Genomic DNA, 144,179 nt, shown 5'->3' with positions numbered 1-144,179 from the left:
GTCAAGATGGTTAAAGATCCCGTTGACAAAGAGGCAAAAAAGGGTGGGTGCGAGCACACAGCCCTGTCTAACCCCCCTGTCAACGGGAAAAGGATCTGAAAGGGTACCTCCTCTGCCACATCTTACCCTTGCATAGTTGCCCCTGTGTAGTTTTTCCAGAATAAAGAGCAGATCAGCCGGCACCCCTGTAGCTGCCAAAACGGCCCAGAGTTTGTCCCTAGGGACTAAGTCAAACGCCGCCCGCAGGTCGACGAATATCGTGTATAAACTGCCCCCCTCAATTGTTACTGTTTTCCAGTAGAGAAGATTCAATCGGAAGATCTGGTCCACCGTCGAAACCCCCCTTCTGAAACCTGCCTGAAAGGGACTCAAGATGTTATTATCATCGATCCAGGCCTGAAGCCGGTTCAGGATCACTCTACCAAAGATCTTTTGTGAGACATCTATGAGGCTTATGGGTCTATAGTTGGCTGGGAGCAGAGGGGAACCGTTCTTAAAAACGGGGACAATCTCTGCGCCCAGCCAAGTAGCAGGAATCTCCAAGCCTCGCAAAATGTGATTAAATAATAAAACTAGATATGGATTCCAGACGTCCACCTCCTGTTTAAAAAGGTCACCTGGGATGCCATCCAACCCTGGGGCTTTGACTGAGGCTAATCCAGCTATAGCCGCTCTAACCTCCTTGAAAGTGAACAGGGAGATTTCTTTAAGATCCTCAGTGCATGAAGGGTAAAAAACAGCCTGCTCCCCCTCTGGTAATTGATATAGCGATTTAAAATGATCAGACCATGCACCAGGTGAAATATTCGGCTCCAGTGCTGGGGCCAGTTCCAGTGAGCCAGTGTTCACTGTTCGCCAAAATGTTCGTGAATCCCCCCTGGCTAGTGATGTAGAAAGTGATTCCCATTTCTGGTGTTCCCATTCCTTTTTCGCATTACAAATTAGGGTTTTGTAAGCGGATCTCTTGGCTCTAATTATCTCGCTTCCCAGACCTGCTTTGATAGAGGTCAGGAGGCTTGATTTTGCAGAACGACAGGTCCTATTATACCAAATTGGGCCTACTGCGCAACCAGTTGGCCTCCTTAGGGTGCGAGTAAGTGTTGCAGATACTGTCTCAGAGAGGGTTCTATGGCACTGCCCTACTTGATCATGGTTACTCTGGTTTATATCATTAGCCATGATTTCCTGAGCTTTTTCAAGTATAGGGACAATCCTTTGATAGAGTGTGGGTATCCTCTCTGGGTTTGAGATGAATATCTCCCACTTTACTCTACGTTTATTTTGAGTCAGGCCGAGGCCGGTGTCCCGGGGATCCCTCGATTCCAGCCTAGATTCTAAGCCAGGGTGAGCAAATTCTAGTTTCAGTGCATTATGGTCACTGTCATCCCTAGGCAGTACCCAGAAGTCAATGATACTTGACCACAATGGTAGTGGGGCCAGTATGTAGTCCAGTCTTGACTCCATTCCCTTGCTGTTAAAAGTAAAGCTGGCAGGATTATCTGAGGTAGTCCTGCCGTTACATGCCCTCAGACCAAATTTCAATGTTAAGGCAGTAACTTGTATAGCAAGGGGGGGTCCAAGCTCTGGGGGCTGTTGCTCGCAGGGGGGGTATGGACCACTCCATGTCTTCCTCCATTGCTAAATCCAACAATAATCCCGGAAGGGGCTCATAGTGGGAGTTAAAATCTCCTCCTATCAAAAAGTGAGTGCCCTGTGGAATGTCATCTAGAACTCCTGAGAGCTCCTCTATCGTACTTGAAGTCTGGGAGGTCTTAGTTGGCCTGGAGTATACATTAATTAGCAAAAGGCTGTTTGCATTCGGCCAGTCGAGCCGGACCATGAGAATGTTCGGCGAATTTTGTGGATATGCAACAGCCTTACAGCCCAGATCGGTGGCTACCCAGGTAGCCAGACCACCCGAGGGGCGTCCAATGCCAGCCCATGTTGCCTGCACAGAAAATACAGCGAAGCCTGGGTGGATAAGATGTTCTCTCGCCCAGGTTTCCTGAAAGAGGCAAACGTCTTGGGTCTGGACAAATTCTCTCCATTCTGGGCAGTTGGCTTTATTTGCCAGACCAGCCACATTCCAGGACAGGATCTTGAGGGAGGGACGATTAGATGTTTCCGGAGCAATAATTGCAGAAACGTCATTTTCCCCCCTTTCCTGGCCTGGAATATCCGAAGCCCATGATTTCGCAACTTGAGGGGCAGATACCTCATGTGGGTAGCACGTTGGAAGGAAAGAACCCGTGTTTTTATCCCTGCCTTGATGTAATCCAAGTGTTTTTGTGTTTTCAGGAGGAGTAGTTGGCCTAAACAGTTTATTAATATTGTCATTGGGCCCTGTTGTTGCCGCCCCTTTCATTATTGGTCAATCGACCATATCAAGACTGCTGAATCTACTGTGAGTTAATGAGCAGTCAAAACGTGGGGGCATGGGGTGTGGAATTGCTCTAAAAACTGTGGGGGCCTGATTTCTAGACCTTCTGGACACAAGTTCCCAACAATCTTCCCCCCGTTCAGGATCAGCAGTTGGATAGAAAAAGGATAAAGGGAGGGAGTGAATCTGTGATCCTTGGGGCTGATAAGGCCAACTACAGATGTGCGAGACAGTAAGAGGGTCTCTAAAATTAATGAGTGCACAATCTCCCTGGATTGACTTCCTTCCATTTGAAAGGACCACGGATCGCTGTCAAGGAGGGCGCTTTGCTAATGCTCAACTTCTGCTCACGAAGGGTCGTGTCGCTGGTGGGAGCTATTCCGCATTCGGCGGACAGCCTGCACGCTCCCAGCGTGCACTAGACCCCAGGGCTACCTGTCCACTTCACCGGGGGACTGCGAGGACCAGCAGCCCCTACACCTAACAGCTGGTGCCTCTTCCCCCGGAGGTCACGCCCCCCACCTGACGCCTATTTACTGTTCGCGACACCCGCTTCGCGGGTGCCGCTCACTTGTAATTTGCTGAACTTGCCATTTGAAAGGACCACGGATCGCTGTCAAGGAGGGCGCTTTGCTAATGCTCAACTTCTGCTCACGAAGGGTCGTGTCGCTGGTGGGAGCTATTCCGCATTCGGCGGACAGCCTGCACGCTCCCAGCGTGCACTAGACCCCAGGGCTACCTGTCCACTTCACCGGGGGGCTGTGAGGACCAGCAGCCCCTACACCTAACAGCTGGTGCCTCTTCCCCCGGAGGTCACGCCCACTGTCCGCCATATTATAAATTGACCAGCCCCAAACGCAACGCGGGACGCGCGCGGGGAGAAGCGCGGGCGAAGCCCGGGCCAAGGGCGGGCCCGTTTAAGCCCGTTCAAGACCGGGCAGGACTGGACTGGGCCACCCCATTTACAGTTAGTGTTTTATGAATTTTATTACCATTGATATCTCACATTGACACTATTAGTATTGGTTTGAGAATAAGTATTAATATTGTAATCAACTTGTACGGTATAATGTCTCCAAGAACCACTAGGAACACTGTTAAAAAGCAAGCTCAATTAGCTGGCGAGATCATTGGCCCAATTGATCAATTTATAACCAAAGCCAATGACGCCATTGAACAGGGCATTATCCTACTGGATCGAAGGATCTCACAAGATCTGACGATAGCCAGGCGCTCATCGATGGGCCTATTGGGCACTGCAAAAACCCCCTTACGTCCTGTTGATCTACCTCCTCCAGTGATAGTGCATGCAGAAACGCATACGGTTCCTCGCACAGTGGATCTTTCTGCATCTCTGGATTTGTCTGACTCCCATCTATCCTTGGAAAAATCTCCAGTTATTTTTGCCACCCAACCAGTTAACACCTCTCCTTCAATGGCTAGGGGTACACGAGAAGGAGCTATCCCTAAGAAAGTAAAGAGGAAGTCAATTGTTAAGCCTCCCCATTCCACCATTCCATCTGCCACAACTATCTCTGTAACTCCTCTTGTCTCAAATCTTCCTCTGGAAAACCTTAATTTTTCATCCCTCCATCACTCCCCTTCACTGCCAAATGTTCAAACAGCGGACTCTATTCCAGCTAACTTGAGCATAAGCTCCACCAGCTCAACCAGTAATTACAGCAGTGTAGATATGATGGACGGCAATCCCAAAATTAACGCATGCACCCATGACAGCTTACTGCTTACTAGAATTGGCGATATGTTTAAATCTCACTTGGAACCCATAGAAAAGGCCCTACACATGGTTCAGTCCCAACTCACTCAACTGTCTCTAGTAATATCTCAAAGTACAGGAAACAAGAAGGATTCCAATTTGGTGAAAGGTAGGTCCACTATTTCAAATACCACTAACGCCAAAGTGTCAAAACCAGGAACCTCCGTTCAGAACCCCAAATCTAATAATCAAAAAGTCCCTGAGAAGCCTATTCAAAATCATCCCCTAACATCTGTGAGCAAGCGACAACCACCTCCTAAACCCTTGAACCCGCCACCATCTCGCCCTGTAATTAATCCTAAATCAATAGCACTTCCCCCATCAAACCCTCCTCCTTCCCTTCCCACTCCTATACCCCCTACCCCCGCTCCTGTCCAATCCAACATCACTACCGGCTTCAACACTATTCCTATTAACCGTAACAGAAAGATTCCCCCTATCCATCTCCCACCCGAGGCCTCCCCATACGTAGTAGTAATGACTGGGGTTCCGGAACTCCCCCCAAATCAGGATGAACCAGTTTGGTCCCTGAAAAATAAAGTAATCTTTTGGCTGTCCAACAATAGACCGCTTCCAATCTTTATGGACAACAGAGTTACTACAGTGCGTAGAGTGCCTTGGTTAGGCAACCAACCAAAAAATATACAGGGCGACTGTATAATAGTAAATTTTGAAAATCCCAATACAGTTGAGCATATTGGCTCTTGGGATGATCAAACTTCTCCCGAAGGGATCGCTACCCATAACTTGTCGTACTTCTATCCCCCTAATACGCGATGCAATGCAGGCCCTCCATGGTCCTGGACGAGGGTAGGGAACTGGGGTGGTACCAGAGACCGAAATCAGTGGTTGGGGCACGGTTTCAGCAACCCACCATCAGGCCACTTTAGGAACTGGAGAGGTCCACTACTATCCAACAGATATGATTGCCTGGACATGGTGGATTGACTATCATCTCTACCTATGGAAGATAGCAGTTACAACAGCGTATTTCCTAACCCAATAGTTCCCTGTAAGACCATTCGGGTGGCCGGCTCCTCCTTGTCATTCTTGCATGGTACCCAGTCTGAGTCTTCCCTTCCCCAGCATACCCTGGCCCAACAGCAGTCATCCTCCCCTCACCAGGACGCATGCTATAGCTTGCCAGCTACCCCTGCAGATCCGCCCCCAAACCCTCAATCTCCTACCCCCCAACCCAGGGAGCCTAAACCCATCCCTCCTTTTCCTGCTATAATTACTCAGTCCCTGTCCCAACTTTCACATCCCTCTGCCGAACTTCACCCTTCAAATTCTATCTTTACACCAACCCAGGATCTTCCAATCATATTTTGGAATGTAGCAGGCCTAAGATCGAAAATCCATCTTCAGTCTTGGGTGGAACTTACTAATAAATTTAAGCTAATATGTCTCGAAGAAACTTGGGCAATTAACCCTATTCATATACAGGGTTTTAAAACATTTCACCTTCCTCCCTTACCGTCCATTCATGGTAGACCTAAGGGCGGCTTAGCCATCTATGTTTCCAACTTAATTCCTTTCACGATCTCGGAAGTTCAGCTAGACTCGTCAATTTTTCAAATTCTTAAACTAGTTCCTGACAATAATTCCAGTTACTATCTCATTAACATGTATAATAACTCCTCACCTAGCGACTGTGTAAAATCTTTGTCGGAAATTACTCACTATATACAAGACCAAAAAGCTAAGAGTCACGAGCAAAACTGTCATATTGTGTGGGGCGGGGATTTTAATGTGTATCTGTGCAACAATCATGGTAAAGGTATCTGTGGGCTCTCAGACGAGCACGACGTTCCCTTGGCCCACTTCACTCATAATGCAGTAGGTCACGCACTAAATACTTGTATTTTCTCATTAGAACTCGAATTCGCTAATACCCTAGTGTGTCCCGCTGTAGAGTTCAAAACGACCTTTCATGGTAGAGGTGCTACCACAACCATCGATTTTATTTTATGCTCTCAATCTTTAAAACATCGATTGAAGCAATTTACAACTGGCACCGACCCTTCAAGTGACCACTATCCAAATAGCATAACCATAGCTCTAAATTCACCATCTCCAGCCTGCACAAAAACAAGCTTCTTGGTGCAGCACTCTCTGGAGATGAATAAAACCAATGGTTATACTGTTAAGTGGACGACAATCAATCCCGCAGAGATCACCAGTAAGATCATTCAAAAAACCCTTCCTCTCATCTACCATCATCTTCCCCAAAGCTGATTCTTTCCAGCTTCACCAAAATATTAGAAGCTATCAGACAAGAGCTCACCCGTTCTCATAAGACTTGCATCAATGATAAGGACTCAAGAGGGTGGTTTGATTTCCGCTGCCGTAAAGCGCAGCGTGCATTGAAAAACGCACTTCAAAATAAGACCAGGGACAAGCCCCAAATTGCCTCCTTGAGGAAAAATTATAAGATGGCACAGCAATCCCGTAAACGGGAAATAAAAAATAATCTCTGGGCCCAATTACACCAGAGTACCTTAACCAAGGACTCCACCATGTTCTGGAGAACAGTCAGGGCTCCTTTCCTAGTTGATGAAACTGCAATACAGCATCTAGATGTGGCAGTACCTGCTGATAAATGGGTAGCACACTACTCCCAGATTTTCGCGGATTACCCCTTGACAACTGAGTCACCTAGACCAGAGGCGGAAGCTCCTACTAGTAATAACATCTTCCCTATTGACCTCCATTTTGATCTAGAGGAGATAATTACAGCACTGACCGCCTCAAAGACCGGTAAGGCGCCCGGCCCAGACGGGGTTCCCTTAGACATATTTGTGAGCAATATAGATCTCTGGTCTCCAATTGTCATGCAGGTTATGTCTGCAGTCACCCAGATTGGCCCTCTTGACTCTTGGTCTACTTCTGTGCTCCTGCCCATTTTCAAAAAGGGAGATCGGGACAATCCAGCCTGTTATAGGCCCATCTCCCTTTTGGACTCCCTCGGCAAGGTAGCTGGGAGACTAATTCTGGAGCGATTAAGGGACTGGTCTACAGAGAATAAGATCTTAACTGACCTACAGTTTGGGTTTCAGGAGGGCTTGGGCACCGTGGAACAGGCCTTAAATCTGACTCTACTCATAGGCAAATACGTAGGGGCCAAAGGTGGTAAACTTCATCTAGTCTATGTGGATTTGAGTTCCGCATTCGATTGCGTGATTCACTCCAAGTTATGGGCGATCTTGAAGCATCTGGGCATCGATCTCGCACTGTTGAATTTTCTCCGAGAGTTATACTCGGACGCAAAAGCCTGTGTGAGATACGGTAATAAAGGGGAGCTTACTGAATCCTTTAATATCGAAAAAGGCGTAAGGCAGGGATGCGTCCTTGCCCCATTCCTATTTAACATCTATACTAACGGACTGGAGCAAGCGATGTTGGTTGACAGCAAAGATTTACCCTGCATAAACTTCCGCCCTATTCCTGCATTACTGTATGCAGACGATTCAGTTATCCTAGCAAGGACACCGAACCAGCTTCAGATCCAACTAGATAAATATTGCGAATTTATGTCTTCTCTTGGTCTCAAAGTCAATAAATCTAAGACTTTTGTTATGAACATCGGGAAGAGAGCCCAAAAATGTAAACCTCTCTTTATTGAGAAGACCAGATTAGAAACTGCCACTACCTATCCGTATCTAGGTATCCTTATCGATAATCAACTGTCCTGGAAATCTGCGATATCCAGTAAAAAACTGCAGTTCCAACGCACAACATCTGCACTGACCTCGTTCTCTAGGAAACTGGGTAAGCCTGCCCCTACTGTACTTTTGCAGATTTACCAAGCCAAATGCATGAGTGTGGCAACATATGGTGCCGGAGTCTGGGGCTATGTGTCCACTGACGAGCTACAAGTTATAGAAAATTGCTTCTTGAAATACATATTAGCCCTCCCTCGTAGTGCTCCTACTTTCGGCACCCATGTGGAACTCGGCCGGGAGTATCTGACTGATATCATTAGCTACCAGCCGATTCTACTATGGCACCGTATATGGACTAAGGAGCAATGTCATCTAACCAGGTCACTAATATCTGACTGTCTCTCTTTGTCCTATTGGAAAAAGATTCCCTGGCTGCTATATGTATCGAGATTTTTAACAGATTTGAATCGCCCTGCATTTTTCACTGACCCTGAATCCTTATCGGATATATCCAGAAAATCCTTGAAAAAGCTTTGTGCTGATCATTTAAATGATCTTCGTTTGTGTTCTGAACTTGTCAAAAAATCAAATGTTCATTTAACGATGGTCCAATCTCCTCATGGCATTCAATTGTATTTATCTTTTTTTCTGTCAAATTATGAGAGGTATGTTTTAACCAGATTTCGGTTTGATCTATTTTATCGTCTTGTTTCACTGCCTGTGCCCTTAGTCTGGTCACGGGAACTACCAAACTGTCCTTGTGACGGTCTAACTTGCCAGTCAACCCTGCACGTAACCTTTTTCTGCGGTTTCTACAAGTCTCCGCGGAAACGATGGCTGGTTCCTTTGCTTCGACATTTAGGGCTGAGAAGATGCAGACCGGCTCTTTTGGCACTTCAATATCTGGATACCCCGTATATAGCCAAAACTGTAGCCTGCTTTCTTAAAGCCTGCTTGAAAACTCATTCTCAACTATTGGCAACTGTTTCTTAAGATTTTACTGATTACTCGGCTACTATTCCTGTATATAGAGTGTTAGCGTTTACTCCTAATTGCCTGCTTTCCTTAACAGCTATTGAACAAACTGATTTTTACTGATTACTGTGCTAATATTTTTGTACTTAGAGTGTTAGTGCTTACATGTAAAATGCGTCACTTTTTAAGCAGCCAATGAGCAAACTGATTTCTATAATGTTGTAATCCTTTAAATGTACTTTTTATGATTGTAAACTCAATCGAAATAAAGTATTTTATTGAATATTTATTGACTTCCTGGTATGTCCTATCCAGGGGATTCGTCTTACCATCAAAATCTCGCTAAATATTCCTTCTGGCAGCGGTCTATTCCTAGAGAGCCAGTGGATTACCTTATTCTTCAGTGCCTCCGCCGGCTCTCTAGTAGCAGAATTTAATTTGGGGATGCCCGCTAAAATTACAGTATAAGGCATTGCTTCCGGTGGTAGATCAATAGTTCTATAGTTATGATCAATGCCATTAGTGCCCATAGAGGGTACATCTTTCTTCGGTTAGCCACTTGAGCCGAGGTCTTTAGTTATGGGGCTATAGCTTGGGGGCACTGCAGGGACATTTGGAAGCTGTTGGATTTGGCTGAGATGTGAAGTCGAGCTACCCACCGCCCCTCTAGTCTCAGGTATAAAGATGTTGGTAGCAAGTGTAGATTTAATTTGTGGGATCTGGCTTATTTTGTCAGAGCCCTCTTCGACATGGGTAAAATCCATCTTACGCTGCACTAAAGCCTTTTCTATCTTGATTAGACAGTTTAGGATGGGGTTAAGTAGATCCCTCAGAAGTATACCTATATTCGATAGTGTTAAGCCCTCATCTCCCACGGCATCAATTGTAGTTTGTTTGTTTTTGGGCTGGGCGCCGGAGGATGAGCAGGCTTGCTTCATGGGTTTCGTCATGGGTTTTCTGGCTATATTAGCAGTATTGTTGCCTCGGGGAGGGATATGTTTGGAAATCTTGGTTTTAACTCCTCTTGTGCTTTGTGCCCCTTTTTTTGACTTAGGGATTGCCCCTTCCCTCTCGTGAGCAGTGGTTGATTTATGCTGGTCTGTGGAACTTGGAGTTGGTACTTTGTCAGTAAGACTGGGTTCGGTAGTGGTAGGAATTATGGACGAGCTAGGTAATGGGAGGGTAAGTAGGCTAGGATCGGAGTGGATAGAAAAATCATGACTTGTTAAAGAGTCAATTAGAGCAACAGATAGCGAATCTTCAACTATGTTAGTCACTATTTCTGTTGCCCCCCCCCGTCCATCATTGTGGCCCTAGCAGGATGGGCCGGAGATGTCACATGTTGGAGAGGGCCCAGAGAGGATCTTCGAGCCCACTCTAACTCTTGGGAAATTCGCCTTTCTAGTAATGAGATTTCATCTATGAGGAGGGATCCCGCTTTCACAAAATATGTGTCCAAAGTACCTGAGGGGGCCCCCTTGGCCGTCGAGGATTTGCTCCTCAGCCTCTCGGTGCAGGGAGCGTATCAATAGGGATCAGCAGTTAATTGTGGTCCCTCGCCTTCCTCGCCCGTCCTCGAACGGCCTCAAACGGCCCGCTCTTTGCCCGGTCTTCGCCCCGGGCTATGACCCGCGCGCGTCCCGCTAGCGCGTGTGGGTGGGGCCTCGTTGTTATAGGTAGTGAGGACACGATGAGGGGAGGAGTCGGGAAGAGGACCAGGTGCAGCTGATGATTGCTGCGCTCAGCACCCTGGTCCTCGCAGTCCCGGGTGCCAGGTAATCCGGTATCTGGCGGCGAAGCAAAGTCTCTCCCCGTCAAGGTCCGGCGTAGCAGCCTTCTCCCCACGTCAGCAGTGCAGGATGAGAGCCCAAGAGTTCAGCAAAGGGATCCGAGCCTACGAGCGACTCCCACGAAGCGGGGGTCGCGAGGCTTAATGAAGTTTGGAGGGGAGGAGTCGGGAAGAGGACCAGGTGCAGCTGATGATTGCTGCGCTCAGCACCCTGGTCCTCGCAGTCCCGGGTGCCAGGTAATCCGGTATCTGGCGGCGAAGCAAAGTCTCTCCCCGTCAAGGTCCGGCGTAGCAGCCTTCTCCCCACGTCAGCAGTGCAGGATGAGAGCCCAAGAGTTCAGCAAAGGGATCCGAGCCTACGAGCGAGAAAATCATGCATTCATGCAGTCAGACATCCTCTCACTTACCCACTCACTCACTAACACACTCACTCATACTGCTACTTATATACCCTCGACTTCACTCATAGAGCAGGTTGTCCACCCACTTGTTCACTCATAAACCAAATCAGTCACTCATACAGTTAATCTGATGCTACTAAAGGCACTTACCTACCCAGTCACACACTCACACAATCACTCATGTATGCACGCACTCACACAATCAGTCACTTACCCATATAGCCTATCACACAGCCATTCACTAAGCAATACAGCCACTACAGCCACTCACATACCTACTATTTTTATCAGTGAGGTGTCACTGCCACACTCATTGACTGAAACAGGAAATTACAGAGAAATTGAATAAATCATGCAGCCACTTACACATGCAGACACTCACTCAAAGAGCCACTTACACTCAGTCACTGATCCCTAGAGGCACACACATACCCAGTCACTAACTTATATAAATACCCAGCCAGTAAAGTACTCAGTCATGCAGCCACTCACATAGTCACTCGCTCACCCATAGAGTCAGCCATATATTCATTCAGTCAAATTCAGGCCGTAAAATTAATATGTGCAAAAAGATTAAATTAGTGCGGGGTCTGCCGGGATGCTTAACACTCTCTTTAAACCTTTTTTTGGAGAAACATTGTACACGCTTTTCTTTAGCCTCCCTTTTTACTTTAATAATTACAAATAGCCAATTAGGATTGTAAATTTACTAAGTATCCTGCCTTTAAAATTGCCTTTTGTGACCCCCTCGTTTACAGTTTCAGCGGGCATATGAAGCATACTTCCCCCACTTGCAATAGACTTCAGTTCACGTAAGCGTGAGACTAGAAAGGATTGCCTTCTCAGTATTGTTCAGGAATGCAGCAACTCACCAAATGTTTCATGTCTCACCAGCATGTGCAGGGTGCCAGTCAGGCCACGGCCATGCTATGGTTTACCACACTGACATGTTTCCACCTTTGAGAGGTTTAGAAGTGCGTGTGGTGCAAAGCCCTGCACAAGCACTGAGGCTTCTTTGACCCTGCAGGAGTAGGCAATGTCTGGGCCTTCACTAATGGTGTAGTATCTGCGCAGGCTGCCAACTTAGAGTACTCCAACCCTTCCTGCCACAGCAATGGGCAAAGTACAGGCCATTCTCAGCACAAGCCTTCCTTCCCGCTGACAATCTTATTTCAGCCACTATTTGACAAGTGTTCCTACCGTGCACATTTTCACAAGTGCATTACTCTGCCTTCTGTGGACACCATCCCTTTAAGTGAGAGCACAGCACCCCTCTTCCCCTCCAGCCTGGTTGACGCGATGCAGCTGTCTGTGTCTTGGGCCCACATCCCAGTATACCCCACCTGCTCTAACCTAGAAAACCTATAACCCCGGTAGCTTAAAAGCCCCCAGTGGTGGGTTTACTTCCGGGTGGGCCCTGCATAGTATATATAGCCTGGCTGCTTTAAAAGTACAAGAGAGCCAACTCAATGTAAACTGTGTCTCCTCCACCTCACACTTGTATGCATGAACACTATTAAACGCTGCACCCCAAAACAAGAGTGCCTATCTAGTCACTTACGCAAATCTAACAAGCATTGGCATAGCCAATAGGTCTCGCCTTTGGGAACTTATAAGTGTTTAGCCATGCAACGGTTGATGTTGCACCAAGGATATTGTGCTGCATAACTAAATACTTACAAGGTCCCAAAAGTGTGACCTATTGGCTATGCCAATGCTTGTTTAAAGATAGGGACCAAGATGCAGCCCCTTCAGGCATCAGGCGTTGTTGCTGTCTGGAGAGTGTAGTTGTATAGGGGAGTTAATATTGCAGCCCAAAAGTTAGAGGCCTTTTTGAAAACCGGCGCTGGAATCCCGTTTGGCCCAGGGGCCCCATCATTCTTCATGTTCTTGATGGTCTTAATGACCATTTGAGGGATTAGGTGGGCTGTTACTACACTATGTGTGTCCGCTGGTGATCTATTACCCTCAGATCGGTTGCAATGGCTGGCTTTTGTGCCTTCTGTCATGATGTATGGTTGCCAGTCTGGGCCATCAACTCCGCAGGCCCCGTCTGAGCTATCTTTGTATGCGGGGGTAGTTGTGTAAAGCTGTTTGACATAGATCAGCCAGTCCTTTTCTGCTACTCCGTTTTCTCTTGAGATTCCTCTGCTGCTCATTTGGTTTATGTGTCTCCACAGATGCGCTGGATTGTTCTGTTTTAGCAGGGAGAGAACCTTGAGCCATTCCCTTTACCTGGTGGCGTTTTTGTGTTCCCATATATTCTTCCTTAGTGCTGCCCTTAATGAGGCAACTGATGGTCCCTCCGGTAAGCCGCCCCCTCTTTTCTTGTTTGCGAGGGCCTTTGCTGTCCTGTATGTCTTTGTTTAGCCCTATCCAGCCCCTTCTTGGTTGCCCATTAAGCCTGGGGGGATGTGACTGGGGATTCCTGAGCTTAGCTTGTAGGTCCTCCACGATGTCTTCCCAGGCCTTTATGGGTGAGAGCGACGAAGAAAAATAACCTTCCTATTTTTCTTCATCCAAGTTTGTAGCGTGTTGCCTGTATTGTCCGACCATTTGATCCTCCTGACAGCGCTGTATTTTTCGTCCCCTCTTGATGCTCCAATGGTTTGGTGATAGAGAGCAGACGGAACTGTCATCTGGAAGACCGCTCTAAATGGCCTGTGGTCGCTTTCTGACCTATCTTCTATTTCAAAGTCATCTAGTCTGACCACCAGTGCCTCGCTGACCATGATGTAGTCAATTCTTGAGATGTCTCTGAAGGTAGGGAGAGGATCCCATGTGTTCGAGTGGGCCTATTTCAGTGCGTGAGTGGAGGTCAGTTTATGGTTGCTAATTAAATTGGACAGGGGTGCTGCCCTACCGGATCTCTGGGTAGGGTGTTTGTCCTGATCTCTCAGGTAGAAATCCCCCGCTAGCATAACCTGGTGTTTTTTGTATTTGCACCGGAGGTCTTCAAGTTTCCACAGCAGTCCCTTCAGCTTCTCTTTCATGGTAGGCTGTGCCGGTTTGATGTAGCAGTTAATTATTAAAAGAGACATTGGATATGAATTAAGGTACAGGCCTCTGATGTGTAAGGCTTGCAGTCCAGGTGTGTTTAAGTCAATTGCCGTAGATTCCAGGGCGCTTTTGTACTTTATAAAAACTGATAGACCGCCGGCTGGTCGGCCAAATAGATTCTTTTTTATGGCTGACATGAAGTGTTCGCAGTTCCCTACCAGTGGAGTGCTTGACGAGGCCCACATCTCTTGGAGGCAGAGTATATCATCTGTTTCCAGAAACTGCTTAAAAATTTCATTGCCACTGATTTTACTTATCCCTGCTATATTCCAGGAAATTATGGTTAGTTGCTGTTTGTGGGCTGCTCTTCGCCTTGTCACTCCACTGGCTAGCTGTAAATCTCTGCCGTTAGGGATGCTGGTGCCCTCCATTTGGAATTCCTGATGGAATTGGAGAAAAGGGTCCTGCACTAATGACCCGATAATTGTTTTGGCACAAAATCCTGATGTCCATTGGGACCCTTAGGGCGGTGCGAGTAATGCACGAGCAACCCAGACTATTTGTCCCATGCAGGATTGACGAAGGGGCCTTTTCCCGATTGTCTGGTGCCAGGACATACGGGTATTTTGGATGTGGCCCCATCTGAACATCGATGCCCCACTCTGCAAGTTGTGTGGAGTTGTTCACGTTGGCTTGTTGTATTTTTATGTGGTTTAATCCCACCACTGATGAGTCGCCATGTGTGTCCCTCTTTGCATTCATAAATTTGACCCATTCTATGTCGCCTGTTTGTATTTGTTCTACGGTGGTCAGGTATTTAAAGAGGTGGAGTATATTGCTCCTGTTCAAGATGTTGTGCTGTCCAGTGCTGTGACACCTTGGGATGAGGAGTAGCTCATGGACCACTGATGGTGGGCCATGGATTGGAGCCACTCTGCCCATGTGAGGTAGGGGCTCTGCCGGCCTTGACCCTGTGCTTTGTCTTCCTTATTTAATCCTAGGCTGTGTTGCTTGGGATCACTTGTTATGGCCTTGGTTGACCCCAGTTTCAGACTCTTGTCCAGATTCTGGTTGAAGTGGGGACGGATCAATCTGTTCTAGCGCTGTTGTGGGTGTCTCTGCTTGGGGGCTTGCCTCACGTACTGCTAAGCTTAGTCTGACTGCTGAATCGTGGCCGCTGGGCTGGTCGGGCCTTGTTAAGGGTTTTTGGGCCATCCCATTGCGGGAGGTCGGGGAAGTCGGTTGTATTTGCTCTTCCACCAGAAGATGGCAGGCCTGGGACTCCTTTTTGCTCCAGTTTTTGGCAATGAAAATTGGGTAAGGCTGAGGTGGATTGGTATTCCCTTGCGGGGGCGGGGTTGTACTCTTCATCAACTGCTGTTGTCTCCCTTTTGTCTTCGTTTTTTTCCGTTGTTTCCTCAGCTTCTTTTTTGTTCGCCTCGATAGGGTGGTATCTTGTGCTTCCACTGTACTGGGGATGGGTTCCTGCGAGTCTAGTGCCGGAGCATCATCCCCTCCGCTGTGCCCCTTGATTACGCTGGATGTCCCTTTGGCCCTTTTGGAGCTGCCCTAGTCATCTGGAATCTTTGAATCCGGGCCCACTCGCCATCCTACTTGTTGTCTTGCCTCCAGGTGGTTGTGGTTTGTTAGCACCATGTCATCTGTGGTGGATGTACTAAATGTCTTCCGGCATCCTTTGACTGTTTCTACTATATTCGTTAGGATCTCAGGGATGGAGTGAGGTTCCGTGAGAATCGGAACGACATTTTTGGGTTGTTCGAATATGGACGAGTTTGGTATCTACGAACCGCAAATGACGAGTTTAGTGGGTGTACGCGTTTTCGCTATGCTACTATGTACGGTTCGTCTCATTTGTGGGTATGTCCATCTCAACCCTCGGGTTCCATTTTAGATACGGCGTCCATTTTGTCCCTTGCCCTCAAGTAGCCAGCAAACGGACACTGTCCGCTTCATGACCCTGGGATTCCCAAACTTTCGCGGAGGACACATGTTCCTTTGAAGGTGTTTTTATGATGAGGGGGATGACACGGCAAGGGCAGATGGCTCCGCTCGAGGCTCATCTTGCCGTGCTAGTTTATTGTTTCAGTCGTGCATACATTAGGCACGAGTCCTTTGATCCTGCAATCAAGTTTCCTATATTGCTCTCTACACTGTTTTCTAAACTGGTGCGCATCCTTGTTTTTCCCTTTGCATCTGTTTCTGTCCCTTCCTCTAATTCGTTACGGTCAGAATGGAATGTGCTTAATGTGGGGATAATGTGCTTTTACAGTTGGGAACCGGCAATGCTGCTGTAATTATGTTTCGGGTTTCTGAAAACATGAATGCGACCTTTTTGTAATTTACTGTGGGAACTGAGTTGTAACCTTTTGTTCGTTATGTTGTTCAAATGACGAAAATGTGTATAAAAGGAGCGATCCACTTTTGCAATTTGAAGCAGTCTCTCAGAACCTACACGATGTGTACTTCTTGCGATATCTGTATCCCTGCAGTAAATAAATGCTGATCTTTGACGCCGCAGGAAGTGTCCCGTGTCTCTGTGTTTTGTACGCCGGAACAGGTAACCCACGAAGGTTTCAGGTGTTGTCCCCTGGCACCGCTGGGCCTTAGAATAGCCCAGTCCTTCAGTTGGTGCCCAACATGGGGCGACATCAGCGGTACCGGTCCAAAGCACGACGATCATGAGGAACTTCGTGTGAAATCTCCGAGGGAAGGTGCACCCCGCTTCATCGATCCAGTTGTCGAAATAAGTGGCCCGAAGACTTTTCCCGCGAAGATTCCCGCCTCCTGACGGCTGCGACGGACTGATGCCCTGACTGTCGACCTGTTTTGGCACCTGGCATAGTCCTTTGTACGGCGAGATGATAGACGGGCCTTCCTGGTGACGCCATTGCTCTTTCAGTTAAGTATTTGTGGGTCGCTCCCAGAGTCGACTTGGTTGTTTGCATGGTTCCATTGCATTTGTGGTTCTAAGTTGTTGGTTCTTAGTTGTTGGGTTTTATTTGACACTTGCAATTGCCAAAAACCGAGGGTCTTGCATTTTTGCGAGGACATCGTAATTCGATAGCCCTTGAAGTTTGTAAACTCGGTCAGTGTGCACGATGCCTGGCCGTAGCACTTTGTTTGGTTTCCTTAAATGTTGCAGCACGGATTCCCGACTGGAGGCTTCATGTCCGATACCTCCAGTTGGAACTCCAATTTATGAGCTCTATAGTCGCCACGGAGTAGGTCCTATCGTATATAATGAATATTGGATTCGTTACACTAAAAATGATGGTGTCCTTAGTTGGCCACCACATGGTAGTTTCGAACTGCCGGCCATGTTTGATTCCTTTCGATTATGGCGCAAAGAGGCCAAGCAGAAAGAAATCAAACAATCTAAGAAAAATAAGAGAGAAGGTGTTATTGCGGTGATGCGAAATGCAGAACAGTATCAGCGAGACAAAGATGAGAAGGAGCAGGAAGTTTTTGCTCGATTACATCATATGGCGGTGGATAAATGTTATCCGGTTCTACCGTCTAGTTCTGATAAGACGGGAGAAGAAGCGGTAGAGGATCCATTATTGTCTTATCTATTGAAATCGCCACCTCCCTATGCACCAGATACTGTGGGTCCTGTGATTCCTCCTGCTCCTCAACCTGTTGTCTTGGCGGCTGCTGGACAGCCTGTCATTCCTCCTGTTCTTCCGAATCCCCTTGTGCCGCAAATTGTCCATCCTCCGCTACCCGCTCTTTTTCCTACTGCTCCTTCGCCTGTACCTCATCAGCCTATTGTTACTACTACTCCTGCTATCTCGACTACTTCTACTATTTCTACGGTTACCCCTAATGTGGTTACTCCTGTACTTCCTTCTTCTTCCCCTTCCGTTCGTAGTCGTATATTTAATGCTGTCGCTAATCTCTATTCTCCACTTTTTGGACCGATATTTGGGTCCGATCTTTCTGATGTCTCTCAGAGGCGCAGTCAAATTCCTGATGGTAGAGAGCGTGAGTCGTTAGTGAAACTGGCGCGTAAATGGATTAGTCATCCTGCGAAGTACACTTTGCGTATAGTTTTTGAGACGTTTTCTCAGTTTAATGAGCCCACACAAAGATTTGTGTACGAGGAAATGTGTAAATCTTTGAGAGAAGAGTGGGATAATGATGCGGTAGACAATGTACCGCCCGAGCTCACTGAACTTCAGAATCAATTTACGAGTGGTATGATTGTGGGTGCTCATGTTCGACGTGCTTTAGAGCGTCTGTTATCTTTTCGATCTACGGTACCACCTCGAGCATTGTTTGAGGATGGAACTGAGGAGCGGATGGCACAATCTGGTCAGTACCCTATGCGGGAAGTTCCCCCAGTGTGGATGCCAGGTGATGCTGCTGCTGTCCCTGCTGTTCTACCACACTTTCAGAGAGTTTGGATACACCTCCCCTAGAAGCGATCGGAAGTTCTGCAGGTAAATCAAACTTTGCCTGACCCCCGCAAAAATCCGGCAGGTTATTATAAGGAGTTATCCCAATTAGTGGATGCTACTATTATGAACCTTGCCGATATCGACATGTTGTTCGGTAATGTAGTACCTCAACCGATTTGGGCGAAAATCCGTCAAGAGAATCACGTAGCTGAGTTAGGCGGTGATTGGCCTGCTCTTGTGGCGGCTGACGCACGGCAAGTTGGTGGGGCTAAACCTGAACAGCTCATTGAGAATCTGCCCCAGAGGATAATTACACTTATGAAGACGCTTATGCCAGCAATAAGAGTTAACTGGGACAAATTGTCTGCGTGCAAACAAAAGAAGGGCGAGAGTGTCTCCGATTTCTTTACGAGATTTGAGGAGGCATTCATCAATCATAGTGGACAGGATATGAGCACTGAGGGAGGTCAGCGACTGTTTGTTGATAAATTTGTATCGAATCTGTTGCCTGAACTAAGCAACAAATTGAAGAATTCTGAAAGTTCGTGGGCTGTTTCTACCACCGCTCAAATATTAGCCACGGCCCAATACTACGAAAATAGAGAGAAAGAAGAAAGCGAACGTGCAGATAGGAAAACGAAGGATCTTAAAACTAAGGTCTTATTGCAGCAAGCGTATCCCCCGTGCTCGATTCAAAATGAGTCGCAACAGCAAAATCGATTACAGTCACAGTTTTCTAGGTCGCAGTCGCGTACTGACTCCTCTACACCACGAACTATGCTGGGGTATAATCAATGCGCATATTGTAGGGGTGAGGGCCATCTGAAGTTTAATTGTCCAGTTTTGCGTGACCGAAACAATGGTGTTTTGGCTCGAGGAGGTCGTAGTGGTCCTCAACAAGCATCACGTGGTAGAGGTCGCGGTGTTACTCAGAATCAGAATGAGCGTTTTGCCACTTCAGCAGACTCGCAAAATTGCTTTGATCGGCGCGATTTATCGTCTGGTAGATCTGCACAGTATCATGTGGACGACTACTATGTCGAGCATGATGTTGCTGCTGACGGTAATTATTAGGACAGCCATAGACAAAGAAAGGGAGTGGTATCAGTTCCGGTTGATCAGAGAGGGCCTTATGTCGCAGTTGCCACATTGGGCGTAGTTGAACCTTTTCTGTTGGACACTGGTGCAGCAAAAAGTTCCATCATGCATTCAAAACTCCCTGGCGCGCCTTTGTCTGGCTTAACGAATGTTTCCGTTGGATTCTCTGGCGCCCCCGTTAGCAATCCAGTTTCTAGCCCTTTGCCTCTTGCAATTGGGTCTCGTGAGGTAGAAGCTCCTTTGATTTTAACTACTGGTTGTGGTGAGAATCTTTTGGATTTGTTTAAGCGGTTATACGCGACTGTACTGTTCTCCTGCGGGAGTGGAGCTTACGTTGGGTCAGAGAGTAATCTCTCCTATATATTTGTCAATGGATAAACTCCCACCGGAATTGAGTTCTCTTCCTGAGTCTTTGTGGGCAACGGGTCCCAATGACGTGGGCCTGCTGGATATTCCACCTTATGTTGTTCAATTGAAATCAAATGTGCGACTGCCACGTATTCCCCAGTATCGTATCTCTCTTGATGGAGAACGAGCACTATTAGCGATCATTTACGATTTGATCAATAAAGATGTCATTGAGGAAACTCGGGGTAACGTGTGTAATAGTCCTGTGTTACCTATTTTGAAACGAACCGATCCATCCAAGCTTCCTGTGTATCGTTTTTTTATTGATTTGAGAGAGGTGAATAAAATTGTAATTCCACAGTTTCCCGTGGTGCCTGACATTACAGCTTTGCTGACTCTGATTCCAGCTTCTGCATCGTGGTTCTCGGTAATCAATTTGAAGAATGCCTTCTTTAGCATTCCGATTGCTGAGGAAAGCAGAGATCTATTCGGTTTCTCATTTGGTGGTCGCAGCTTTAGGTTTAAACGCGCACCTCAGGGCTACTGTGAGAGTCCATCGATCTACAGCCAAGCTCTTAAGAGTCAACTTGATGCGTTTGTGTTACCGGCTGGTGCGGCCTTGATTCAGTACGTTGATGATCTGTTAGTAGCTGCCGACACTGCACAGTTTTGCAAAACTGCTACAGTATCACTGTTACAGCATCTATGTGACTTACATCACAATGTGTCACCTTCTAAACTGCAATATTGTTGTCAAGAAGTAACCTATCTAGGTCACTTATTGTCAAAGGAGGGAAGAAGGTTGACCCCAGAAAGAATTGCAGCGATCGCTCGAATTACTGTGCCAACAACTCAGAGAGATGTGCGTGCCTTTCTAGGTATCACGTCATACTGTAGACAGTGGATCCCAAATTTTTCACTGTTAGCGAAGCCATTGATAGCTCTCACATGCAAGGATGTTTCGACTCCTTTGCCATGGACGGAAGAATGTCAGAAAAGTTTTTCTGAACTGCGTGATGCGTTGTGTTCGGCTCCTGTGTTAGGTACTCCTGATTACAGTAAGCCATTTGCACTATACGTTCACGAGAGAGAAGGTTGTGCGTTGAGTGTTTTGACGCAACAATTTGGTGGTAAGCAGCGTCCATGTGCATATTTTTCCTCGACCTTAGACCCGGTAGCTAGAGCGTTGCCGAGTTGCTTGAGAGCGACAGCGGCAGCTGCAGTGTCTATTCGACAATCCGCAGGTCTGGTTATGGATAATATGCTCACAGTGATGGTTCCGCATGCAGTTGACACTCTCCTGAATCGTACAAAAACTCAACATCTGACGAGTGCAAGGTTGTCCGGTTACGAGTTAACACTTTTGGCAAGTCATATACAGATCAAGCGTTGTAATGTGTTGAATCCGGCGACATTGTTGCCGACTAATATGGAGTGATGTACCACTACATGATTGTTATTTGCGAACTGAGGAAGAAACGAAAGGTCGTGTGGACCTGAAAAACACTCCATTGACAGACCCCGATGGCACTTTGTATGTTGATGGTTCATGTTTTAAGTTGCCGAATGGTGATGTGACGACTGCGTATGCTGTAGTGACGTTGAGTACGGTTGTGGAAACTGCGAGATTGAGTCAGAATTCAGCGCAAGCAGCAGAGTTGATTGCGTTGACGAGAGCGTGTGTTCTGTCTAAAGGAAAGCGAGTGAATGTATTTACTGACAGTCAGTATGCGTTTGGTGTTGCACATAGCTTTTGTCGATTGTGGAGAGAGAGAGGATTTATGACATCGCATGGTACGAAGATCCAACACGGACAGCTCGTGAACGATCTTTTGGATGCACTTACATTGCCTAAACAGGTGGCGATCATTAAATGTAGTGCGCATCGAAAGGTTACGGATGATGTTGGTCGTGGTAATGCATTTGCGGATGAGATTGCTAAGGAAACGGCTAAGAATCTTGCGTCCCGAATATAAGGTTACGAGTTCAGTGAGGTGGCCGACGGAGACTGGTATGTGTGAAGACACTGTTGAGAGTGTGAAAGCAATTCAGAATGAGGCCACTGAAACTGAAAAGACCAAGTGGAAAGAAAGTACGGGGAAGTTGGACACCAATGGATGTTGGGTCGACTTGTCGGAATGTCAGAGGTGGATGTTACCGGATGCATATGTGCTAGCCGTTGTGACTATGGCTCACGGCTTATCACACATTAGCGCGAAAGGTATATGTAAGTTACTGTCCCCCGTATGGAAGAATGATGGTATTGCTAAATGTGCTGAGAGAGTGGTTAAGAATTGTATGGTGTGTTTGATGCATAACCCTGGCAAGGGCACCCCCACTCCACCCGGCCATTTTGCTCCTCCTACGTGTCCCTTTGAGGTTATCCAACTGGACTTCATCCATATGGAGAGATGCAATAACCTGAAGTATGTTTTAGTTGTGGTTTGTGCGTTCTCCAGATGGATTGAGGCCTATCCTCTTAAGGATAATACTGCCCTGTCTACAGCGAAAGTCCTACTGAAGGAATACTTTCCTCGGTATGGAATGCCACGGATTGTGTGGTCAGATAACGGTAGCGAGTTTGTGGGAAGTGTGATGCAGAGTGTGTGTAAGGGCCTTGGAATTCGACAGAAATTCCACAGCGCCAATCATCCTCAGGCAGCGGGTTTGGTTGAAGGGTACAATGGTACTCTGAAACTGAAACTTGCAAAGATACAAGCTACGACTGGTTTGTCATGGCCTGATGCTTTGCCTCTGGCTCTCTTATCAACCAGGGCGACTGTGCACTCTCGAGTAGGGCTTAGCCCATACGAGATTGTGTTCGGCCGCCCTGCGAACATTTGGGAAGTCCCGAGGCCTAAGGCCTTTGATAGCCTTGAGTATCCAATCTTAATTGATTATCTTCATGATCTGACTGCTAAACTGAGGTTAATTCATCAACAGGTCCTTGAAGCTTTACCGGCACAGACAGAGGGTCCTGGACATCGGCTCCAACCGGGTGACTGGGTTGTCACCCGCAATTTTGGCAGAAAACGCAACTTGGAGCCGAGATTTGTGGGTCCCTTTCAAGTATTATTGGCTGCAAGGACTGCAGTTCGGTTGGAAGGCAGAAAGAACTGGGTGCATGCCACCCATACTAAAAAGGTTCCGATCCCTTCACCAGCAGATAATTGGGTGAGAACTGGTATTGCGCCAACGGAAACCGAGACCCCTCTATGTTACGTGCCGTTTAGCGATGCTCAACCTGTAGTAGACAATTCATCGCAGCCAGACACATCTGTTGAGTCATCAGTTTTGGAGAACTCAAGGTCTGAATTGTCATCTGATCGATTGAACACTGTTTCATCAGCTGAACAATTATTTGAAGAGCAGACTCGACCTTGAAGAAGTCGATACTTTCTTCGTTCACATGACAAAGACTAATAAACCTTTTTGGACTCATATTATCATTTACTGTTGCTACGAATATTAAGAACAATTGCATCCTTTGCTGAATTTTGAGTTTCTTTCTATGTGTACTTTTTACAGCTGAGAGATTTTTTTATTAAATTAGATGTTTGTTTAAGAAAACCTATCATCCGGGTTAACCGTAGGGCCGTGCGGGTACTTCCTCCTGTTTAGCAGGTTTCTGACACTAGGTCAGTTACCTTTTGTCGATTCCTGGGAACTCCTGGGAATTGATAATCGCTACTCAGAGCGAAGTGCGTCAAGGACGTCACGGACGGTTTTTAGAGGATGGCGTTCTCTAAGCTGTTGGAAGTAGAAAGGATGTCGGCGCAAAGATCAAAATTGCATAAGATTGTACAAACTAAATGCTTTTTGTTTCAGGTATTTCTACTGTTTCTGACTGTTTCTATGCTATTGGTGGGCGGAGTGTATTTTGGAATACAGTCGTTATTGCCTTCCATTTCACCTACTTTTTCTCCTAAACTAAGTTCTATTACTACTGTTTCCCCACATTCTTTTCATCTTCTGCCCCAACATGAGCAGGTTAGACGTGCGGAATTCATGAATAACTCCTTCGTTCGACTCCTACATCAGCACCAGTTGGTGATGAATACTACCAACTGTTGGGTGTGTGGGTTAATACCACATACCATGGACAGGGGTATTCTGTACTTGGTTCTTCCCTACAGCTCCCAGGGCTCAGCTCGAGCATTCCAAACTATGTTTCGTAGTGCACTAGATTCCTACCCCAGTCGAGAGCCACGTTCTGCAAACTTTGGTCCTGGTCCGTATCACAAGCCTTTGGTGATAGCGATTGCTGATCTAGATAGAGATATTTTTGATGCATCGCTTATTCCAGATGAGGAGGTACAAGCATATAAAGATCTGAGTGAGGCTGAGTATAGTATGTCAGTGGGTGATAGACAGCTCAAGAGCTCGTCTCCAATATGGATCGTACCCCACGTTGGTAATTTCTGCTTGAAAGGTCTTGGTCGAAATCCGAGAGCCCAGCTTGGGGAGAGTGCTTGTACTGACACGTACGTTTTACCGATGCTCTCTTCCCCTGTTTTCCTGACTGCCAAGGGTACCCATTTCGTATGTTATGAGCGTGCATATACATGGTTACCCTGTGACTTCTCGGGTACCTGTTATATTGCGAATCTTTTGCCACCGACCTTTTCGGTCGCCTCAGACTATCACAAAACTAGAGTTGTGAGATTTTGCTCCTCCTACGTGTCCCTTTGAGGTTATCCAACTGGACTTCATCCATATGGAGAGATGCAATAACCTGAAGTATGTTTTAGTTGTGGTTTGTGCGTTCTCCAGATGGATTGAGGCCTATCCTCTTAAGGATAATACTGCCCTGTCCACAGCGAAAGTCCTACTGAAGGAATACTTTCCTCGGTATGGAATGCCACGGATTGTGTGGTCAGATAACGGAAGCGAGTTTGTGGGAAGTGTGATGCAGAGTGTGTGTAAGGGCCTTGGAATTCGACAGAAATTCCACAGCGCCAATCATCCTCAGGCAGCGGGTTTGGTTGAAGGGTACAGTGGTACTCTGAAACTGAAACTTGCAAAGATACAAGCTACGACTGGTTTGTCATGGCCTGATGCTTTGCCTCTGGCTCTCTTATCAACCAGGGCGACTGTGCACTCTCGAGTAGGGCTTAGCCCATACGAGATTGTGTTCGGCTGCCCTGCGAACATTTGGGAAGTCCCGAGGCCTAAGGCCTTTGATAGCCTTGAGTATCCAATCTTAATTGATTATCTTCATGATCTGACTGCTAAACTGAGGTTAATTCATCAACAGGTCCTTGAAGCTTTACCGGCACAGACAGAGGGTCCTGGACATCGGCTCCAACCGGGTGACTGGGTTGTCACCCGCAATTTTGGCAGAAAACGCAACTTGGAGCCGAGATTTGTGGGTCCCTTTCAAGTATTATTGGCTACAAGGACTGCAGTTCGGTTGGAAGGCAGAAAGAACTGGGTGCATGCCACCCATACTAAAAAGGTTCCGATCCCTTCACCAGCAGATAATTGGGTGAGAACTGGTATTGCGCCAACGGAAACCGAGACCCCTCTATGTTACGTGCCGTTTAGCGATGCTCAACCTGTAGTAGACAATTCATCGCAGCCAGACACATCTGTTGAGTCATCAGTTTTGGAGAACTCAAGGTCTGAATTGTCATCTGATCGATTGAACACTGTTTCATCAGCTGAACAATTATTTGAAGAGCAGACTCGACCTGGAAGAAGTCGATACTTTCTTCGTTCACATGACAAAGACTAATAAACCTTTTTGGACTCATATTATCATTTACTGTTGCTACGAATATTAAGAACAATTGCATCCTTTGCTGAATTTTGAGTTTCTTTCTATGTGTACTTTTTACAGCTGAGAGATTTTTTTATTAAATTAGATGTTTGTTTAAGAAAACCTATCATCCGGGTTAACCGTAGGGCCGTGCGGGTACTTCCTCCTGTTTAGCAGGTTTCTGACACTAGGTCAGTTACCTTTTGTCGATTCCTGGGAACTCCTGGGAATTGATAATCGCTACTCAGAGTGAAGTGCGTCTAGGACGTCACGGACGGTTTTTAGAGGATGGCGTTCTCTAAGCTGTTGGAAGTAGAAAGGATGTCGGCGCAAAGATCAAAATTGCATAAGATTGTACAAACTAAATGCTTTTTGTTTCAGGTATTTCTACTGTTTCTGACTGTTTCTATGCTATTGGTGGGCGGAGTGTATTTTGGAATACAGTCGTTATTGCCTTCCATTTCACCTACTTTTTCTCCTAAACTAAGTTCTATTACTACTGTTTCCCCACATTCTTTTCATCTTCTGCCCCAACATGAGCAGGTTAGACGTGCGGAATTCATGAATAACTCCTTCGTTCAACTCCTACATCAGCACCAGTTGGTGATGAATACTACCAACTGTTGGGTGTGTGGGTTAATACCACATACCATGGACAGGGGTATTCTGTACTTGGTTCTTCCCTACAGCTCCCAGGGCTCAGCTCGAGCATTCCAAACTATGTTTCGTAGTGCACTAGATTCCTACCCCAGTCGAGAGCCACGTTCTGCAAACTTTGGTCCTGGTCCGTATCACAAGCCTTTGGTGATAGCGATTGCTGATCTAGATAGAGATATTTTTGATGCATCGCTTATTCCAGATGAGGAGGTACAAGCATATAAAGATCTGAGTGAGGCTGAGTATAGTATGTCAGTGGGTGATAGACAGCTCAAGAGCTCGTCTCCAATATGGATCGTACCCCATGTCGGTAATTTCTGCTTGAAAGGTCTTGGTCGAAATCCGAGAGCCCAGCTTGGGGAGAGTGCTTGTACTGACACGTACGTTTTACCGATGCTCTCTTCCCCTGTTTTCCTGACTGCCAAGGGTACCCATTTCGTATGTTATGAGCGTGCATATACATGGTTACCCCGTGACTTCTCGGGTACCTGTTATATTGCGAATCGACCTTTTCGGTCGCCTCAGACTATCACAAAACTAGAGTTGTGAGAGGCGTTATTAGCGAAGAGGACACTGCCGGTCAAGAAGCAGGAGACTTCTTTAAGGGTTTCTTGCCGTTTTGGGGACCTATGGTTAATAGTAGGAACCTGAGACAGTTGACCCGTGTGGTAGAATTGACTGCCAACATAACTGCGAGTGCTCTTGGTAATTTAACAGCGGAACTTCAGGCGGATAGACTTGTGACGTTGCAGAACCGTATGGTTCTAGACGTTGTTCTTGCAGACAGAGGTGGTGTGTGCAAAGTGATTCATTCGAGCTGTTGCATTTTCATTCCTGACAACGCTCCAACTGTTTACCAAGCCATCTCGAAGTTGTATAAGATCGCCGAGTCCATACACGTGGACAAAGGTAATTGGACGCTTCTAGGATGGTTTTGGGGCCTGATATCAACCTGGGGTTGGAAGATTCTGATGATCGTAGGGGTTGTTGTAACGTTTCTGTTCACGTGTTGTCTTTGCATGCAGTGTGGTCCTGCCTTATGTGGCCTCTGTGCTACTACGTGTATAAGACGGCCATCTGTTACCAAAGAGACGTTGATGGATAGAATGATGTTCCAGCAGCAACTGAACGATTTGATGAATATCGAAATCGATTCTGATCACGACTAGTGCTTGCCTACATGAGGGCAAAAGGAGCGTCTGAGGTTCCGTGAGAATCGGAATGACATTTTTGGGTTGTTCGAATATGGACGAGTTTGGTATCTACGAACCGCAAATGACGAGTTTAGTGGGTGTACGCGTTTTCGCTACGCTACTATGTACGGTTCGTCTCATTTGTGGGTATGTCCATCTCAACCCTCGGGTTCCATTTTAGATACGGCGTCCATTTTGTCCCTTGCCCTCAAGTAGCCAGCGAACGGACACTGTCCGCTTCATGACCCTGGGATTCCCAAACTTTCGCGGAGGACACATGTTCCTTTGAAGGTGTTTTTATGATGAGGGGGATGACACGGCAAGGGCAGATGGCTCCGCTCGAGGCTCATCTTGCCGTGCTAGTTTATTGTTTCAGTCGTGCATACATTAGGCACGAGTCCTTTGATCCTGCAATCAAGTTTCCTATATTGCTCTCTACACTGTTTTCTAAACTGGTGCGCATCCTTGTTTTTCCCTTTGCATCTGTTTCTGTCCCTTCCTCTAATTCGTTACGGTCAGAATGGAATGTGCTTAATGTGGGGATAATGTGCTTTTACAGTTGGGAACCGGCAATGCTGCTGTAATTATGTTTCGGGTTTCTGAAAACATGAATGCGACCTTTTTGTAATTTACTGTGGGAACTGAGTTGTAACCTTTTGTTCGTTATGTTGTTCAAATGACGAAAATGTGTATAAAAGGAGCGATCCACTTTTGCAATTTGAAGCAGTCTCTCAGAACCTACACGTTGTGTACTTCTTGCGATTTCTGTATCCCTGCAGTAAATAAATGCTGATCTTTGACGCCGCAGGAAGTGTCCCGTGTCTCTGTGTTTTGTACGCCGGAACAGGTAACCCACGAAGGTTTCAGGTGTTGTCCCCTGGCACCGCTGGGCCTTAGAATAGCCCAGTCCTTCAGGAGGCCCATTTATCCATGAGGGTTGAGCAACAGCAGATGCAGTCGCCCCGACTAGAAGTCATGTACTGGTGGAGCTTGTTATCTAATTCATCCACTCTGGAACTTATGTTGACTAGCCGGGCTGCGATGGCTTGAAGGAGGTCTATTTGAACTTCCATTTTGGATGACTGCCATAGCAGGGCTTTGTTAGTGGTACAGCTCATCTCTGTCGGGGGAGTTTTCTCCCAGTCCGCGTCAATACTTATGTTGCAGGGTTTTTTGCCAGTTTTTACATTGACGCCCCCTGGGGGTGTCAAAGGCATCAGCAGATTTGGGGTTAGTTCAAGGGTTCTTTCAATCTTCTGACCCAGATTGTGGAGAAATGAGGCTGTTACATCCCCTCCCACTGGGGAGTCTGGTTCCTCGGTGACTGAGTGTGGCCATGTGCTTGTGTGGTTTGCTTCAGTTTCCATGCTCTGGGAGTCTGGACTGTAAGCTGTGGCCCGATGAATTTGCGCTTTCGTCGTTAAAGTTGGTACGTCCTTAATTGGAACTGATTTGTGTGGCATGTTGGGTGTAACGTCTCCCCCCATGGCTGAGATTTGAGGAGGAGTTGGGCACATGGTTAGACCTTCAGGCTGTGTTAGGTCGGGAGGCCTCGGGACGCACCCACCCTTTTCTTCTGTCCACTGGGTTCATTGTTCAGGAATAGTCCCTCTCCGCAAGTATGCTATGGGGGTGATCTACCGAGCTCTTTGAGACTGCTGTCTTGTGCCATACTTAGGCCATGGGGTAGAGCGCCAGGGGTTCCCCCCTGGTCCTGGTTAGTGTTGGAGCTATCCTTTTTCCTCAGAAAGTGCCTTATCAAGCCCTTTTGTGCAGCATCTTGAGGTGATTCCTTTCGGTCACCTGTAAGTGATTTACTGCTTGTGGTCCTCATAGACCCCTTTTTTTGGAGGTGAGCATTGAGAGATTCCTCTGAAGTCATGTGCGCTCGTCCTTTTCTTTTGGGTCTCATGTCTAGGTGGAGCACTGGAATAGCTCCTCCTGCTGTGTCTCTGCTCACTTACAGATCTTGCCAGGCTGAGCGAGCACTCCCTCGTTGGTACAAAGGAGTTGCAGCTATACTGGGGGAAGAATGGCTTTAAAGGATCTTAACGTGACTGGCAGTATGCTCTGTGGACCCCTTGCTGCGGCCACCTACTAAAGGACAGCCGCGCTTGCCTCCAACAGACACAGTCGCCAACTGGTCTTTTTCCAATTTTTCCAGTTCCCTCTCCAGCTGGGGATCTTTCCCCAAAGTCCAAAGCTCAAGGTCCAAGGGTCAAGTGCCCAGAGCCCACGGTTTTCCCAGATTTTTGCCTCTCCAACACCAGTGGTGTGATGGTGTTTTAACTGACAGTTTTAGCAGGCAGTGCTGGGGCTGGCTGGAGTTCTTCAAGAGAATGGCGGGGTATTAGCGGCAGATTTTGTTTCAACCATTTTTTTAATAAGGTAGAACGAGGTGGAGCGAGGTGGAGCGAGCTAGTGGAGAGAGCCGCTGGGGGAAGCCGGGAGGGGAAGGAGGAGGGGGAGGGGACGGCGGTGATAGTGGTGAGCGGCGGGCAATTTGCATGCTAATTGCATTTTGTAGTGATGGCTAAGGGCGTCAGATTTTGCCTGCTGCTATCACCGCCACACACGATGTCCACACACACTCACCCGAGCTCCACGACCCCCTCCTTCCACGCAGCCTTGATTCCAGAACTCCCATGTTGGTGTTTTCGGCGATTTTTAGCCGCGATTTTGGCCGCGATTTTTGGTCCCAGTGTGCGGCTCTTCCTGCTCTGCTCCGCTCCTGCTGCTTGCTGCTGGTTGCTGGTCGAATGTGGTCGAAAAGACAATTCTATTTTACAATCTTGTCAAATTGGCTTTTAGAGCAGTGTGGGCATGATCGAGCAATGCCTCAAGCTACATTTAATAATAGGGAAATACACCATTGGACAGATGTCACCCATTTATTTGGCCTTTATGGATTTCACATCAGCCTTTGAATATGTATATCGGTCATAGCTGTGGTCAACTCTGCTAGACTACAGGTTAGGCAAGACCCTGGTACAATTTTTAGCATATCTTCATAAGGACCTGAGAGCCAGAGTCAGGATTAACACCGGGGGTAACATACTCCCCGCACTATTATACACAGACAATGTTGTTTTAATGGGCTGCACACCTATTGCCCTACTCATCTTAGTACAGGGCTTTGTTGATTTTACCCTAGATTTATGCTCCTATTTAAAACAAAAAAACGTATAATGTCCTGTGGATTAAGCAATTGCATTTCAGACTCCATCTCTGTGGGCAATCAGAGCTTACAACGCGCTAGCACTTTCCCCTATTTTGGGGCTCGTTTTTGTTCCTGGACTGACCACATGGCCTTCTTTAGGAACAAGTTCATTAAAGCATTTAACTCAGTCCTCAGCCTCCCACAACCAAGGGTGGCAGGGGATGTTCTAGCTATTTTAATCTTCAGTGCAATCGGACAGGTACTTATGGCACAAAAGTTTGGGGAATCTATAGGGGCTGCAGTATCCAGCTCAAAGAAAACAGGTTTTGTTGGCAACTTCTGGGCGCTCCTATCTCTACCTCACAATATGTATGCCATAGAGAATTGAACCTTCATTATGTCCTAGGTTACATACGTGCATGCCCTGCCTCATTCTGGCTTGCGATCTGGAAAAATCAAGGGGCAACCCTCACACAGGAGATCATAGGAGATTGCCTTAAATGCGGAAAGGGAATGGACATTCCTTGGCTAGAAGAAGTGCGCCTAAGTCTAAGCAGGGTTTACTATGAGCATATTTTTACAAATCCAAAAGAGGCACATGCTGTCAGCAAACGAGATGTATGTACTGCACTTTACACTCACTATGGTAGGGCAAGATTAGATAGGGAGGCAAAGAAACCAACTATAGCTTCTTTTATGCCAATTGAGAACACCTCTTACCAGCTGGCTAGTTACCCTACAAATCCCATCAGCCGGTGGAAGAGGGCACTCCTTTTTCTCCTAAGAGTTGGCACTGTGATATTTTTACTTTGTTTCCCTCTCGGGTTCCATATTAGCCTCGATCTCCTGCCATGCCCATGCAATGGCCAGATTGGGCAATTTATAGTACACTTGTTATTTTTCTGCAAGTTTTATAACAAATATGCTAAGTTGCTTTTAATGCACTATCTTAAAAATAACTTACCTCTCCACCTCAAATTGGCATAAAGATCCATTCTCCTGGAAGATGCCGAACTGGCCTTTTGAGTAGGTGCCTTTTTAAAAACTGCTGTGCGTGCCCGCCAAACCATGTGCACTTTATGAACACTGTTTTAACTTACCTGATTTTACATATTTTAATATGTAGTAACTCTTTTATGTGCTGAAACACAATTTGTGCTTTTATGGATGTGTACCTATCTGAAAAAATTGAATTGAATTGGTGTGCAAACTCTCAATAATACAAAGGCAGAGTTTTATTCATTGGGTGGCATGCCACATATGGTTGGGGCTATTGATGGAACACCTACTGCTTTAGTTTCACCACACAACAGGCAACAACATTACAACAATAAGAAACATTTCCTTTTAATCATTGTGCAAGTAGTGTGTATTCCCGAACTTTACATCATAAGCTTTTTTGCATGGTTTCCTTTATCCACACATGATTGCTTTCTGCTATGCAATAGCAGCATGCAAACGTTAATGGCAAAAAGTGGAAATTAGAGGGTCTGGCTTGTTGGTGAGTAGTATAATAAAATACATAAATATAAACTTTGACTAAAATATATAATGCAATAAGCAATCATATATCTTTATTTTTTCTTAAAAAGAGACTCTGCTTCTCTAAACTGACCACCTCTTAGAAAACAAACATCACGAGGGAAGTCCACTTCAATGATCACATGATCCAACTAGGTGGCTTGTGGAACAGGCGTTTGTGCTCCTGAAAGCAAGTTTTGGTGCCTGGAGAAGTTTGTTGGGACCCTCGTCTTACCATGAGTCTGCTCAGGGTGATGCTGAAGATTTTGAAAATCAAGATGACAGTGTTGAGGAAGAAGGAAATGACCTGAGACTAGATGTAATGGACAACTTTTTCATTAGGTCAATACTCAATGTACATATATAATATTTTTACATTTTTGTAATAAATCTTACAGTCAATTTTAGTTCATCATTAAGTAGCTGTCTTGAAATATGTCAAATGAATGCGCGAGTAGATGATAATGTGTTTATTTGTGTGCAACTATGTTAGAGAAAACACTGTCAACCTTATATATGCATACTGCAAATCCTGTTAGTGTTCGATGACAAGATAAAAATTGTAATTAGGAAAAGTTATGTTCTGCGATCAGAGAATGTCAATTGTAAGAATGTAAAAAACTTGAATCATACACATGTTTGTTACCATCTGCATCACTAAGGATTCATGGGTGAATATTGGATCGGGCAAGAGACATTCTTAGTGATGTACAGATGTAAAAAGTTCAATACTTTTTTATTATTATGATACTTTGTATTTTGTTACAACATTTACACAGTGTTAGAAACATTGCAATATGTGTTCTCATTAATGGCTAAAATTAATGTCAGTAATTGTAATATTATGAGTATGGTGCTATTAACTTGTATGCTTGAACGCATAAAAGAACACAAGATCAATTGTTTTTCATTTTAAATTAAAGTAGATTTCCTCTCATTAACATAAATGCCTATATCGTATTTAGCGTGAGCCTAACCTTCAATATAAAAAGCATTAGTATTTGGTTTTGCAAAAATATATATGTGATGTGTCATGTTTATGTAGACAAATAGAAATTTTACATGATATGGATGCAACATGTAATGTTTAAAAAATATAGGAAAGTGTTGCATCATTTTATGTTGCCAAATTTGTAGACACATATAACCACTTATACGTGTTATCTTATAAGGTCCATAATGCTTACATGACCTTATAATATTTTTCAAAATTAATTCTTTATTTCAGAGCGTTATTACCAACTCCGGATAAATCAATACATGAACTATGAATTGTATTAAACAATAGATTTATATGTTAAAAAATACAGCTGAAATGTTATTATTAACTATAGAGAAAGAACAAATATATTTTCAGGCACTGAATTAACAAGTATAATGGACATAAATCATCAGGTTAACAACACAGTAGTTTGGGGTCCAGTGAAGGAAACTAGGTCTTGATCTTTTCAGTGGTGGTTTTAGAGGAATCATCTCCCACTGATACAGCTAAATGACCCCTGCTGAGGCGGACTGATATATCCACAGCTTCAGGTGTCTCCATGGTTTCTGTGAAGGAGGCAGGAGGAGTGTTGAAGGTCTACACAAAGGGGTAGATGAATCTATCTATGCTTATACCCATCATGCACCAGCCCATAATGAAAGCACAAGATAGAACATTCTTCTCTGTAAGGTCAATGTACTCCCTATGCAAATAGTTTTGCTCCCTAAGAAGCTGATTGTTTGCATTGAGGTGCCCTATTACCTGACCCATCTGGACTTCATGTCTGGACAATACTCCCTGATATTGTGTCGCATAGTTTCATACAAACTATGGGCATCAGTGGCCACACTCAGCTGTCTCAGTATTGGCTTACCCAGTTTCACAATACCCTGTGGTCTTTGAACAGTGTGTGTCCTAACAGTGGGTCCTGGCTCAACTGCAGATATTGACGGTGTTGGCAATACAGTAGCCAAGACTGGGATGAACCTTAAAGAGATAGTGATAGATGCTTCACCACAGGGAGCAGAGACAGTTATAAGCTGTGAAGGAGGAGCAGGCCATCTTACTAGTTCTGGTAGTTAAAGGGTGAATGAGTCTCAACCTATCAACCTGCCCAGACTGCTCCTCATAATGATCAATACCTGAAGGAGTAGTGCATCTTGCTTGCCTATGCCTAGTGATATTACAAAACTGATTTACATGTTCCTAAGGGAGAGATAAAAAAGCATACTATCCCCCTCACAGAAACACTTCTTTAGTGTGACTGAGATGAGGTCCTAAAACACAAACATTATACAAATACCACGAAGTTAGATGCAAAGGATGGATATGATGTAAAACTAGTAATTCATTATGCAAAATGAGTAGAATAAGTCAAGGTGAGTACATTGAATTCATATTTGTTTTACATATGTGTCTTCAGTAAAGTCCAAAACAACATCAGATGTATAGTTTGAGTGACACATTACGCCATTATTTTAACCAATATTTTGGACACCTAGGTTTTGTTCTTGTTTTCACATACAATTGTATATATTTAACATACTTGTAAAATGGCAGAAATATGTGGAGCATACTACACAGACCCATTTCCAATGCAATATTTTGAATACTCTCCATTGGCTCCCGATTAAAAAACAAATCCACTTTAAGGTATTATGTCTTACACATAAGTCTATTTATGGAATTGGTCCAAAATACTGGCGTAAAAAGTTGAAATGTTATCAGCCGGCTAGAAGGCTGCGTTCTAGTGATGCGGCATTACTAACTCCGCTAAGAATCAACACCGCCAGACAAGGAGGTCGTTCATTTTCCTTTCTTGCACCGACTCTTTGGAATAAACTGCCTTTCCATCTACGTACCATAAAAGAACATGGTAGTTTTCGTAAACAGCTGAAAACCTGGCTATATGTTAATTAGCCTGGTCTTTGCCCCTTGAGCAGTCTGCAGCGCCATGAGACTCTTGCCGAGTGATATGTTGCGTTATATAAATTTTCCTTTGATTTGATTTGATTTGAACGTGTATCATCAGCAGTTTCACTTACTAGTACAAACCAATGTTGATGTTAATACATGTTCAATTAGAATGTGCATGCAAGTAGCATAAGAGGGATGACATCAAGCATTACTTTATTTGATTTTGTAATTTCATAAAAGTACAATAAAAGACTATCCATGAAATCCTTAAAACACAATAATAAACATCATGAATCAGTTAGTTCTTTTTACACTGTATTAAAATGCTAATCAAGGACAATATGACATTTTATTTCTGGCATAAAAAACAGCCCAGAGAATCTCCATGGAAGGCAGCGATTGTAAATAAAAATAAGCAGGGCAACATTGCATACAATGAAGCAGTCCTAAAACAGGAAAGTGTCATGTTTTCTCAAATTACTATAAAAATAAAAAATAAAAAGACTACATGCTTGGTATTCTGTACTATCAGGAAATCACATGGAAGGTATGTTAATATTGTAGACCAAAGGTTAATTTCAGGAAAACTAATCAGGCAATGAAAAATGTCCAGTCTTAAGTGGGTCAGAACAAATCTATCGCTGGGATTTTATTTATTTTTATTTTTTATTTATATCAGTTATTTAGCGCATGAATCACTCAGGCCGGGGTATCTCCGCGCTGGACAGCCTTAGACAACCAAAAAGGGAAGATCAGAACAGTGAGGTTTTTAACAAATTTCTAAAGGAGAGGTAGGTGGTGCAGGGACGTAAGTGGATGGGCAATTGGTCCCAAAATAATGGCGTCAAATTAGAGAAGGATTTAGCCCCTAATCTGGCCTGTTTTATGCGGGGTATCAGGAGGAGATCTTTGGACCCTGAGTCGAGGGCCCTAGGGGGAGTGTATCTAACCAGCTTGTTCATCATATTTCTAGTTCGCATGTAGTTTAGGGCTTTAAACACCATACAGCAAATCATGAAGTGGATTATTTTGCGTATGGGCAGCCAGTGCAGTTTACAGAGAAGGGGAAGTGAAGCTGTTCTGGGAGGGGCGTTGGTCACTAAACGGGCTGCCATATTCTGGACTACCTGCAGTTTCTTTAAGGAAGATTCCTTGGCTGATATCAACAGAGCATTGCAGTAGTCCAGACGGCTTAGGACCAAAGCTTGTATCAGGATTTTTCATGTGGATAAAGGGAGTAGGGGAAAGACTCTGCAAAGGAGGCTTAGTGCATGAAAGCAGGTTCTAGCAGTAGAGGTGGCATGCTCCTCCAAGCTTAACTTCTAGTCAATTTATACCCCTAAGTTCTTAACCACTTGTTTTGGGGACGGGCCGGGCCCAGATCTTCTGGCCACTAGTTAGGTGACCACCTTGTTACTGCTTCTTTAAATAACATGATGTCTGTTTTCTCCGCATTCAGCTGAAGGAAGTTGTTACTCATCCATTCAGTGATGGTTTTCATGCCTTCCGAAAAGGTAGCCTGAATGTTTGTGTTATTCTTGTCAAAGGAAAGGAGCAGCTGTGTGTCATCAGCACAGGAAATTGGTATGAACCCTAAGTTTCTCAGTAGTGACGCGAGTGGTGTAACATAAATGTTAAATAAGGTAGGGCTCAGACTTGTGCCCTGGGGTACACGCTTAGAAACAATGGTGGTCTGTGATCGAAAAGGACCAACGTTGATTGTTTGAGTTCTCCCAGTCAGGAAATCCGTCAACCATTTTAGTGACTTACCCTTGATGCCTTTAGCACTAAGTCTCTCCAACAAGATCTGGTGGGAGATGGTATTGAATGCTGTAGACAGGTCCGGCAGTGTAACCATTATCTGCGAGCATTCCGATGTTGTCTGTGAATGTTACCAGGGCCTATTCCGTACTGTGTCTAGGTCGGGATCCTGATTGTAAGTGGTCGAGGCTGTTGGAGGATTCTATGAATCTCGACATGTGGGTGTTAATGTGCTTCTCTAGTAGTTTGCTTTGCAAGGGGAGCAGTGAAATAGGGTGGTACTTGGTTATAATATCAGGGGGTAGCTTGGCGTTTTTCCTGATGTGCAGGATCTGAGCTGCTTTCCATTCTATGGGAAGCCTGCCTTCTTTTAGAGAGCTATTTCTGATGGAGCACATGGGGGCAGTGAGCTGATTGGCGAACAAATTCGGAGAACTTGGCTGGAATCAGGTAAGATGGGGAGCCAGATTTGGACGTTTTTAATAAGGATTCAGTTTCCCTATGGGAAAGTATAGGAAATTTCTCCAATTTGTATGTGTTACTTGTGTTTGACGATATAAAGGGGGGTTCTGATAAGCGATTTGAACGGGGGCCATTGTTAGCAGCTATCTTCTTATAGATGTTATCTATTTTTGTTGTAAAATATCCTGCAATATTGTCACATAAAATCTGAGATGGCGCCTATTCTGTGTTGCACGCTTTGGGATTAGTGAATATTTTGAGGACCTGGAATAAAGCTTTGGGAGTGTTGTCTGCTTGGTCTAATAGATTGGTAATGTACGTTTTTAGACCGATTTTCAGGCTGTTATGGTATTTGGTCTGAGCGGATTTAAATTGTTCTCTGTCGTGGGAATCATGTGTGCGTCGCCATTGTCACTCTAATTTCTTGCACTGGCTTTTCTCACTCCGGAGATCAGTGGTGTACCAAGGGGTCTGAGGGTGTTTGGAAACCACTGGGGTGGTTTTCAGGAGTGCCAATGTATCTATAGCGGTCTTTATGCTTGTCTGGAAGGCTGTTTGACGTTTTTCTACCGTGTTGAAGTCAGAGTATTGTGGTGGTATAAATATATCATTGAAGAGAGTAGGCGTCAATCTATGCCATTGTCTGTAGCTCCTAACCGTATGTGTTTTGGGAGCATTGTGCTCTATAGACCCTGTAATATTGAATGAGTGGTCTGACCATGTGAGGGGGCAGGTTGTCCATAAACAATGTTGGGTGAGTTTGAGAGGACGATATCTAGTGTGTGTCCTGCTACATGGGAGGGATCATTGTTGATTTTGAGCAACTCAAGTGCAGATAGCTCTGTCAGAAGGTAGACGGCATACGGATCACTGGGGTTTTCGCTATGAACATTTAGATCTTTGAGAAGCAGAATATTTTTGGAAGAGATAACATAAGGGGAGATTAGGTTCATGAGTAAGGTGATGGAATCATGGAGTGGTCCTGGTGGGCGGTATACTAGGGCTCCTTTCCAACTAAGTTGAGCAAGTAGATCAATTCTAAATAGAAGAATTTCATTTCAGATCCTTTCTACTAATAGATCCCAGAGACTCTGGCTTATCAAAAGAAATCTGCATGAAGTAGCTCACAAAACAAAATTGGATCTATGTCAACCAAGACATATTTGGAGACAAACTTAACTTGAAGCAATCACCGATGATGGCACAATTTAAGCAAATGTATTGTGAAGTCCAGATCTTATGCCATAATAATATGGCTGAAACATTATTAAATCTGTTAGGAACGGAACCCCCAATTCCGTGTGGCAAACATTTACAGAGGCACTTTTAGGAATGGCAAGAAGGTAGCTCAAGAACTCGTTTCTACCATTTGCAATGCCAAACATTTGGTGTGTCGCCATACTCCCCTCCCGTATAGTGCCACACTCAGACATTTGGCTTTGTAAATCTTTATCATCTCATAATGGGGTTTGTGCCCAATCGTCTGGTAAAGTTTTGTAAAGCTGTATATGCTTTTTTTAAATGTAGTTTTCTAGTGGATATAGCACGAATCCATGAGCCTTCCTTATCAAAAAGTCTACCTAAATATGAAAAAACTATTTGTAAAGCCAATACAAATGCCCTTGAGTTTTATATCTCAACGAATAGCTGTTTTCCTCTCGCATTTCATAATTAATATTTTAGATTGAATGACTAACAGACCAAGGTCCATCATACACCCAACAAAATTTGCAAGTAATCTCTGTAGGCTGAGGGAGGTACGGGCCATGAGAATGGTGCCGTCGGCATAGAAGAGGGCCAGACAGGGCGATATCCCACCTGCGGAAGATCTTGAGATTGTGTAGCTAGCACAGCACCAACATTATTTATATATGGCGAGAAAAGAATAGGTGCTAGGACACAGCCCTGTCTAACCCTTCTTGAAAGGTTAAGTACATTCTCCCCTGATTCCACATCTAACCCTGACTCTACATCCCAAATACAGGTCTCTTAGAAAGTTGATTCCTCCACCCCCAAGTCTTTCATAATAATCCACAACTTATCCTGAATGTCACAATCGAAGGCCAATGACAAATCAACAGATGTTCCCCTCTTTCGTATTAGTGTACTTTCCATACTGAGGTTCAAGACCTGCTCTATTGTTCCAATCCAAGGGCAGAACCCATATTGCAGGTCAGACAGGATATCACAATATTCCGCCCAGTCCTGTAATATGCTATTTTTTTTAGAGAATAAAGAAGGAAGAATGGTCTATAAAATGCAGGATTAGAATGATCTCCATTCTTATAGATCAGGACAGTAGTTGATTTTGCCCACATGGGTAAAAACCTGTATTACAGCATGCCCTCAGAATCAAGGTCAGGAGAAGCATCCATAGGGCAGCAGTGTCCTTATAGAAATCCTTTGGGATAGCATTGGGGCCAGGAGCTTTTCAGCCCTTACTTGCATTTATCACTTTATTATTCCTCCAAAAGAAAGGGGGTAATTGTGGATACTTCGCAGGGGAAATTAACATAATTGTGTTTATTTTCCTAATATTGTTCTGACGTACCAATAGGAAGGGAGTTAATGCAAGTAAAATGTTTTATGCACTCTTATTCCAAGATCGCAAATTTAATCTTAGGGCATTGATCTGCTCTCAATAGTGCTGGGACGCCCATTGTTGGGGCAGCCATGTGCTTTATAAGTTTGTTTAACAAAACATCAATGGTGTGGAATTAATTACCCGCCAGAAAGCTTTATTATCGATGTTAGTGCTTCACTCATGTAAGGCTTACCAGGCTTTCTCCCATTGAGGGGTTTCCTTTGGTTCACCACCCATCTATAATCTATTGTGTATGCCTGCACCTCATATTTGCATCTAGGAGTTTTATAGAATGCCTCCTTTATTCTTGTATGAGCCGGGGAACATTCAGAATCAAACCATACTTTTCTCGCTTGACTATGGTTTTCTATGGTTTTCTCTGGAAACAAAAAAAGCTCTCCTTTACCCCTTGTGAATTCATTAAAAAAGTCTTATTATTAGCACTTGGGTTAGTTGTGTCATCTATACAGATCACGAAGGCTTCTCTGGAGCTGTTGATTAGTTGTTTTAAAAACCTCTCAGGCACAACCTGTGACCAACAAGTGTATATCCATTTAGAGTTGCCAGCTTGTTATCTTTGGCCTGTAGGATAGTTTGAATACACTGCCAATTATAAAATAACCCATGAGAGAGTTGGATACTCTGGGGAAAACCATCACTCAGTGAAATGGAGTCTGCCAAAATTAAATCACTTAGCAGCATGATTATTGGATAGTAAAACATAATCAATAGTGCTATGCACCGTCCTCCTGTTAAAGTACACTTCCATGGAGCATATGGGGAGATTTATCAGAAAAGGCCAGGTCAAATCTTAATATTCAATTGTCCATCATATCCCTATATTGGTTATGATTGAAATGGGATTGGCCGACATGTTCTCGATTTGTCAGTCTGCATATTTTTTCGGGGGACATCTTGCATGGTATTAAAATCGCCCCCCCCCCCCCGCCCATAAGATTATCAGTTTCTTACTCCTGGTCTCATCAAGGCGCTCCTGATCAGTATCCAATGTGCATAAAATACCTGTTATTTCTCATGTGGTGCTATCATTGCAAATATTAATCACTGCTTACCGTCCATGTCCCAGGGCTTCACATGCGGATTATTTGATAGTACGTCTATTTTGGTGAATTGCAAGCTATTAGAAACGTAGGTGCAGGGTCTTTACATTGATCTGACACAGTTTGTAGGGGTAGCTGGAATGGGGTATTATCTGAACCCATTTATATGTGTAATCTCCATGGGTCTCTTGCAAGTAGAACAACATGCAAATCCGCTACAAATTCTAGCCATTCTGTGTTATTTATTTTGTTCCAAAACATAAATTCAATACGTTCAGGAGGAAAAACAGTTATTGTTTAGTAACCGGGTCAGCCGGATTAATGCTATTATTCAATTGCAGGGTAGTTTTGTATGACCTCCTAAGAAGGTCGCAGAAGTAGTGACTTCGATTTGCTGCTCTTCAGCCTGTTAAGATTTAACATGGACCTTGCCCACTACAATATTACCTTATTGTATTACTCCATATTGTCTTAATATTTGTATGACATTAAACATTAACTTGAAAGGCTAGAGACAACCTGAGAATTGTATTAACCTATAAGCACCATGGAGCGCAGATTACATATAAATACAAATGAGAATATAAGACAACAGCCTAAGGTGATATAGATAAGAGTAGTACATGTCTGGAGCTGCTACTAGTGGAACAGTTAGCATGATTTTCTTTTAAAACAGCACACATGAACTTTAACCATCATGGTACATACAGGAGATGTAGTCCATGACCACTAACGCTGTTAAGGTAGTTGTGAAACATAAGTAACAGCCACTGATGAAATAAAAGAGATGTGTTTGGTAATACATTACAAATTAGTAATAAACAAGGCTCTAGTTTTTAAACAGACTCATAAACACAAACATACAACATGTGTTAAGTTACAAATAATTAAGATGCTGGGAAGACAAAAAAATGGTGCTTGCCAGCAGTCTAGAGCAAATATACATGAGTATGAATAGCTGTGGAGATTATTTATTGAGAATGAAGAGATGATATACTCGGTAACAAATAAGATTGATAACTATATTAAAATTCACTTAAAATTAAATGATGCCCTTCTTTGAGTAAAAATGCATCTTAAAAAATAAAAACATAGAACATATTTCTAAATATGGAACTATAAACACATGAGCTCATAGCGCTTCAATGACATACAGTCTCAAATTCACCAAGGATTCCTGCAAAACCTTCAATGTGGAAGATTCCCTACACCTTCTTCTCCCAGGCAAGAGGTTATTGGGGCTGAGAGAAGAACCCCCCTTCTGCTGGGGCTCTAGGTGGGATTTCGAGGCCAGGAAGTGCACGCTCCCTTGCAGATCATTCCAATGCATCCTCCTGCGAGTGCCTGTTGTGAGATACAGCATTCACTCTTGTGACAATTCTCTCTCACATTTGCCTGGGTAATAGTTGCACAAGGACACCAACAACTGTAGCTCAATCCTTATTATCTCCTCTAGCATAACAGTTCATTTTGTATCCGAAAATATGAGGTTCTTTTCCCCAGACATGAGGCAAGCAAAAATATAATTTTACAAATATCAAGATTAGTTGAGGTAACTACAAAAAAACAATAAAGAAGAAGGATAAGGTAAGAAATACACTCTAATTTCTGCATCTTCTAAAAGAGAAAGGTAAAATGTCATGGCCTGAAAATAGGTGTGCTTTACAAAGAGATCTGCAGGTGTGATCTCTTTGCACATTCATCTCAGGTGATTTTGAAGACTGATGGATATGGCAAGGAGAACCCAAGACCACAACATGATCAATCTCCTGCTTCACTCTTGCAAGGCTGCAGATCTGAAGGACAGACAGATGTGTGCTGGGGACAGAGGAGACCTGCTGGTCAGATGATAAGGCTGATGGAGTCTTTCCTCTGCATATATAAATTAGGCAGGAAAACCTCCACAAACAGGATGAGCAGATTGAAACCTCCATCATGAAGGATGGATGGACATACTGCCAAGATAGAAGTCAGGCCCGAAGATTGCAAATTCTTTGACAATTGTGAGATGTCAATACATTACTGAACAGATGTGGTTCATAGGTTGACTTCAGGCAGTAAAAAGGTATAGGTGGCTTGGGGGGCAGTGGGTAAAAGGTTTGGCGTTCAGAGGAAGGGAAGGGTGCTTGAAAGAATAAAGTGGGGTGGACTGTCCTTGTTTTGTTTATTAAAAAATGATGTAACCCTAAAATGAGTACATCTTTGGAATTACTACTATTTCACATTTCATTTGCTTTTCATAGCTGTATTTAAATATAAAATGCACTTTTGGAATTCATAAATAGTAGAAAGAGGGCTATATCCTGTTCTCCAATGGAAAGTATCCACTGGATAGCTGAACCATCTATGCATGGGCAGTAATGGACACACAAACAGACTTAAAACATTGCAGAACAAAATGCTCAACATTTCAATTGTTTGAGAGAATGGTCCATCATTTTATTGTAAGATTGAATTAACCTTTTTAGCTGCAATTCAAATGCAAGATCAATCATTACTACTACATGACGTTATTGACTCCATTTCACCTAGCAGTAAAGGACAAGGGGACATTGACTGAGACAGAACCTGGCAGAGCCAAGGGAAGGCGGTCCCAGCAAAAGCAATGACAAGTTGTCAAGCAGTGAGGAGAGGCAGAGAGCAGAGCACCACTGGCTTCAGCAGCAATAGGGTCAACAAAGGCGGTGAAAGAAGACATTTGATGCAGGACAGGTACAAGCTAATCCTTTCAATATTATGTATATAAATTAGGATTCATAAGTACATAAAACCGGTATTTCTTTTCGAGCATGAACAAGTATTAGAGCACTGTAATCTATCACGTCATACAATTGATTAACCGTCCTAGGAAACACCTGCAGCTCCTCAATGACATAGTGAGAATCCCCAAGCGCTTTCCTTATAAAACTCTCATCCATACATAGATGGGGAAACTTAAAGCTCCCATTCATGTAATAAGTGGCCTCAAGGCACGATATCAGGATTAAATGCCCTCCATTTTTTAACAGCGATGAGACATTTCTTAAAGCAATGCAGAACCCTTCTTCATCTTTCGTGTGGGCCTCCAAACAATGAGTCAAAATCAGACAGTCAGCTTGAGGCAGGATGGTGGGAGATAAGGGGTTACTTTTGCCGGCGTCATATTTAAGAACGGTCTTGATTTTTTGTCTTAACAGATTTTGGTTCTCAGCCCCCTCGTCTCTGAAAATAAAATACAAACATTTTAGTTTGATTTTATTATTGATTAAAGCTGGGGAATAAAGTAAATGTTTCAAGATTAAAGATTCTGAAAAAACACCCTTTCAAATAATTTCAAACATATAATGCTGTAGGTGGTTCTGTCCCTATAGTGCACGTGGCTCTCACCCATATGGGGTTTGTATGACCATGAAATTGTGACAGGTCCAGTCTTGATAGCAAATGCTCCATGGAGACAGACATAAACACATACACATGAACCACATACATTTGTGCATATACACAACAAGCATTCTGAATGATGTTTGTGATTACTAATACATTATTTTCCAGGCTTCCTGTGATCAATATATCAGTTTATAACTGCATTACTGCCCTCCTGCACCATTTCTTTTAGATTGTATTTAGACACCTGGACCATACATCTGAGTGTTATGCTCAGAGGATTCTCACCTTCATTTCAACTTGTTGCACAGCTTCAAGAGATTCCCAATCACAACCTTAAGAACTGCCACTTCCCCCTCTTGATCACAGTAATCAATATACCATTTTTCAGTGATCAATATATTTTCCAAACTCTTCTCTCTTGAAGTAACTGGACTCTACCTGCCTACTTACAGTCTGGAAGTTGGAGTGACAAAATTCCCTTATAGAGAATTATCACAATGAAGTCATAACATTTACCACATATTTGTATGTATTATCTGTAGTTAGGATTTCCAGAGGCGGTAATGCCTCTGATATGTGTTCGTTAATAGCTTTGTTCCAATTTGATGAATTACTTCAAAACTTTGCATGCCCGTTGCTTTTACTATGTCGAGAGAGGATACAAGGTTATGTGGTGATTGGTCAACGGGGTGCAAATAACAAGGAGTGACCCAAAGCGAGTTTTTACTCTTTTGCATTTTACATAGAAATGTGTATTGTAGATACCAGTTAAAAATGGCTAAACGGATTTGGATGAAATTTAACAAGCTTTTATATTATGTGTTTCAGATTAACCTTTTTGGTAGAGGAGGTAACTAGGGTAAGTATTTTAAAACTCATAATCAGTGTTTCCAGTAAGTTGCGCGTGCGTGCGTCTGTTTGCCCCAAGCACGCAGTCTTGTGTGTGGAGCGCACTCCCACAGCACATCCCGAGAGAACATTCACGCCGCAGCTTTTACAATGCAAAGGGGCAAAACATTGTAATTTCCTGGTTGCAGGGGCTCCTGCACTAGCTGTATTTCCTTCTTAATGAAGTGTGGCTGGTGGCTGTGTGAAAATGTTTGTTAATTGCAGCACCGTCATGCGCTGCAATTAACGTAAATATTTTCAGAATGGCCCACAATCATCCCACAGCCTCGCTCCTTCAAGAGAAGAAAAGTAGTAAGTCCAAAAGCACCACGTTCAGTCTCAATATCTCTGCTAGTCAGTCCAGAGCCTATTATTTCTGCTCATGGGGCTTATGTGTGGCTGCTCAAAGCTGGTCTGGTTCCTATTACCGTGCCTGTGTCATGCCTATCATCAGACATTCCAAGCACATCCTGCTGTGCTGCATAAGAGACAACCTAGAGGTATTTCGGAGACTGGCCATTACTTTGCCATCTTGAGTGCAAGCTACAGAATGGGACTCTTGTTCTAAAAAACGCAGTGTTGCTCAGTTGTTAAAGGAGGTAGGAAATTCAAATGCAAGTGTTGTTAAGGTAATTAACACCCATTCCAACAGTGACTTTGTGAAATATAATGCAATCACCTCACAAAAGTCTGCATCAGAACTGCTACGTGACACATCTACGAAGGACTTCACATCCCAGCCAGCGACCTCATCGGAACCACCACTGTGCGATGTACCATCAACACAGGCTTCTCACTGCAAGCCCCTTGTCGATGGTGTCCTCGACAACAATGCAGGACTCCTCATCACAATCCCTGCAATGTCCTTGAAACCAGCCGATATGTTACACATCTCCGATGCGGGACTTCCCATCACAAGCCCCTCGTTGGCTGCATCCTCAATGACGATGCAGGACCTTGCTGTGCAGCATTGCAGCTTGCAGGAACCGCTGCTGAGTGACGCATCTCCACATCAGAACCTCACATCTCCTCCACTACACGACTGATCCTTGGCGTGGGATCTCGCAACGCTTTACAACCACGCTTTAAGGTACTCTTGTTTAGCGGGTCTAACTGGGTCCCTGTATCTGACCAGCGCTGCATCGCGGTTGGCCTGAACCTGTGACTTTTTCCCAGTCTGACGTGCCTAGAAATCTATATTTGGTGCTTAGTACTTATAGGCTCTGTTTTTACTTAAATCTTTAAACTTGCATATCTCTGGTACTACCGATTAGATATTTGTCATGTTGGTGTCAAATCATTTTTACCGTTTACTGCTTTTTGCCATGATACCAGAGAGTTAAGCACAGGTTAATTTGCGATTTGCTTGTTGTTCATCCTGACAGAATGTGGTTGCTGTTTGAGTAGGGTTTCACCCCACTCAACCACAAATCCAATTTCCAACAAGCAGGGAGTAGTACACTCTGAATCCAGCCACAGGTCCAGGAGTTTGAGGATAGCACTTGTAGGCCAGGCCCACTGATCCCTGTATGGTATGCGCACATGCGCATACCCATGTCACCCTTGAGCGTGCCTTGTCTTCTTTAAAGCACACACACACAGCACATCCCTGAGAGACAAGTATTCATGTTAATCACAGATCCCTGTAGAACCACTACGGGCGCTGCAAGCAGCCATCTCCGCCCAGCCGCTCTCTATTAAGAATGGGCTTGAAGCAAGCCTAAAAGCTTTCACAATCACAAATATAGATTAGTGATTAATAAAGCCCACGTGATATTTCAGGCTTGCTGCACGCCTTTTGTTAATAGAGCGCTGCAGATTGTGTGCCTTTTTGAAAGTTTTAATGTTAAATGCAAACCTGTGCATTAGTATGTCAGGCTCTGCAATTAACATGAAAACTTTCAAAAAGACAAGCAATCTGATGTCCTCCAATAACAAAAGGAATGCAGCGAGCCTAAACATATTCCGTGTGCTTTTACAATTATGAATATATGTTAGTGATTCTGAAAGCACACGTCCTGCTTCTGCAATTAATATGTATACTTTCAAAATGCACACAATCTGCCGCAGCCACGCTCTATTAACAAAAAGCATGCAGCAAGCCCAGGGCCTTAAGTGAGCTGGGTCCTGCCGATGCTGAGTTTTTAAAAGCTGGTGCTGAGACAGGTCCCTATCAGGCTCTTCATTTCTGCTCTCACCCTCAGGGTCAAAAGAATTCTCAATTCTGCAGCAGTGGAACTGCTCAAAGCCTTTGGTGTAACTTCAGAGGCCTTTTTATAGTTTTTTCACAGTCTGATCATTTCAGAACTGAGGCATTTCAATATTATATTCAACACAGCCATAGTTTTGCTTATTTATCTTATGCAACTAACAACCTTTGACAAAGCCAATAGTCCTGTCTTGTTGTAGGTATAATGTTACTTGTTGTGGCATATATCTGAATGCAATGAAAGAAACAGCAACATTCAAGTAGGGCGGCACACTATGCTAATCACAGATTTTTAGCTTACGTGTTTTTAAGCCATGCCCTTAATTACATTAGGCACGCCCCTTTGAGAGAACCCCCAGTTTTTTCATCCCACTTAAAGTCCTGAGCAAGCCTAAAACACCACATGTGCTTTCAGAATCACTAACATATAATAGTGACTCTGAAAACACACATGGTGGACTTCTATGTACATTCCCCCTGCGTATACAGGAAACCATCTCCAGAGCTGATAAGTGAACTCATGATTATCAGTTTTAAAGAGTGGAGTAACCCCTGCCTTGCCCTGATGACCTTGAATAATTCTTAAACAGATTATTAAGAATAGCATTTTCCTTACATTTATTTTTAATCTGTGTAATGTGTGAGAGTGTATTACAGACATTTTATGACAAATGTGTTTTTGTTTCATTCAACATCCATAAAAAATATTTCTTTTAGATCCAAACAGGATCTCAGATATGAGAAATGGGAGGATGTCGCAGTGATTATTTGAAGTTATATTAGTGAGTTTCTACTGTGTTACAGTATTGGAAAAATACATCACTATTCCTGAATATTAACTAAAAACACATTTGGAATTTGAACCAGTGTGTCTGTGCACTGTTTGTGATCTGGCCAAAAGGACACAAGAAAGCTGAAACTGGATCATAAATTCAAAGCTTATCCGCACACAGGCTCCCAAAATGTGTTTGGCTGAGAGCCCTTAAAATCCTTAAGATGTCCCTGAGCCGCCGCTGTGTAGTTAGTTTCGAGAGCAGAGGTTCGCTGGTGCTGTGGAATGAGGCCGGTTGCCGGGTTTCCTAATATATGTTAGTGTAGATTTGTTGTGGTTGAAGATGCTCTGCACTGCACTTTCTCATTTCAAACATGACACAACCATTGTACGCCAGTCACCAATATGAAGGCTAACCCCCTGGCTGGACTGGCCTTAGCAGGCATCAGGCATTTGCCTGGGAGGCTGAAAGGGTGGGGGTCAGTTTTGGAGCAGTGGGGGACAGTTTTGTTACTGGGGGGCTTTGCAGCAATGCTGCAATATCGGCTCTCAGTAACAAAAGCACCAGTGTGGGGACCAATTTTAAGCAGTCCTGCTTGACACTCCCCCTCCGGGGGGTGGGAGCTAGTGCAGCAAAATTGCCAGTGATACTTTGGGTTCCCAGTACGGCCCTGCCTGCCCAATTAAACAGGCCTCTTCCGTTCCAGTACCTAGGTCAGTTATCTGCACAATCAAGCAGGAACCCCGAGGCAGAACCCCTGTCACTTCACCCACACACGCGTTCAAGTTCTTGGAATAAAGTGCTGTGGGTGGAGCGCACAGAGACCTCACACTGCCTCACACAGAGGAAAAAATTAGAGTGAAAATTGCTCATAAGTCATTTTAACTTAGAGATAACTGTGGCAATAGTAATTTTTGGGCTGTGTTCTGAATTAGGGGCTTAGATATGGGTAAGTATTAGGTTTTATATTTTCTCCCTACCTATACTTTTATTAAAGTGGTAATAGGTAAGAAAAATTATATAAAGTTTCTATATATCTTCTGTATATTTCTGAACAATTCACAGAGAACTACATATGAAGTACCAAAAAATTTAACATGTAGAACAAATAAAAAACAATGTAATATACTAATAAAGTGTACTACAATTTACTAAATATTCAATCCTTTCAAAAATATATTGGACAGAGTTCTGCAGAAATACCAAGACATTTCTCCACTACTTACAACTATTAAAAAAGTTAGTTTAAAAAACACAGTACCACATACGTACTTGAGCTGTTCTCCTAAAACGTTTTAAAAAACATTGCAGAAAAAAAAATACATTTCCCTGCCTATTACCACATTAATAAAGTGAATATGGGTAGGGAACAACAAAATGACTTACTCCTACTGATATTTGAGGGCCTAACCCAAAACACCGATAAGGTGTCGTAAAGGGATAATATACTTTTATTTGATTTCCTAAATTCATAAAAGGATGGAACATACCACCATAAGATGTACAATGTAACATTAGTGTACTGGATCAAAAACTTTAATAAAACAATTTTGTATTTATGCCCCACACATAGTCTAATTCATTCCCAAGGCCAAGAATATGTTATGATGTATTTCGACCACAAGATTTATATAATTAGTTGTAGACATGATTGTTCCTCTTATTTCGAGTAAAGTGCTTGTGCTAACAGGGAAAAAGGAAAGAGAGAAAGTGCAAGATAAAATTCTAGAAGGAACTCAGCCCGACTACTTGATGGAGTGCCGGTCTTCTGTCACTCTTTCCAAGTTCTTTGATCATAGAGTCCTTGTTTCCAAGCTGCTAGTTTCAAGAATGGACATATCTATGCTTCCAACTTCAAGTAAAGTGCTTGTGCTTAAGAGTGGGAGGGGAGTGAAGGAAAGTGCAATATAGAAGTTCTGGAAAGGACTCTGCCCATCTTCATGATCAAATACCAGTCATTTATTCTTCTTTCCAAGTTCTTTTGATCCTGAATCCTTGTTTTTGATTTTTTGCACTGCCCAATTCAAGAATGTAATAGTCTTACAAGACAGTTGGACAGAGGAGCCACTCAAGTATTTTATGAGTTCCAATTTAGGTTTCCCTTAAGGCTGGTCATAAGAGGATCTTCCTTTCATTGTGTAAAGCCGGGCAGATGCATAGTATGTGTGAAAGAGACTCTGCTCCCTTACCACAGAGGTGGCAATCTGAAGTTGACCAGATCCGTGGCCATTTTGGAGTGAGATCTTTTGTCGTGAAGGACCCCAGTCTTAGGAAAGTTAGTTTCCGCTTGTAGTGATCTCAGAAGCCTTCTTGTAGATATGGTTGCGGTTTCATCTGTTTCTAGGTTGGCATCTCCATCCATGCATGTCTTTTGCCGGCCAATAGAGCTTTATCTGTTTGCAATGATGTTTGTTTGATCTCTTTATTGGTCATTTTTTGGAATGCGGAGTATGGCATTAGCATGTGCCAGCTTCCTCAAGGTTCAATGTTAAAAGAGCTTGTTTTAAAATTAGAACTATGGACAGGTGCTGCCTTGATTGTTTTTCAACCTCCTCCCAGCAGTGGTGGGCCTGCATGTTGTCTTCGGCTGCCCTCATTCTCCAGTAGTACTTGACCATGGCTCCTTGTCTGGCTGGTATCTGATTTTTTAATCCGTATTCCAGACATATCTGTGCCTGAGAGATATGACGTGGGATAATGAACAGTTTCTTGAATAGTCTCGACTGGGCTAAATTTAGGGTTGAGGAGTCCTTAGTGTTTAACAATTCACAGATGTACATAATAGATGGCAAAGATTTGGCTGCTACAAACTTTAGTAGATGGTTTGTTGTGCTGTTGATTAGGTTTTTCTGCAGAGTTTTAAAGGCAAATAATAGTGGTTTTATTTTAGTTTGACCATGCTCTTGATGTTGTTTGTAGCTTAATTGACAGTCTAGAAGGACCCCCAAATATTTATATATATCCACCTGCAAGAGGATGCTGGAATTTATCCTCCAGACGAAATTAGGGCGTTTTTTATGGGTGCTAGAGAAGCATGAGACATTAGATTTTTGTAGATTAATTATCAGTTGTTCTTTGGAAATATATAGCGCTAGTTGTGCGATAAGTCGCTGCAATCCCAGTGGAGTTTGGGAGAACAGCACAATATCGTCCGCGTATTGAAGGCTCACTATTGTTGTCTTTCCCAATTTAGGTGGGTCGCCCTGAATAAGACGGAGGTTGCTCTCTAGGTCGGCGGTGTAGTTGTTAAATAAGCTAAGTGCCAGAACACATACCTGCTTTAGCTGTTGGTTGTCAGAAATGTCTTTGGTAATCTCCGGCCGTCCCCTTTTTTTATTTGGACCCAAGTTTGCGCGTATAAGTTGAAGATAGCTCCCAATAATTTAGAAGGGGCTCCCCAAGCTTTCATTTTGGCCCATAGCTTAGATCGTGGCACTTTGTTAGGGTGCCCATGCCGCCCCGGAACCTGGTCTGTGTTTTTGGGATCAGATTTATGCTGCAGGACCAGGACTCCAGGTCTGCCAATAAATTTGATGCATAGATCTATGTCTCTACATCTATGAGGGCTATCAGTCAATAGTTGTTAGGGCCTGAACGTGTCACTGATTTGTGTATGGGCTGAAGAATGCTGTCTCTCCAAGACTACCGTATAATACCAGTCTTTAAGCTGTGTGAAAACAGGGGAGATAAGTGGCTGGACCAAAACGTTGGAAATACTCCTGAACGGGGCGTTTGGTAGGCCATTGGGGCCTGGGGCTCCAGCAGATCGCAGGAGTTTGATTTTGTTCAAAACCTGTTTTTCCGTTATCTGGCCTAATTCTTCCCTTGGCTCATTCTTGGTTAGATCTCTACTTTCTTGCATTTTGATATTGTTTGGAGCGTCGACTGTGGTAACTGCGCTCGGAGGAGCTATGGAGTTATATGTAGCTTCGATTGCATCCATGGTGAATCAAGGTCGATGATTTGATCTCTCCAAAGGAAGTCGGTAGAAATGAAGGTTGATAAGCCACCTTTGCCCTTACGTGCTGTGCCTCCTTTTTTTCTGGAATGAAGCATTCTTTATAACCAATTAATGGAAAGTTGTTTATCTGCCAAGCTTCTTGGAAAAGGAGTATGTCATGCTGATTGATGAATTCTACGAAGTTGGCTTCTTCTAGCTTTATGCTTAAACCATTTACATTCCAGGAGCAGATCCTGCAACCCCACGCTTTCTCTGGAGATGAGCTTAGTCTAGTTCATGTTGCTCCCCAATGCTCTGATTCCGATGTCACTTGGAGGTGCCCCTCAAGATTCACTGCTTTTTGTTGAGCTATAGTTATTGTAATTTGTCTGCGTAAATGACCTTCTTCTACCTTAGAGCTGGTCAGGTCCGGTCCTTTAGCTCCTTTTAGGATGCCCTGTTTTTGAATTTGCTGTTGTAACAGGCTGGGATACCCGGGGGGGGGAGGCTCCACCTTTTTAGCTCTATGCCCCAATTAGAGAACTCTTCCAAGTGCTGCAATATCTGATCTGTGATGTTATGGTCGTTCCAAGTTACTATTGTGGAATCGTGGCCTGTTTGGTTGGGATTTGATTTGAACTCTATTCTGTCCAGGTCGCAAGATTTTAAATGACTCAGGGATGGTAGTGCTTTCACTAGTTTTAATATAGACCCTCTATTCAAGATGTTGTGTGACCCCCTCGAACTGTATTGCTGAATTAACTCTATGCTTATGTTTAGCCTTGGAGAGTCTGTATGTTGCTTTTTTGCGCACTTGCTTGATGTAGCCGCAGGTTGCGTATTTGTCCGGTGGGGCTTGAATTAGGTTATTGAGTGCACTTTTTCCTCTTGTTTCCACCCATTAACTGATCCCTTTCTTTTCCTCCTGTGGTCTTGCTTCTCTCCTCTGGGTCCACTTTTCTACTAGTGATTACCTCTTGTGAAGTTAGGAACTTGTGCTTGCTGTGTTACCCAGGGCAGTAAGTGTGTTTTTCTGTATGTCTAGGATGGGGGGATTGAAGGATTATTGCCCTGCCTGAGCTTAGAATGTGCTGTACATTTTCCTTGCTTGTAGATTTTTGGGGTGCCCATACCCCGATCACAGGCCTGGTGTTATTTCCTGTGTTGTCCCTCTCCATCGATTCCTTATCTTTTGCATTGGACATTATTTTTTTGGGGTGCATTACGTTCGGCCCACAATTGTTTGATTTGCTTTTTCTTGCTTTCCTCAGGCATTTTCTTTGCCTCTTTGTGAGGGAGATTGCAAGGATGGATTGTTTGGGGCTTGAGTGTACCTATTGTTGAGATGCATGGTTAATTAACGTCACTTCTTCTGCTCCGAAGTGGGCTTGACCGGTCAGATCATCTGGCCTCCTTGGATCATCTGTAATAGGAGCACATAGAGGTTCTGGGGATTTCAATCTATCCTTGTCTCTTGGGCTGTTACTCGCCCTGCCAATTCCTTGGTCTTCTTGGTTGTCTGTTTCCAGCTTAGGATCTTTGTTGGGCTCTGTGGGAGGTTCTGTGACAGCCCTTAGCATCTGTGACATCATTGTTGGTACCGATGCCAGTTTATCAATTATTTGGGGGCAGTGGCAAGTATGAAATGTGGTATCCATGTCAAGCTGAACCTTCTTTCTCATGTCATTCAGTTCTTGCAAATTAGCTTCTATCCCCTGTACGTGGATGGCTAGGATGTTTAAAAGTTCGACTTGAGTGTTGAGTTTATCTGAATAATATGTCATTGCATTTCCAATCATTTCCATAGTGTTTAGTAGTTGGGGCCTAAAAGAAGCCATTGGGGGATTCAACGTTGCTTCCATTTGTATTGGATTTGATTGAATTGATTCCGAATGCTCCCTTTGATCATTATGCTCACATAGTGGCTCATTTCGTAATAGAGCGTTAACTGCTGTTGCCCCTGCCCTTGCAGGACTGGGCTTGATGGTTTCTTGTGAAGGGCACCTGCTTGGTTAGATATGGAATGAGTCGTTAATCTTCCGTATATTGGGGGTTTTGGGAATATCAAGTTCTATTTGTAAGGCAAGTTGGTCGTAATTTTCAGCCGAGCCCCCTTGTTACAATAAGTATGGGTCTGTCATTAAGTATGGAAAATAGGCCATTGCAAACTGACTTGGAGTTTGGTCCTGATGGTCCTATTGGTGGTGATAGAAGACGTCTCCTTCTGTTTCTTTCATAAGCATTTGCGGTGATTCCAAATGTGTTTGTTGGATGGAGAGGTAGTCCCAACTTGTTTCTGCCACCCTATGAAAAAGAGCCTCTGCTTGCTGGAGATGTTGAGCTTGATGGACTTAAAAAGGATCCAGAGCTTTAGGTAGTAGTGGCTTGCCTTGGACTTCTGATCCAGGAGGACAGATATCAATGCTCCCTAAGCTTGTTTTTTTCTACATTTTTGTTATTGTTATTGTTTGTGCTGCATACCACACTGCCTTTGGTTTGAGTACCTGATATATTTTTGATCTGTTTCAGTTCCTTGGGGTCCTTGGGGTCATTTGGAAATGTGGATTTTCCTGATCAGTTATGTCCCCTATCTTGGACCCCAACGGTTCTATGTGCATGTCACAAGTACATGTATGTCCCCTCCAGTTCCAGTTTCCAAAACGCAAACATATGTGCGTCCACCGTCAACATGTTCTCTGTCAGATCCGCCATCAATGGGCTGGATATTCGATTCCTAAGTATGAAAGGCCACCGACTTTATATGGCTCAGTTACTCCATTTTTACAGTTCAGGCGAGTAGGCCCGATTCTGTCCTCAAGCCTTTCCCTGCTCTCTGCCTCTGACAGCTTCAGCTTGAGCTCGCATCTGTATCCATGAACTTTGTCCTACTCCCTGTGCAGCTAACGGTGCCTGCCTCGGCCAGTTTTGCCTGCCTGCCAAGAAGCTGTATTTCACCTTCGAATTATCTACTTTGCTCTTCAGCCGATGCATTCCTGTCCAGTGATTTAGGTAAACATTTCCTCTAAGCTCACAAGCAAAGGACTCGGCCTTTCCGTCCTCCTGCAAGTAATTCATAGCCCTGTTGCCATGGAAAGTTTTCTGCCCCTCGCATCTCATATAGACACTTAGACGCTTGTACACGCACACACAGTCAGTATAGAATAGATTCTGTCCGAGAGTCTTTTCTTGTGGATAACATAGTTCTCTAAACATAGGATGTTAGATATGATTTGGGATTAGGTTGACTTGACCCCCCAGACTTCTCGTCTCCACATGTAGAGCTAAATGTCAAGTCCCCTTCACCCCCTAGTTGCACGTCAATCACACGTCATGCTGCTGCGCGCGCATCTATGTTAAGTATTATCTTATAGATCCACCTATGCATGATAATCAGAGCCAATCATGTTTCTTTCTGCTCCTTATTACGCCTAGTTTCGATTACGTACCACTATGTCATCTCTCTTATCAATTGTTACGCCTCTTGCATTCATTTCATTGTAATGTATGAACTATAAAAGTTACTTCTTGTCAATAAAGTATTGTACTTCACTTCCTGAACCCTCGTGGTGACGGAACCTGAAGGCCGCCACTCGAGTCGGCCATTTTGGAATAAAGCCCATTCAGAAAATCTCTTATACCACGGATTCTGCCTCTTGTTATTCTGAGCTATTTTACTTTATTTTAGATTCCGCATGAAATTCAGTCAAGGTAAAAAAGAATATTTACCACATAATGGCGCCCGAACAGGGACACTTTCTCATCTCACGCGCCGGCGGTGCGTTGCAGGCCCGGTCTCCTGCCACAGCTGGACGGACCATAAACGCGTACCAGCAGGATTTCCTGTAAGCTCCCTCCGGTCAAGCGGGGGCGACTGAGGCTGCGATCAACCCAGACGAGGCGGTGAGAAGTGCGAAGTATCCCGACCAGAGCCTAGCTGAGAGAGCAAGATCCGAGGTATACAGAGGCCCACCAGGTTTTCGAAATCCCGATGTCCAGAGGGTCCGCTGTCCGCAGTCATCGAGTCCCGTTCATTCTCTGAGGCCTTCCGTTTCAAGGAGCTACTCGGTGAGTACCATCGCCGGGGAGGCGTGTTGACAGCACATAGGTTGTGCCGGTCAAGACGGATTTGGGTACACAAATCCGGTCTGCACTGTTTAGCAGTGTATATGTACTGTTTAGCAGTATATCAAGTATTCCGAAGTATTCAGTTATTGTCAAGAATTCAGCGTGGTGATTAGTCATGCAGACTGTCATCATCGTCGGTCATTTTTTTAAAAATGTTTAATGTTTAAATGTTTAAAGTGTTCAAATGTCTTGCATATTGTGGTATGAATGATTGTTCATTGTTCACCGTTCATTATTGTGTTTTCCGTATTAAGTGAATTCAAGAGTAAGTATCAGATCAGTTGTCGAGATGCCGCTCTTCTCGAAGTTAAGACAGATTACTACCAGAAAAGGGGTGCTCGAAGAAGCAGTTCCTATTCCTCCTAGGGACACCCCAGGGCATTTTATGTATCACAAGCATGGCTTAGATGCCATATTGTTTCTTGATCTATGGGTAGATTATACCAAGGGATTGCCGGAAAGTCAAAGGTGGCCCGCAGCGGGAACCTGGGATGCAGAGTGCATCATGAAAGTGGAGGAAGAGTTATGGAAAAGAAAAGTCAGACAGTCACAGAAAGACGCTGTTGAGTTATGGCGTAAAGAATCTCATAGACGTACAGAAAAAGCACGTAGACAGGAAGAGAGGAGTAAAGAGAGTTCAAAGGAAGTTCAAGAAAATATATTAATTGAGGAAGGTATCCGAGTAAAAGCAGAACAAGTAGATAGACAAAGAAACGCTCTTATGAGTGGTATGTATCCCCTCCTAGCCGAAGGACTACCTAAGGCTGTTCCAGAGATGCCAAAAGACTTGCCACCCCCATTATTTCCAATTAAGGTACATCCAAAAGGGCATCCCAGAACCGCAGAAGATGTTTTTCTTTCCTCATATCTAGATGACGCAGCTCCCGAGTATGCTAACCCCACACCACATAGACCGTCTGGCGGAGGGGTTCAACGTCAGGATCAGGTATCTGTCCCCGTGCAACAGCAAGTCCCGACGCGAGCTCCCGCAAGCACGTCTGTTTCCGCATCTGTCCCCGCAGTCGATTCTACAGTGGTATCGACACCTATAGTTGCTGTGTCACGTTCGACGAATCCATTCACACCCGACGCCCCTGAAGGGGCCACGGGAGGTGCAAGCAATACTTTTACGCCACCTAGAATAAATAAACTTATTTTTCAAGAATCAGCGCATTCACGTACACCCAAATTCGTAAGTGAACGTACGCTTAAGGAACTCCTTATAGATTGTAGATATGACCCGGTGGTCGGTAAAGAGGACGAAATGGTCCTGGCATCATTACGTATCAGACGAGCTGCAGAGTATTTAGCGAGGTTACCAGGAATGACTACGCATCTAGATAACATATATCATTTTGTCCAAACAGGGCGAGACCCAGAATGTATTAACAGAGCTATGGAATTCCAGAAAGTAGAAATACAGGGGGAACTGTTACGTTTCCTCATAAACTGCGTGATCAGAAATCAAGACCGTCCGGGGGTAGACCCGAATACAATGCTTATTCTTACAAGATGGAGCCAGAATATATCAGAAGGGAGACACGATAAGAAAAAGTGTATAATAGCCATGTGCCGAAAAATCCGTAGAGAAATAGAACGCATTCACGAAGAAAGATTGGAAACAGACGAGTTCGAGCAAGATGAAGTCTCCGAATCAGGGAATTCCGCAAGACAGTCAGAAACCATAGCATACGTAGGCAGAGGAAGATCCTGTGATAATACTAGATGCTTTTCTGATCCCATACACTCTGTATGTCCAAATAATAGCAGAACGTATCAGACGCCTGTAATAAATTTAAAGTCTCCTGAACATCTGTTCCAAGCCGCAGATAAACTACTACGAGAACGAAGGGGTTACCACCTCCTCGATTCCATGGATGAGCAAGAATTGGCCAGATCAGCCGTTCACTGGATTGACAGTCCTGAAAAATACGGTGATGAGACTGTAGCACACACGTTTTTTAACCTTAGTGCAGATGAACAACGTTTAGCTGGAATCTATATGATTCAGCAACTCCTTATATTATATAAGAGCCAACATGCTGACCCTGGTCCTTTACCTGATATATTAACGGAACTACTCACGAACAGATGGAGAGGTTCTAGTAACAAGTTGATTAAAGAAATATTAGTGTCACGTAAACAGTATGTCCTTTTTGTAAATCCGGATTCTTTCCCGCTGCCCCGCAGAGACAGAACGCCGTATTATATGGATAGACAAAATCCCTTACGAGAAGTGCACCCAATAAAAGGCGAAGACAATGAGTTTCACCGTGTATTTGTATACACACCCATATCAAAAATTGAATTGTTAGAAATGAAGAAAATAGTACCAAGTCATGACAAAGACCCAGCGGGTTTCCACCGAGAAATTAAGGACATGTTGCTGATGGGAGAGTATACCTATCCTGATATTATGACGATATTAAAGGTGCTCTTACCTGCTGGTATTTATGAAAAACTGAAAGAAAAAGAGTGGGAAGTGGGAGACCAAAAGATAGATTGGACAGCATTAGAAACGGAAGAAAAGGCCCGAGCTGCAGGTTCAGGGCTCGGGGATAAAGTCAAAGCATTACCAGGTTTACTAGTACAAGTACTGCCACGTTTGTTAACTACGAAAAAGGAAGATTGGGGTGCAATCACGGCCTGTAAACAAAAGCATGATGAAGACACAAGTGACTATTATGCCCGATTTGAAAAATGTTTTGGAATAAATAGTGGTATAAAAACAAGTAGTGAGTCGTATCCACATTTATTTGTGACAAAATTAGTAGAAAATGCATTACCTCCAGTAAAGAATAGAATATTGAAATTCGAGAGTACCTGGCAAAGTAACACTCCGTCACAAATGCTACAAATGTTACAGTATCATCACAATAGAATTAGAGATGAACAAGAACACGAACAAAGACGTATGAAAGATACAAAAATGAAAATGCTAGTGTCTCAGACAGTACCGGCTGAAGGACATAAAAAGGGTATGACACATTCCGATTCAGCAGGACCTGTAAAAGGGACATGCAATTATTGCAAAAAGCCAGGTCATTACGTACACGATTGTCCAGTTTTAAAACACAATATCGCCATAGGTAAAACACAAGAAAGATCACGGCCACTCAGACAAGATCAGAATGAACAAGGAGCTATGCCACATTCCCAGGCCATGCCAGCCGCACAACAGCCAATACAGTTTGTACCAGCTGCACCACCGTTGCCTGTTACTGCCACACAAACCACCACACGACAAATGTATCAGACTGCACAGTATGAATATCCTGAGTATCAGCGTTACGCATGAACCAGCCTAGAGAGGGAAGTTGACTTACCGCTTATCGAGATTCCTGTAGATCAAGAAGGACCTTATGTACATAGTGAATTATTAGGTCAAGATAGAAAATTCTTACTCGATACAGGGGCAAGTCGTACAACTATAAAACGTAGTGAAGTTCCAGGGGCACCCCTCTCAGGCTCTCAAAATGTTTCCCTTGGTTTTTCAGGAAAACCTATTGTTAACGAAGTATCACAGCCTCTTCCACTTACGATAGGACCTTTGACACGAACTACAGATTTATTGCTTACTAAATCATGCCCAGAAAATTTGTTAGGAATTAAAACTCTGAAAGCCCTAGGAACCATAATATGTTGTTCTCCGGGAGGAATAAGGTTGTTTTTACGTGATTTTAAAGGTCACTATGTGTCTAGAGACATGGATCCCCGACTACAGACTTTACCAGCACATCTATGGGCACAAGGCCCTACTGATGTTGGTTGCATGAACATTACGCCATACCGAGTTACACTCAAGGCAGGAGTGGTATTACCACGAATGCGACAATACAAGTTACCGCAAGATGCTGTAGTGGCTTTGCTGAAAATCATTGATGAGTTAATTGCCCAAGGAGTAGTTGTAGAAACAGACTCCAATGTATGTAATTCACCGATAATTCCGATTCTTAAACGAACTGACCCTACTGCTCCGCCAGTATACCGATTGGTTATTGATTTGCGGGAACTAAACAAGTGCATTGTGCCACAATTTCCTGTGGTCCCCGATATATCATCATTATTGACAGCAATTGATTCCGAAGCAACATTCTTTACTGTAATTGATCTCAAGAATGCCTTTTTTAGCGTCCCAATAGATCCGGAAAGCCAATATTTGTTCGGATTCAGTTTAAATGGGCGCAGCTTTAAATTCTCACGCGCTCCCCAAGGATTCACAGAAAGCCCCAGCATCTACAGCCAAGCACTGAAACGAGAACTTGACAGTATCCACATGCCAGTCAATACTGCACTGCTTCAATATGTCGATGATCTGCTGATCACCGCGAGAAGCGAACCTGAATGTGAAAAGGCTTCTCTGACAGTTTTACATTTTCTAGCCGACAAGGGGCACAAAGTGTCTCCCTCTAAGCTGCAATTCTGTGCCCAGCGAGTTATTTATCTTGGTCACTCGCTGTCCAAGGAGGGAAGGCAGCTTACACCAGATCGCATCCAGTTAATTGCTAACATGTCAATACCCCAAACACAAAAAGAGGTACGGGCTTTCATAGGCCTCACTTCATATTGTAGGCAGTGGATCCCTCAGTACGCATTTCTAGCAAAACCACTCATTCAGTTAACCACACAGGAGGCAGCCACATCGACTGTTCTCCCTTGGACTCAGGAACATACACAAGCTTTTGAAAGCTTAAAGGAAGCTTTATGTCAAGCACCTGTTTTAGCAACACCATGTTATAGCAAACATTTTACACTCTTTGTCACAGAACGCGAAGGTACTGCTTTGTCAGTACTCACACAGGAACAAGCAGGATCACGCAAGCCATGTGCTTATTTTTCCAGTACATTAGATCCCGTAGCTCAGGCTTTGCCCGCATGCCTGAAATCAGTGGCAGCAACAGCTTTAGCAATCAGACAAAGCGATGCCATAGTGTTAGGACATCCATTGACAGTACAAGTACCACATGCAGTAGAAGTTCTTGTGAACCGAACACAAACACAACACTTGACCATAGCAAGACTTACCGGTTATGAACTGACATTGTTTCAGCCACACATAGAGATCCGACGGTGTAATACATTGAATCCTGCTACACTATTACCTGTAATTGGAACAGACCCACTAGCTCATGATTGTGTTGAAATTATTGAAATAAAGACGAAACCTAGACAAGACTTGACAGACGTTCCATTGTTAGATCCAGACCTGACGTTGTATGTAGATGGATCGTGCATGAGAGCAAGTACAGGAGACTTAGTGGCCGCGTATGCAGTCACAACAGACACTGAAGTTATTGAGACAAATTGTATAGATACTTTGTCAGCCCAAGCAGCAGAACTTATTGCTCTAACACAAGCCTGTATTCAAGCCACAAATAAGAAAGTTAATGTATACACTGACTCACGTTATGCATTCGGAGTTGTACACGACTTCGGCGTGCTGTGGCGAGAGAGAGGTTATTTAACCTCCCATGGTGCCCACATTCAGCACGGAACCCTCATTCATGCCTTGTTAGACGCAATACATCTACCAACTGCCATATCGATTATGAAATGTAAAGCACACACGAAGGTTACTGATATCATTTCTCAAGGCAATGATTTAGCTGACAGAACAGCTAAACAGACTGCTCAGAATCGCACATTAGACATGACAAAGCCAATAGTTCAGACACCAACACAGTGTATGACAATTAAGGATCCCGCACTTGACGTAATTGACATACAGACACATGCTACTGCAGAGGAATTGAAGAAATGGACTGAACTAGGAGGGATCCAGACAGATCAGGGATGGATGACGAAGGAGAAATCTGTATGGTTTTGTTAGACCTGGCACCTTGGCGTGAGTTTCCCTTCCACTTTTTGATGGTGTGCCTCGACTGTTTTGCTGGTGTTGTCCGCTCAGGGCACTGCGCCACGGCTAATCCGTGCCGCAGTGCAAGTGCTCCCTAAGTAAAGTGTACCTGTAATTGATGTCCATGATTGGTTTATTGGATTCACTGTCAGTCCCCAGTAAAGTGCACCAGGGGTGCCAGGGCTTGTGAATGCCAATGCTGCTGGTGGGCTTGCAGCGCTGGTTGCGCCACCCACGGAAGCGGCCTTGTAAAGTGTGTCTAGGGTCTGCCACCGCAGACCCTGTGCGCGGTCCGGGACCGTCGCGCTGACTGCGCAAGTGCCCCCACTTGCCAGTCCCTAAACCTTCCCTTACCTACATATTAGCCACCCCTCTGGTAGGCCCGAGGGCAGGGTGCATTGTAGGCATAAGGTAGGACATACCCTGATGTGTGTGGCATGTCTTAGTAGTGAATTACAGCCCTTGTCGTTTTTCACTATTGAAGGCTACCTGCTCTCCATAGGCCAGAATGGGCTGCTGGGATCCCGCCAACGCTGTGACCCCAGTGGACTCAGAGAGCATGGTAGAGTGTCAAGTTTGGTATGCCTGAACTCAGAATAATAAAATACTTCTTGTAGTCAAGTTTATTTTAATATCCTGGGTTTGTAAATACTACTTTTAGAAAGTTAGTATTTACTGACCTGACCATCTCAGTCCGCCTCTGCTGTGTGTATGTGTTCTGCCTGGCAACAGTAAGGAGCAGGGTGGGGGAATCCCCAGAGACAGGTTGGCTGCCAGGTGGTGGGTAGAGAGATTACACCTGGATGGGTGGGAGGAGTACACCTTGACTCTTGAATAGACCTGTGCTCTGCCACCACAAAGCCGGCGCCACCCCCTGTGGGGCGGCTGATGTCTCTGCCCTGCTGCTGAAAGGAAAGAGCAGAGTCACAATAACAAAGTGCTCCAGAACTGGACTGAGCCAGGCCTAGGCCCCCTGGCGCTAAAGAACAAAAGAATTGGTGTATAAAAGTAGGAGCCTGGCTCCTAAGAAATCAGAATCCTGTTTACCACAAAGAACCTCTGCCCGACTAGAAGGAGAAGAAGACGCCGGAGGAGCTGGCCTGCTGCTTGCCTTGCTGAGAGAGGAGAGGAAGAGACTTACTGAAAAGACTTTGCTACTTTGTGCTTGAACATTCTCCAAGGGCTTGATCTGAGCTTGCCCCCTGAACTGAACCCCAGGAACAGTGGGTTCTCTGTGCTTCTTGCTCGTCCTCCAATTCGAGCCGTGTGTGCATCCCGCTGGAAAAGAGACTGCGCCCCTCATCGCCCCTCCTAGGGCCGTGGCACTCAGAAGCTCGCCTGCCTCCAACCCGTGAGAGCCCCGCTCCGTCCGGAGCCGCTCTCTGTTCCCGGGCCAGGCCGCCTGCATCCCTGTCACCGCCTGCCATTGGAGTGCGCTGAACGCGCTATCACCCCTCCTGCCGGAAGCCGTCCGACGACTGTGATCGACGCCGGGTCATCCAGCTGCACTGACTGTGCCCTGTGACCCCGCTTCGCTATCCCCGGACACCTCAGGCCGCGCCGCCCCCGCTGTGGAGACCCTCCTGCACCGCCGTGCTAAAGGGTCGCTGGCCGCGCCTGCCTACGTGCCCACACCTGCTGATTGAGGACCCAAGAACACTTCCCAAGCTGAGAGTCGCACCGACCTGTGCCGACTCTCCACATCACGAAAGAAGTTCCAGTATCGGGCTCGGGGCCCGCAACGCCTTATTTCCCCGTTCGCAGGAACCGATCTCTGTGAGTACTGGAACTACAAGTAAAGAGACTACGAACTATCCATTTGAAGCTACGAACCACGAACATTTGCCCGCTGTATAACCTGGTGGCATAGCGAAAACGTTATTGGTCTTGTGATAAGTCTGCTGAGAGATATATACCTTATTTTTACATAAAGAATCGTATTTTTATATATATCCAAGTCTGGTGTCCGTTTCTGGGGGGATTGATGTATTTACTGTGTGTACGATTGTAAGTGCTTAACCAACAACGCCTGAGGAATCGCCTTGGCTGCTCACGCCACGCACCTAGAGGGTGAGCAAGGGTCATTCGCGAGGGGTTATCCTGCGCCCTGACGTGGAGGAGAGGGTTCCTGCTTGACACAAGGGCAACCTTGCGCCAACCAGAGATCCCCGACTCTAACATTGTTGGCAGCGGTTGGGATTTCGGATTTGCACTTGTAATTTGCATACAGTGAATTATTAATCACCAGATAGTGAGAGCAGACCAAATAACGCAGCCACAGGTTTTCAATTGTTGAACTTTGTTGAGACATCTGCCATTACTGCAACCATGCCTGGCTCGCACTCCGCTGGAAGAGCACTCTCTGTGATTTCTGGAATAGATGAGGTGGATTGGGAGAGACTGGAAGGCTACTCGATGGAGCAATTGAAAGGCTACAGTGTAAAATTCCGAGTCCCCCATGCTGGATTCAAGAGGAAGACCCAGTACACCAAGGCGTTGAGAGCCTGGAAGGAGTCAAGAGACCCACGGAATGCGGGGGACATCGTTCCGCCCGACAACCTTGAGGAGCCCAGCAGAGTCCGGTCGCCAGAGGAGCTGGCAGACAGGGCAGCAGACAGGGCGCATGCAATGGAGATGGCAAAGTTGGCAGGACAGATGGAAATGGAAAAGCAGAAGTTGGCCCTGGAGGCACAACAACGCCAAATGGATCATGATATCAGATTGAAGGAGTTGGAGCTGAAGGCGAAAAGTTTGGACACCGCTCCTTCTGGTGGCAGCACTCCACCAGCGCAGGTAGAGTCCAAGGTGTACATCCCCAAAGACGTAGTAAAGGAGTATTTTAGAAAGGATGACATAGGGCAGTGGTTTAGAGCCTACGAGGTGGCCATGTCCTCACACCGGGTCCCTGAGAAAGACTGGGGAGCGGGGTTGTGGGGAAGGTTCCTTGCGGAAGGGCGGGACACACTGTTAGATTTGCCCTTAGAAGTCCAGACCTCATACCCCCATATGAAGGAAGCTTTAATGACCAGGTATGGGTTAACTCCTGAGCTATATAGACAGAGGTTCAGGGAGACCAAGAAGATCCCTGAGAGTACGTATGTGGAATATGTGACCTTTTTCTGCAGAGCGCTGGATGGTTGGGTGAAGGGTAGCAAAGTGAATGATTATCAAGGGCTGCTTGATTTAATTGCATGGGAGCACTTGTCCAGTCAATGTTTTCCTGAGCTACGCCAGCACCTGATAGATAGCAAGCTGTCCAACCCGAGGAAGCTTGCTGAGGAGGCGGACCGCTGGCTCAGCACCAGGGTCCACAAGGGTCAAGTGGGAGACTCCGCCAAAGGTGGGCAGGGTCCCCAGCAGAAGAGTGGGGGGGACAAGGGTAAACAGAAGGGGTTCCAAAAAGGCCCCCAAAGTAATTCCCAAGGGAACCAGCAGAAGGGTTCTCAGCCTCCCCCAACCCCGCAGCAGAACGGGGCCCCGACAGGTAGACCTGTTCCAAAGGGGCCCTTCAATTGTTATAAGTGTGGCGATCCGGGCCACATTGCCTCTGATCCTAAGTGTCGCCTGTTTGGTAAGACCGCACCCACTGGTGCTCCACCCCGGCAAGTAGCTAGTGTTAACTTTGGGGAGGAAGTAGCAGTCCAGGAGGGTGGGGGTCCCGGGCAGATGACCCTAGTCTCGCTAGGAGACAGTGAGATGGTCCCTGTAACCTACCTGCCCTCTAACACTAAGAAATATGGGCAGGTGGTGACCATCAATGGAAAGAAGGTGGAGGCTCTTAGAGATACAGGAGCCAGCGTGACCTCGGTGAGGCAACACCTGGTGTCTCAAGAGCAGATTGTACCCAATGCCTACTGTAGGGTTGTCAATGCTGACAACGTAGAGAGTCGTTGTCCAATGGCTCAAGTTCCCTTTGAGTGGGGGGAGGTCTCTGGTACTCTACAAGTCGCTGTGAGAACTGACATGCCTGTAGATTGTCTGCTAGGGAACGACCTGGAAAGTTCCCCTTGGGAAAAGGTGGAGAAGACCACGCATCTGAGGATGGTGGGTCTACCCGACTGGGCGTGCGTGACCACCCGGTCCATGGCAGCCAGTAGGGGTGTTGAGGGGGTGTTGAGAGGGTCCTGGAGCCTGAGGGAGAGGTCCAGGAACCGGCCTTAGGGAGAAGGCGCAGGAGGCGCGGGAAACCGGCCCCCGAAGTTCCCACGGCCCAGGAGGAAGTAGACCCTGAGGGGGATGCTCTGGAGCCTACCGGGGAACAGATTGCCGAACTGGGAGACTTGCCTGAGCTGACCCATTGGCAGCAAGAAGGAGGTCCCTCCAGGGAGGAATTCTGCAGGGAGCAGAAAGAATGCCCTTCTCTCGTAGGTATGCGGCAACAGGCTGCAGACCAGGCCAACGGTGTTCAGGCCAAAACACACTACGTGTACTGGGAGAGTGACCTCCTGTATTCCGAGCCTAAGGCTGCTGAACCTGGGTCAGCCCGTGTGCTGGTGGTACCCCAGAAGTTCAGAACCTTCCTACTGGGGCTGGCTCACGATGTGCCTTTAGCAGGACATTTGGGGATGGACAAGACCTATGACAGGCTTGTCACCCACTTTTACTGGCCCCAAATGCATAAGAATTCAGATTCCTACTGCAGAACCTGTCAGACTTGCCAGGCAAGTGGTAAGAGCGGAGGGAAGCATAAGGCTCCTCTGCAACCTTTCCCTGTGGTCGGTACGCCATTCCAACGAGTGGGTATTGATATTGTGGGGCCTCTGGACCCCAAGACAGCCCTGGGCAACAGGTTCATCCTGGTCTTGGTGGACCATGCCACCCGGTACCCTGAAGCCATCCCTCTGAGGACAGTGACGGCCCCCGTGGTGGGACGGGCACTGATGGGAATTTTCTCCCGAGTGGGATTCCCTCTAGAGGTGGTGAGCGACAGGGGGACCAAGTTCATATCCACATATATGAAATCCCTGTGGAAGGAGTGTGGGGTAACTTACAAGTTCACCACTCCTTACCACCCCCAAGGAAATGGGTTGGTTGAGAGATTCAACCGAACCCTCAAAGGCATGATCATGGGCCTGGACGGTCCAATGAGGCGTAAGTGGGACGTCCTCTTGCCATGCCTGCTCTTCGCTTACCGAGAGGTGCCGCAGAAGTCTCTAGGGTTCAGCCCCTTGAGCTTCTGTATGGTCACCCGGTAAGAGGACCTCTGAGTTTGGTAAAGGAAGGCTGGGAGCAATCTCCCAGGAAACCTCCCCAGAATGTATATAGTTACATGCTGGCCTTCCGAAACCAGACTCGGCGTTTCAGGCAACTTGCTGAGGCAAATCTGGAAGCCAGCCAGGAGGAGATGAAGCGGTGGTACGACCGGAATGCCACTCTGGTAGAGCTTCAACCTGGACAAAAGGTGTGGGTCTTGGCCCCAGTGGAGCCGTGTGCACTTCAGGATAAGTGGACAGGTCCATTTGAGGTTGTGGAGCGCAAAAGTCCTATCACCTACTTGGTGGACATGCAGACTCCCAGGAACCCTTTGAGGGTCCTACATGTTAACCGCCTTAAGCCCCACTTAGAGAGGACCGAAGTGGGCATGCTGCTGGCCACTGATGATGGAATGGAAGAGGAGACCGAGCCTCTTCCTGACCTCTTAGTGGCCTCTGAGAAAGATGGGTCAGTGGATGGAGTTAACCTCTCACCCACCCTGACGCCCGAACAACAGGAAGACTGCCGCCACTTGCTGGGACAATTTTCCGACCGATTCTCCCTGGTTCCTGGTGTCACAGATTGGTGCGTCCATGATGTGGACACAGGAGACAGCTTACCTGTAAAGCACAAGGCTTACAGGGTAACTGACAGGGTCAGAGCCTGCATTAAGGAGGAGGTCTCCAAAATGCTTGCGCTAGGGGTGGTTGAATCCTCCAGCAGTCCTTGGTCCAGCCCCGTGGTCTTGGTCCCCAAAGCTGCTGCGCCGGGAGCCACACCTGAACTCCGGTTCTGTGTGGACTACAGAGGACTCAATTCAGTCACGAAGACTGACGCGCACCCCATCCCCAGAGCTGATGAGCTCATTGATCGGCTGGGGGCTGCCCGGTTCCTCAGTACGTTTGATTTAACGTCTGGGTACTGGCAGATCGCCTTGACCGATGGGGCCAAAGAGAGGTCCGCATTCTCTACCCCAGATGGGCACTTCCAGTTCCGAGTCATGCCATTTGGGATGAAGAATGCCCCTGCCACCTTTCAGAGGTTGGTCAACCAGGTACTGGTTGGGCTGGATGCGTTCAGTGCCGCCTACCTGGATGACATCGCAGTGTTCAGGGCCACCTGGCCTGAACACCTGCGCCACCTCTGGGAAGTGTTGATGGCGCTGCGCCGAGCAGGCCTCACGATCAAGGCAAGCAAGTGCCAGATCGGGCAGGGTTCCGTGGTGTACTTGGGACACCAAGTGGGGAGTGGCAAGGTGGCACCCTTGCAACCCAAAATTGAGACCATCCTGGCTTGGGAACCCCCCAAGACGCAGACCGCAGTGAGGGCCTTCCTGGGGCTCACTGGGTACTACAGGAGGTTTGTCAAGGGCTATGGAACGATCGTTGCCCCCTTGACAGAGCTGACTTCGAAGAAGCAGCCCAGGAACGTGATTTGGACTGACACCTGTCAGAAAGCTTTCGACACCCTGAAGACTGCCATGTGCACGGCGCCCGTGCTCTTGGCCCCTGACTTCTCCAAGGAATTCCTAGTCCAGACAGACGCTTCCGAGCATGGTGTGGGGGCTGTTCTCTCACAGATGACTGAGGAGGGCTGGGACCAACCCGTAGCCTTCATCAGTAGGAGGTTACTTCCACGGGAAAGTAGGTGGAGTGCAATTGAGCGAGAAGCGTTTGCTGTGGTCTGGGCGCTGAAGAAGCTAAGACCCTACTTGTTTGGGTCTCACTTCCGGGTTCAGACGGACCACAGGCCCCTCAGATGGTTGATGCAAATGAGGGGTGAAAACCCGAAGCTGTTGAGGTGGTCCATCTCCCTACAGGGTATGGACTTTACGGTGGAACACCGTCCTGGTACAGATCACGCCAACGCTGACGGTCTGTCCAGGTATTTCCGCCTTAGTGACGAGGAACCCCCTGGGCAAGGGTAGTTCTCCCCACATTTCAGCTGGAGGGGACACGTGTTAGACCTGGCACCTTGGCGTGAGTTTCCCTTCCACTTTTTGATGGTGTGCCTCGACTGTTTTGCTGGTGTTGTCCGCTCAGGGCACTGCGCCACGGCTAATCCGTGCCGCAGTGCAAGTGCTCCCTAAGTAAAGTGTACCTGTAATTGATGTCCATGATTGGTTTATTGGATTCACTGTCAGTCCCCAGTAAAGTGCACCAGGGGTGCCAGGGCTTGTGAATGCCAATGCTGCTGGTGGGCTTGCAGCGCTGGTTGCGCCACCCACGGAAGCGGCCTTGTAAAGTGTGTCTAGGGTCTGCCACCGCAGACCCTGTGCGCGGTCCGGGACCGTCGCGCTGACTGCGCAAGTGCCCCCACTTGCCAGTCCCTAAACCTTCCCTTACCTACATATTAGCCACCCCTCTGGTAGGCCCGAGGGCAGGGTGCATTGTAGGCATAAGGTAGGACATACCCTGATGTGTGTGGCATGTCTTAGTAGTGAATTACAGCCCTTGTCGTTTTTCACTATTGAAGGCTACCTGCTCTCCATAGGCCAGAATGGGCTGCTGGGATCCCGCCAACGCTGTGACCCCAGTGGACTCAGAGAGCATGGTAGAGTGTCAAGTTTGGTATGCCTGAACTCAGAATAATAAAATACTTCTTGTAGTCAAGTTTATTTTAATATCCTGGGTTTGTAAATACTACTTTTAGAAAGTTAGTATTTACTGACCTGACCATCTCAGTCCGCCTCTGCTGTGTGTATGTGTTCTGCCTGGCAACAGTAAGGAGCAGGGTGGGGGAATCCCCAGAGACAGGTTGGCTGCCAGGTGGTGGGTAGAGAGATTACACCTGGATGGGTGGGAGGAGTACACCTTGACTCTTGAATAGACCTGTGCTCTGCCACCACAAAGCCGGCGCCACCCCCTGTGGGGCGGCTGATGTCTCTGCCCTGCTGCTGAAAGGAAAGAGCAGAGTCACAATAACAAAGTGCTCCAGAACTGGACTGAGCCAGGCCTAGGCCCCCTGGCGCTAAAGAACAAAAGAATTGGTGTATAAAAGTAGGAGCCTGGCTCCTAAGAAATCAGAATCCTGTTTACCACAAAGAACCTCTGCCCGACTAGAAGGAGAAGAAGACGCCGGAGGAGCTGGCCTGCTGCTTGCCTTGCTGAGAGAGGAGAGGAAGAGACTTACTGAAAAGACTTTGCTACTTTGTGCTTGAACATTCTCCAAGGGCTTGATCTGAGCTTGCCCCCTGAACTGAACCCCAGGAACAGTGGGTTCTCTGTGCTTCTTGCTCGTCCTCCAATTCGAGCCGTGTGTGCATCCCGCTGGAAAAGAGACTGCGCCCCTCATCGCCCCTCCTAGGGCCGTGGCACTCAGAAGCTCGCCTGCCTCCAACCCGTGAGAGCCCCGCTCCGTCCGGAGCCGCTCTCTGTTCCCGGGCCAGGCCGCCTGCATCCCTGTCACCGCCTGCCATTGGAGTGCGCTGAACGCGCTATCACCCCTCCTGCCGGAAGCCGTCCGACGACTGTGATCGACGCCGGGTCATCCAGCTGCACTGACTGTGCCCTGTGACCCCGCTTCGCTATCCCCGGACACCTCAGGCCGCGCCGCCCCCGCTGTGGAGACCCTCCTGCACCGCCGTGCTAAAGGGTCGCTGGCCGCGCCTGCCTACGTGCCCACACCTGCTGATTGAGGACCCAAGAACACTTCCCAAGCTGAGAGTCGCACCGACCTGTGCCGACTCTCCACATCACGAAAGAAGTTCCAGTATCGGGCTCGGGGCCCGCAACGCCTTATTTCCCCGTTCGCAGGAACCGATCTCTGTGAGTACTGGAACTACAAGTAAAGAGACTACGAACTATCCATTTGAAGCTACGAACCACGAACATTTGCCCGCTGTATAACCTGGTGGCATAGCGAAAACGTTATTGGTCTTGTGATAAGTCTGCTGAGAGATATATACCTTATTTTTACATAAAGAATCGTATTTTTATATATATCCAAGTCTGGTGTCCGTTTCTGGGGGGATTGATGTATTTACTGTGTGTACGATTGTAAGTGCTTAACCAACAACGCCTGAGGAATCGCCTTGGCTGCTCACGCCACGCACCTAGAGGGTGAGCAAGGGTCATTCGCGAGGGGTTATCCTGCACCCTGACGTGGAGGAGAGGGTTCCTGCTTGACACAAGGGCAACCTTGCGCCAACCAGAGATCCCCGACTCTAACAGGTTTCTTCCTGACTCTATGGTCCAGGCCATTATAGCTACAATTCACAGCCCAGCGCATTTAGGAGAGAAAGCTATGCTAGATAGCATTCAACACATTTGGTTCAACAAACATTTACGAGCAGCAGCTAAACAAAAAGTCCGTACCTGTATGATATGTTGTCAGTTCAACCCAGGAAAAAGTGTTCCCGTAGAACAGGGTGGATTCCAGACTCCTGATCATCCTTTTGAAGTGCTCCAAATGGATTATATCCAGATGGAACGATGTCGAGGATTCAAATATTTTCTGGTAGTTGTCTGCGCTCTCTCCCGATGGACTGAGGCGTACCCAGTATCAGATTACACGGCCCCGACTACTGCCAAACAGTTAGTTCGAGAATTCTTCCCGCGGTACGGTTTACCACGTGTTGTATATTCAGATAACGGCCAGCCTTTCTCATCCGAATTAATGAAACATGTCTCACTTTTGTTGGGATATCAGTGGAAATTCCACTGTGTCCGACACCCCGAGGCAGCAGGTCTCGTGGAACGACATAATCAAATTTTGAAAATCAGATTGTCTAAAATATGTAAGGAGAAAGGTGTTGACTGGATAGTAGCATTACCAGTTGCACTATTTTACATAAGAATGGTAGCACACTCTCGAACAGGGCTATCCCCGTATGAGGTGATCTTCGGAAGACCACCAAATATGTGGGGGACGCCTATACCACGTAAAATAACTGATGTTAATTGTAATATGCTGACAGATTACTTGGCTTCCTTGATGTCTGCACTACAATCTTGTCGTTCACAGGTAACTGCAGCTTTTCCTGACAACACTGAGGTGAAACCCCATGACGTTGCTCCGGGGGATCTGGTGTTTGTGAGAAATTTTGATCGGAAGACCCAGTTGGAGCCCAGGTGGAAAGCACCGAAGCTAGTCCTGCTGACCACAAGAACAGCCGTGAAAGTTGAGGGTCGCAAGGGCTGGATACACTCCAGCCATATTAAGAAATTTCATGGACTATCCTCGGATATAGACACTGTGCCCTGCACTCCCTCACAGACTGATTCAAGACTTCCTTTTTTTGAACAGAATGACTCTCAGTGCTATAAATTAAAGCTTAGGCCCAAACAGTCGAGCAATTTGATTGTTTAAGTCCTCTCCAAGGTGAAGCGGTTGAATTGTCTCCGACATGTATCCCTTGGACCTGAGTAGAGAAAATACCCGAGAAATGTTGAAACGACAGGCGTATTGTAAATCACTGCGTAGCTACTGTATAAGGACATTATTAATTTTGTTTTTATTGAGTGTTTTAATAATTATTACGAGTGTGATTTTGCACATATATCATCCTATTTCTAGACATGTTTATAATGTTGCTGCTGAACATTCTTTTAGTGACCTACCGCCACATGAATTATCTTATAGACTTGCGCTGCGCAATAACACTTTCATTAGTATGTTACATCATTCCCATCAGACTAGTAATGCCACCAATTGTTGGGTGTGTGGCCGACTCCCTCCCTATCAGAATAACAAAGGAGTTCTGCCTTTCTTTCCACATCCGTTCACACACAATGGCTCCTGTGGAGCATGGTTTAGTTTACTAAATTCCATAGACCCAGACACAGCAGTTTATCAACAACATTGGATATGGGGAAATCTGAATCTAGTTTTATTCAAAGTCTGTCATCCTAATAAGGAGGGTCGCCCCAGTAGAACAGGAACTGATCTAGAAAATGAAGTGTATAAATTAGGTAATTTTACACCTAATCTTATGATTCTGAATGTCAAATCCGAAGTTGAACTAATTCTGCCCACTATGTCAGTATTTTCAGTTAAGGGTGAATTATGTGTAAGAAAAGTTGGTTCCATACATATGGGCCATAGCCAATGCGTTACTACAGTAGAATATAGTGATCAAGGTAAATCTTCATTTAGAGCTTCTCGCCATTCTTACTTTATATGTGGTCAGACGGCATATATGCGTCTGCCTCTAGATTGGGATGGTACCTGTTACATAGCATTCCTTCTGCCACCTGTTTTCCTAGCTCCACCTGATTATTATCGGAATGTTCATTTAGTACACAATAGAGAGCGAAGAGATCTCCCAGTTGTCGATTATACTGAGACGGCATGGGACAAGTATGTAGATTTCAATAAAGGTATCTTTCCCTATATAGGTACAATATCAAATAGTAAGCTGATACGTAAACTAACCAAGACTCTCGAAGCTGTAGTAAACGAGACTATAGCCGCCCTAGGCAATCTGACAGAGGAACAATCAGTAATGAGAATTGTTGTTCTCCAGAATCGTCTTGTCCTTGACGTCATCCTGGCCGATAGGGGCGGAGCTTGCAGGGTCATCGGATCCAGCTGCTGCATATTCATACCAGAAAATTCGCCATCTGTATATAAAGCTATAACACGCCTTCATAAGATTGTGAGCCAGATACACGAAAATCCAGGCACTTGGACGTGGTCCGGGTGGTTTTGGAGTGTGATATCAGCCTGGGGATGGAGAGTTCTATCCTTCCTAGGTATTGGCCTTCTTATGCTCTTCAGTTGTTGTTTATGCCTGCAATGTGGACCAGCGATTTGTGGTCTGTGTGCCACATCATGCATTCCATATCAAGGTTCTCGTTCAAAATGCCGGAAGAAGAAGGAAGAAGAAATGATGCTCCATGAGCAAATCGATGGAATGATGAAGATTGATATCTCTTGAAGGGCAAGTAGGGGACAAGGAGGGAATGTGGAAATGTGGATTTTCCTGATCAGTTATGTCCCCTATCTTGGACCCCAACGGTTCTATGTGCATGTCACAAGTACATGTATGTCCCCTCCAGTTCCAGTTTCCAAAACGCAAACATATGTGCGTCCACCGTCAACATGTTCTCTGTCAGATCCGCCATCAATGGGCTGGATATTCGATTCCTAAGTATGAAAGGCCACCGACTTTATATGGCTCAGTTACTCCATTTTTACAGTTCAGGCGAGTAGGCCCGATTCTGTCCTCAAGCCTTTCCCTGCTCTCTGCCTCTGACAGCTTCAGCTTGAGCTCGCATCTGTATCCATGAACTTTGTCCTACTCCCTGTGCAGCTAACGGTGCCTGCCTCGGCCAGTTTTGCCTGCCTGCCAAGAAGCTGTATTTCACCTTCGAATTATCTACTTTGCTCTTCAGCCGATGCATTCCTGTCCAGTGATTTAGGTAAACATTTCCTCTAAGCTCACAAGCAAAGGACTCGGCCTTTCCGTCCTCCTGCAAGTAATTCATAGCCCTGTTGCCATGGAAAGTTTTCTGCCCCTCGCATCTCATATAGACACTTAGACGCTTGTACACGCACACACAGTCAGTATAGAATAGATTCTGTCCGAGAGTCTTTTCTTGTGGATAACATAGTTCTCTAAACATAGGATGTTAGATATGATTTGGGATTAGGTTGACTTGACCCCCCAGACTTCTCGTCTCCACATGTAGAGCTAAATGTCAAGTCCCCTTCACCCCCTAGTTGCACGTCAATCACACGTCATGCTGCTGCGCGCGCATCTATGTTAAGTATTATCTTATAGATCCACCTATGCATGATAATCAGAGCCAATCATGTTTCTTTCTGCTCCTTATTACGCCTAGTTTCGATTACGTACCACTATGTCATCTCTCTTATCAATTGTTACGCCTCTTGCATTCATTTCATTGTAATGTATGAACTATAAAAGTTACTTCTTGTCAATAAAGTATTGTACTTCACTTCCTGAACCCTCGTGGTGACGGAACCTGAAGGCCGCCACTCGAGTCGGCCATTTTGGAATAAAGCCCATTCAGAAAATCTCTTATACCACGGATTCTGCCTCTTGTTATTCTGAGCTATTTTACTTTATTTTAGATTCCGCATGAAATTCAGTCAAGGTAAAAAAGAATATTTACCACAGCATTTCCAATCATTTCCATAGTGTTTAGTAGTTGGGGCCTAAAAGAAGCCATTGGGGGATTCAACGTTGCTTCCATTTGTATTGGATTTGATTGAATTGATTCCGAATGCTCCCTTTGATCATTATGCTCACATAGTGGCTCATTTCGTAATAGAGCGTTAACTGCTGTTGCCCCTGCCCTTGCAGGACTGGGCTTGATGGTTTCTTGTGAAGGGCACCTGCTTGGTTAGATATGGAATGAGTCGTTAATCTTCCGTATATTGGGGGTTTTGGGAATATCAAGTTCTATTTGTAAGGCAAGTTGGTCGTAATTTTCAGCCGAGCCCCCTTGTTACAATAAGTATGGGTCTGTCATTAAGTATGGAAAATAGGCCATTGCAAACTGACTTGGAGTTTGGTCCTGATGGTCCTATTGGTGGTGATAGAAGACGTCTCCTTCTGTTTCTTTCATAAGCATTTGCGGTGATTCCAAATGTGTTTGTTGGATGGAGAGGTAGTCCCAACTTGTTTCTGCCACCCTATGAAAAAGAGCCTCTGCTTGCTGGAGATGTTGAGCTTGATGGACTTAAAAAGGATCCAGAGCTTTAGGTAGTAGTGGCTTGCCTTGGACTTCTGATCCAGGAGGACAGATATCGATGCTCCCTAAGCTTGTTTTTTTCTACATTTTTGTTATTGTTATTGTTTGTGCTGCATACCACACTGCCTTTGGTTTGAGTACCTGATATATTTTTGATCTGTTTCAGTTCCTTGGGGTCCTTGGGGTCATTGCATTCCGTGTGGTCCCTGTGGCTCCCGGATGAGGGTCTGCGACATGCGTTTCGAAAGTCTGTTATCAGTGCCCTCTTACTGGCTTTAGTGCTAGAGCCGGAGCCAGTACCAGTGCCAGTGCCATTTACGGTTACGGGTGTGTCATCTTCTTTTACTCCCTTTTTCGTTTTAACTGATCTACCCACTGTTTCTACGGCACTGACGTCTACGGCTAAGTAGGGATCAGGGCTCAACTTCCCTTGCTTTGCGATGTTTAGAAGGAGTTTTAAGTGGGGTTTAATTTCTCTTTCTGGGTCGGGAGCAGACTTGGTCTTTACCTCCATCTCTATTTCAGTTTCAGACTTCGTCGCCAGCCTTGTCCTTGGTGAGACGCTTATGGCGTCAATGTCGGTGTCCATGTCCTTGTCCCGTGACCCCCCCTCTTCTCTTCCTTATTCTTCCGTGTGGTTTCTAAGATTTCTCTGGGGTTTTGTAAAAAGAATATGGCTGCCTTTGATTTTGTAAAGGTTGCCGTTAGCCATTCATATTCAGGGTTGGGTGGAAGTCACAGAGCTTCACTCTTTAGGATTCCATGGAGATACATAAGAACTCTGCAGTTCCACAAATGGGTGGAAATACGCATGTCACACTGTTTGTGATGCAATTCAGTGCCCGTTGCCTGAACACAGCTGAAAAATCAGCACCAATGGCAGCATGTGGTGTGCACGAGTGCACAGCCATTCGAGTTGATTTTGCTCCCGCTGGAGTAGAAAATCCACTCAAGCACCAGAAAATCTACTCAAAAAGCAGCCCCCTAAGTGCAATTACTGTGACTGCCCATGATAGGGGACACCCGATCTCACTCACAAATCAGCAGCACCCTCACCCACATCATCTACACCTTCTTGATGTCTACCACTTTTTCCTATGAATGGAAACAGTCAGAAATCAATGCCATCCTCAAGAACTCCACCACCGACCTGAATGAAATTAGCAGCATTCAACCTATCTCTCTGCTCCCCTATCTATCCAAAGAAATTTCTAAGGCTATTAACAAGCAACTCACAACCCACCTTGAACTTCACTATCTTCTAAACAACACTCAATCAGGAATCAGAAAGAACCACAGCACCAAAACCATACTCATTGTGGCCACTGATAACATTCAAAGCATGGAGAGGAGAAACAGCAGCCCTCATCCCTCTCGACTTCTCTGTGGCCTTCTACACTGTTTACCGTACACCCACATCATCATAAGACTCCACAAACTTGGCACAAAGGAACTGCTCTCAGAGGGATCTAATACTTCCTCACAGAAAGCAACCAAAGGGTCAGACTGCCACCCTTCACAGCAGAGACTGAGATATTGATATGCGGAGTCCCACAGGGATCCTCTCTCAGTCCCAGCCATTTCAACATATACATGACACCACTGGCCAACATCATCAGATCAAAAGTTATCACTGTTACCGCCTACACTGATGACACCCAACTCACCACCAGGACCAAATTCATCAACTGCATGACCATGGTAGCAGGCTAATGGTGATCCAACTTCGTGCAACTCAACTCCAACAAGACAGAATTACTTGCCTTTAGCAACAAGACCTCTCCATGGGACTCCACATTGTGGCCGTTGGAGCTAGGAAACACTCTCACACCCACAGACCACAATAGAAATCTTAGTCTCATCCTAGTTGGCAAGCTCAAAATAATGGTTTAAGTCAATGCAGTATGCACCTCCTGGTTCCACATCCTATACAAGCTGTGAAAGCTCTTCAAATGGTGGCATCAGAAAACCAGAAGGATGTCATGCAAGCACTCATCCCCAGCAGGCTGGACTATGGCAACACTCGCTATGCTGAAATCTCTAAACAACTCCTACACAGAATTCAGAACACCACTGCAAGACTCCTACTCGACCTTCTATGCTGCACACATATTACACCACATCTCAAGACGTTTCACTGGTTCCTCGTTCAATACAAGTAGAGGTAAAATACTGCAATAAATGGCAGACACTCAGAAAACAAGAGCAAACGTTACGTTACATGAGGCAATGGTTGTAATTGTGCATGTATCAAAAGCAAACAAAATACAAGAGGTAGCAAACAATACGTTACAAGAGGAAAAGTGACATGTGTGCAAGTTACAAAAGAGTACAACGTACAAGTAGAGGTATACAAGTGCAATAAAGGGCAGACACTCAAAACACAGGAACACAATGGGAAGGCACTTCTATAGGCATGGAGAACAGAATTTCCTCTAATGTAAAGACTTCCTTCAGACAATAAAGAGGGCATGAATTTAGTTTGGAAGTGTCTTTGCAGGAGGAGAACGTTGAGGTCAGTTTTGAAGGACTGGGAAGAGGGGGTGGTCCGGAGCTGAGGCTGAGTTCCAGATTCTCGCCTCGTTGCCTGTAAAGGATTGGGCCATCGATCTTTCCTTCTTGAAAGTGGGAGGTTCAAGCAATACATTTTGCGCAGTACGTGATGGTCTAGAGCATTATATGCAAATGTGACATTAATATTTTTTTCTCCTTTTTATTCTAGTCTAAAGCTTTTGATTCCTGTTTCCGGTTTCGACAGTGGTTGTTCTGCAGTTTTGTGTAGTTGCATTTCTTTTATAAGAATTTTTTTGTTGTTGTATTTACTCCAATTGAGTAATATTGTAATGTTTGAATGAATTTTTTTCTAAGTGATATCATAATGGCAGCATATTTAGTTAGTGGTTTGAGCATGACATTCTTTGCGATGTGTTTTGCATAGTCTTATGTGTAATTTCTTTTCTCTTTCTTTTTTTGTGGGATATAGTTGATCCATACTGTGTCTGTGCAGAGTACGTGGTGGTGAGTAGTTTAGCTGCCTCTGGCAAGTGAGTGGTATTGTTTTGGAGTATATATGTGTTTTTGATAAAGGTGCTTTTTGTTTATTACTTATTTTACAAAGTGATTGTTGTTGTTGATTTGTTTGACAAGTTACCTTTATTAGTAAGCATTATGGCTAGCCGTAGAATGACTTCTCAACAGGTGGTTGGTATGCTTCTTGAAACTTCCTCTGAGCATGATTATGAGACTGACAGTGCGTCTGAGGGAGAGGAGGGAGGGGAAGATTCTGGCAGTGAGTTTTCTCTCCATATGGAATCATCGGATGATGAAGGTACTCTCAGTGCAGATGAAGGTACTCTTGGTGTGGATGAAGCAACTCTCAGTGCGGATGAAGTGCCTGTCTTAGAGGAGGAAACTGCTGTGCCGATGGTGCGAGAGGCATTTGGATTGCAGACTGAGGCTGCTTGGCTTCCTACTGGAAGTGCTGGACTTTGGGTTGATCCAAACATGGTGCAGCCGGTGTTGCCTGACTTTAGCGGTGATGCAGGGTGTAGAGTGGACTGTGAACATTTTTTGCCTACACAGTTTTTTCAGTTGTTTATGGATGATGTATTTTTGGGTGAGATTTTTGAGCAGATGAATTTGTATGCTGAACAGTTTTTGAGGGACAACAGTGACAAACGTAGGCCCCAGTCTAGAGCTACCCGGTGGACTCCCACAAATCTGGAAGAGATTAAGAAGTTTTTGGGTTTGACTTTATTGATGGGTTTGGTAAGGAAGCCAAACTTGGCTTCATATTGGTCTACTAGCCCCTTGTTGGCAACTGCCATATTTCCTGCAGTTATGACTCGTAATCGGTATTTACTTTTGCTATGTATGCTGCATTTTGTTGATAATTCTATGGCATTGCCACGAGATCACCCTGACTGTGACCATCTTTTTAAGATTCGGCTCGTTCTTGATCACTTTGTAGATCGATTTTCTGAGATCTATACTCCAGGGAAAGAAATATCTATTGATGAGTCTTTGGTCTTGTTCAAGGGCCGTTTGGTTTTTAGGCAGTACATCCCTAGCAAGAGGGCACGCTATGGAATTAAGTTGTATATGTTGTCTGAGAGTAGGACAGGATATTTTTTTAATTTTCGTGTGTACACTGGTAGGGATTCTACTATTGGAGTTTCAGAGAAAATTGTGTGGGATCTTGCTAGAAGACTGTTTAACAGAGGCCACCATTTGTCCCTTGCTAACTTTTATACTGCTGTGCAATTATTTAAGGAATTTCATAAAGTGGACACTTTTGCATGTGGCACAATCCGCTCTAACCATAAAGGTTATCCGAAAGAGCTTGTTTGCAAAAAACTTCAGAGGGGGCAGTGCAGTTCCTTGCATAGTGATGAACTACTAGCTGTACAATTTGTGGACAGGAGGGATGTGTACATGCTGACTACCATCCATGATGAGAGTACTTAACCTGTGGCTGTTTGGGGTCAGGTTGCTGAAGTGCGCAAACCTGTGTGCATTCTAGCCGGGGGCTTCCAGGGGGGTATGGCTTACGTGGGTCCCCCAACGTTTCCTTACCCAGAATCCCCTGCAAACCTCAATTTTAACTGAAAAGAATCACATTTTTCACACCGGGCTCACTCAAATTTCCCACCACCCAGCGTTCCCCCGGGTCTCCCGGTAAAAATGGTGCCTCACTTGTGTGGGAGGCCCAAGTACCCGTAACAGGCAAAAATGTGTGAAAAATGTGATGTTTTCAGCTAAAATTGAGGTTGGCAGGGGATTCTGTGTAAGGAAACGTTGGGGATCCACACAAGCCATACCTCCCTGGAAGCCCCTGGTGTCTAGTTTTCAGAAATGTATGGGTTTGGTAGGTTTCCCTAGATGGCTGCCGAGCACCGGGCCAAAAACCCAAGTGACCCTCCTTGCAAAACCAGGTGGTTTTGAGATAGGCAATTTTGATGTCGCCTCACTATGTTTTGGGCCCTTGCCTGTCGCGGGTACCTGGGCCTCCCACACAAGTAAGGCACCATTTTTACTGGGAGACCCGGGGGAACGCCGGGTGGTGGGAAATTTGAGTGAGCACGGTGATGCCACAACTTTCCCACACCAAAATGTGTGAAAAATTCGATTTTTTCAGCTAAAATTGAGGTTGGCAGGGGATTCTGGGTAAGGAAACGTTGGGGGATCCACGCAAGCCATACCTCACTGGAAGCCCCCGGGTGTCTAGTTTTCACAAATGTATGGGTTTGGTAGGTTTCCCTAGATGGCCGCCGAGCACGGGGCCAAAAACCCAAGTGACCCCCCCTTGTAAAACCAGGTGGTTTTGAGATTGGCAATTTTGATGTCGCCTCACTACGTTTTGGGCCCTTGCCTGTCCCGGGTACTTGGGTCTCCCACACAAGTGAGGCACCATTTTTACCGGGAGACCCGGGGGAACGCTGGGTGGTGGGAAATTTGAGTGAGCCCGGTGCCACAACTTTCCCACACCAAAATGTGTGAAAATTTTGATTTTTTCAGTTCAAATTGAGATTTGCAGGGGATTCTGGGTAAGGAAACTTTGGGGGATCCACGCAAGCCATACCTCCCTGGAAGCCCCCGGGTGTCTAGTTGTCCGAAATGTATGGGTTTGGTAGGTTTCTCTAGCTGGCCGCCGAGCACCGGGCCAAAAACCCAAGTGACCCTCCTTGCAAAACCAGGGGGTTTTGAGATATGCAATTTTGATGTCGCCTCACTACGTTTTTGTCCCTTGCCTGTCGCAGGTACTTGGGCCTCCCACACAAGTGAGGCACCATTTTTACCAGGAGACCCGGGGGAACGCTGGGTGGTAGGAAATTTGAGTGAGCCCGGTGATACCACAACTTTCCCACAAAAAAATGTGTGAAAATTTTTATTTTTCTGCTAAAATTGAGGTTTGCAGGGGATTCTGGGTAAGGAAACGGTGGGGGATCCATGCAAGTCATACCTCCCTTGAAGCCCCCGGGTGTCTAGTTTTCAGAAATGTATAAGTTTGCTAGGTTTCCCAAGGTGCCCGCAGAGCTAGGGTTCATAAACTACAGCTAGACATTTTGCCAAAAAAGGGTAATTTTTCACAGCGAAATTGAGGTGTGACCACGTTGGGTTTTGCGCCGTTTCCTGAAGCGGGCACTAGGCCGACCCCCACAAGTGAGGTACCATTTTTCTCGTAAGACTTTGGGGAGCACGGGGTGGGTGGAAATTTGTGGATCCACGCAGATTCCGGAACTTTCCACCACAGAAATGTGGGGGAAATGTGTTTTTTTTACAATTTTTTAGGTTTGCAAGGGATTCTGGGTAACAGACCCTGGTGGGAGGCAGTCAAGTCACCCCATCCTGGATTCCCCTGTATATCTAGTTTTCAAAAATGTATAGGTTTTCTAGGTTTCCGAAGGTGCCCGCAGAGCTAGGTTTCAAAAACTAGAGCTAGACACTTTGCCAAAAAAGGGGTCATTTTTCACTGCGAAATTGAGGTGTGACCACGGTGCGTTTTGCGCCGTTTTTCTGTCGGGGGCACTATGCCGATCCACACAAGTGAGGTACCGTTTTTCTCGTAAGACTTTGGGGAATGCGGGGTGGGTGGAAATTTGTGGATCCATGCAGATTCCGGAACTTTCCACCACGGAAATATGGGGAAAATTTGTTATTTATGGACAATTTTTTAGGTTTGCAAAGGGTTCTGGGTAACAGACCCTGTGGGAGGCAGTAAAGTCACCCCATCCTGGAGTCCCCTGGGTGTCTAGTTTTCCAAAATGTATAGTTTTAGGTTTCCCAAGGTGCTCGCAGAGCTAGGGTTCAAAAACTACAGCTAGACATTTTGCCAAAAAAGGGTAATTTTTCACAGCGAAATTGAGGTGTGACCACGTTGGGTTTTGCGCCGTTTCCTGAAGCGGGCACTAGGCCGACCCCCACAAGTGAGGTACCATTTTTCTCGTAAGACTTTGGGGAGCACGGGGTGGGTGGAAATTTGTGGATCCACGCAGATTCCGGAACTTTCCACCACAGAAATGTGGGGGAAATGTGTTTTTTTTACAATTTTTTAGGTTTGCAAGGGATTCTGGGTAACAGACCCTGGTGGGAGGCAGTCAAGTCACCCCATCCTGGATTCCCCTGTATATCTAGTTTTCAAAAATGTATAGGTTTTCTAGGTTTCCGAAGGTGCCCGCAGAGCTAGGTTTCAAAAACTAGAGCTAGACACTTTGCCAAAAAAGGGGTCATTTTTCACTGCGAAATTGAGGTGTGACCACGGTGCGTTTTGCGCCGTTTTTCTGTCGGGGGCACTATGCCGATCCACACAAGTGAGGTACCGTTTTTCTCGTAAGACTTTGGGGAATACGGGGTGGGTGGAAATTTGTGGATCCATGCAGATTCCGGAACTTTCCACCACGGAAATATGGGGAAAATTTGTTATTTATGGACAATTTTTTAGGTTTGCAAAGGGTTCTGGGTAACAGACCCTGTGGGAGGCAGTAAAGTCACCCCATCCTGGAGTCCCCTGGGTGTCTAGTTTTCCAAAATGTATAGTTTTAGGTTTCCCAAGGTGCCTGCAGAGGTAGGGTTCAAAAACTACAGCTAGACATTTTGCCAGAAAAGGGTCATTTTTCACTGCGAAATTGAGGTGTGACCACGTTGCGTTTTGCACCATTTCCTGCCGCGGGCACTAGGCCGACCCCCACAAGTGAGGTACCATTTTTCTCATAAGACTTTGGGGAGCGCGGGGTGGGTGGAAATTTATGGATCCATGCAGATTCCGGAACTTTCCACCACAGAAATGTGGGGGAAATGTGTTTTTTTTACAATTTTTTAGGTTTGGAAGGAATTTTGGGTAACAGACCCTGGTGGGAGGCAGTCAAGCCACCCCATCCTGGATTCCCCTGGGTGTCTAGTTTTTAAAAATGTATAGGTTTGCTAGGTTTCCCAAGGTGCCCGCAGAGCTAGGGTTCAAAAACTACAGCTAGACATTTTGCCAAAAAAGGGTAATTTTTCACTGCGAAATTGAGGTGTGGCCACGTTGCGTTTTGTGCCGTTTCCTGCCGCGGGCACTAGGCCGACCCCCACAAGTGAGGTACCATTTTTCTCGTAAGACTTTGGGGAGCGCGGGGTGGGTGGAAATTTGTGGATCCATGCAGATTCCGGAACTTTCCACCACAGAAATGTGGGGGAAATCTGTTTTTTTAATAATTTTTTAGGTTTGCAAGGGATTCTGGGTAACAGACCCTGGCGGGAGGCAGTCAGGTCACCCCATCCTGGATTCCCCTGGGCATCTAGTTTTCAAAAATGTATAGGTTTGCGAAGGTGCCCGCAGAGCTAGGTTTCAAAAACTAAAGCTAGACTCTTTGCCAAAAAAAGGTCATTTTTCACTGCGAAATTGAGGTGTGACCACGGTGCGTTTTGCGCCGTTTCCTGTCGCGGGCACTAGGCCGACCCACACAAGTGAGGTACCATTTTTCTCGTAAGACTTTGGGGAATGCGGGGTGGGTGGAAATTTGTGGATCCATGCAGATTCCGTAACTTTCCACGACGGAAATGTGGGGAAAATGTGTTTTTTTTACAATTGTTTAGGTTTGCAAGGGATTCTGGGTAACAGACCCTGGTGGGAGGCAGTCAAGTCACTGCATCCTGGATTCCCCTGCGTGTCTAGGTTTAAAAAATGTATAGGTTTGCTAGGCTTCCCAAGGTGCCCGCAGAGCTAGGGTTCAAAAACTAGAGCTAGGCACTTTGCCAAAAAAGGGTCATTTTTCAATGCGAAATTGTGGTGTGACCACGTTGCATTTTGCGCCGTTTCATGTTGCGGGCACTAGGCCGACCGGCACAAGTGAGGTATTGTTTTTCTCGTAAGACTTTGGGTAACGCGCGGTGGGTGGAAATTTGCGGATCCACGCAGATTCCAGAACTTTCCACCACAGAAATGTGGAGGAAATGTGTTTTTTTTAAAACATTTTAGGTTTGCAAGGAATTTTGGGTAACAGACCCTGGTGGGAGGCAATCTAGTCACCCCATCTTGGATTCCCCTGGGTGTCTAGTTTACAAAAATGTATAGGTTTGCTAGGTTTCCCAAGGTGCCCGCGGAGCTAGGGTTCAAAAACTACACCTAGGCACTTTGCCAAAAAAGGGCCATTTTTCACTGCGAAATTGAGGTTTGACCACGTTGTATTTTGCGTCATTTCCTGTCGCAAGCACTAGGCCGTTCCGCACAAGTGAGGTACCGTTTTTCTCGTAAGACTTTGGGGGATGTGGGGTAGGTGGATATTTGTGGATCCACGCAGATTCCGGAACTTTCTACCACAGAAATGTGGAGAAAACATGTTTTTTTTAATAATTATTTAGGTTTGCAAGGGATTCTGGGTAACAGACGCTGGTGGGAGGCTGTCAAGTCACTCCATCCTGGATTTCCCTGGGTGTCTAGTTTTCAAAAATGTATAGGTTTGCTACGTTTCACAAGGTGCCCGCAGAGCTAGGGTTCAAAAACTAGGCCTAGGCACTTTGCCAAAAAAGGGTCATTTTTCACTGCGAAATTGAGGTGTGACCATGTTGCGTATAGCGCTGTTTCCTGTCGCGGGCACCAGGCCGCCCCCACAAGTGAGGTATCATTTTTCTCGTAAGACTTTGGGGAACGCGGGGTGGGTGAGAATTTGTAGATCCACGCAGATTTCAGAACTTTCCACCATAGAAATATGGGGAAAATTTGTTTTTTTTGACAATTTTTTAGGTTTGCAAGGGATTTTGGGTAACAGAACCTGGTGGGAGGCAGTCAAGTCACCCCATCCTGTATTCCCCTGTGTGTCTAGTTTTCAAAAATGTATAGGTATGCAACATTTCACTAGGTGCTTTGAGCCATTTCCTGTCTTGGGCACTATGCCTACCCACACAAGTGAGGTACCATTTTTATCGGGAGACTTATGGTAAATCAGATTTGTAAAGGAACTGTTATTACCTATTGACTATTGATATATTTCTGCCTTCCAAATGAAAGACAATGTGTAAAAAAGAAGTCATTCTAAAAAATGACTGATAATTCTCATGCTAGTATGAGTATTCCCGATTTTGGAAATGTGCAAATATCTACTGTTTCTCTATATTTTGTTCCCATTTCTGAAATACATAGGTGTCTTTCATACCGATTTTTCCATGTACACATTTTTACAGAATAATTACTATATACCCGGTACATAATAACAAACCATTGCAAGTTGCTGCTCAGTTTTTGTCTCTGGGTTCTAGTTTTTAAAAATGTATAGGTTTTCTAGGTTTCCCAAGGTGCCCGCAGAGCTAGGGTTCAAAAACTACAGCTAGACATTTTGCCAAAAAAGGGTAATTTTTCACTGCGAAATTGAGGTGTGGCCACGTTGCGTTTTGTGCCGTTTCCTGCCGCGGGCACTAGGCCGACCCCCACAAGTGAGGTACCATTTTTCTCGTAAGACTTTGGGGAGCGCGGGGTGGGTGGAAATTTGTGGATCCATGCAGATTCCGGAACTTTCCACCACAGAAATGTGGGGGAAATGTGTTTTTTTAATAATTTTTTAGGTTTGCAAGGGATTCTGGGTAACAGACCCTGGCGGGAGGCAGTCAGGTCACCCCATCCTGGATTCCCCTGGGCATCTAGTTTTCAAAAATGTATAGGTTTGCGAAGGTGCCCGCAGAGCTAGGTTTCAAAAACTAAAGCTAGACACTTTGCCAAAAAAAGGTCATTTTTCACTGCGAAATTGAGGTGTGACCACGGTGCGTTTTGCGCCGTTTCCTGTCGCGGGCACTAGGCCGACCCACACAAGTGAGGTACCATTTTTCTCGTAAGACTTTGGGGAATGCGGGGTGGGTGAAAATTTGTGGATCCATGCAGATTCCGTAACTTTCCACGACGGAAATGTGGGGAAAATGAGTTTTTTTTACAATTGTTTAGGTTTGCAAGGGATTCTGGGTAACAGACCCTGGTGGGAGGCAGTCAAGTCACTGCATCCTGGATTCCCCTGGGTGTCCCCTGGGTGTCTAGGTTTAAAAAATGTATAGGTTTGCTAGGCTACCCAAGGTGCCCGCAGAGCTAGGGTTCAAAAACTAGAGCTAGGCACTTTGCCAAAAAAGGGTCATTTTTCACTGCGAAATTGTGGTGTGACCACGTTGCATTTTGCGCCGTTTCATGTTGCGGGCACTAGGCCGACCGGCACAAGTGAGGTATTGTTTTTCTCGTAAGACTTTGGGTAACGCGCGGTGGGTGGAAATTTGCGGATCCACGCAGATTCCAGAACTTTCCACCACAGAAATGTGGAGGAAAGGTGTTTTTTTTAAAACATTTTAGGTTTGCAAGGGATTTTGGATAACAGACCCTGGTGGGAGGCAATCTAGTCACCCCATCTTGGATTCCCCTGGGTGTCTAGTTTACAAAAATGTATAGGTTTGCTAGGTTTCCCAAGGTGCCCGCGGAGCTAGGGTTCAAAAACTACAGCTAGGCACTTTGCCAAAAAAGGTCCATTTTTCACTGCGAAATTGAGGTTTGACCACGTTGTATTTTGCATCATTTCCTGTCGCAAGCACTAGGCCGATCCGCACAAGTGAGGTACCGTTTTTCTCATAAGACTTTGGGGGATGTGGGGTAGGTGGATATTTGTGGATCCACGCAGATTCCGGAACTTTCCACCACAGAAATGTGGAGAAAACATGTTTTTTTAAATAATTATTTAGGTTTGCAAGGGATTCTGGGTAACAGACCCTGGTGGGAGGCAGTCAAGTCACTCCATCCTGGATTTCCCTGGGTGTCTAGTTTTCAAAAATGTATAGGTTTGCTAGGCTTCCCAAGGTGCCCGCAGAGCTAGGGTTCAAAAACTAGAGCTAGGCACTTTGCCAAAAAAGGGTCATTTTTCACTGCGAAATTGTGGTGTGACCACGTTGCATTTTGCGCCGTTTCATGTTGCGGGCACTAGGCCGACCGGCACAAGTGAGGTATTGTTTTTCTCGTAAGACTTTGGGTAACGCGCGGTGGGTGGAAATTTGCGGATCCACGCAGATTCCAGAACTTTCCACCACAGAAATGTGGAGGAAATGTGTTTTTTTTAAAACATTTTAGGTTTGCAAGGAATTTTGGGTAACAGACCCTGGTGGGAGGCAATCTAGTCACCCCATCTTGGATTCCCCTGGGTGTCTAGTTTACAAAAATGTATAGGTTTGCTAGGTTTCCCAAGGTGCCCGCGGAGCTAGGGTTCAAAAACTACAGCTAGGCACTTTGCCAAAAAAGGGCCATTTTTCACTGCGAAATTGAGGTTTGACCACGTTGTATTTTGCGTCATTTCCTGTCGCAAGCACTAGGCTGTTCCGCACAAGTGAGGTACCGTTTTTCTCGTAAGACTTTGGGGGATGTGGGGTAGGTGGATATTTGTGGATCCACGCAGATTCCGGAACTTTCCACCACAGAAATGTGGAGAAAACATGTTTTTTAAAATAATTATTAAGGTTTGCAAGGGATTCTGGGTAACAGACCCTGGTGGGAGGCAGTCAAGTCACTCCATCCTGGATTTCCCTGGGTGTCTAGTTTTCAAAAATGTATAGGTTTGCTACGTTTCACAAGGTGCCCGCAGAGCTAGGGTTGAAAAACTAGACCTAGGCACTTTGCCAAAAAAGGGTCATTTTTCACTGCGAAATTGAGGTGTGACCATGTTGCGTATAGCGCTGTTTCCTGTTGCGGGCACCAGGCTGCCCCCACAAGTGAGGTATCATTTTTCTCGTAAGACTTTGGGGAACGCGGGGTGGGTGAAAATTTGTAGATCCACGCAGATTCCAGAACTTTCCACCATAGAAATATGGGGAAAATTTGTTTTTTTTGACAATTTTTTAGGTTTGCAAGGGATTTTGGGTAACAGAACCTGGTGGGAGGCAGTCAAGTCACCCCATCCTGTATTCTCCTGTGTGTCTAGTTTTCAAAAATGTATAGGTATGCAACATTTCACTAGGTGCTTTGAGCCATTTCCTGTCTTGGGCACTATGCCTACCCACACAAGTGAGGTACCATTTTTATCGGGAGACTTATGGTAAATCAGATTTGTAAAGGAACTGTTATTACCTATTGACTATTGATATATTTCTGCCTTCCAAATGAAAGACAATGTGTAAAAAAGAAGTCATTCTAAAAAATGACTGATAATTCTCATGCTAGTATGAGTATTCCCGATTTTGGAAATGTGCAAATATCTACTGTTTCTCTATATTTTGTTCCCATTTCTGAAATACATAGGTGTCTTTCATACCGATTTTTCCATGTACACATTTTTACAGAATAGTTACTATATACCCGGTACATAATAACAAACCATTGCAAGTTGCTGCTCAGTTTTTGTCTCTGGGTTCGTCGGGTTCTTGGTGAACCTACAAGTCCTATATATCCCCACAACCGGTAATGTCCAGCGGATATAACGGTATATTGCTTTCAAAGAGTTGTCATAATTAGAAGAAGTTACTGGTGAAAACATTGACTCAAAAGGCTGTTTTTTTCAACTAATTTTCAATTTATCCTATATTTAACTGTTAGTTTCCATAAAGAAACCTTGATGGATCTACACAAATGACCACTTGCTGAATTCAGAATTGTGTATACTTCTCTGAAATGTATAGCTTTCCAGGATCCATTATTGCTTTTATACCTATTTCTACCATTAACTGGAAGGAGGTCGAAAGACCAAAAAAATAGCAAAAATAGGCTATGTCCCGGGAAAATGCCAAAACTGTGTAAAAAATGTTGGGTTTCTGGCAAAAGTCTGGTATCCACTAAAAGCAGGGAAAATTGTGATTTCAACCCCACAAACCCTTTTTTGATAACATTTGCAGGGAAAATCCCAGATGCTTTTATTTGCAGCCAGTTTTTCCCATTTTTCCGTAAAAACACAAAATGTTGCTGTATTTTGGTTCATTTCTGTGACCCCTCCAGGGGAATCCACAAACCCTGAGTATCTTTAGAATCCCCATGATGTTGGAAGAAAAGGACGCAAATTTGGGGTGGATACCTTATGTGGTCAAAACATTACAGGGGCCTCATCGCGCACTACCCCAAATAGCCAAAAAAAGGCTTGGCACAGGAGGGGGAAAAGGCCTGGCAGCGAAGGGAAATCTGGTTTGTAAATTGGTAGTAAAAGTTAAATAGTATTATAAGGGGCAACTGTAGTCGGCCCATGTACAAGATGGTGTGAATTTGCCATAGAAAAATAATGGCTTTAGCATTTAATGGAATGTTCCCTGCGTTATCGTTAAAAACCCCAGTCCTATCTCATGATAACTATCCTTCACAAAGTGAAGCCATGGTATTTTGTGGGCATGAGCCAAATTTTTGCAATCTGTACTTACTTCAAAAGAGAATGTTAACGCTTCTGAGAGCCATATTTGTGCTCATAGAAACAAGGGAGCACTAGATATGCGATCCTCTACAAACTCTAGACCCGGTTCCTGATGACATTGGCGGTTGGAAGCACTATTCAGAGTCATCAATAGGCTGAGTTGAGTCTGCGGTTTAATTTTTCAATAACTATGATTCCGGCATTTTCTTTTCGCATATCCTCAAGACACAGTTCAGTTGTAGGTCCCGAGGTGCCAGAACTGCCTGCCTCCTGGTTCGGACCACTCGCTGATTACGTTTACCTTTCAGTAGTTGTTTCCGTTCTTGTAAAAGTTCTTTACAGGAACATAGATGCAGCAGATCTTCCGGTGCAGAACCGCATAAGCGGCACATAGGGCCCGCCGTCTCCATTAACCAGGGTGGGAGATGCTGTATGCAGGGTAGCAGACCAAGTCTATACTTCAGAAAGGTAATTTTTATAAACTTGGCATAGATCAAATGTAAGTACTTTTGAGCGACTGGCTCCTGGTAGGTATTCAGAGTCATCCATCCGTGAGCCCTTTTTGAGAGTCAGGCTTTATCCTACAGCCATGAAAGATATTTGACTGTTTTCCAAACCAGTTTCTTGAGTACCTTGGTATTTGTAGGTGTTTCCCAGAGTTGGTTCAATCCCAATTTTAGTAAGCCATTTTTAAGATAACTCGCTGCAAGGGAAGCGGTATGGTGCTCTATCTCCTTCCATAGCTGTTCATTTAAAGTTCCTGGAGGGGCTTTATGTACTTTAACCTAGGTAATGATGTATGCCCCTTGTCTTGCGATAGATTGCTTCTGTATGCCAAACTTGAGTCTGATTTGCAGGGGTAAAGTATATTAAGGCCCCCCAAATATGATCCTATATGTAGTTCATACTGTGGAGTCAAGTATTTTGGCACCTCTTCCTTTCTGCGCCTCACTGCCATAAGTGATTGTTGGTAGTAGCTTTGCATGAACCACGTGCACTATAGGTAGAATCGATGGGCCGGTTAGAGTTCAAAGCTTTTAAAGGCATTGCCAGTGCCAAGCCTTTATGCCTAATGCTGTTCCTTTGTGCAGTGATCGTCATGGTTCTTGTTTTTTCTAGATTTATTGTTAGGCCATTTGCTTTGTAATAGTCCTGTGTAGCATTTATAAGATGTTGAAGGCCTACTTTCTTTTAGCTAATCAGTACTATATCGTCTGCATATAGGAGACATGGCAATAGGATGTCTCCCAATTTTGGAGCATGTGAGTTACAGGCATTTAATATCGGTACAAGATCAGTTATAAACAAGTTAAAGAGTGTAGGTGCTAAAACACATCCTTGTTTAAGCCCTTTGTCTGTTAATATGCGTCTCGACAGGAATGATCCATCGCCCAGTTTAATCTGAACCCAAGTGTCGGTATGCAGGTTTATCTGCACGTTTAAAAGGCACTGGGGGAGCTCCCAGCGATGCAGTTGGGGCCATAGTCTATTACGAGTAGCGTGATCGAAGGCTGCTTTATAATCGATAAAACATAGATGCAGGGGCCTCCTTGCAGTCTCAGCCTTATCAAAAAGCATTGCCATTGTTATTATGTTTGTAGTTGTCCCCATCTCTTTCGCAAATCTAGTCTGGTTTCATGGAATTGCGGATTTCTCTTTCGTCCATGCCTGAAGCTCCTCTAGTAGCTTTCCAGCAATTTTTTTTTGCCTCGTTGTCCATTAAAGCCACTAGCCAATAGTTCTGTGGAGTTGACCTTTCCCCTGACTTTTAAATTGGTGAAATAATCGATCCTCTCCAAGAGTCTGGCAAGATGTTTGTCATTCTTATTTCCCTGAACAGTGGTTCTAGCGCTTCAGCCCAAACGGTTGACTCTTGCTTGTAGAGTACCGGTGGTATTCCATTTGGGCTGAGTGCTCCTTCTCCTGCCCTTGCCTATTTGCCTTTTAATTTAATTATCTTAATTCGGCTCATTGGTGAATCCTCAGTTAAGAAGTCTTCTTCCGATTTCCCAAGTGTGGTCTGGTTACTTGTTGCACACACCATTCTGATGGTATGACCTTCCGATACATCCTGAGAACTATTTCCCCTTTACGCAAAACTCCCAGAGATCCCATCATGGTTAGGATAAATAAATTGGTTTATCGTTCTCTAAAAACTCACACTGTTATTTTGTTTAATAGTAGTAACAGATTGTTTAATGTCTGCATGTAGTTTTGCCCAGAGGTCATTCTCTGCTTCTCTCTTTGTATCCCTATTTTGTTTTTTCAATAGTGCCTTGTTCTTTCACAGTAAGTTTAATTGTATTGTATCATGTGGCTTACGCCAAAGCTGTCTCAATGAGCAATAGATGGAGTTCTTAGTAAGCTTGATTTCTTTCTTATCGGTTTGTGATAAGGTCTTCACTCCGCCGAATCTCTGCTGGGTTTGAGGTTTGACCTTAGTAGCATAAACTGCAATAATTTGAGTGAAATGTTACCATTTCCTGATTTCATCTTGTCAAGCCCTCAAATCAAAGTGTTCTTTTGCAGTTTCCATTATTCTGCAATCTGTGGCAGTCCTGAGTTTGATTCTTTTAAGGTCAATGGTGAAATCTGATCCTTGAGGAGCCCGGCACCGCATGAACATAGGAACAATTGTTCTGAGCTCGATTTCTTGTGACCGGTGATTGCTATCTCCTTTGTCGCCCAACTGAAATGAGATAATTTGGTGGAACACTTTTAGGGAGACAAAAGTATAGTCCAGTATTGTTTTTGTTGAGCTGTGTGTTGTTACAGAAGGATTGTCGCCTCTTGATCTGCCGTTTAGTGCTTTTAGGTTTAGATGTTCCAGTTCCTCCAGGGCCAACTGTGCAGCATTAGTTTGTTTGCATGGATGAAGTTTCCCTTGCATTGGGATGTTCCAAATTGTATTTTGTAAGGACACTTCTTTATCCAAGGAGGAACCTATTAGATTTAAGTTTAGGTCCCCTGTAAGAATAAGGTCAGCTGTAGGCCCTTCTCTAATACACGTTTCTACAAATTTACACATTTCTTTTACTAGTTTGCTTTTCTGTTTTGGTTGAATGTAAACATGTATTAATATAATGTTGGTGTCCATTGCATGTGTTGATTTTGGGGAGAATAAGTTTACAGGTGATGTAGGACCAAATTCATGGACGATAAGATTGGTTGTACGTACAACATATATTACCAGACCTCCCTCGAGGTGTCTGTATTTTGCCCCTGTTAGTGCACTTGTATAGGAACGCAGGAATAATTGCATATGAGGAGGATCAACCAGCCAGGTCTCTTGTAGCATCACAATATCAAATGCCCTGATATGGGTGACTAAGTCCATATCTGTTAATTTATTTGCCAATCCATTCACATTCCATGAGCATATCCGCATGGACCCTTTCTTGCCGGACCTTTGCAGGGGACATGGAAGTTGTCAATATTTGTTATTGTTATTTATTGTTCTCAAGATCCATTTCATATCAGAATCCCAATTCTGCAGTGTAATGGGATCATAACAGGTTTCAGGTTCTGCTGGAGGGAGCTCCCTGTTCATTTTACGCTGCCCCATGGCTCCTTTCAGCACCCATGTAGTAGGCCTGTTTGCGGTCACCTCGTTTTCCCTTGTGTGCTTTGGCATTAACAGGTCGGGCTATCCTGGCTTGATGTATGGGATAATAGTTATCCCCCAGGGCTTGAAAATGACGCTTTCTAGAATTTTATGAAATTGTGCAATTGTAGATGAACTCCATGTTGCTCTCGTTTTTTCTCCTGCCGTGGAGTCCTTGCATTTGATGAATTCTATTGAGTCTAGGTCAGTTGTCTTGATCTCAGTTAAGGATGGAATGTGGGATAGCAGAAGTAGTATATTGCCTCGATTCATGATATCATACCTTCCTTTAGAGGTATATTCTGGTACAAACCATATGGCCATTGTTTCCTTCCACTTATCCCTTTAGAGTCAGTATTTTGCTTTGTATACGGAAGGGCAGCATTATTATGACATCCTCCTATTTACCGCAGGTTCCCTTCTGCTCTTTTCAGTTGTGCCTTTTGTTCAGCTTCCGTTATTCGTCCTGCAGATTCTCTCTGATTTTATTCCCAACTAATTTGGTTCGGCTCTGGGAGTGCCTCATGATGCTGTCCCCAGTGACATTCAATATTTGTAATTCGTGTTGATCTCCATATGTGCTCTTTATGCATCCCAGCAGGTTTGCTTTTACTTGAATCCCCTCCCCTGCATTATGTGCCGTGTGTCCCATTTGCACCTCTGTTTTTATATCTTCCGGGATGTTATTCCTGCTGTTATCCTGTGAGTAGGTTTAGAAGAGAGACTCCCATTCCTCCTTATCGAGGTATGAGAAATTGTCCAGGACTTCACTATCTTCCATTTCACTGAGTTGGGATGTTGCGGGTTATATTGTGTTGGTGGTGTTGCAAGCAATATGTTGTGCTCTGAGCCCAGATTTAGGATTTTGGGTTCACCCACTGTTGTTTTTGTTTTTTTCTATTTTATCTGCAGACATGTATGTTCTTTTTCCTTGCCTGCGAGTTTACTTTGGTACTGTTTAGCTCAGAAATTGTTAATGCCTGGGGCGTGGCTTGCGCGCCGCTGTGAAATGGCGGATCGCGCTTGAGCTCCGTAAAGAGCGAGGGCCGACGGAGGTATTGCTGCCGCTGCGGACTGCCCCGTTCAGCGCAGAGGATGATATCCTGTCTGTGAGACTGCCGTGTGTGCTACGAGGGAGTTTTCCGGTGGTGGGAAGCGGCCAGGGACCATATTTCGGCATTTTAAGGTGGCGCTCGATGGTTTCACGAGCGGCCGCCATTTTGTTTCTTCACTGAGGGAGTTTTACTCTCTCCTCTACACGACGACGCTACTGGGACAATCCTGTCAGGAATGGAGTCATACAAGAACTGGTGACGTTTTTTCACTTTTTCTGTGCTTATTTTGATTTTTTCCTTCCGCCTATTGCAGTTCTGCCCATTGTGAGAACTTTTTGAGGTTTCTGCTAATATATTACTCGTCAGGCGCACTGCCACTTCCTTATGTGAGGCTTCTTTGCTCTATGCTTGCTCTTGGTTGTTTTCGAGGTCGGTGTGCGCCTACTTGTTCCTGCAGCACATGATATTTTTTGTGAGGTGGTTTTTTTTCCTGACCTTGTTCACCTGCCATAATCATTGTCCTGCTCTTTTTGCTGAAAGTGCGTTATCCCTTCCTGCTCGTTTTTCTTATCTCACATTAAGGGTCTTACATCCCCTGGCATTTCCTGCCCTTACTCTATCTGAAGGGGTGTATTTTGTTCCTGTTGAGGTGGTGAGCCCTATGGCTGTGAATATGGGCCCTTCACCGAATGCTAAAGACGTAAAGGACTCTAAAGCATCCCTTAAGAGGTCCAAACAGGTATCCCCTACACCTGAGTCTGCTCCAAAAGACACTAATTCCACTCTTGAGTCCATCCTGACGCGCCTTAATGAGGTCTATGAAATTGCGCAGTCTACTAAGACTAACACAGATTTACTGCAGGTGGAGGTGTTAGCCATCAGGAATGATTTCAAGGCCCTTTCCCTTCGTGTTTCAGGTACAGAAACACGGATTAGTGGCGCAGAGGATACCTTGCAAAAGCACTCTAGATCTCTCACTCAGATGGAGCGTTCCATGGCAGCATTGAGGAAAGACCTCACTGAACAAGAGGATCGTAATCGCAGATCTAATCTGCGTATTTTTGGTCTTCCGGAGGATGTTGAGAAAGATGCATCTTCCATGATTGAGTTTCTTTATCAATGGATTCCTTCTACACTACAAATTTCTTTCCAAAGAGATTTTGAACTGGAACGTGCACACCGTGTTCCCACCTTTCGCCCCAAGTCTGCTACGCAACCAAGAGCGGTAATTTTTAAGCCACTTCGTCATCAGCATACAGAGCAGATTTTGGCTCACATGCGGAAGGTTAGAGCTGTTTCTTGGAATGGCCATCGTATTTCAATTTCTCAAGACTTTGCCAGGGACACGGTGATAAGGAGGAAGGGCTTTCTTAATCTCCGGAAGCGTTTATCTGAGATGAATATCCCCTTCTCCTTTGCTGGCCCTTCAAAATTCCGCATTACTTTCAAAGGTCGTGTCAGAATCTTTGATGAACCTGCTGATTTGGCCTCGTTTTTGGATAATCAGATGGAGTTACAGATGGAACTTCAAACGGAGGCCTCACATGTTCCTGGTTCTTCTGGCACCTGATGCGGTTATACATACTGCAATGTGTTTTCTTCTTTGTCAGATCTATTAAGTCTAGTTGATTTTAGATCTGCGCGGTGGTCTTTATGTCCATTGGTTTTGGTGTGTCTTTGTCGTCTTTTGGTGCTCCCTTGTTATCGTTATGGTGTAATGGTCTTTATTGTTGTTAGTTTTATTGTATAAACCTTCCAATTTTTTGTGGTAGCATCTCTTGATGGTTTGACTTCACTCCTGTTCGCGTGTCGTCCTGTTACTCCTTGCCTTCCCAGTTTGTCTCTCGACGTATTAGGTCCTGGTCCGTTTCTTATCCCGTTGTACGACTTCTTTATTTTCGCCGAATTTTGATGTGAAATTTGGTTCATTCTATCTCTTTGTGGTTGGTCTTTCTGCCTCATGGTTGTCTTTTGTTGTCTCGTATTTATGGAGTAGGCCATTGTTTTTTCCTTTGTTTTATCAACGTTTTGATGTATGGATTGTTTATATGTTTGAATCATAGGTGTTTATTAGATGCTTATTTATGGCTATAATTAGAGTCAATATGTGTCGTCTTTATAGTCACTAGTTATATCTATTTTACTGATTTATCACTGAGTGGTTTGTTTATTTAGTATTATTAATTATCTTTTTCGAATAGGTCAGATTTTTATAGATGCTTTGTACTTGATAGTTTTATGCCTCTTTACCTACATGTTCACTTACTTAGGTAAGCTTACCTCTTTTTGCCAAATTGTGTGTATCTGGTTTTATCTATTCATGGTCAGTTATCTATAAGCTTATCTATAGATTTTACATATTTATATATAGTATTAGTTCTCTTATTTATCTGCCATAGGGCTTCATTGATTGTTATATTGAGAGGTTACTATATGCCGTTTTCTATTATGTTTCACTTATTTTTCCCATAATGTATCATATAGTATGCTTTAGAATGTATTTCTTCTTTTCTCTTCATTCTGTTCCTTTTTCTCTTTATGAAGTCTGCTTTGGTTTTGCTCTACCTAATAGTAATGTTAACTTTTAGCTCACTTTCCACCAGCTCTTATTGCATGCACTTGTTTGTTTTTTTCTCTCTCTTTCCTGCCCTTCCCGTTTTCTATGATCCATTTTAGCTGGTACCTATATATCAACTTGGTTAAACGTGTTGCCTTTATAGTCTTTCATTTTGCTCTGTTTCCAAAATGCTATAATTAATTCCAGTTCTTAGCTTTTAGATAGTTCTTTTTTTAAACACGTATAATTAGCTATGTACTGTTTTGGGGCTACTTATGCTGATGTTTTTTATTCCTCTTGTTGGTCCCTTGCTCTTTTTCCCATGTTCCCCCTTGTATGAATTTGGTCTTTTTCAGACCTGCCTTATGGGCCCTTCTCTCTCTCTTTCTGTGTATTTTCTTGCTTTCTTTTTCCTCTTCTTTCCTTTTTTCTCTTCGGATTTCCTTTTTGGTTTCACCTTGTTTCGTGTTGGCTTCTAATGTCTGCTGGTTGGTTCTCCTGGACGTTGTAGTTCATTTGTCATATATGAAATGTCTTTTTTTCCTGATAATGGTTCTATGTCTGGATTGAATATACTTTCCCTTAATGTTAAAGGGTTAAATCACCCAGTTAAAAGGTCAAAGATTTTGGACTACTGTAAATCTCTTTCTTCGGATCTCGTCCTTTTTCAGGAAACAAAGCTTTCTGCCAAGGAGGCATTGTTTCTGAAGAAAGAGTGGGTCTTTGATGTTGCTTGTTCAGATGCTTGTGGTAAAAGAAATGGGGTAATTACCTTAGTTTCTAAACATTCTGGGTTATCTATCGTTTCCTCTGAGCAGGATAGAGAGGGTCGGTGGTTGCTGTCTAAGATGTCCAATGGTAATGCTGACCTCTTTGTCATGAATATTTATGCCCCCAACAAGGATGACCCGTCCTTTTGGAAAGCGATCACCAAAAAGCTAAATGATACACCTCACTCTGGTAATCTTATTGTAGGTGGAGACTTTAATTTGCCAATGGATCCCATCTTAGATAGGAATTCTGCCTTTAATTTTCGTCCCCCTAAAGCACATAAACAAATGATTAATATGTGCTCTCTTACCCATCTTCAGGATGTCTGGCGTCTTCATAATCCCACTGGTAGTGACTTCTCCTTTTTTTCTTCCCCTCATTCGTCCTTTTGACGCATTGATTATCTTTTGGTTCACTCCTCTCTGGTTCAATCTTCTTCTTCTCCGCTTATTCACCCTATTTTAATTTCTGACCATGCCGCAGTGACTTTTACTCTTATGTCCTTTGCCCCTAGGGCACGATCTCATTCGTGGAGACTAAACACAGAAATTTTACATGATGAGTCCTTGGTGCGAGAGTTTTCCAATGATATTGAGACGTTTTTTATTGAGAATGTTGGGTCAGTCAGTTCCCCTGTTGTTCTCTGGGACTCTTTTAAATGTACTTTCCGTGGTCAGGTCATTAAATGTATGTCAAGGAGAAACGCAGCCATTAAAAAGGAACTCACGGACTTAGCAGATGAGATTAAACATCAGGAATCCCTTTTTCGACATTCTAAGGATAAGTCCTGCCTCCAATCTATTAAGAATTTAAAGTATACGTACAATACTATAGTCACTAAGAGAGCTCATATTGGCCTTCAGGCTCAGAAATCTAAGAAATTGCTGTTAAAAAATCGTGCGGGCAAGATTCTTGCAGCCACTTTAAAGTTTCAGGAATCTTCTTGTAATTCTTCCCAAATTTCTTCTATTACTGACCGGCTTGGTATGAAAAAATTTCAAACTGTAAAATCCTTGAGGTCTTCCGCGATTTTTGTAATAATTTATATACCCCGTCTGCTCAAGCTTCTTTTGAACAATGTCAGGAGTTCTTGAAGTCGGTTCCTTTGAAAGTTGTTTCGGAGGAAGATAATAACTCATTGAATTGTCCGATTACTTCTGATGAAATAATTTCCGCGATTAAAGCTACTCGTTCTGGTAAAGCTCCTGGTCCTGATGGATATCCTATTGCGTTTTATAAAACCTTTATTTCCGTGCTTGTCCCGAAACTTCAATCCGTTTTTGATGCTTTTATTAAGGATGGTTCTGTGTCTGGGTCCGCGGCTGATGCTACTATTGTAGTTATCCCCAAAGAAGGGAAGGATCATGCAGATCCCAAGAATTTTCGTCCTATTTCCCTTCTTAACATGGAAGCTAAGATCTTTGCTAAAATCTTAGCTAAACGCTTAGAGTCCTTTATTCCTCAATTGGTTCATCCCTCCCAAACAGGTTTCGTAAAGGGGCGTCTTGCACGTGATCATATTCGTACTTTTTGTCATATTCTTGGTGCCGCCAAGCGATCTAATCTTCCGGCGGCGGCCTTGGCCCTTGATGCTGAAAAGGCCTTTGATAAGGTCTCTTGGCCTTTTTTAAGAGCTGTTTTATGTGCACATAACCTTGGTGATTCCTTTATTCGTATGGTTATGTCTCTTTACTCCCGACCTAGGGCTAACATACGGGTGAATGGTGCTACGTCTTCCTTTTTTAACCTTTGTCAGGGCACTAGACAAGGGTGTCCTTTGTCCCCTCTCTTATTTTTGTTGTCCATTGATCCTCTTCTCAGAATGATTGACTCGCATCCAGATATTAAGGGGCTCTCTTTTGGGTCTCATCAGATAAAAACTGCTGCATATGCAGATGATGTTCTCATTTTTTCTGATGATATTGCACTGGCCATCCCTGCTATTTCGGATACGATTTCTCTTTTTTCAAAAGTTTCAGGATACACTCTGAACAAAGATAAGACAGAGATGTTTCCTTTAAATGCTTATTGCTTCTCCTCTCATATGGGTTCGGCGGGCTTTAAATGGGAATCTAAACAGCTAAAATATCTGGGTATCTATTTTTGTTCCACCCTATATGCTACGGCTACTTATAATGAATCCCAAACTATTCTTAAGGTGAGACGTCTTTTAGAAACTTGGTCTCCGAAGCATATTTCTTGGTGGGGCCGACTGCAGACTCTTAAAATGATGATCACTCCTATTATTAATTTTGTTTCCTCTATGCTTCCAGTAAGGCTTTCTGATTCCTTCTTTCATGAACTTGATTTGCTTACTTCCAAATTTCTATGGAATGACAGAAGGGCTAGGATTGCTTATAAATTTTTACGTAAATCTTATGATATGGGTGGCTGTAATTTTCCTGATTGAGGGAAGTATCAAACGGCTTTTCTGGCATCCCAGGGTGCCCTTTGGGTTTCTTCTCCATCTCTTCATGTTCCAGCATGGTTGACAATAGAACAGGAACTGGCCTCCCCACTGCCGACTGCCTCTTTTTTAACCACGAATACCCTTTCTATTCCATTCTCTCGTTCTATTATTTTAGACACTATTGCTGCGGTTCGCAAGGTTGATAAGAGAGTAGCAATTCCACTCCATAAAACTAGATGGTCGTCTATTTGGCGCAATTCTAAAATCAAAATTAATATTGAGCCAGAGTTGATGTCTTACTGGGCTGGGAAAGGTGTCTCACTTGTTAAACATCTCTATGATTCCAACAATGACCCTTCCCCTTTCTCATCCCTAGCTCAACAATTTTCTTTATCTAATTTAGACTTTTATACTTTTCTTAAGATGAAAGGTTGCACTTGCTAAAATGCACCTTCATCCTTCTTCCCCTATGATTACGCTTTTTCAGTTATGGATCAGGACTGGTCATGTTGCGTCTCGGATTTACAAATTCTTATCGTCCTCTACACTCCCTTCCCAAACTGTCGCACAGCAAAAATGGTTACATCATTTTGATCATAGTGTTACCGATCATATCTCTTCTGATACCTGGCAAGATATTAATTGTAACAAAATCGCCCCCTCTTTAATGCAGTCTAAGTTTTTCTCTATTAATCTTCTTCACTGGACTCCCACTCGTTTGTACTCGCTAAATCTCAAAGAAGACAATCTGTGCTGGAGTTGTGGGCTTTTACCAGGCGATTTTCAACATATGTTCCTTGATTGTTCCCTTCTCCAATCCTTTTGGGATTTAATTCACAAACACCTCATGCTCATCTTTAACATTAAATTCCAACTTTCTTTTCCATTAATCCTTTTAGGTCCGTTGGCGGCCCCAGTCCCTCTGCCTTTAGATCCCATGGAGTTACAGTTGCTGGATCTCTTATTGACTATTGCAGTCAAAGTAATTCTCATGGAGTGGAAATCCTTTTAATCCGTCTCTTATCATACTTGGTGGGCTTGGGTTTCCTTTCTACGAAGTGCTCATACGTCAGTTGACCATGCTCATCTATCCCCTTCTATATCTACTGGTGTTTGGAAAGGCTTAGATTCAAACATGGAGTTGTCCTCCGAGGGGCTGGTGGAGCAATATCCCTTTGATTTGTCTGGTTAGTGTTGTCTTGTGTGTTGGGTGAATCCTTTGGAAATCCTCTCCTCTTCCTTTTCTCCTCTCTGTCTCTCTTTTTCTTTCCTCATCTCTTTCCTACTCTTTCCGTCTTTTCTTTCTTCCTCTCTTTTCTTTCCTCTTATCCCTACTTTGCCATCTGAGGGTGATACTTTTGATAAGTATCTTTGCCGGATATCATTTTGGTTCGTCCCTCCTTAAGTAATTTATTTATCTGATATCTGCGGATTAATGAATGACAATGATTTGATTTCCTATTATTTAATTGTATTTTAATGTATCTATTGCCTCTGTCTGATATCAATTGTATCACTTTTGCTTGTATCTCATGTTTCGTATTTGCTTCTTTAAAATTTCCTCCTTTGACTTTGTTTCATAGTATACTCCTAGGTGATGGAGCATTTGAGATGTCTATTACATCAATATTGTAAACGCCTATTCCTTCTGTAGTAACTTTCAGTTTTTCCCTAGTCCAATTCTGTGAGTTCGACTCCTGGTTTATCTCCGTATCTTCATCATTGGGTTTTTTCCCCAAGATCTGAGGTGTCCGGGAGGCGTAGATAGTTTGATACTGTAGGATTGTTGTTAAACTGACAAGACTGGCTGGACTGATTAGACCAGAAATCACTGCCCTACTACTTTGATCTTTGATTCCTTCTCTCTCTCCACTTTCCATTTGGTGTAGGGGCTGGAGGGGACTCAAAAGGCCCATTGTTGGGGTAGGGCCTGAGAGAAGAGTGTACCCCGCATTTTTTTAGGAACCAAAATTGTGTATCTATTTTTGGCTGGAAAAGGCAATGTTTTAAGATTTTGTTTTCTGGTGTTATGTTGTTTATATTGCTTGTCCTTTTAATATCTGAAATTAATTCAATTATAGTGTCAGGTTTCTGTATAGCAGGTCTAATTTTTGCCTGTGGTTTGCCCACTGTACCAGCAGATGTTTTCAGCTTCCTTTTGCGCCCAGTGATTTTATCTGTAGATGTAGTTCCTCCACGCACACGTCCTGACCTCATGTTTTGCAGTGCTGTGACTGGCTTTTAATTTTTTGCGGGTTTTCTTGCTTTGCAGTTCGATGGCACCCTTTTTTTTATATATGTAAATTTGTATAAATTGTATATTTATTTATTAAAAAGTTTAAGTCCTTTAAGTTCTTTAAGTGATCCTCAAAATGGTGACACCAGTCCCCCGTGTCCAACGGCTAACAGCCAGTGCTCAAGACTGCAGGCCACGAATAGCAGTCAACAGCAGGAGGCAGCAGGAGTCAGCAGGCAGGCAGGCTTCAATAGCAAATGCATCACCGCCTGTCAAAATGATGCCACCCGCCCTCTGCCCTCTGTGCGTCACTCTGCGTGTTTGCTCCCCTTTCCTCCAGGGGTGTTTTGCAGAAGCCAGAAAGTCCCTGCAGTGAATCCCCAACTTTGACCCCCCAGAAAATAACAGTCACTGGCTCGTCTTATCGCAGGCTTGACTTGCTTTTGTAGCTCTTGCAGCTTTTGTAGCAGCTCCCACTTCTTTGTTCCTGGTTCTGAGCTGGGCTGGGAATTGTGGGTGAGTCCAGGTCCCAAGCGGGAACACCCCAGATGCCCTTCAAGACGAACCCAGGCCTAGCTGGACCGCTTCTGCTAGGAACTGGGATCGCACTCGCAACTGGTAGCTACTACCACCGCCGCTTGGGCACCCTTTCCCCCATGATCCCCTCTTCTCTTCCCCGCCTTGCCTTGTCTGTTATTGTGGCCTCAGCAGGATCTGGGGATGCCGACAGGTGTCAGGAGTATCAAGAGCCCAGGTACCGGGTTGTAGCCTGGTGGGGGGAAGGCGTTGCTGTGAGAGAGGGGGTACACCAGCTAACCAAGCTGACCAAGCTAAAACGTAGCAGCCGATGCCTGGGCAGCGGTAAGGACAGTCCAGGCAGAGGCGGCACCGGCAGAGCGAAAGTCTCTGACAAAAATTGATGCCGCCCCCTGCTGGTGCTGCTCTATGTTAATTGAGCTTATGCTCAGCTCACTTTGCTGGGTTGAGCTGATGCTGAGACTGATGCTGAGGCTTATTTAGTGCTTGTTTGTTTCTTTTTGCCTCGGCGGGAGGTGCCTAAAATTGGGCTGGGCACTCCTTAGGGGGCACAAGCTCTGTCCAAGCTCTGGTGTGCAGTGTTGTGTGAGCGTAAGTGCAGCCTGGACTCACCCCTGTCTCATGGTCAATCTCGCTGCCAATCTGTTGTCCAAGCCGCAGAGATGCCGCAGCCTCTGCAACGGCCCCACAATTGTCTCTCAACGGCCTCACAAACGGCAGTAGCACAGTCTCTTGCGGGCTCCTGTCCTCCACTCACGATGACCGGATAAGCTCACCTATGGCCCCCCTATGGGGGCATTCAATGCTGCTTTCCTGCCACTTCCCTGCCTCTCCTTGCAGCTGCAGCAACCCCAACAACCGGAAGTCAGGCACCGGTGTGTAGGCTTGTCGGTCTGAGATCCAGTCAACATTTGCGATTGACACAGTTTTTTCTCCTCGGGTGCCATATCTTATGGCGACCGTAGTGTTAAGGTGAAACCTCTGGAGAAGGGATACTAGTGCGTCCTCTACACCCATACCCTTCATCATGGTCCACAATGTATCCCGGATAACTGTGTCGAAGGCACTGGACAAATCCATGAAGGACAAGTGGATTGAACCCTTCCTGGCCTTCACGTATTTGTTAAATAATTTGGAGAGATTAAGGCATTGTTCGGTTGTGCCTCATCCCCTCCTAAAACCATATTGTGTTTTAGACATGACCCCTACAATGGATGCCCAAGTCTTCAAACGGGCAAGGAGGACTCTGCCGAGCACCTCAATTGTGGTGTCAACGAGTGAAATTGGCCTGTAGCATGCTGGGTCACTTCTATTACCCTTTTTAAAAACAAGGACCACTAGAGCCTCTTTCCAAGATGCAGGCACGGGACCATTAAAATCTGACTTAAAAACATTAATCAACCGTGGTGCCCACAGTTTAGGGTTGCTTGCAAAAAGCCTGGCGCTTTCAAGCAAATCTCCTGTGCCATCGCCTCCTCCACTTTGGATACTGTGATAAATAGACTAACTTGGGTGGCTACAGATAGATATTGAGGCCATCCAATTTTCTACCTTTTTACCTAATGGATTAAAGATACCAGAAAAGTGAGATACCCAATCATGTGACAAAAAAGTCTATCTGCTTTACTTCTTCAGTAAAAAACTAATATTTCAACTCTCAAGCTCTTCACATGCTTCTCATTTCAACTTTTCTTTCCTCAATCAATTCAATAAATCTTTATTTCGGCAATGTTTCAGCCATAAAAGAACAGGTAAAAAATATGTACAGTAAAAACATACAGTAATGGGGCAGTAACTGCAATTTTAGCGTCTAATATAGACCAAAACTACTAACCACTATTTGAAATTACAAAACTCCTTTTGATCCAAACAGTATGCAAAAACTTTGAAAGTGCAAACACAATGTGACCAGCAGTATCAGTTTTAAAAATCCTTAGTGCTTCTGAGCATTTCCGGAAGCCTAAATTTCTACAAATTGGTACTATCCAGTACTTCCGGGCTCTACTGTAGAGAGGGCAGAAAAATAAAATATGGCATTCATTTTCATTGTCCATTCCGCAACCTGGGCATTGTGTGGCCCCTGACGAAGACCATTTGCTGGTAAGGCACGCTATAGGAAGGGAGCCGAACCTCCATTGTATATAAAGCTTCCTAGCCAGAGTAGGGTAAATCACATTCAGATAATCTTCAAATGAATATACAGATTTAACCTCTAGAAATGCTTTTACCATCGAACCATTCTGCTAGTCATGCAACCAAACACTGGAGCAGCGAGATCTATGGTACTCAGTAAATGACTTCCCTGAAATCTTACTACAGGCTATTGCAGTGTTGAGCCACCTATCCGCAAGGCCCATTGTCAAGAGTTCTTGTTTGACATAAGAGAGCCAGGGAATATGCACTGCTTTGCTTAGACACAATATTTCTTGAAGTTCGGTTCTGTACTGCAGAAGTTCGGGCGTCAACCATAGCCTCCTCCAAAACCTAAGGGGTTTAATGGCTAATTCCTCCTGGATGGGGAGAAGACCCAGGTCAAGCCTTAGCGGTAGGAGAGGTGTACTTTGGGGAAGCAGAAGCAGCTGCCGCAGAAATCTGTTCTCTACTTTTGTAATTTCAGGTCTAACTGCATGCCCCCATAATTCCCCTCCGTACAATGCCGCCGCTCTTGCCCTCGTTTTATAAATTTCAAGACCAGGGCTTATAGGCTTATAAGTGGAGGCATTTGTCATTTTTAGTATACCCCCAGCTATTTGGGTCAATTTGAGTTGAGATTTGGCCAGCTGGGGACCCCAGGCTTTCCTCAATCACAAGTTTAGATTTGTCAAAATGTTGACATTTCTTCTTTTATATTTGCTGTTAAGCTGAGAGAATGGTGTACAAACTGATAGGTCACAAATAGTGGTCGGGGGTTGGATACCAAGTTCTCTTGAACTAGCTGCAATAAAACCTTTGTACTAATATAGTTACATTGCAGAATTGTTAGTTACATCGGGTATGTAAAAAGCTGCCTAATGTTTAGTAAATAGGTGGGGCACATTTTGTGACTCCCAGTGACTGGCTCCAAACACAAGGATGACCGTTTATGGGGTACAAAATACCACCATCCCTTTAGTTGAATTCCAAAATGGGATTTGTTTTTCAAAGCTCTGCTGTTTTTGTAAACAAAAACCCATTTGGGAATATCATTTACAGGAGCAGGCACACTTATACAATTCCTAAATGGGTAACTTTTTTAACTTATATTACCACAATTGCAGTCACAAACCAGTGATACATCTCGTTGATAATCATAAGAAAAAGAGGAGATGCCCAATCAAGACTTCTCCTATTTGTGATTCAGAATGAGTTGGTAAACATCTGTGCGATCTAATGCGTATTAACCGAATTACAAACCACTTTGCACACCATTTGATGTGATGCATTTCAAGCAAAAGTGAGAGACAGTTCATGCTTGCTCACTTACAGGTTCAAAGATGGAAAACTGTTTTCTGAGTGCCCTACACATTTCTAGTATCAACAATAGAAAAATGGCAAGAACCTGCTGCTCACCTCTGGAAACTAGAAACTGATTTCAAGAAAGTAATCCTGTAGCCCTTGGTGCTAGGACTGCTGGCAAGGTAAACATAGGTAGGCATTTGAAATACATCATCAGGTGCAGAATACATACCTTTTGCCCTGAAGCTCACAAAATGCCTTTGCTACATGACTCCAGTCCAAAGAACCGGGCTCATTTCTCCGCCACTTCTCAATCACTGCAACACATTGATCAGTTGAGCCACCAAGAATTATGTCTGAAAAGTAGTCACAGGCTGGAAAGGTCCATTGGATGAAAGCAGCATGGGACAGCTCAATCAGGAGCTCCCCTTTGACAGCACCTGGTAAGAAAAATTTACAGAAATGGATTATTGATTATGTTTTTGAAGTATTTAAACTAAATCAACCTCTGCACACCCCTGGGTAGCTCGGCACAGAGCAGTAAGGCTTAACTTTATAGGCAATGTGTAACATACCTTGTGTGACAACTAGAGCTTAATTAAATGAACAAAACACTACCACAATGTCAATAATCCAATAAATTGACCTTGGGTTATTAATTATTAAAGAATAGACTGAAATGTATTGGTCAGAAACATAAACTGCACACAGGGATATTTGGCTGTGATTGAATGGGACAAATACAAAAGTTCAGGGCAACCATGATGGAGCCTTGGCCAGATACTGGGACCAGGCTTGGCCAGCTGCAAACTACCTTAGTTGTGTCATCGACGGAGGTGAGATGCAAGAAGCAAAAGCTTGATGTGTCATCGTCAATCCACAGGATGAAGGTGACACACTCTTTCTGTATCAGCACAGCACAATGTGGATGTTGTATATGTATCACTTGAAGTCAGGCCAAAAAATGTACTGGACTCATAATCATATCTGTTTTGGTCCTCTACATGTGCAATCCCATTCTTAGACAAAACAACTATATTTCACAAGTCAAAATTAAAGGTACACATGTCTTTTAATAATGATGTCAATGTATGCAATGACACATATTTCAGTCGAGCAAAGAGCAGCAGACCATAAAGTCTGCTCCTAACCCATTGTCTGAAAGTACAGTTTTATACATATGTATGCAATTTGTGCACACACACTACAGGCACCTGCTGCAAAGGTGCATAAACTGAATAGGCTACAAATAGTAGTATAAGATGTAGAGATGCACCACAACAATAACACAAAGAATGGATATGATTCCTGTCTTTATTTTATTTTATTGTTTTTACAGAGCATACTATGTATGCAATGAAGACAGGCAACACATTTCATCCATGTAAATGGACTTCTTCAGGGAAAATATGATTGCGAATGAGAGAGATTTGCCAAAAGGAAGCATCGCAATATCGGTCCTAGAGAAAACCCACAGCAGTGTACTTCCTCAATGTTTCAAATTCACGAGTACCAAAGGTTATCTATCCCTGTCGTCCCATTTGAGCAGCATGTATAAGCTACGCCACAGAGCGTCACTCGGTCGCATCCAACCCTTACAAAAAGATATGATTCCGTGATCGGAATACTCAGACCAACAGCAGGGTTGAAAACAGAGGCTCTAATGACCTTGGGAAGTCTATTATTGGTTTTCGGGATCCCCGGGGCACGGCACAAAAAATGGCACCTGAATACCGTGAAATCGCATACGACCGGACTGGAAGTCAAGCTGCCCTGACGGCCTAGACTGACCACTGGAGAAGCCCCCTAGACGATCGGGTAGTAGTCCGCTCTCCAGGGAAAATCGCCAATATATGCTGCAGCAGCTGAGTCCTGTGACAGGCCCAGCTGATTGTGGTGTTGCAACGGATTCTGCATTGGGCCGTGCTGCGGCTGATACCTGGTGTTGCGCCCTGAGAAGCATAGCTGACGACGGAGCGAGCCCCTTCGAAGAATCCTGCTGTGCACACTGGGTTCTGTGTTGACTGCCTGAATGAAGCACGGTCCAGCACTCGCAGAGTTGAGGGCTGCCATCTGGAGGTGCGGGAGCGAGGAGCAGACGCACGATACACATTGCTCCAAAGTCGGCAATGGTGCAGGATGGTAAGGTGGAAGATGCTGAGGCGCGGCACGTCCTGCACCAGCTGGCAAGACCTGCCCTGGGTGAAGAACCAAGCGCTGAGAAGAGGTAACGGGGAGAGCGGTCCTCCACTGATGAGCGGGAGTGGCAGAGGGGAGCAGCGGGAGGAATCAGTCATGCAGTGAGAGCAGGAGGTGTGGTGACAGCACGACTGTGGGCGCCCACTTGGGGCCTCATGGCCATGGCCATCTGGAGTCTTAGTCTGCCAGCAATGAGCAACCTCCTTGCAGTGAGGAGGTCAGCCTTGGGGGCAGAACATTCCTAGGTGAAGTGTGGTGGCCTGGGGGACTGAGAACTGTACCGGAAGAGCCTGGGAGGGACTTGACTGACTTCAATATGGCACTCAGACAGGACTTGCCTGACCTTAACATGCAGCCCGCCACATAGGGAGGCAGAATGCAGGATTGAGACTGACTGCCACACTGGGAATCTTCATACAAGTCTGCTCGGAGTTATTGACCAGCGGCGAGCGGGAGCTTTGAGTTCTCCACCCCCAATGGTGGAAATTGGTGCTGGCTTTGGATTTTGCAGGTGCTGAACTTGGTCCCCAGTGTTGGGGAGGGGCACAGGATTGTTTCTTTTGAAGAAGTAGGAACACCTCCTGGGAAGTGGTGGAGCGTCATCACTATGGAGGTGCATGGGGTGCCTCTACACACTTTATTCTCAGCCAAAATATTCCTTACAGAGCCCTCTCAGGACAGTGCCTGACCTCAAGATGGCATCTGGATTTTGTTCAGACTGCGGTATCTCATCTTTCCAAGTCCCCTGCTTTATTATGACATTCTCTGATTGCACCTGATCATTATCCTGACAGCGGAGTCCGAGCACTTTGTACAATGCCTGGTGGAGCTGCTCGATTCAGCTATAGAGGAGATCGGCCCTGGTTCATCCCAATGGCAGTAACCTACCCAGCCAGACATTGGGCACAGTTTCTCCCCGTCTCCCGGTTTTTCTCCCATCCCTCCCCCTCCCCTGACGAATTTCCGTAACTTTGCTTTCTTTTTTCCCATGTTTGATTTTTACTCTTGGAACAAATGTAACTTGTAACCTGTAACTCTGATCCTCATGTAAAGCACTCTGATACCTCCGGGTCTAGCCAGACCTATATAAAACTCAAAAAAATAAAATAAAATGGTGGACACTTGGAAAATAGGTTTAGGTATCTGCCAGATATATGTTCCTGCTCTTGACAAGTGTGTATGTGAGGGCCAAGAATGACAGCTATGAATTTGTCACAACACCTTAATACATGGGAATCTATTATGGGTGTTTGCATGGGAAAATCCATACTTCAGCCATTTGTTGCACAATGTCTGCTGTGTGAGGCTATGCTTTGATGTGTGCAGTGTAGAGTAACTGAGTGTATTCAACCACTCAGAGGCATTGAATGTGAATATGATTGTGATAGTCTGATATGAACTGATCTTGCTTTTAATGCCCATGCATTATGCAATCGCTACGGCCACCAGTTTAGTACCCATTTGCATTTAGCTTGCACCATGCAAGGCCACGCAAATAGTACACAAAGGCTTCATTGATGCATAGTAAAAAGCAACTTAGATACTGCCCATTGCCCTTGAGGCTGTGCTCATGCCAGCCCACATGCTTCACATATTTTGGACAGACTGTACTACCTTGACATTTTCCTCAAAGAATCAGTTAAAAACGTGTTATTGGAAGTATATCCAGGCTAGTCTTCGTCACACCTCTAGGTAGACTGACAAATCAATTCCTCCTTCTGATAGACTGGCAAAAAGACTTTTTAGACAGCAGCCATTGCCAAAAACCTTGTACCCAAAGTTTTGCTATGATACACTTGAAATAAGGACGTTTACATCTATGTGGAATGCTGCCAGAAGTGATGGTCATGGTAATTTCCGTACAATGTGCCCTATGTCAGCCCATGAAAGCTGAAGCCATGTCTTGCTTTTTGCGCCAAATATAACAAGCCTAGAGGCAAATGGATTCACCCGCTGTGTAATTACTTAAGCATTATGAGACATACAGAGGCTTTAAGGTCCCTGAAAGGTGATAGCTCTTCTCTGTGTTCATGTTGGCCTCTGTAAGTAAATATCTCTTTGCCGTAGGGCTGATAAGGTGAGCGAAATAGCAGAAGTTCTAGGGGTGGCAGAGAAGCATAGTTGAACAGCACACTGACCATCACTAGTACTTGTGTCCCCTAGTATGACTAGTGTACGGGCAAGTTTCAAGTTCATTATCCTTTTGTTACATTTTTTACTGAAACTAAATTGAATTTTAATCTTAGCAAGTGTCTACAACTAGTCTGTAGGAATAGGTTAGCTGAATAGTAGGCTCGGTGAACGTAACAAAGCATCAAAAGGTAGGAATTGTCTTTGTGTTTTATTTCCTCGTATTATTGACTTTACAAAAACTATTACTACTTAAAAGAGGCAGGCTGATTGGACAAGGGAACTATTATTTTACATGCATGATGCTCTTATTCAATTGAACTTGATTTTAATGCTGTATTAAGTGTTGGATTATTTCATAGAATAAAAAATTGTATGGAATGTATGTTTTATGGAAAGAAATCAGTTACTACTACTACTACTACTACTAATAAGACACACAAGGCCTGATTTGTGTGGCCTTGGATGGCTTTATAACAACATGTTAAGCATGGCAGATGATTGAACTCTGTTACATAAGTTGTCAGGGAGGCATACATTCATTAGGTAGTCTATGCCCATTTCCATGCATACATCCATGATGTATAACGACCTCTCCAACTTCTTCCATGAAAATACCACCAAGATCTGCAGCAACTTTAAACCCGAGTCACCTCTGTCAATCGTTCCAGCCTGCTAAGCTCATCAACCAACGATTGCCAACTGATAGCATGATAACCCTCCATCTACCAATTACACTGCAGCAATATGAAGACAGTCCACTCAGGGGATCCCACCATAGCTACAACCTGGGAAGAGCCACGATAAATGCTGCACTCACTTCCATCATCAACACCTGGAACAAAATAACCCCTTCCCAGATAGCTGTAAACTTGACGAAATCATTGCCCTCCTCAAAAACACCTATAGCCAACCCTGCAGTACTCAGCAACTACCGACCATTCTCTCTGTTCCCTTATCTAGCCAAAGTCACAATCAGGACCCCTTAGAATGCAAAAACCTCCTGGATGACTCACAATTATGATTCTGAAACAGCCACAGCACCGAAACAGTGCTCATCGTTGCCACAGATGACATACGTACCATCCTGGACCATGGGCAGACTTCTGACCTCTTCCTCCTTGCCCTCTCTGCTGCTCTGCTGCTTTCTACACTGTCTCCCACTACACACTTTTCACCAGGCTACACACTGCTGGAATATTAGGCCCAGCACTCAAAAGGATAGCTTACTTCCTCTCCAGAAGAACATGACAAGTCAGGGTCTCACGTTCACATCAGAACCCAAGGACCTCATCTGCAGAGTCACACAGAGATGTTGGTAAATCATTGAATGTGTCAAAAACCATGGCAGTTGCATTAGAATACCCTAAGTGCCCCTTCCTTTCACATATGAAGCTGGACCCATGTAGATAGAGTCCCCGGGTTTTACATCGGCCAAGGGAGGGGGGATACATGCTCCCTTCCCCTTAAATGTGTTGCTGGGCCCTGGGGGTGAGTAAATAGCTTTAAAAAAAACTTGGAAATTCACTAAAAAACAAAGGTTACAGTGACGTTATAGTAAGAGGGCAATGCTTCTCAGGGGAGGCATAATGAGGAGAAATAGTTTTATTTATTGTTGTTACTCTTTCCATGTGTGCTACATTCCGAGTAATTTGCCTCATTGCTTTGTGCAGCACAAGGACAGAAGCAGAAATTATTTTGAATATGGCACATTGCTGCCCTTTCCCTATTATGCAGAGCTGCAAGCATTTTATTTACCAAATGTAACCCTAAGCGGCGAAGTGACCCTTGCTCACTATGCACCTGGAACCAACCTACACCCAACTGATGAGGCCCAATCAGGCTGAAACCTTTCTTCCGTTTCTCATGTTCCATTTTAGAGTGGGCGTGTCTTTACAATTTGGGATGGACTTTTCATACTGAAGCAGTACCAAGACTAATTTGCATATTGCTAGGACTGGACTGATGATGGGCAAAAGAACAATGGGTCAGAATACTACCCTGAGGGATTGCTGGTGGTTAGACAAACTTCAGGAATTCCTCTCATCATTCTTTGTGTCTTTGTGCGTCTGCTGTCTTTATGGTGCCTTCAACCACTGCTCAATGTCCACAGGTCCCATGCATGCCAGAACATGCAGAGCATCACACACAGTGAGTCACCGGAGCATAACAAAAACAAACAAAAAAATACTTAGCCGTGTATCCAGGGAGTGTTTCCTCTGGGTACGAAGTCAATATTTGTTTTTCTAGCCCCACCACCTGGTTTTACCTGGCAGTGGGAAACAGAAAAAAAGGCCTCAGACAGTATGCTCTAAATAGGGTGGGCTGTATAAGCTTACTAAGACAGCTGCCATTCCATCGGGCCTTGACAGGTAGCTCTCCATCAATAGAGGGCTTCGACAGAAAGCTGGTGGCCCTCCCAATACTAAATACTAAATACGGTAGAGAGACAAACAGTTTGTTGGAAAGGTACTCCTTCTAGTCAAATATATTAAATGACCATTATTTTTCTGAAGTATAGAAGACAATAAAATCATACATAAAGTTAAAATATTGTGGGGCAGATTTACAAGGAACTGACACATCTGTAGTGATGTGTCAATGTTTCCGCAGCAGCCTGTGACACCCTTGCACCACCATAGATGCGTCGTATTTATAATACGGTGCACCATGGCAAAAGGATTGACAGATGCATCAGAAATTCTGACACATCTGCTGGCCCAAAAGTCATGCATTGCTTGAGTCATGTCGCAAGCACGATGCAACTCCAGTAATGCATGTTGTGGTCTATATTTATTGTACTGCGTCACTCTGCTTGAAGCAGACATAAGGTTTTGATGCTGTGGTGTCCTTGAAGTGGAACAATGAAATCTTGTAGATTTCACTGCATGACTTTCACAAGGCTTTCCTGTGTGGAAACACCCACCCTACATACATTATTCCTGACGCAGGTATAATGTGACGCAGGTCTTTACAACATGACACATCTCCCTAGATGAGTCACGTTGGAAATTGGCCGCATTTTTACACCGCCGCTGAATCACATAAGTGAATGAAAGGCGGTGCAAAAGTGTTGCAAAGGACTTGTAAATCTGCCTCTGTATTTTGTATAATGTATTATTACTTATGACAAATTACGTATAGAATTAATTTGAAGTAATTCAATTATATTTTACTTTAAATTATTAAATTATTAAATGCTAAAATAATTCAAAATAAAACAAAACATGTTGTTTTAGATAATTTTTTAAACATTAAAAAACAATGTTTTATGTATTTAATTATTTAAAATAATGTAGGTAAATTTTAACTCTGCGGTTTCATTTTAAAACACTAAGGGCCCGATTCACAGAACTAACTTAAGACAAAATCCTAAACTTACAACCATTTTGGTATTCACAGAAGGCACTTACTCATTTCGGTATTCACAGAAGTTCGGAGTCCTAAGTTTAGGACCCCTAAATGCCATCTGTGAATACCGAAAGTCTTAAAGTTAGGATTTTTCTCAGTTTAGGAGTCGTAAAGTTAGGACTCCTAACTTTAGGACTCCTAAATGCCTTCTGTGAATACCGAAAGTCTTAAAGTTAGGATTTTTCTCAGTTTAGGAGCAGTAAAGTTAGGAGTCCTAACTTTACTACTCCTAAACTGAGAAAAATCCTAACTTTAAGACTTTCGGTATTCACAGAAGGCATTTAGGAGTCCTAAAGTTAGGACTCCTAACTTCTGTGAATACCAAAATGAGTAAGTGCCTTCTGTGAATACCAAAATGAGTAAGTGCCTTCTATGAATACCAAAATGGTAGTAAGTTTAGGATTTTGTCTTAAGTTAGTTCTGTGAATCGGGTCCAGACTCCCTCATTTTCCATGAAAGTGCTGCGTCTCAGTGGTGGACCATGTATGGTGCTGGACTTACTACTGTTCGTTTTTGGCAGTAGTAACTTTCCACTTATAAATTTGTCTCTACCCCCTCTTTAAGGGGGTGTAGAACATTAATTCAATGTGACTGATTTAGTTTGATGGTGCTTTGGTGAGACCGCATCGCAGCTGCACCGGCAAACCTTTGTGCGATCCGCCCACCACATAATGACTGTTTTTTGTCATTGGCAGGTGATTCCTTTGGTATCCCACTGCAGTGCCTATAGAATAGGCACCACAATGGGAACATAAAAAAAAGTTCCAGCACTGTATATTCTGAAAAGTTCATGCTGTGCTGGGACTTCTGTACATGCATAGAGGGAGGCACATGTTTTGCCACTGTCTGCATCTACAGGGTATGAGGCACAGGGTTGCCCTGTAGGACCCCCTTTGTTTCCTTTCTACCAGGGTTTTCAAGGGATAGAAACCACCATGATAACCCTAATAGAGAAGAAACTCGTAATATGCTTGCCTGGACCACGGCAGCCCTCTGCGCCACAGGCAGGGAATGTGTATTTGTAAAGCGTACTTTCACGCGGGGGTATCTTTGCGCTGAATAGCAGATGTTTATTGTTACCCAACTCAATGGTACTAATTTTATCGACCTCAGATGGATGAAAGGCTGAGTGGGCCTTCTGGTATTTGAACATGTGACCATAAGGTAAAACACAGGCCCCTGCAGAGGACGCATTAGTCCATTGAGCCAACAGACCTGGAACGGTGGTTCCCTAGCAGAGACGGTGCTCCCAGGGTGGCAGGACCACTAGGGTTGTAATGTGGCAGTCATAAAACTGTCCCACCACAAGTCTGGCAGTCCAAGGACTGCCAGACTCGTAATTAGGCCCTAAATGCCTGAGTGACTTTACACTCCTATTTTGTTAATACCCGCAGAAGTAAAAACCCATTGTGCATTCTACAAGTAGTAGATTTACCTTTGTGAATAACGCCAGAGTAACCCAATATAATACAAAATGTAAATATGCGGCAATAGGAAAGCACTGCTGACTACATAAATGTGGGAGACAGAAGTACCTTTGAATGCAGCCCTTGAACGTGCACTATTCATGCTCAGGGCAAACTAAGGGTAAAGAGGGGCTACATTTTATGCCTGGTGTGAATTTAAGTCTAATTTATGTAATCTAGGCTAGAATATATGAAACTGTGCACATATGGTCATAATTGTATTATCATGAAAAAATGAGATATACAAGATTCATTAAAAGAACCAGGGAAATATATTTGCTTATTTCATTCATGAGGCATCAGAATGTTAGTATCATTAATATTTTAAGGTCCCATCGAGTGTGTTTTTAATAGTGGGTTGTAGAAACAGCCTCCTGTTTTTTATTTCGATTCTCCAGTCTCAAAATTTACATTATTTGTGCAACATGAGTGAAAATAAATGACATTCTTGACATTCATCTTGCTTTTCAATGCACAATGAACAAAAATCTATGGATGAATGGTAAATATGTATATAAATTACAATGTACTTTTCATTATCAATGTCTTTTTTGTCCCAAGCACAAAAATGGAATTTGATCTTTCTGTCATTTGTCTATTAATCCTTTTGACTTCAGTAGCTACATCAATTTGCATTTACATATATTGATCAATCTTGTCTTTGAATAACCAGAACCGATTAAACAACTGAGGCACCAAAAGCAAGAATTCAATGTATAAACATGGATTACATATTTGTCAACCGCAAAATTTCTCCCCACCTTAAGCTGGGATGACAGGAGATATTAAAAACAGACCTGAGGTGAAGATTTTGTTGATAGCAGGTAACATCTGTGTTATCCCATCATTGACGAAGGCAGAATCCTTTGCCATATATTCAGTCACCATCGCAGTCACATCCAAGTGTCGATCATGGAGCTCTTTCAGCTCAGAAAATGATGCCATTTTCAATAATGTGAAGTTTCAAAATCTACGCCTTCTGTGTGTGCACCTATTTTTATATTAAGTAATCTAAATTGCAAATTATTGAGGAACAGAAAACGGTTTGATTTGCATTGCTCCAAACGTCATTCAAACTTCTGTTACTCTTTGCTGTCAGCTGAGTCAAGATTATACATATTTAGCATACTGTTTGCAAAGCATAATGTGGGCAGGTGTGCCACATGTCCCATCATCTTAACTGAAACAGATACAGCAATGTTATTTCTGCCAATACAATGAATAGAATTTTTATAAAAGTCCTTCAAAAACATGCTCTTGCTATTCATTCTTTGAACACGCTTGGTTTTGGGCTTTTTCTTTTTAGTTTTTTTTGTCAATGAAATTATGAGTATCAAAAATATACTCAAAACTTGAAGCAGAACCATATGAGTGCTATTAGATTCACTCGAAATCTGATCAATGTTCCAATGTAGGGAATCACCACTTTGTGAACATGTCTTTTAAAAATGGGGTTACTATTTGAGAGGAGGTACTCATACCAAAACACAAAAAACACTTTAGTTATATCAAAACAACGTTCTGAGAGAATCTCCACTAAACCCTTGGTGGCTATAGCACAAGTAGCCAACAGACTTCAAAGAAATGTGAGCTATGCTGAAGCAGCACGAAACTAGGAAAACCATCTAGGTCAACTTGTTTCCTTCTTAACAAGGTCCATTAGGGTCCCTCAAACTTTATGTAACATCATCAAGATGTGCTGGATAAACTGATGTATCCCCTTCCCTGGTTCAAGGTTTTACCATTGGACTTAGTCCCTATTTGGAAGCTGCTGTCCTCCAGCAAGGCAAGGATGAGCAAGGCTCCACAATGCTGCATGCCTTTGACTCGATGTCCCACTGACTCTCTTTTGTAAATTGCAAATGTTTTGTGACAGTATTGCAGTCACAACACATTTGTATGTAGCATTCCACTTTGTAGTCAAAATTCCCCTTGCTAAGCATTTTGGTGACTGGAAATAGACCGATTGTGTGAATTGAGCCATTTGCAACTCCACAAATGGTTTGTGCAAGTAGCCATAAGTCAATCCTTATTAGTGAAGAAGGGCCATATGAAGGTAATTTCTATTTACCGATTCCTAAATACAGAATTTTACCGATTCGGTATTTTAGAATCGGTAAATTGAAAGTAGGTAAAAAATCGGTAAATGTTACCGATTCGGTAATATTTGTTATTAACGATTCGGTATTTACCAAATCGGTAATAAGGAATACCTTCCTATTCATTCCTATGGGCCTGGAGGCCCATAGGAATGAATGGGAAGCCATTCACTAATACCGATTCGGTAAATACCGATTCGGTAATAGGGAGAGCATATTCAAGGATGGCAGGGTGTCACATTGACACCCTGCCACCCCTGAATCGTGCATGTGTGCACATGTTGCGCACATACATGCCCATTTCTAGAAAAGCACAATATTGCTTTTTAAAAGGTATTCGGTATTTATCACCAACCTGTAGTTGGTGGTAAATAACGAATCCTTAAAACAAAAATGCACTCACTTGAGTGCTCCCTACATAGGATTTAAGGAGTCGGAAATTTACCAATTCGGTATTTTACCGATTCCTTAACGAATCGGTAAATTACCAAATCCTTAAATCCAGCCTCCTACATCTCAATTGCCTAAATACCGGTCGGTAACGGGAAATTTACCGATTTTCGGCCGTTACCAACCGATATTTAGCTACCTACATATGGCCCCTAATGACCACAACACTGTAAAGAAGACTGGTTATAAATTGTGTCAGCAGATCAAAGTTCTTAATTGCTTGGGTCCAAAGGGCGTAACAGTTACATCCTCAGCCATGGCGCTCACATGCTGAGGACATACTCATTAGGACCTGTCCCAGCCCAGGGGGGAAGTGCTGGAGTTCCACCTGTGGGCCTCCCATGTACAATCTCCCACAATGGGAAATGAGGTCATATTTTACTAAGGAGATTGAGGAGAATGGTGGTTGGTAGGAGATTTCTACTGGGACAGTGAACCCACACAGAAAAGTGAGGAAAATAATATTTAATTAACTAAATTTGAGGTTTGTAGGGGATTCTGGGTAGAACAACATTGGGGGATTCATGCAAGCAACACATCCCTTGACTCTGAGGGCTGTATAGTTTTCAGAAATGTCTGGGTTTGGTATGTTTCTTTAGATGGTTAACGAGTCCGGGACCAAAAACACAGGTCGTTTTGTGATTGATCTTTTTGATGCCTCCGCAATCCGTTTTGGTCCCTTCCCTGTTGTGGGCACTTGGCTCACCCACACTAGTGAGGCTGAATTTTTATCGGGAGACAGGTGGGCAAAACTTGATTTTATTTACCTAAATTTGAGGTTTGCAGGATATTCTGTGAAAGTAACCTTTGGGGGATCCACACTAGCCACATCTCCCTGGACTCCCCCAGGTGTCTAGGTTTCAAAAATATCCGGGTTTGGTTGATTTCCCCATATTCCCACCAAGCCTGGAACAAATAATGCTGGTGACCTTCTTGCAAAAAAGGGCCTTTGTGAAAGCTAAGTTTGTTTTGGGCCGTTCTCTGTCATGCACACTAGGCCTACCCACACAAGCAAGGTACTCTGTTTATAGGGTGACTTTGGGAAATGCAGGGAGCATGGAAGTTTCTGACTACCTGCAGTTTCTAGAACCTTATATCACAGAAATGAAGAATTTTTTTTTTGTTTTTTTTGAAAATTCCAGGATTGTAAGGGATTTTGGGTAACAAAACTAGTGAAAGTCACACAAGTCACCCTATCATGGTATTCCCTGGGTGTCTAGTTTTCAAACATGTACAGATTTACTAGGTTTAACTTTATGCCAGCTAAGCTTAGGGCCCAAAATCCACAGCATGGCACACTGTAAAAAAAACGGTACGTTATTCAGTGGAAAAATGTGATGTGTCCGTGCTGTGATTTGTGATGCTTACTGTGGCAGGCACTAGGGCTACCTACAGAAGTAAGGTACTATTTTTATCATGAGACTTGGGGGAACGCTGGGTGAGTGGAAGTTTGCAGATCCACACAGATTACAGAACTTTCCATCACAGAAATGTGAGGAAAATGTGTTTTTAGACAACTTTTAAGGTTTCCAAGTGATTCTGGGTAACATAACTTGGCGAGAGCCACACAAGTCACCCCATCCTGGATTTCCTTGGTGTCTAGTTTTCAAAATGTACCGATTTTCTGGTTTCCCTTAATGCTGGCTGAGCTACTGCCCAAAATCCTCAGCTAGGCACATTTGAAAAAAAAGGGTCCGTTTTCGGTAGAAAAATATGATGTGTCCACATTGCATTTTGGGCCATTTACTTTTGTGGGCACCAGGCCTACCCACACAAGTGAGGTACCTTTTTTGTGGAGTTTAAGGTGAACACCATATAGTTGAAAAAGTGTTGTTACCAATTGTCCTTCTATGCATTTCTGCTTTCCAAATGTAAGACAGTGTAAAAAAAGTAATTTAGAAAAATGCCCTCTAATTAACATGCTACTATGGATACCCACAAATCCAGAGATGTGCAAACTCTGTATCTTGTTTCCATTTTGGAAATACATAGGTTTCCTTGATACCTATTTATCACTATTTATAATTTACTCAAAATAACATGGCAAGGTGCAGCTAAGTTATTGTCTCTAGGTTCCTCTGGTTATTGTCACCTCCTTCCTCTCCAGCAGAACGCAGAGAGTCCGCCTCCCCCATTTCGATCCAAGGCCTCCGAGATCATCTGTGGCATCCCTCTAGGATCCTCCCTCAGCCCAACACTGTTCAACGTCTACATGGCACCACTAGCACGCATCGCCCGACAGCACGACCTCAACATAATCTCCTACGCCGACGACACTCAGCTTATCCTCTCCCTCACAATGGACCCCCTAACTGCCAAATCCAACCTCCACCAGGGAATGAAGGCCGTCGCCGACTGGATGGAGGACAGCCACCTCAAACTGAACACAGACAAGATGGAAATCCTCATCCTCGGATCCAACCCCTCCGCATGGGACGACTCCTGGTGGCCAACATCACTGGGATCCCCCCCACTGACCACGCACGCAACCTGGGAGTCATCCTCGACTCAAAACTCTCCATGACCAAACAAGTCAATGCAGTCTCCTCCACCTGTTTTAACACCCTCCGCATGCTCCGCAAGATCTACACATGGATTTCAACCAACACGAGGAAAACAGTCACCCAGGCCCTAGTCAGCAGCAGACACGACTACGGAAACGCCGTCTATGCCGGAGCCTCGTCCAAACTCATTAGCAGACTACAGAGAATCCAGAATGATTTCGCATGCCTAATCCTCGACGTCCCGTGCCACGACCACCTCACCCCCCACCTGAGGAACCTGCACTGGCTCCCCGTTGACAAAAGAATCCCCTTTAAGCTCCTGACCCACGAACACAAAGCACTACACAAAACCGGCCCAGCCTATCTCAACAGTCGACTCTCCTTCTACGTACCCAACAGGAATCTCCGCTCTGCTGACCACGCCCTGGCCATGGTCCCACACATCCGGAGAACAACTTCCGGAGGCAGGTTCTTTTCCCATCGCACCGCCAAGACCTGGAACACCCTCCCCCTCTACCTGCGACAGACCGAAGACCTGCTGACCTTCAGGAGACAACTCAAGACCTGGCTCTTCGACCAATAGCAGCAGCACCCCCGCACCTCCCCCAGCGCCTTGAAACCCTCACGGGTATGTAGTGCACTTTACAAATTATGTGACTGATTGATTGACTATCAATAGAAGCAAAAATCGTATCAGGTAGTTTGTGATAAGTGTTCTGAAGAACATAAAGAAGCTGAGGGAGAGTCACCATTTTATACATGGTGGCTCTGCACATGAAAGTGAGAGGTAATTTCCTCCATCGTTTCCCATCTGCTTGAAAAGTCAGCAACACCCGTCGTATATTGCGTTCCACGTGAAGGACAGTATCCGTGGTAATATATAGGCCTAAATAAAGAAAGCCCTCCTCGGCCAGCCGTAGGCAGCTGGGAAAAGTGTAAGATGCGGGACCTCCGCTTACTGGATAGAGGGTGGACTTAGTCCAGTTAATCTTGTAGCCGCCCTAGCTGCCATATTCCTCAAAGATGTGGAGAAGACGAGGCAGGGTTTCAGCAGGCCGCGTGACATAGAGCAGAATATCGTCTGCATATAACGATATGTGTTCTTCCTCCAGTGAAGCGGGAGCATCAAGGAAGCCCCCTAGGTCAGGTCGGGAACGAACCACACATGCTGGGGGTTCCAGTATGAGGGCAAATAATAAAGGAGAGAGGGGGCAGCCTTGTATGGTGCCTTGTTGTATCGGCCAACTGGTGGAGAGAGTGCCATTGACCCGTACTCGTGCCTCAGGTGCATTATATAAGAACGCCAGCCGGCCTAGGAAACCCGGGCTGAAGCCCATTGCTTCCAGAGTATGCCACATGAAGGGCCAGTGGCTCATGTCAAACACTTTCTCCGCATCAAGCGAGAGAAGCAAATGGGGAGTGTCACAACCCCGTACTGTATCCATCCAATAGGCTAGACGGCGCAAATTGAGACGGGTGGCATGTTTGGACATAAAGCCAGATTGGTCTCGGTGCACCAACGAAAGAATCACGCTTAGCAGGCGACGTGCGAGAATCGTGGCCAAGATTTTTGTTTCAATATTAAGGAGTGATATGGGGCGATAGGACCCGCAGTCCTCTGGTGGTTTCCCAGCTTTATGTACGACCACCACTGTGGCTAGACGAAGGTCTTGGGGGAGACATCCTTGTTCTTTTGATTCCACAAACAGCTTTAGGAGATGGGGTGCCAGCTGCGCGGTGTTCAATTTAAAGAATACACTCGGCAAGCCGTTAGGACCCGGAGTCTTGCCTGCTTTCTGATGACCTATGGCCTCAGTAACCTCCTCCAGTGTCAGGTCACCTTCTAGGCTATCTCGTTTGTTGGGTGTAAGGGCAGGTATGTCAATATTCTGAAGTTAATGGCGTATCTGGGAGTCCTCCGCATGAATGCGGGCTCCATAAAGAGCCCGGTAGTAGCGCTCAAAAGCGCCCGCGATATCTTTCGGAGCAGTATAAATAGTCTCCTGGTCCCTTATTGACCCTACCACTGTGACTCAATTTCCTTCCGCCCCAGCCATTCCAGCAGTTTCCCCGCTCGATATCCCGTTTCATAGAGGCGATGTTGGATTGATAGTTGGCATGTTTTAACCTCATTAGTCGTATATGCTAAGTATTCGTGCCTGGTTATTTCAAGCCGGCGCAAATCCTCCTCAGTCCGGTAGTTCCCATGCATTAAGCCTCCATTGCGGAAACCTTCGTCCACCTCCACCACCTATTTTCATGAGCAAGGGGGAGTGGTCCGAAATCCCCCTAGCCAGGTAGTCAATGCTGGCCACCCGTTGCATCTCCTCCGCCGGAGCGAGAAGGTAGTCCAAGCGGGAGAACACCCTATGGGCTCCGGAAAAATAAGAGTATGTTCACCAGAGTGGGTGGTGGCGTCGCCACAGGTCAGATAGGCCCAGTGGCTCTAGAAAAATAGCCAAAGGTGTAATATCCGGGGTGCCCTTTCAGGCTAAGGAGCGATCCAGTTGGGGATTCACTACATCATTGAAGTCTCCTCCAAGTATGTGTATGGTGGGGCCGGAGTGCAAGAGGAGGCCAGTCAATTTGGCGAATGTGCGTTGTTGGAGGCGAGGCGGTGCATAGATACTTGCTAGAAAATAAGTCCTATGGTTCCAAACACCCCTGACCGCAGCATATGTTCCCTCAGTGTCCAACAACATCTGCGTAACATGAAAAGGCGGGGACTTCCTAATAAGGATCGCCACCCCACGGGAGCCCTTGGTAAATCCTGCATGGGCCATAGAAGTGTAACACCCCCGTCCCAGAAAGGAGCATGTAGTACCCAAAAGGTGCATCTCCTGTAGGAATACTATATCAGGCCTATGTCTTTTGAGATATTTGGTTACCAATCCCCGTTTCACCTTGTTACCCAAACCATTGACATTCCATGTCATTATTGTATATTCATCTTCCGGCATGGTAGTACGATAGCAAAATCTGTCCTAGTGTCTGAGTTTGATAGGAATACTCCCCCCTCCTACCTCCCCCACTCTGCGCATCAGTGTGAGCACTTGGTTGAATCATACAAACTCCTTTCCCATCAAATAATCTCCAAAATACATGCAAAACATGAAAACAGCCCCCCCCACCCTACTCTCTTCTGACGTTCTCCCCATCCCCCATTCGTCAACATGACAACTTTGGAGTGAATCGTCCGTTAAGATGTCTGTTATCCCCCCGCCCCTCCCTCCCTCCCAATTAACTTCCCAATATAAAAAAAACCCACACAAAAACACGTCAATCACTTTCCCAGTGCAATGGTAAACCAGTGGAAAACCACTGGAGTTCAGGAAAGTCTTAGTGTCTTTTTGCCTTCCACAGGAGGGTGTATGGGCTGGTCATCTGGAACCCAGGGGGCTTGATCCGCCGCCTCCAGTCTCAGGATACTGTTCAGGAGCGGATGGGCACTAAGTGTCCCATCAGAGTCATCTCCCTCAGACAAGTCGGTGTGGCCCATATCCTCCATGCCCTGCAGAGGATCAGCTGACTTTGAGCGACCCCTCTCTTCCCCAGAATCCGATACGAGCGAGTCCGAGCCTCCGGGACGCAGGGTCCTGCCTGGTGTTGCCCCGGCAGATGACTTGGGCCGCAGATCCCATCTCCGACGCCTGTCTCGAGCCTGTCTTAGGACCGTATCCGTCGTTTGAGTGGGGACGTGGCGGAGCCTGACAGCGGCGGCCTTCGTAGTTGCGGTTGTTCCTCCACCCAGCACCATGCCTCCTCCGGAGTTTGGAAAAACAGCGTATTATTCTGGAAAATTTAATTCAGTTTAGCTGGATACAGCAAAATATATTGGATCCCCATGGCACGCAGTTTGATTTTAACTTGATCAAAAGTCTGTCTCTGCTTCTGCACAGCGCAAGAATAATCCGGAAATACCATCACCTTAGTATTCTCGTAGCGGATGTCTCCTTTCTTCTGGATTTCTCTGGGTATTAAGTCTCGATCATGAAAGTTCAGAAATCGCGCTATTAGAGGTCGTGGAGGGGCCCCCGGCGACGGAGCATCCTGTGCGCTTATTCTATTATGAAACAGGTCGAGAATGGCGCCTGGGGCAGCAGGTCTTTCAGGAAGGTCAGAAGGAATTGTTCTGGATTACTTCGTTCCACTTTTTCAGGAAATCCAACAAATCGAAGATTGTTCCTCCTGGCCCAGTTTTCTGCATCGTCTAGTCTCCATGCCACCTCTGCCACAGACGATAGAAGCCCTGCAACATCTTTTCGCGTGACTTGGGAAGTATCTTCCAACTCCGAGATGCGGTGTTCTGCCTCAGTCACCCTGTCCAAGACCTTGCGGAGATCGTGCCGCAGCAGTGTCACTTCAGAGCGGACTTCTGCTATTCTCCCCTCCAAGCTCTCCCTGGATTCCCGGATAGCCTGGAGAATGGATGCCGTATCCGGGAGGGGGGCAGGTCCACTCTCCGCTCCCTGCGCAGCTGGTAGCGCTTTGGCGAAACGATCCAGTTTACCCTGCCGGGACGGATGAGGTTCTTTATCTTTTTCCTTGTCCTTTGTCATGTTGGACAGACCCAAGGAAGGACAGTTCTGCTGGCACCAACAAGGATCACTGGGCTTTCCTCTATGGCGCGGGTGGTCAGGACCTGTGCACAGACAAGACATTTCAGGGGAAGGGGCCTCACAACAGACCACACGAGGCAGGCAGGAGGAGCAGTTGCAGCACAACAGACCAGGGAGGGCAGAAGGGTGTGGCAGTACAATGGACCATGTAGGACAGGAGGAAGATGATAGGGGCATGGCATGTGGACAGGCAGGGTGGAGGTGGCAGGGACAGGTTACAGTCATCTGACAATGCTAGGCAGGTGGGAGGGGAGTGGCAGCTCAACAGAACACTCAGAGTAGATAGGAGTGGCAGGTCCATGGGACATGGTGGGCAAAAAGGATGGAGCAGGGGCATGCACAAAGACATCGGAGGGCAGGGGGAAGGAGAATATGGGCAGCAAGCTAAGCACAGAGTTTAAGCAGGAGGTCAATGATGGGGCATAGAATTGGGCAATGGAGGGCAGGAGGAGTGGACTGGTACATCATACTAAATTGAGGGCAGTGGCAGCACATCAGACCATGCATGGCAGGAGGGAGGAGGCTAGTCCATGGATTCACACAACAGAGGATAGGGAGGAGGGGGATGGGGCAGCAAGCTAACTGTTCAGAGAAGGCGGGTATTAGGAACTTTATTGTTTTCAAAACTTTGTGTCTGTGCAAACTACTTAAAATATGAACAAGTATGCAGCATAATCTCACTTTTATTCAGGAAGAAGAGGACGTTTGTGACTGTGACTCCGGGCTCACTTGGCAGAAACACCCCCTGACCCTCCACCCCATATCGCAAAATGTAATGCCCGTGAAAAGGGTAGGTGAACACAGTGTTATATAGAACATAGTCCTGAGAGCACGATTGAAAATGAAAACTAGATATAGTGTATGGTATAAACTATGCACCAAAAAGTGTGATATAAGATGAACCGGGCGTGAAATATAATATGCAATACATTGTGCGCAATGACAGATTCATTGGAGAGCGCGAGATAGCACAGGCACTAGCGCCTTGGAGTGTAATATGCACAGGGCAGTGTTGTGTAACCTAACTAGTCTCTAAAGTTGTAATATAAAATATGTGCTGGGGAGTGTAATGTTGCATATGCACTGTGACAAAGATATGGATCCCAGATTGTAATATGTATGGCATAGCACTGTGCGTTATAACATAGGCATCGAGGATGCTCTCCAACTTTTGACCTATCTCTTTGCTGCCCCTGTTTTCAAAAATCCTGGACAGGCATGTTAACATCCACCTTACATCTCACGTGGAGACTTCAGGTTTTCTTCATCCGTCCCAATCGGGTTTCCGTTCTCATTTCTCCACCGAAACTACTCTTCTGGGGGTCACCGAGAATCTACGCTCCCGCCTTGACCATGGCGAGACCACGGCGCTTATTCTTCTAGATCTAAGCGCCGCATTTGACACGGTCTCACATCCCATTCTTCTGAAAGCCCTAAGATCGTCGGGAGTGTCGGGCTCCGCTCTTGCCTGGTTGGCCTCCTTCTTAAATCAACGCACTTTCCAGGTGGTTTCCTCCGGCTCCTCCTCCTCCGTTCATTCATCTGCGTATGGTGTCCCGCAGGGGTCCTCACTGAGCCCTATGCTCTTTAATATCTACGTGAGACCCCTAGCTACCATCGTGGAAGACTCTGGTCTTTCCCTTTACTCATACACCGATGATACTCAGATCCTTTTCTCCCTCTCCTCGGCTGCTGAAAACTCTCCATCTGCTCTCAAATTAGGCCTCAGCCGAGTAGCAGAGTGGATGCAGGCTAACTTTCTGAAACTAAACGGAGATAAGACGGAGGTGCTCATTCTGGGCAAGCAAAAGCATCTCTGGAGCTCTGATCATTGGCCTTCAGAAATGGGCCCTCTACCCATCCCATTCTCCCAGGCTCGCAATCTTGGTTTTATCCTGGATGACTTACTTTCCATGCGACAACAAGTGGTTAAAGTGGCGGCCACTTGTTTTTCCATCCTAGGGTGGCTCCGTAAAATTCTATGGATGCTTCCACTCCCGACCAGACGCTCAGTGGTCCAGGCTTTAGTCACCTCTCGCCTGGACTACGGTAACGTGCTGGACCTCGGAGCCACCCTAGAGCTTCAGAGGAAACTTCAGCTCGTTCAGAATTCTGCTGCCCGTCTCCTCTGTAAGGTTCCCTGGCGATCTTCAATCTCCCCTTATCTGAAAGACCTTCACTGGCTCTGTATATATAGCCGTGTTAAATTCAAGGCATTCTGCTTTTTGCACAAAATCAAACATGGCTCGGCTCCCGGCTACCTGAGGGCCCTGGTCCAACAATACTCCCCTTCCCGCCCCCTCAGGTCATCCACTCAAGGCAACTTCCGGATCCCACATTTTAAACTGACGAGAATGGGCGCATGCTCCTTCTCCTGTGTTGCGCCTAAGTTGTGGAATTCTCTTCCGACCGTGCTTAAACATGAACCATCGTTGTTAAAATTCCGCAAAGACCTCAAAACCTGGCTCTTCTCCCACTAACAACTTTATGCGTAATCATTAATTCTATTGGCGCCGGGAGACCCCCTGCAGGTAGCTGTGCGCCCTTTAAATTTAATTACAAATACAAATACAAATACCCCGATATAGACTGTTTGCATAGTCCAGCTGTGAAATGACTAATGCATGGACCACTGACTTTCTGCAGTCCATCGGCAGTAGATTCAAGAATTTTCTCAAGGCTTTCAACTTCCAGAAACATGTGGAAGAAACCTGCCAAATCCGAGATTCGCCTGATAGATTAGAATCATACTTAAATCCCAGGTTCCTAGCCAAGGTTGCAGGAAGGGGTGGGGGATTCAGTTCTGAGGACCACCAGAGTTCTGACCTTGGGGGAGAAGATTGATTAAAAAATAGTACCTCAGTTTTTTCTGTGCTTAATTTTATGCAGCTAACAGTCATCCAAGTCGCCACTTTCAGCAGACACTGCTTGAAGTTGGTGAATGCAGCCTCTGAGTGAACCCTGGAAGAGAACACAAGCTGAGTGTCATCAGCGTACGAGATGACCTTTACCCCCAGTTGTTCAATTATTGGAGCTAAGGGGGCCAGGTAAACATTAAAAAGAGAAGGGCTCAAGGCTGAGCCCTGCGGAACTCCACATACTAAGGGGCTGGAAGAGGACACATGCAGGCGAAGGAACACAAAAAGGAGAGGAACCATCTTAAGGTAGTTCCCGTCACTCCCAGAGACGCTAGTCTTTCTAGGAGGATCTGGTGCGACACCGTATTGAATGCTGCGGATAACTCCAGCAGCACTAGCATCGCACAGTTACCCTGGTCCACAGTTTTCCTTATAGTTTCTGCCACTTCCAGGAGAGCCGTCTCGGTGCTGTAGCCCGACCTGAAAGCCAACTGACAGTTGTATTTGGACTTCCTTCTCAAGTACCTTAGCCGGTACAGAGCGAAGCAAGATCGGCCTAAAATTCTTTAGGTCTGCCAGGTCTGCATCTTCTTTCTTCAGAACTGGTTGGACAAAAGCTGTTTTCCACTTAGTTGGGTAAGTGCCTGTTTTGAAAGAGGAGTTCCAAATGAAGTTAAGTAGGGGGTTCAGACAAGAGGCTAAGAGTTTATAAAACCTAGGTGGGCAGGGGTCGGCTGGAGAGCCGGAGTTAACTTTGCACAGCTCCAGCATAGAGAAATCTGGGCTAAAAGGGCAAAAATCAGACCAGCTTTGGGTTGCAGGCAAGGTCTTAACTGATAGCCTAGATGGGTTTATCTTAGGGAAAGAAGTGTAGATAGTTTCAATTTTTTTCTGAAAAAAACTAGCTAGATCTTCACATAAACTAGCTGAAGGGGCAATCGTGCTCTTTAAGGCTTGCGGCTTAAAAAAAACCTTCACAATCTTAAAAACTTCTCTTGAAGAGTTATCGGAAGCTTTTATTTGATCCGCAAAATATTCCTTCAGGGTATTGCGTTTTAGCCTGTGGAATCTTTTTAATGCTGTCAGACTTTTTCCGCCGTAGCCGCTGAAGTCGTTTACATAAGCTTTACTCCTGGTGGAGTTCTGACGAAAACCAAGGGGCTTCTAAACCCTGCATCTGTAGACCAAAGACCACAAAACTGAAAAAAACAAAAGGAAGAAGAAACAATATTTTAATGGCATTCCTAAACAACAAAACTCTTGCAGAATAACGTTAGCCCAGACTTTCTTCCTGCTAGCTTGTACAACAAAGTTACATTGTATTGGCCCCTACAGGAAGAAAAAAAATTACTCTTTCACTCTCTTTTTCCTTTCTTTGAATGGCATTTATTTTGTGGCTGTGCAGGTGTTTTTTTAGTGTGTATATGTTTTCACTGGCGAGGACTATTTCTCTTTCAGTTGGGTTTTATCAGGTATTATAGGTTTCATACAAAAACCGGACAGCCTATTTATATTGTACTGGTACAGCAATACATGAAAATGGTGCTAAATCCATGCTTAATTCAAACATAGACATATTGATTTGAATGCCTGCAAGAATTTACCCTCAAGCTCATGAGCAGGTGATCCTCCAAAGGAGGGATAAAGCATCAAAGTTGGAACTGCATATTCAGGGATCAGCAGGGGTGAGTTGGGTTGCGTTGCTCCAGGGGTCCCCTTCCCAATTCATTATTCCCTCCTCGACTGAGAATGCATCTATACATTGTGCTGGGAGTGATCAATGGAAATCCAATGTCATCAATAGTGGTTTATGCATCTAACGGCAACCTTGCATCATCTTGAGCTTTTTCACTCTGTCCCTCCACATTCATGCCCTGTGCATCTATGGCTAAGACTTCAGCTGCATCCTTGACACCTACCTGGACAGGTCCAGTCCACTATTACTGGGTCCCTATTTGATGGTGGCTACTAGACAATTACCCAAAAGGGCTCTTAATAACCGGGTGTCAGAGACATCGTGATTATTACATACAGAGGTTACAGAATACACATTTTATTCAAGTCTACAATTTCTTCACACCAGAATAGATTGTTTATTGTAATGCTGAAGTAGGGTAGAGTATGATAGATATAAAATATCTTGGATACACATTATTAGATAACATCCCCTTGAAATTGTATTTCAGCTGGGGCTTTGCACACTTGAGAATATAAAGTGGAAGTTCCTTTGGAAGCCCTGCAGGACGTAGTGTTGCGCACTATTGTAGGGTAACATATAAATCAGTATTTCACTGACACTTTAAAGGAATGGGATGCTTTTAAAGCTATACTTAGAGACTGTGTCTTTGGACAGTAATGGACTGAAAAGTTCTCGAGAGATAGGGGAGAAGGTTGGTATAGAGGACCTGGACCTTAAGTAGGCACTAGATCCCACCCAACACAAAGACTTGAAAATGGTATGAAATAAGAGGGTAGGTTCCTTGCATGGCTTCTGAGATCTGAGAAATCGATCAACCCCACAGGTGCAATGTGTCTGAAACTGGAAGACAAAGTAGATACACAGGAAGAAATCAATACCTTGTTTTGAGATTAATACACTATGCTCTATGGTGCCCTCGAAGAGGGAAGGAAGTAATGTTTGGGTAGTGTTCCTGTGTTTAGATTTTTGATTAATTTCTGCACACCGATCTGCTGGCAATGGTGTGCATGGGTAGGATTATTTCTTAGAGCTTCCCAAAAGGGAGGGTTGCTAGCCAGGTTTGCCCACTGTCAATATTTTTTCACTGGATAGGGACTCATTGGTCTGCTTTTTTTTTATAAAGGCCCCTGAATGGGGATTAAAAGTTGCCATACAATTACTCTACATATGAGGATGATGTATTAGTTCATATGTGCAACAATGCAATCAATTTGGAGTTAATAGTAAAAGTTCTAAATTAGTTTGGAAAGATCTCTAGACGGAATAATTGGGATACGTTGTACCTGCTTCTTCCGATTAAGCTTTCAGACATACAATCCCAGTTAATGGTGTTTGATACTATTGAATATCCAGTGATTCATATGTCCTGTTGTTTCAGGAATTCCTGTATGTGTTTTTAGCTTTTGTACCTTGTTGAAGTAGTAATTTTTAACCTGCTTCTCAGTTTATAATGGTTTGGTTTTACTATGTTTTGCTTTTGTATAAATAATGTCATCCATCTTGGCCCATAATACGTAACATGAAAAACATTGTCTTATCTAATATACTGTATTGTACGCCGATGCACTTTGACGGTCGTAATGACCAAATAAAGTTTGATGATGATGAATATTGAATATCTGCGCTTGAATATGTATCATTGCCTGACTATCTTATGTTATCTATGGACCATAATGCCCGTCCTTGGATACAGGAATGTATCCATGCTTGGGGGACCTTTTGATAATGGGATGCTGGCCTCTTTTGAGGACTTGTGAGAGATAAATAATATGGGTCCCAGGAGTTTTCTACTCTGTACTGCACTCACATTCCAGTTGTCTTGGATATGAGATGCTGTACCCAAAGAACCCAATATCTCTTCACCACTGTGGGTAACAATGAACACATCGGTACGGATGAAAAAGTGAACACAACTTCTTCTGCTACATTATTGTTGTTGAAGCTTATCTAAATGAAACATCGAAAGATATGTTGGGAATCCTGACTAAATATTGAACTTTTGGAAGAGAAATGGATCAAATGCCAGGGTAGTGTAAGAGCAGTGTCCACAAAATACTGGGCAGATATATGCACAATTCAATTGTCTCCATCACATGGCATGAGGCACTGACATACGTGACTGAGTTACCTCATTCCCAAGGTTGCAAAACATTAGTTATTTGGTCTATTTAAATTAACACAGAAGTCTAAACATTTATGTGGCTTTATTGACTTCACACTATTATTGGTGAAGCACTATATATTCATATCTTGGAAGGCCCTAAAAGCATAACTATTTTGGGACTAGTTGCTAGATAATAACATGGACATATGCTGAAATTGATGTTTTTTCTAGGGTGCATATAGGAGTATTGTTCAATATATATTATGGAATAGGTACTTGTAGAAGTTGGAGAAATCTGATGCAAGCCCCCTTGAAAATGATGTGGAAAGCTTACAACTGTATTAGTGTGTGGCAATGATATTAAATTGAAATTTGATCCTGTACCTGGTCATCTAAAGGGGCCTGAGATGTCAATGCTGAAAAATGTGGACATCAACATGCATCACCATGTTGATTACTGGTATACCTGCTCCATCTGGCATCTGTAGGGCTTCCTGGAAGAACTCTGAATGCACTCCTACATTCTCCTCAATAAAGAAATGTCCTGTACTTCCTCTGTCTTCAGCTTTGTGGAGTTCATAACAATCTCCAATGACAATGAACCATAGAGTAAGCAGACCATTAGAACCATGACGGTTGCTCAGTTGATTTTGAGTTAGCTTTGTGGCTGTACAAAATACTATTATATAAATACAATAAAAAAACGTTCTTCTGCTCTCCCCTGTCTGCACTAACCACCTAAATCCTCTGGATTGCTGACCTGGGCTCAGCCGCAATGACAATCATTCCGGGACTTCTCTTGTATACACTGACTCAGTCGGCTGGCTCTCCTGCCAATAAGTCTGTTCAAAGAAGCAGCAGCCTTACAGGGTTATTGCCACCTGAAGCACTGCAGCAATCATTCCAGTAAACAGCATAAGAGCAGTTGGCCAATTGCTGAGATGAGACCTTTTATGCGGCTCAGGCCTGTGGGGTTTCATGCAGCACATTCATAGAGTGCCCAATGTGATTGCAGCTCAGGTTTTCCCCCTCCACTCCTTCTGTTTTCAAAAGAAAGTGTAGATACAAATGAATACAGATAGGAGATATAGAAAAATGCTTTCTGTACATTTTTAAAAACCAGTTGAGTAAATCAAAATTTTCTGCTGTGCACAATTTTAACTCACTAACAGTCCCATTCTTAACCTTGTGCACAGCAGGCACAAGTGAGGGCACTTTTATTTTACTGAATTGGTGTGTGAAACATTTCAGGTATATAACTCCCCAATAGTATGTTTTTAGCAAAAGCAGTCCTATATAAAACGGAATCATTGCTCTATTGACATGAACGTGGAAATGTTGTGCTCCTCCCCTAAAGTAGGGGTTTCTCAACTTTTCCCAAATGTTAAAAACAATAATTGATCTTGCAGTCCTAATCCAGGTGCTGCAGTCCACTGTATCAACTATCTGTTTTTATATATTGGACGGTACCCTTTCAGTTTCAAAACATTGCCAATAAACAAAGCAGAAAACAAAACTAAATTAAATGAATTAAATTGATACACCTAAAACTAAAACTACAATATTGTCAACTTGAATGGAAATGGAGGCTGTCCTATGATTTGGATCTCAAACATTTCAAATCATAAAAGAAAGAGATCAAAGCTGGATCAAAGGGATATTTATCCACTTAGGATTGCCAGGCCTCTTGCTCGTCAATTGTTAGTAAGATTCAATTACCATTGTCAGCTAAACCATCAGTTCTTCTGACTTATAAACCTTGCAATGATCTCTTGAAGATTTATCCAAATAGGATTGGTAGGCTTCTCACTTGTCAATTATTCAGAATGATTACTGAGATTCAGTCATCCTTGTCAATCATCCTTGTCAACTAAAACACAAGTTGCTCTTCAATGTTTGGCCATAACAGGCATAAGACATGAATACGACTCATTACAACGTGAGTCATTACCGCGCGTGCCACTACAACACAGTTGGTACAATGACCGCGTTGTTACCAAGCAAAGCCATTGCTATGCAAGTCATTGGATGTATGTCGTTACAACGCACACTTTTACAACGCATGCACTTACAACGCATTTTTTACAACGCAACATCCACTACAACGCATTCCATTACATAGCATGACACTACAACGCATTTTAAAAAACTACCTTTACAACGCATTCCATTACATCGCATACTACCTTTACAACGCATACCATTACAACGCATAATATTACACTACACTATCCAACACTTGCCCTACTGTTGCACCCCCTGGAGTTAGAATAGTAATTTTTACCCCTATACTATATGTAATGGAATGCGTTGTAGTGGATTTTGCGTTGTAAAAAATGCGTTGTAAGTGTAGTGCGTTGTAAAAGTTGTGTTGTAAAGGTTGTTCCCCCAAGTCATTACATCGACTTGCAGTGGATGGCACGCTAACATTAGAAATGTATAATTTTCTATTCCAACTCCAGCCTACATACCAGTAGGGAAGGTGTTGGAATAGTAAAGTTTACTTTTTCTAATGTTAGAACGCCATCTACTGCAAGTTGATGTAATGACTTACGTAATAATGGCTTTGCGTGGTAACAACACTGTCGTTGTAACAACCGCGTTGTAATGGCACCATGATGTGATGCCCGTGTTGTTAAAGGTGTTTCCCGTAAGACATTCTTTGATGCAGAAAAAGTAAATCAAGAGGCTAAATACCCTCATGTAAAGAATGTTAGAGTGAGTTAATGTTAATAATGTCATGAACAAATAGGACCACTAAAGCTGTCCATAAAACAAAGAAAATAATGATATCAATTCAACTACTCCATACATTCAGTATATTAATAAAGTACAAAACAGTGATTGTGCCCTGAGTGCCAAAAAACACAGCAAAAACAAAATACAGAGATGAAAGTGTACAATAAAGCCCATGTGTTTATAACAAACAACTGTTATCAAGAATCAAAATTGATATAGTCCATGTGCAAGGATTTTTACTCCACAACGTTTCAACCCCTATTTGAGATACCTGGGTCTTATCAAGACTATATGAAAATGGGGACTTTAATTCAACTGAATTGTTATAAAGTGGTTATCTACAGTGGGAGAAGAGTGTGGGTTAATGGGAGGTGATTACCTGATGATCCCTGATTGAAAAGCAACAAAGAGTAACATCTGCTAATACTCTTGTGCCCAAATGAAAATATAATTGCACACTGATACATTTGGGAAGTATACACTCATTCAGGGGAGCTTGCCTGTAAAAGTGAAAATCACAAGTATATGTTAACATTGAGCTAGGATAGGCTGGTAGATCATAACTTTATAGAAACAGACTCATGGGTGGTAAGAAAGTGTGGGAAGTAATGCATGTAGAATGATTAAAAAAAAAAACATTTTCTTACACTGAAATCTTTTTCAAGAGTCAGACTAGATTCAGCCGGTTAGGGCAAAATTCGTACTTGCATCAATCTGTGCAAAACTGTTTTTCCTTGTTCTCTTATTCAAGTTCAAGTTCAAAAGCTTTATTCGGTATGTAAAATACAACCATATAAGCAGAACGAAAAACATAAAACACATAAAATACATAGCAAACTAAAGTATCTTATACGCTGAACATTACAGAAGACTGTGTGAAAAGGTCATTATTAAAGTTCAGTGTGCTTCCTTAAACAGTTCAGAATTAAGCTTGGGAGTTGTTAACAAGACATCTTCAGTATTATTTGGCAAGGTGCAGATTCCGCATAAAGTGTCTAGTGCGTTACAAATATGCAAAAACTGCTATGTACAATAACAGCAATGCGATGTACATCCAGAATCATCTCGAACTTTAAAAGTACATAAAAAAAGTCTGAGCGATACATAAATGTGCAAAGTACATAGGATGATTAGAGCTAAACAGAGCAAACTATAGACTTCCTAATATTTATACATTTTAGCACATATAATGCCACAAAAAAACAGATATCAGGGCTTTCCAAAGTAATTAAAAGCTTCATTGCTGATTTGGTGGACCGAACCTTATATTTTAAAAAGATAGGTTTAAGGTAAAACTTCCTAAAATGACAATAAAATTTACAGAACAGTAAAAAGTGACAGCAGCTTTGTTTTGAAATGTTATCACAAGGACACAGTGTATTGGGTTTAATCTTCATGTGCGGGAATGAGACTAAATGGTGCACAATCCCCAGCCTTAAGCGGGTTAGGACAAATCGGTGAGAATTATAAGTCACAGTCGCAAGATATGTCTGAAAACCTCTCCTTAGGTTCAAACCAAGGTAAGAAGCAACAGTTAGTAAGTTACTGGACTGACTCTCTCTAGCCGCGTTCTTATATGCTAGAAACTTTAGTTTTATATCTTTCTTTGGTATCAGTGCGGCTGCTTCTGGGTTCAGACGGATATTGCAATCAAATAGAAGATTAAACCAGTAATAAATATAGCTCAGCCATGGTATACATGATAGATTATCGAGGATCAAACAGTCTTTAATAATTGTTTGTGTAAATATTGTCTCTGTTTTAGACCAAATGGAGCGCCAGAGTAATAATGGGCGTAATGCAGCTAGGTCCATAATGAAGTCGATACCGGCTTCCATGTGAGTTAGCAAATTTGGAACTGAGGGGGGGCACATAACAATTGCTTCAAAAACGTATTTTCATCATTCTGTAAAAGATTAACAGGATGGTGGCCCCATACACCTGCCCCGGACAATGCTGATGAAATGCACTTAGCTTTGTAGATAGCCAACATATCTTTTATCCTCCTTTGCCCTAATTTAGCTGCAAATCTAAAAATACTACTGGTATTTTTGTTCATCTTCAATCTCACGTTCTCGTCCTCTTTGGTCCATTTCCCGTCTCCAGAGAATGATATCCCCAAATAACAGAAACTGTTGACCAATTGTATCTTGTCTTTATCAATATAGAAGGTGGATTTTGATTTCACCTTCTTTCCACAGGTCATAGCAAAAGTCTTAGTTTTATTGACTACCAGTTTCCTGTCATTAATAAATAGCACGAATCTATCTATAAGACGTTGTAAACCATTCTGTGTTCGTGATAAAAGAACAGCGTCATCTGCATATAATAAAATTGGGGTAACACTTCCGTCAATCATAGGGGCATCTGAAGGCAATTTGCTTAAAATCGAGTCAATTTGATTAATAAATAAAGAGAATAAAAACGGTGCCAAGACGCAACCCTGACGAATCCCTCTGGCAACTTTAAAAAAGGGTGTACATTCCCCCTGAGGACCATAACGAACTTTACATGAAAGACCGGAGTAAAGCCGTGCCAAAAAATATACACACACTTTGGGGGCACCGAGTTCTAACAGGATGTCCCATAGAATATTGTGGTCTACAAGATCAAAGGCACTACTCAGGTCTGCGAAACAGAGGAACAGATTGCCATCCTTTGCGACAGTATATTTATGTATAAGGAGGTCAAGATTAACGCACTGCTCCAACGTCCCCAGACCTTTTCTAAATCCATATTGTGCCTTTGATGTAATCGAATTATCCTTGGCCCAGGTCTCAAGTCTTTTTAAAATTATTCTACTCATAATTTTTATGGACGCGTCCAGTAGGGAAATGGGGCGATAGTTGCTTGCCTCAGACTTGGAGCCTTTCTTAAAAAGGGGAATAATTATAGACTGGCCCCAAGAAATTGGCATCTGGCCCTCCACTGTTGCATTGAAAAATCTGGTCAGAATGGGGGCCCACAGATGTAACTCGGATTTATATAAATCCAGCGGGACCCCATCTGGGCCAGGTGCTTTGCCACCTTTACTGTTGCTTAGACCCTCGTAGACCTCGTCCAGACTAATAACCAGGGGTAATCTTGGCCAAGTATAGTCATTTTCCTGAGGGGAATCTAAAATTAACCTATCCGGATTAAAAATGTTTAAAAAGTGATGCATCCACGATTTACAGTCTACATGAGTGGTTATTTCAGGCACTATGTCGTTTTTCAGAAAGGGACTATTTATGGTATCCCAGTATAGTTTACTATCGTTTGTGTCTGCCGCAAGGTTGAGGTTATTCCAGGCCTCCTCTTGTAGAGCTCTTTTCCTCTTAATAAGTGATATTTTATAATCAACGCGACAGTTTTTAATAGTTGTGGGATTTCGAGGTTTAGAGCTCAAAGCTTGTTTTAAGGCATGAAGAGCCTGAGTACAGCTTTTGTCAAACCAGCCCGCGTTGGTTTCTTTTTTCCCCTTATATGTTTTCGTGAGTAGGTTATTGATTGTTTCATTAATTGTAAGTAGGTGATTGAGTACAATATGCGAATGCACCTCATCACCAAGACAATAATTTACCTCCTTGTTACATTTTCTTAATACCTTCTCCAACAATTTATGTGGGACAATCTTTGTCCATTTGATCCTAAACCCATTAGGTCTTACTGCCTCGACATGATTAATACAATTATTGGCATCCGTATGTTTATTACCCCAACAATGCAGTGATAAAGAAATGCTATTATGATCGCTTAAAGTTTGCTCATTAACACACAAATTAGAATAAGCACTATCATTAGAAAGTAAAATGTGGTCAATGTAGGAATTAGCGCCTCTTCCAGTGAAAGTTGGGCAATTTGTATTTGCACTATTTTTCGTGCAGCTTAACATATCCAAGTCAAACTTGGCTAGCATCGTATTTAGGGCCGTACCATAAGCACAATGTGGGAAGTGTAAACAATCAATTTCCTCCATATTTCCACATTCCCTTCTTAATCCACATAAATTACTCGTGGCAAATGGGCAGGGGCTTATGTTGAAATCACCTAACCAGAGTATAATCGACTGGTGACCTGACAATGCCTGGGTCCTCTCAATTTCCTTTTCTAGCTGGGTCAAAATTTTACCTCTGTCAGCAGTGAATACATTATTGTAGAAATTAATCAGTAGCAAATCTTTACCTTTGTCAAACTCTAGGCATAATACCTGAGAATAAACGTCCACTGATACACAACTTTTAATTTTACAGGAATTTAATTTAGTTGATATTAAAAGCAAAAGGCCTCCTTTAGCTCTGCCAGCAGTTGAGCTCACCACATTCAAGCTGTGTGCTAAATAGCCCTCGATAAAGATGGGTTCTTCGCACCAAGTTTCCTGGAGACATATTATGTCATACCCTATATTAATAAAATCCCTCCAGAAAGGTGAGCCCAATTTTCTATTCAATCCTGCAATATTCCATGTAACAACACTGTAACCTGTATTTGAGTCACAGTTAGCAACTATACAATCGTTTGATGGATCTTCAGGGGAGAAATCTGGATTTAAAAAGGGATCTGCCATGGGGGGCATGGTTGTAGACGAAATCCGTTGGGCTCCAGCGATCAGACTATCAGCTTCCACTGTATTAAATTTAGGTAAGGAGGACGATTGAACAACCACTGCTTTGCTAGGCAAATCACATGTAACTTGTTTATCGTATCCCCTTACTCCTATCCGTGTATAAAAACCAGTGCGTAATCTAGAATTTAGTGGAAGAATAACCTGTGTTAAGGATTTTGGCAGAATATGTCAATCAAAATCCTCCAAGGAGTCAAAAACCTGAAATCAATTATATGTAGGGATACGAAAATTCTGACAAGGTCTCAGGGAGTTTACAGAGTCAATCTTACATGGGTAGGTAGGTTCCATTAAATACCTATAAAAATAGCCTAATGGTAATAATGTGATGTTAAATTCCCGTGTTGATGGTGGTGGCGCATTTAAAAGTGTATTTTTGGCCCACTGACAGGATTTAAAATTAATTATAATGCAATCTCCCTCGAAGTTTTTTCTAAGGGGGCCTATCCATTCCACTCTCTGTACTAGATTAATCTGACTCGCCCCTTCCATAGGATAGTTACAATTAGTAGACAACCAGTGGAGGATTTTATTCTTCAGTTGATCATGGTTCTCCACTTGGCCATTTTTTAATTTAGGGATGTTAGCCAGCACTGCTACATACGCACTGCATTCTGGTGGTAAATTAATGCAGGGAGGGGAGTTATTGGTGTTTAATGGAAACATATTTGCTTCCTTGACCTTACGAGTTTGTTCTATAGGTGACGTTGTTATGTTAGGCTGCCCTCTCTTATTCGTTTTTACTGGTAGGTTCCTTTCTGAAGGTATCTGCAAACTTGTGGTTAAGATACCCCAAGATTGATTAATGGGTGATTTAGTTGTTAGCACATTAGTTACAACGGCTTTCCCGACAGCAGTACCCTCTGGTATAGCGGGTGTTTCTACACCTATTGTTTTAGGTCACGCTTCCCAATTTTGTCAATAGATCCTTGCAATTTATGGATCTCTCTGGCTAAATTATCCACTTTTTCATGTAGTGGCCTGATAAGCTCCACTAATTTTTCAAGAATTGCTTCCATACTAGGGGTTTCCAGTAAAGTTTGTTTAGCCCTTGTGCGTGTTATAATCTTGTGCTCAATGTTAGGAAGTTGTTTAAACTTTTTCTTCTGTCTGACGTTCTGTCCTGTGGGTTTATTCCGTCCCCCTTTTTGATTGACCAATGGTGATTTTAACGGGGCAGGGCTATCTTCTGTAACAGACAATCTGGGGGTATTCGAAAGTTTTGATTGACTACTAGAATTTAAGTCATCCCTTTCCAAAGTAATTGAAGCAGTGAGTATTTCAGTATTGTGAGGGGAGTTATCACTGGGATTACCTTGATTAATTGGCAGTAGTGTACTTGAACTCATGGATAATCTTTTTTCTGTCCGATCTATCTCTTCGGTAAGAGCACTAACTGCTTTTACTAAGTAGGTGTCAATGGTGTTACGAGCAGAATCAGCTAGTAAAAATACTATTCTAACTTGCAGGCACAGTTAACACAATCAGAGGTTTGAAACTAATACCCAAATGTTACTCAATACGTTACATGTCCTTTGTCCATCCAAGGGGGGTGGCCCGACCCGACCTCCTTCGGCCTCTGACGGCCACAGACGGCCCGCCCTCTGCCCGGGCTCCGCCCGGCGCCGCCCGCGCGCGTCCCGCGACGCGGAGGGAGCCTCGTTCTAAGTAGCGCCTCCGGGCGCGTTGTCCGGCGGATGTGGGCGTGGCGGAGAGGGATGCTGGGGCCTGTAGTTTTCACCCAACTGCGGCCTCGGGTGGTAGGAGGCAGCGGGGAAAGCTCGCGGCCAGAGGGATGTGCAGGCTGCTTTCCGGAGCCCAGGTAGGTGCGGCGCTGTGTCCACAGTATCTTCGATCACTGAGATGTCCCCCCGCTCCGCCGAGGGAGCCTCGTTCTAAGTAGCGCCTCCGGGCGCGTTGTCCGGCGGATGTGGGCGTGGCGGAGAGGGATGCTGGAGCCTGTAGTTTTCACCCAACTGCGGCCTCGGGTGGTAGGAGGCGGCGGGGAAAGCTCGCGGCCAGAGGGATATGCAGGCTGCTTTCCGGAGCCCAGGTAGGTGCGGCGCTGTGTCCGCAGTATCTTCGATCACTGAGATGTCCCCCCGCTCCGCCGAGGGAGCCTCGTTCTAAGTAGCGCCTCCGGGCGCGTTGTCCGGCGGATGTGGGCATGGCGGAGAGGGATGCTGGGGCCTGTAGTTTTCACCCAACTGTGGCCTCGGGTGGTAGGAGGCGGCGGGGAAAGCTCGCGGCCAGAGGGATGTGCAGGCTGCTTTCCGGAGCCCAGGTAGGTGCGGCGCTGTGTCCGCAGTATCTTCGATCACTTATTATTTTGACTTAATGGAGATTCATTTAAACCTTCAAATTTGTGATGAATTCGAATTCAATAAAGGAAATATGCAGTTATCCGTTTTTGTGACATTTTGTTTGTGATATTTAACAACCATGTGTCCTACTTAGTTTTGATTTAGAGCTCTTCACCCACTAGGGCTAAATGGAAGGTGGTTATGTCCATAGTTTTTCATTTGTTAAGTTTTTTAATTGTGTAATGTTATAGCTGAATGTTTGCCCAGCTTAACAGAGGCAATTGTCATTCTAGTAAGTGAGTGACAACAGCAATTTCTATGTATTAACATGTTCCAATATGGCTGCCATGTGCATCTAGATGAATAAGTCAATTTTCAGTGTCTGTACATCATAACAAATGGGAAGTGCTTTCTGTACGCAGGCGTTGTGAGAAAGATGAAACACGTCTGATGCTACATTTTTTGATCTGCAGTGCTGAATCAATAAGAGTTACAACACTACAAGAAGTGCCGTTCTGTTTTAAATTTAACAGAAGTGGTTGTAATTTACATATTTTTATATATATTCACTGAAAAAACCATAGGTTTCAGGGACCTTATAGTTAGTTGCACATTTCACTTGTACAAAACCATAGAAATTCCGCCGTTATAGTTAGTTGAGCTAACTATAACTCATGCCCCCACAATGCACTGCTGATGACATCACATATTACATCATTCATGACATGGTCAGTGACATCACTGATGACCCCACACGCTTCCAGCACAGACGTCGCTGGACATGTGAACCTGGTAATAAAAAGGAGTCGAGTGCACCTGCCTGTACCCAGTTCCACTATCTATCTGTGTCAGTGTGTTCATTATGTATGCAACATGCTGCCCCTGGGCCCTACCACATTACATTGTGCTCTGGACAGCGTATACAACCAACTTACCTTTGACAGTGGGAGAAAACTTTGGCTATGTAACTTTGTCTCGGTCATTGTACAAGTAAGTACGTACGTAGAGACTGGATGATTAGAGTACTGCAAGGAGAGTGTATTATGAATTTATAAGTGTGTGGAGATTGGCGTAGTGATTGTATAAGTACGAGCTTGTCTCTAATTGGCTGCCCTCCATGTCCCAAAAACTGAAATATGGGCTTTGCATGGCCCTGTATTGCTACAGCTGCAATACTCCACTGAATGTGCAATAAACATTGACATCGACACAGATGTGTCATGTCCACCATCTTTCTTGTGTGGAACCATGGATGAACGTAGAGGCAGTGATTCTCCGTACCTTCCATATTGGCCATGTTGTGGGACTTGGCTCACAGAGTGACACATTGACGCTTGCGACCCGGGTGACTGCAGCACTACAACAAGAACGACAGCGTGGGCCAGTGTTGCCACATTTTTTAAGCATTCTCTAGCGTAAAGCCAACCAAAAGCCAACCACAAAGTAGCGCAAAGTAGCCCAATATTGCTAAGGAAGGAGGGGCAACAACATCGTCAAGCAGGCGGTGAAAGCATTGGAATTGATGTCGCAGCAGGCTGCCAAGTAAATATTTGTCTAATAAAGCGCTTTAACATACTACTTTGCTGGTGCACTGTGTATATATTTACAAAATGGCAACTAACACAAACCAAAATATAGGCCAATTGTGCATGATCTAGCCCAATATGGCAACAGTGCCGCATCAGTTGATTCCTCATACACTCACGATGGAGCCACGCTATGTAGTCATTCATCAGAGCCTCATGCAGGACTGGTATACATCAGGCCAGCCCATTCTTCTTACGCTTACAGGGAAGGACAACAACGCTTTATGACCCACATTTTCATTGCAGTGATCTTGTGGTCACACAATATTTGTCAGTACGCCACAGCCACTCCTTCACGGCTAGTATACACCCACCCCTCACCCATCCAACACTGGTGTCACAGGACATGTTACCCTCCCAATAAAAAAGACCGGGTGCACATGCTCGACGCCATTTCATAGTTGCTCATACCGGATGCACTGTGGCTGGCACAAGCACACCGGCATGGGACGGTGAATTTCGGTCCACTGTGGTACGGGTACCGTAACTGCTGAGCGGGTGTGCAGCCTGCAGTGATGGCCCGTCCCGGCGGTATGGACAGCTCAGATTTTGTGGG

General features: G+C 44.5%; 1 protein-coding gene across 1 annotated transcript; it reads right to left on the bottom strand.

Moving 5' to 3' along the window:
- Positions 1-41,869: 41,869 nt before the first annotated feature.
- On the bottom strand, positions 41,870-117,175 carry LOC146829805 (nicotinamide N-methyltransferase-like). Its single transcript, XM_085608508.1, has 3 exons — positions 116,857-117,175; positions 107,086-107,293; positions 41,870-44,114 (listed from the first exon to the last, which is right to left on the bottom strand). Exons 1-3 carry the CDS (start codon positions 117,002-117,004, stop codon positions 43,661-43,663), a joined length of 810 nt encoding a protein of 269 aa, XP_085464634.1. The 5' UTR covers positions 117,005-117,175; the 3' UTR covers positions 41,870-43,660.
- Positions 117,176-144,179: the final 27,004 nt, after the last annotated feature.

This window comes from Triturus cristatus, chromosome 5_2 (assembly GCF_964204655.1).
Source record: "Triturus cristatus chromosome 5_2, aTriCri1.1, whole genome shotgun sequence".
Lineage (NCBI taxonomy): Eukaryota > Metazoa > Chordata > Amphibia > Caudata > Salamandridae > Triturus > Triturus cristatus.
Note: the sequence above shows the minus strand (reverse complement) of the source record. Positions and strands in the feature narration are given on the sequence as shown.

What these genes read in the sequence shown, in the direction of transcription:
- LOC146829805 (XM_085608508.1), bottom strand. Translation starts at nt 117,004, where the DNA reads ATGGCATCATTTTCTGAGCTGAAAGAGCTCCATGATCGACACTTGGAT. An exon ending in CAACAAAATCTTCACCTCAG is followed by an intron (nt 107,294 to 116,856) that starts GTCTGTTTTTAA and finishes TTTTCTTACCAG; the next exon opens with GTGCTGTCAAAGGGGAGCTC. An exon ending in TGTGAGCTTCAGGGCAAAAG is followed by an intron (nt 44,115 to 107,085) that starts GTATGTATTCTG and finishes TTTTATTTTCAG; the next exon opens with AGACGAGGGGGCTGAGAACC.